Source organism: Hakea prostrata, chromosome 6, assembly GCF_041222555.1.
Source record: "Hakea prostrata isolate BN-2017 chromosome 6, UWA_Hpros_2, whole genome shotgun sequence".
Taxonomy (NCBI): Eukaryota; Viridiplantae; Streptophyta; class Magnoliopsida; order Proteales; family Proteaceae; genus Hakea; species Hakea prostrata.
In genome coordinates this window covers 19,346,439-19,461,797 of record NC_142605.1, presented here as the reverse complement: position 1 = coordinate 19,461,797, position 115,359 = coordinate 19,346,439, and the positions used below count along the sequence as shown (strand labels likewise).

The following is a 115,359-nucleotide window of genomic DNA, read 5'->3' as shown; positions in this document are numbered from 1 at the left end:
TCAATCACAAGGACTGAGGGTTCCAAGAAAGGAGGAACGAGAGAGAAGGTGTAAAACGACAAAGACTTGAAGTTAAAACGTCTTTAATCTTACTACTTCTACGTAGAAAGCTGTCACCACTGAAGCACAACCATATTACAAGAATATAAAAAATTCTCTTTCTCTTTCATTAAATTTCACTGGCAATCAAGCAAAGCCTTAAAGATTTTTGTTCTCCAATCAAACCTAACACATCTCATGTATGTGCATATATTTATAAACTATCTCAGAAATAATTATGCACCTTTGCAACCCTAAACAATTTAATTATAAAAAGAATAAAAAAATAAAAAATTATAGAAATAGATGATTCGGATTTATCTTGGGATTAGGGTAGTATTCCCTTCCATAGCCGCAAGGATAACTACTCTAACAATGGTCTTTACATAAAATAGTAATATCTTAGGCTTCTTAATGATAGATTATTTTATAATTACAAGAAAAGGTGACAAATCACTAACCATTGCAATTATAAATTGAAGTTTTCATGGGTTTTCATCAATGAGATTCCACGTCTCAATTAGAATACACTGATATTAATTTAGTGATCAAATCAGCACAAAATCTTTGATTTGACAAACTGAATTATTCCTTGACAGCTGGAAATGGGACCAAATGGAATGTTTAATTATGTATGAATTTTCCATTAAGTGACACCTCAACTACACTCTTGGCATTTCCATTGGTTAGAGTGATTATTACACGTCAAATTATTATTATTATTATTATTATTATTATTATTATTTTAACTGTTTTGTAATTATTGTTACAACCAAGATAAAGATATGATTGCATCCAAAAATTGCTTAGCCTTCGGATTCTAGCAAGACAATGTCAAATATGGACCAACTCAGCAGTCCGGAAGCTACTTTCGAATGTTATGTTAGCAATTGGAACACTATAAAGCTCTGGCTAATTGCAAAGCTTAATTGAATAATGATAATGGAGGGAAACGATTTAGATACATCTGCTTTGTGCGACCTTTTAGTTTTATCTTTTATTCTCAATCATTGGATTCGTTCATGATCCCTCTTGGTGGCCATTCCAAACATGGGTTTTCCCCATTCTTTCTGAGTTAATTAGTTAAGGTTCCTATAGATAACACGATCGTATACCCTGAATTTCACAGGAGCACGTTTCTTTCCGTAACCGTCGAGCTCCTTAACCTTTACGTTGCTTCATGGTTCTACCCTTGAACCAGCCCCGATCTGAATCCTTGACCCGACTGCGGTTGAACCCGGTTCAATATTATTTTATCCTCATCAAGATAGAATTGAGTGTTTGAGCTAGTTCGATCCAATAGAATCAAGGTCAAACCATGATATTTAGGATAGGGTTTTAAAACGCCTAAGGGTTTTGTTTGGTTACATGAATCCAGAGATTTCAAATCTCTGGATTCATGAATCTGAGAATTATACCCGTTTGATTGTAAAAATCTTTAGATTCATGAAATCTAGAGATTCACCTTTTTACACTAAAAACGTGAATCTATAGATTTATGGGTAAGGGGTGAAATCCAAAGATTTCAAAAAAGCCATACATTTGCACATTTACCAAAATCACATTGATCAAATAGTTTTTTAGGATGAATCCCCAGATTTCATTTCACAACCAAACATTTAATTTTATAAATTATGACGCCATAGATTTGAAATATATAGATTTGAAATCTCTAGATATTTGAAATCTCCAGACTCGTGTAACCAAACAGGCCCATTGATGTAATAACTAGACTTCTATTAAGTGTCCGAGACAACCATGGTGGTTTATGGATGATGTTGCTGGCTTTCATGAGTTTGGAGGATTGTGTTCCTCTCAAACTTGTTCACCTTATATTTAGAAGTAATACCCACATATATGCACTATCAAGATGAATCAGAAGTGAATCTCCTTCATAAATATGATATGAATAAAATATAAAGGAAGCACAATCTATAAACATATCGGATTCGGCTTGGATACACCACTTTCTAGATGTATCTAAGTCAAATTCGATGAAGAAATCAGCTATCCAAATCCAATTTGATATCCTACGAATATTGACATAAGGTATCTAAATTCAAATCCAAACCTTTACTGGATATCCGATAATTATCGGATCCGATTACCATTTTGATATCTAAAAAATAGAAGGGGAAAAAACAAGAACATTGTTCTCATTGGAGAAACCATTCATTTCATCCAAGTTTAGATGAAGCTTTACACGAATATTGTTAATGACATACAATTCAATGAACGAGAGCAAAAAAATATAGGAACATTCTCCAATATGGAAGTAAATGTTACTTTAAACAAATGGGTCTTTATGGAAATCCACCCACCTATGATATCCAGTGGGGATTCAAGGCAGAGTCTCGAACTAGGGTGTCAAAGCAGAGTCTCAAACGTAAGAAGAAAATGAGTTGTTGCTTGGAGTTGGGGATTCATACACACTCACAAACCCTGCACCTTTTGATTTCAAGTTCTTCCACTCTATCCAAATCTCGCAAGAAAACACATAATATTTTCCAAGAATAACCTAAAAAATAAATCATAAATATTTTTAGCCATAATTGCCAAGGGTTGAATTTGGTAACAAACACATAAAAAGACAAGAAGATGACCAACCGTTGATTGTCCTTACTTGCCACTGGTTGATGGGAGATAATAATTACTGTTTAGGTTTTTTCCAAGCTTGAAGAAGGATTTTGTGGTAAATCCAATACTCGACTCGATTGAGGAGTCATTTACCAAAACAAGAAAAAAAGAAAAACGATTGAGCGACTAGTTACCCAAAAAAAGAATAAAAGGAAAATTTGCTTGAGAGATTTAGACAAGTTTCACTTTTAGCTGTTGACCGTTAGAGTTTATGGGGGTTGAACCAGGGGAAAATACACTATATTTGAAAAAAAAAATTGAGGTGTTAACTACTGGATACAATTTTATCAAGATATTATCTGATCTAATGATCAAATATTCGAATTCAAGTTCAATTACTTTATCAAATGAATATGTTAAAAAGTTTTCGATTTTGATCAACCTTATAAACAAACATAGAACAAAATTCCATCTCAACTTGTGAAATTTTCATGGAAATTTTCCATTTTTGGAACCTCGAAACGATAAACTAATAGACCGAACAAATCCCAAATTTCGATTGAAACTGTCGATATATTGGTGAAACTTGTCGAAACCTCGAAACCTGTCGAAACTTGGTTCAACCCAGCTAGACCAGCTGATTCATGAGGGGGAAAATTCCTAAATTTCGTAGAAAACATGAGAAATTTTGTGGAAATTTGAAAATTTTCGTAGAACCTGAGAAATTTCATGAAAACTTAGGAAATTTTGTGGAAACCTGAGATTTTTTCTGTATGTGTTTTGTAGCTTTTTTATATTTTAAAATTTTTTTTCTTTCATGTTTCCCCAAATACCCCCTTCATCATAACTTCCTTATCTAAATTGCGTATTCCTTTATATTGGTTATCTTAGGCATGTTGATGATCAGACTTATAAAGTTATAGTTGTCGATTACCTTGACAATCATAAGCATAAAAGGTCATGGGATGTTTATGTTCATTGGTTGGAGGAGGGGATGTTATAGGCATAATACTACTCGACTCATATGATGGATCCACTGAGGCACTCCTCTTGGCACTGAGTTGTACTTTCTTTTTATTGTCAGTTATCCTGTATTTGATGTTTTGAAGTTAGAAATTATCTATTGAATGTTATGTACTTAAGTAGTTAAGTTTATAGTATTTCTTGGACAACTTTACATTGATTTTTTTAGCAAAATATAGCCAATGTTTTATTTATACTCTAATTAACTTAAATGCAGAGTCTCACCCTAAAATACTCCCTAATAGTTGTCAAAACTTATACAAAAAAGTCTTAAATTTCCTCGAAATTTCTTAGTTTCCCACCTAAGTTTTCTATTTTCACTTAGTCGAAACTTGAGTTTCCCTCAAATTTTTTTTTATGCAAAGTCAAAGTTGAATTTCTGATATACATTTATAGCCTAGCTAATCATCTTCGTTATGGGTGCAAGTTAAGCATGTGAGGACTCTCGAGCCAAAATCTTTTGTATCTGTCACGTGGTCTACTGAGCAATTGTAAATTATTATTGCAAGGGTAAAAAGTTAAAAAAAATATATTAATTATTTATTAATTAATTACTTGCTTTGTGATCAAATGAGCATAACTCTTTGACATCTGCAACGTCTTTACGGACGTTGCTAAAGACGTTGCAGAACTTGCCAATGATGGGTTAGTAAAGCGGTTAAAGGTTCAACCTTCTACAGGGAGGTCTTGGGTTCGCACACATTCGACGGCACTAATTATATAAAAGCTTCTTTGAGGATGTAATCGTGGTGTGCACAAGCTGGCCCGGATGAACCTCATATAAAAAAATAAAAAATAAAAAACGTTGCAGAACATACTATATCAGGCGAATAAGAACTTGTAAAAACGGTCCAATTAGTGAAACTTCCTGCTTCACCCCTCTCATGCTTGAAAATTAGATCTTTTATACTACATAGTCAGTACACACATTTTCAAATGAAAAATAGTCCCTCACCAAAGAAACATGTGAAAGTGATTTTATATACAAACTTATCTCCCACAATGAAAACTTTAACAATGCATAAGAACTCAATGTAACTCATATGATATGATGTGATAACTCCATTATAAAAATCTTTTTTATAGTTAAAAATTCCATATTGATTTTATTAATTTTCCTACATGGATGGGTTATTCAGTTGGCAAAACACCAATGCCTCATAATATGAACTTAAGAGTTTGAATTCTTTGAAGTCAAAGAAAGAGCAAAGTCCTGCCGTATATTTAAATTATGTATAAAAACTACTATTGAGATGTAGTCAAGGCACGCATAAACTAACTTGGGTAAATATCAGTTTTAAAATGAACAAACCCTCTCTTGACTACCAAAGAGTTGGTTTCAATCAGATTTGGAAATGGATAACCGAAATTTGCCTCTAAATTCGTATTCATATTATAGGTATCCGTATCCATAATTTTTCTTATGAAAAAATATCTTGTATCCGTCGGCTAAGCAATCGGATTTTGTTTTGGATAACTACTTATTGGATAAGATAATATCTAGATAGATAAATGTATTTAACATTTTTCTCTCTGAAAATGAATGATAATCGGATTCAAAAACCGATAACCGGTAATCAGAAATTATTTAGTTAGAGTAAAGTATTAAATATTTTTCTCTAAAAAAGGGGTTAATAATTAGATTTGGAAATTGGTAATCGGCAATCGAAAATTGGAATTCGAAAATTTTAAAAAAATGACAATCTTCAACCAATAATCGGATAGTTTATCGGATCAAATTGTTATCGAATAACCGATAAAGTTTCGGATTGGAATTCGGATGTTTCTCTAAATTTCTACCGATTCAGACTAATATTCGAATAGCGGTTTTGCTAATCGTATTCGAATTCGGATACTCATGTATCCGAGCCAAATCAGATCTGTTTACAGTCTAGTTTCATTTGAGGATGATTAATACCTCTTAATGGAGAAATCATCTCTTAATGGAGAAATCATGAGTGAGATGCTCTCGTAATAAAAAATCACCCATAAGAAAAATAAATAAAGAAAACCATCCTTTTCTAAAAGTCTCATTTATTGCAACTGAAAAAAAAGCCAAACAACCTAAAAATTCCTTCCCACTATTATAGTGGTCCAAGTCCAATCACCTTCGAATCTTAATCTCTTTTATGCCCTTTTCAAATTTTAAAATGGCAAGAAGAGTTTCACCGGTGCTTTCGACAGCTTAGTTTTGACGGTCAGCATCCACGTGGCGACACTGTGGCCCAACGATCATTGAGTCTAACACGTGTCGGGTAAATAATTGTATGTTGACTGTTTGTGGGCGAGCTTTTTAAGGCTTCGCCACCTCTCCCTACCCTTTCCTCCTTCATTTTTCGTTTGTTGCCTTCCCTTAATTCTAGAGAAACCAGAGAGACAGATTCGAGGGCTCGCTTCGTGGTCTTACAAACGTGCTAGGTATGTTCTGTCTTCCACAAACAGAGAAACTAATCTTAGATTTCTTGATTCAGTAAGGTTAGATCTAAGAAGATCTCTCTATCTCTTCTCGAAATTGTCTGTCGATTCATGGTTTTCGCTGATATCTGTTTTATCAGAAACTTGATTCGGTATAATATATATTTTTTTAATGGTACTTCTTCATTAGGTTTGATTAACTTCTGATTGAAGCTTTTCTCAGTCTTGCGTCTCCATAAAGCTTGGATTTTGCTTTGTTTCGCTTTTATGATTCACACGGCGGATTCCACTTATAGAATCCCTAATATATTTCTCCTTTTTGAAAAAAATAAATAAATATGATTTTGGTATTGGTTTTGTGAATAATTAGAGTGTTTTGGTGGCATCAGGTGGTGTTGTTATTATTAGATTTGTATAAAGAAGATGTCTCCGGCCGAATCCTCTCGTGAGGAGAATGTTTACATGGCCAAATTGGCCGAGCAGGCTGAACGTTATGAAGAGATGGTGGAGTTCATGGAGAACGTAGCTAAGACTGTTGATGTTGAGGAGCTAACTGTGGAGGAGAGAAACCTTCTGTCTGTGGCTTACAAGAATGTGATCGGAGCTAGGAGGGCTTCGTGGAGAATTATCTCTTCCATAGAGCAGAAGGAAGAAAGCCGTGGAAATGAAGAGCATGTGTCTGCTATCAAGGAGTACAGGGGTAAGATTGAATCAGAACTCAGCAAGATTTGTGATGGAATCTTGGGGCTTCTCGAGTCGCATCTAGTCCCATCTTCCACAGCTGCGGAGAGTAAAGTGTTCTACCTTAAGATGAAAGGTGATTACCACAGGTACCTGGCCGAGTTTAAGACTGGTGCTGAGAGGAAGGAAGCTGCCGAGAACACTTTATTGGCTTATAAATCTGCTCAGGTGGGTTGGTCAGTGAGCCTTAGTTAATCTATTTCTAGGTCACTGATGGGTTTGATTTGTTGGGTGTGGCATGACTTGGTTTCCATCTTTCGTGCAGGACATTGCTTTGGCAGAATTGGCTCCCACTCACCCGATTAGGCTTGGCCTTGCCCTTAACTTCTCAGTTTTCTATTATGAAATTCTGAACTCACCTGATCGTGCTTGCAATCTTGCAAAACAGGTTTGTCCTCTGTCATGCTTCTTTATTGTATACAATTGAATAGCTATTTCTCTTCTGCAATTGTCAGCTTTTTATATGCTTGAAAAGAAATATCTAAAGATCAGCTTCCTGGGAAAATAGAGAATTTTTTATTGAAAGTTGAGATGTCTGCTGGTACTATCTATCACTTCACATTTCTTGTTGTTGGATTGGGACTAGTTACTCATCCATTGGATAAAATGGTCCCTTGTTATGCATATTACTTTTTGACTGTCACTAATTTCCCATCACTTATGCATATTGATGAAGCTTAACTCTGACCTGCACGTAGATCCTTTCTCTCTATACATTTCGTGTGAAAAAATGTTCAATTTAGTCTCACATCTGGCAATAGTACCAAAATTTGTTTATTTGAATGAGGACATATTGTACAATCCGCAATTCCATCTTTTATTGGTTCATATGTACTTAATTAAAAGCAATTGGATTGGTAAAAGGTGTGAGTACTTATCAATTCAGAAGCACACTTTATATGCTTATTGTTTCTTACATCCGTGCCTAAAGGACTATATCAGCAATTATGCACAACTTATTAAAATGATGGTTTCCTGCATATTGGAAAAGCATAGAATTATCTATCTGCGTCATCATATATGTAGGTTGCTGCATAACTCAGATTTTTGTTGAAACTTGAATGTATCTAAATGTTCAGTTTTATGATACGAAATCAAAATGAATTTATGTCAAATTTTCTGAAATCTCATTGGATTATTTTTTATTTGGTGAATGGTTCAAGGGGAGTGATTGAAATTTTAGAACTCTGTTAGGTATCTGGTGGTGTTTCCTTGACTCTGTGAATTTTGTTTTGAACTTAAAAAAGTAACAAGCATCCACATGCATCTGGTGTCTTGGCATTTTTAGTATGCATTAATTAGCTGGAAAAAAAGGAAGAAATTAAGCTGCCTTTCATGTCGTTATGTTTATTCCTCTGTGTTATGATATGTACATATGTATTTGCCAGTCATGAGTTGTACTCGGGTATTATTATTGTTTGGATCAAGTTTTAATCTTTGCTGTAGTGTCTTAATTGTATTGCCTGTAATGGACTAGAAATGTGATTCTCCTGAGATTTGTTGCTTATAGAAGGGGGCATATAAACCTTACAGGCTCATAAAAATAGCGTCAGTCACAATATATAGTGCATTATCTATGACATAAAAAGGTGCTTCATTTGTAGTTATGTTTTCTATTTTTCCTCCATCAACAGAATACAAAACTGTAATTCTTGTTGAACTGATGCTCGCATAGTGATTAGGTCTCTATCCATATGAAGCACCCTGAATTAAGGTTTGGTGAAGCTTGAAGGCTTCTTGCTTCGTTTCTCTTCCCACCATGTTTTGGGGCAAGAGTTCTCTGTGGGGTGTGACACCGCTGCATATGTGCAGGGACCACAGGAACCAGTGGGAGGGCGCACAATAGCATCAACAGAGCAGTCGTTAGTGCCATTCATAGGTTGCTGGGTAGTCGTCGTGCAATCCCCGTGGGATTTTTATCCTGTCCATTTCCATGTCGGAAGACAGGATAAGAACCCCCCCCCCCCCCCCCCCCCAAAAAAAAAAAAAAAAAAAAAGAAGAAGAAGAAGAAGAAGAAGTGTTTGGACACATGGAACACACTCTCATGAGAGAACTGTTCTCTTTTTCTTTTCTTTTTTTTTTCAGAAAGTACGGCATTCCAAATTTCCGAGCTAGAACGGACATTGCACTGATTCTCTGAATCTCTGGTGTGACTATGAAATCTCTCCTTTTTTAATTTTTTTTATTGGCTTGATTTGTTGCCAAGCTACGAGCTATAAGGACCTCTGTCTCTCTCTCTTGTCCATTCAACCCAGGAAAAAAGAAAAAGAAGATTATAGAACAGCTATGCACTTACTTGTGGAAATTGTTATTTGTTGATGTTGTCTGTTAAGTTCTTGACTTGCCCAGCTTTCTTCTGGTTATACAAAACCTTAGCATTCTAGTTTTTGAAACCACTAATTAAAATAAAATCTAGTCAATTGGTGACCCGGTCATATATTTACCACCTGACATGACAACCAATTGGCCAGAGCTCATGTATCTAAGAGTCCATAATCTCAAAACCTTAAATTGCCTGTCATCAAGATCATGTTTTTTAGTCAGATGGCAACCCTTACTACACTGTGTTGCCTCTGGGGTTATTTTTCTTACTGGGTTAAGTTTAGCAAACCATTATGTGATTTTAGGGGTTTAGAGACTTCATTGCCTATTAACAAAAATTGAAATGATTTATGATTTCTGGGAGATGGCAAAACTATTGTTGTGCTATATACTCTGCAATTTCAGTTTCGAGGGGAGTACATATAAAGCCATTTCAATTTCTATAAATGATGGCTTAAGTATATTACCAACTTGCTATCTGGGTTAGTACTTAATTCTGGAAACTTGTGGCATAAAAATGGGATACTCTCTAAGGTGTAGTTATTTAGAACTCTACTGGAGTATTTTCTTTTATTTTTGAAAAGCTTCCTTACCACGATACCCTAGCTCACCTGCATCTATTTGGAACTTCTGTGATACTTGCATCCAATTGCCTAATGCACCTGCAATCCAAAGCCTCTAGAATATGTTATACCTGGTCTTGAATGTGCCAGTGTTAAACTACCCCCCCCCCCCCACTCAATGTTCTGTTAATCCATGATCCTTTATCCTGCATCCATCACTGCCATTTCTACATTATCAAAATGCTAGCCTTGTAACAGATCCTTGATTCCTGTGCTTAAATTTGGGTTTGGCCCGCAAATAATCCAAATTGCATGAGTAATGGCAGTCTTGTAATTATATCATGATAGCTTAGGAAGGGATAAACAGGTTTGGAGCAGCAGACTAGCTTTGTTGGTCTCAGGAAGTTATACCTCTGAAGGGCTGCCTTCTTTCTGAGCAACGGTGTTGGCATAGCTAACCACAGCAACACACTTGAATAAAGGACCACCAGGTAAATAGCAGGCTTGAAAATAAAGATGAAAGAAAGCCAGTGAATTTTTTTTATTTTTTGGGGGTGACCTATGGCGTAAATTTTATTACACTTGATGGTGGTGTTTACTGAAAGATTGATGGTGCTTCCATGAGAAATGAAGGTGGTTAGGTTGTTGGTTCAGTGGGTAGGGTAAATGTTGGTATAACTTGAAAGGACAGAACATAATTATAACAATGAAGAGGAAGTTCTGAGAATCCCCATAGAATAGCAGGAGTTAAACACCATAGCAGGATGTCCATGGCAAGGATGGAATTTACTCGGGGATGGAAGTACTTCTATTTGATGGATCGAGATTTGAATTTGGCACGGGTAGGAATGGACTGGGCTGTGGATTTAGAAAAGCATTCACCATCCTGTTTCTGTGCTTATGGTGGATTTTATCCTTCAGTACTTTGGGTTACTTGGCTAATTTGGCGACCGGAGCTTTCTCCTGTCTGAAACCTATATTGTTGGTCAGGCAAGTTGATCATGTTGGTGCAAATAAAGGTGAAATATATGAATGTGGGCAGCAAAGTGAAAAAATGTGGGGTTGGATTGGTGTGAAAAAAAAAGAAAAGAGGGGGGGGGGTCTCTTGGTTACTTTTATTACCTTGACTCCAGGGTTACTACTAGTTCTACTATTATCATAACAATTTCCTTGCTAGAAGTAAAAAGGAATATTTTTTTTCATCATGAGAAGTTTTTGGGCTATGTGGAGAGCAGTTGGTTGTCTTGATTTTTGGTTGAAGCAGGGATTATGTGACATTTTTATGGTCAATCTTGTTTTTTCCCTTTATTTTTCACAGTATTGGAATTACTGGAGAGTTTTATATTTTAATTTTGATTTTGGTGAAGTGAACAATAGTATTCCCATGACTTAATTTCTATAAAGATTTATTTGTATGATAAAGACGAACAATTCTGAAAATCTTGATCGTTTGTGAAATGACTGTTTCAGTACTGATATGTGGAACTAGTGCCTTGTAATGCCCTAGACTGGGGAATTCTTTTTACAGTAATTGCAACACATGGGATAAATGTTCTAATTATATGTTTATTATGTAAACACATAGTCTGCTATAGGATCTCACTGCCTTCTGGAATTTCGTTTTAGTTTGAAGCATACTGCACGTTGAAACCATTTCTACTTCCAGCCAAAAAAGGATATTAATTTCTGGGTTCTGTTTCTGGTGAAGCAGCGTTTGGTGGAAGCACAAAAGACATCTGTTTTACCCCCAAAATTACACACAAACACAAGAGAGTGATATCTTCTACATAGAAATTGAAATTTCCTCTTGCTGTATTGTAAATGTGAACATTGATGTGTGGCAGGCTTTTGATGAGGCAATTGCTGAACTCGATACTTTGGGCGAGGAATCTTACAAGGACAGCACATTGATCATGCAACTTCTCCGAGACAACTTGACCTTGTGGACCTCGGACATCACGGTCTCTCTCTCACGCTCTCACTGTCTCACTCTCTCTCAGGCTCATGTATTCACTTACATAGTCTTTTGTGTAAACTCTAAACAATGGGTGGTGTTCTGTTTTGCAGGAGGATGCTGGAGATGAAATCAAGGAAGCTCCAAAGAAAGAATCAGAAGCGGCGCCATCGTAATGAGTTCATGAATCATCCATCTGAAACCATGAAGCAATAGTGAACGAGAAATGAGTTTGCTTCACAGATGGCCCTTTTATTTGATCAGTTGTGTTTAGTATAGACGCCAATTTGGGTTGCTTGTAGAAAGATTTCTTGTCCAACTCACAAATCATGAATGTTGTGGCTCTTGGGGTTGAACATTTGAATGGTTTATATAAACATCTGCTTTTATATTATTGAACCAATGAATCTGGTTTGAATATTGATTTTGTGTTAAATTTGACAGTTTGGTATAAAATCAAGGTGGTCTTCAATGTATATGGGGCAGGGCTGGCAGCCGATGGTATGATCAAAGCCTTGGACCATCTGTTATTAGCTAATAAATGTTATTCTACCACCCCTTTATGGGGTCTCTTGTCTCTTTAAACTGATTGGTTGTCTTGAGAATCACATCAAGTGATCCTAATTTTGGACCCTAACTTTGAAAAGCAAGCATCTTTTCAAAGGAAGAAAGCCATTGAAGGCCTTTGAAAAGTTCTCTATATCAGTATAGTGTAGTAGGCAAAAGGGTTTCTTACGCTTCTTGTCTTTGGAATGTTGAGGTAAAATTATATTTTCTATGAACAAGTGAATGTTTCTTGAGTGCCGGGGGTTGAGGCCTCAGCATTTCCCTACCCCACCTATAAGGGTTTAAATTAAGTGAGGAAAAATTAAAGTAGAATTATATTATTGTAATCATAATTTACAAGTAAAACAACAGTGAGGTATTTTACTTATTCAAGAGAAAAAAAAAAAAATATTAGAGAAAAAAATATTAGTGAGGCGTTATACGTCACTAAGCAATGCTAGTAAGACTTTTATTACCAATAACCAAAAGTATCTCTTTTCTTTTTTTTTTTCTTCCAAATGTGAAATAATATACCATTTTATTACTTTGTCAAATTATAGTGTATGGATTTTTCATGTGATGGAAAACTCAATGACAAACCATTGGTATAGATTCATATCAAAATGGGTTCAAGAAATAACTAAAATCACAAAACCTATCATGTTTTGCATTTTTATTTTCATTTCGGTTTAATGGATTCTATTTATTTTATTGGTTTATTTGGACTCACTTGCGTGCACCTGATTATATTTTCGATAGCTTTTTTAATAAATAATTAAAAATATATATAATAAAGTTTTGGCTTCTTGACCTCAAACAGATTCAAACTCTTAACTTCAGTGTATGAGGCATTAGTCTTTTCTAATTAAGCTAACCTCTTGAGCTTGATTTGTCTATGTTACGAGAACTTCAAAATTATATTATCGTCTCTCATATGCTATTCTAATGCCTAGATAGAGACATGCGAGATGAGGACAACTTTTTGAATGTTCTCAAATGAAATGGTACGATTTTTATTTTTTATTTTTGGGTGAAATGAAAGTTGATGCATGATTGGAGCACCACACGAACGTTCAGGTTTCAAAGTGGAGTACTTGAATAATAATAATAATTTATTTGTAAACAAAACTTTTAACCATGATAGTTATTCTTTTGGACCTCATTGACTAGTTAGTCCAAGTACTATTGATCCCAATGACAAAGAATGAAGGTAAGCGTAGCTGCGTAGGTACGAGAGAAATGTGTTTCTGTGTTATCTTTTCATCATACATTTAGGAGGGTTGATTTATCTTTGAACACGGAGAAGGTGGATTGAAGTTGCCATCCCTCCTATACTGGTGGAGGAATATAAAAGAGGCACATTCGTTTACATTCTTGAGAGAATCCCAACTCTTTTAAGTGCAATGGTTGTCTTGGCACAATGGCAACCAATCATCAAGGGGTAAAACTACATGCATTTGCATCTCCTAAAGACTATGTAAGCATGAATCTAATGCAGTGGAGGTCAGTGGAACTGCAAACATGGCAATGACTGAGTGGGAATTAAGACATGCACTGGCAAACCTCATTCTCCATTAGCTATTTATTCTCACCTCGCACCTCCCCCACTAAATCCTCGAGCTTTCCTGAGAACCGATTCCTCATTATGAATCAAATACCTGTCTTCTCCATATTCTCATTCTTCCTCATAAAATTCTCCCTCTTTAAGCTTATTGGATTCTTTCGTCAAGTCTATACAAGTTTTTTTTTTTCATCTCCTTTTAAGCTCTAATTTCTTCTTCAATCTTGAACAACTGAGTACAGAAACTTTCTTGAGCTGCCATGGCTTCTGTTAACCCAATCATCCTAGCATGGTATGTGAATCTTCTAAGCCTTCTTCAATTGCTTTTCTCCTCCCACTAGCAATTTTCACTTGGGAGCTGACAGCAGTTTCTCTATTTTCTTTTTTCCTCTTAGGGGTGCTGGAGAAGATGGGCAGTTGGGGATTGGAAACAATGAAGAAAAAGAATGGGTTTCTCCAGTCATGGCTTTCGAGTTCGAAAGGGTTTGCTCTGTTGTTGGTGGGAGTAGGAATTCACTTGCCATATGTGAAGATGGAAAAGCTTGTCGTCTTTAACTCTTGAACTATTTATTTGTGATTATGTTTTGATTTTTCTATTCACTCTTGCTGAAAGAACTTGTTTCTTACCTTTGCTATCAGCTTTTTACGTGGGGTTGGAACCAGAGAGGAACTTTGGGTCATCAACCAGAAACAAAAACTGAAAATAACCCAAGCCAAGTTAAAGCTCTTGCTAATGTGAAGATTGTTCAAGTAAGTGGAACTGAAATTTGAATCTTCAATTCCAAATATTGAACACCATTATTTGCATTTGAATGTTGGTTTTCCATTTCAGGCAGCAATTGGTGGGTGGCATTGTTTGGCTGTTGATGATCATGGCCGAGCATATGCTTGGGGTAATTTACTGAAAAATGTTTTTCTACAAAAAGATGGATAATGGGTTTGTTGAAATTTGATTGTTATGTTTGATGCAGGTGGCAATGAATATGGACAATGTGGTGAGGAGCCTGAGAAGAAGGATGATAACAGTAGGGCTCTCAGAAGGGATATTACCATTCCTCATCGTTGTGCACCAAGGCTCACTGTTCGCCAGGTCTGTTAGATATAAGTTATGGTGATTTTGAAAAGATCAATTCGTTCAAAATCTCGGTTTCGAGACTAGTTGATTAATCGATTAATCAGAAAGCGAAATCTGGTCAAGATTTCGAAGTACAAGATCAAACCATCGACTTCAAAATACTAGGTTTCCAATTTAAAAACATACAATGATAAATACAAGAGTGTTCTGAATCTTCTGATGTACTTCAATACAAGAATGTCAAGAATTGGACACAGTTACCTTTCTTATGTGATGGCTAAATCTTCCTCCAAAGTTAGATCCTTTACCCCCAAAGAAGAAAAAAAAAAGTTACAGATCCACTAAAAGTAGAACTTCTTGGTTTTTATCAGAAGACCAACAAAATCATCAAAATGGGCAAGCATATGTTGAAACCAGAGTCTTTAACTCTCAAAACTAGCAATATATCTCAATTCTGACCTAGACAAGTGAGTTTTTCACTAGGAAAAACTCAGGTTTATTCCTCGATTTCTCGAGACTTTGCCGAGATCACGGTCAGTTTCGACCGAAACTTGAACCATGTTTCATTACTAGAAATGCAGTTGCACAATGCTTTTGTTGGTTTTTACATATTAAAGAAAAATCTGTCTACATTATATCTTTAGGTGGCTGCAGGAGGCACGCACTCTGTGGTGCTTACACGCGAGGGTCATGTATGGACATGGGGTCAGCCATGGCCTCCCGGAGATATGTAGGCATATCTGTTCATCACAGCATTTATTGATTTCATGGATTGCATTTACATTATATGCTTATGGTTTAAACATATAATTATGTTGTTTATGATAGAAAACAAATATCAACTCCTGTACGAGTGCAAAGTCTTGAAAAGGTGAGGCTTATTGCAGTTGGTGCTTTCCACAATTTAGCACTTGTAGAGGAAGGAAACTTATGGGCATGGGGTAATAATGAATATGGACAACTTGGAACTGGAGACACTCAACCAAGATCTCAACCTATTCTTGTTCAAGTTCCATCTGGTCTCACTTTGGTGAGTGTTATAAACTCTGAACCTAGCTTGCTTTTGATTGTCTTTTCCATGTTATCAACAATATTTATACAAATATTCATTATAGGAGCTTACATGTATCATTGCACAAGGCTACTGCCACTGCAGGGTCTTAAGATACCACAAAACCTAACAGTGACAAGTCAGAGCATAGCCATAATTGAGGTCCCAAGAACCTAACACTAAACTAAGAAATTAAAGCTAATGTCAGGGTCATATAATAAAGGAATTGAGGCTAGACAGAGAAGATTCTTAAAAACTCAACAACCAATGTGGTATTGGAAGTGAATAGATAAATATGGGTGGTGATAAGCTTGCAGCAAGAACAGAGTATGGTTTCTCACTTGGGGAAGTAACAAATGATGGATTTCAGCAGGTTGTGTCCTAGGATTAGAGGGATAAGATATGGGATAAACAGAGATAGTTTGAGAGAGAAACGGATCTGAGAGACATGGACTAAATAAAAGCTCAACCAAAATCTTGTCCCCCAATGCTCAGATCTCATTCACTCATTTCAAAGATATCTAAGCATGAGTAGAGTATTTCATTTCCATGGATACACATCCCACTGCGTTGTTCTCATTTATCAGTGATAAAGAATGTGGCCTTGGAGTGCCAATTCATGGTTCATGAAAGCAAGTGATGGCCCCATAAATGCAGATTTATGTTCACTTCTCTTCTTGTGGTCTTCTTCATCTTTGCTTAGTTGTATTTCACATACACAAAATAGCTGCTCATATCCATCTTTGTGCTTTCTCTAGGTTGACATTGCTGCAGGAGGCTGGCATTCTGCTACAGTGACAAACGAAGGAGAGGTATTTGTATTTCTTTTTCCACAGTAGGATAGACTTGGGTACAATCACTTTAACGGATAGACTTGTCATTTGTACTCCTACTTCAGAAAGAATTGAGCACAAAAAGACCATTCAGCCTTAGTGAAACTGAAAATCTCCTTGAAATGGTGTAGGGGCTACACAAAACACATCATTCGATTCACGAAAATACCTCAAAAGTTAAAACATTATCCATTTCATGATGAGACCCAAGAATCAAAGATGGTTTGGATCATTTATGCAATTTCAACTCAACCAAGTGAAATATCTTCCCTTGGGATATTGTTACATGAATTTGTTTCAGTGTGTTTAAAGGTAGTCTGCAACATATCCAATGCCTAAAGTCTTTTATTCAGGTGTATATTTGGGGAAGGGGAGAGCATGGAAGACTTGGATTGGGGGATGACAAGAGCAGCAAAATGGTGCCACAGAAAGTTGAACTCCTTGTGGGAGAGAATGTTGTGCAAGTATATATACCAACACTGATAAAATAGTGCGTGCATCATTTACAACTTCTCTTCTCAAATGCAATTGATTTACCTTTGACCATGTACTCAGGTTTCCTGTGGTGGTACACATTCAGTTGCTTTAACAAGTGATGGGAGAATGTTCTCTGTGAGTATCTTAAAAGCTTTCAAAGTAAAACTTAATCATAAGAGTAGAATTCAAAACAAGAATCCAAAAAATGATATTCATGTGTAAAAAGAGATGGACTAAAGATGCCACTAAAAACATGCTTCCCAATCCTCATGGCATATTCCCCAACATAAAAGTGTTCTCTAGTGGGCTCAAACAAACCACATGAGATGGCGCAAGCACATGGATGTGCTTCGTGGTTGTTAGAATGAAAAGGTCTAAGTAGTTGGTAAAACTGTACAAGGTCTGGACCCTAGCAGGTTGAGCTTGTGCCTTAGAAACTGTGATGCCACTGTTGAAAGGTAACTGGCTGGTTTCCTGTTTGGCAGTTTGGGCGAGGAGACCATGGACGCCTGGGACACGGGAAAAAAGTAACGACTGGTCACCCGGTTGAAGTGCCAATAGATCTCCCACCACCAAGGAATTTCAGTGGCAGTGGAAGCCATGGACGATGGTGCGCTAAGCTCATTTCTTGTGGCGGACGCCATACTCTAGCAATAGCCAAATGGCAGACTGAAGAATCAAAGCAGTCCTCGTGAATTGAAGCATGTCAGACAATGAAGATCTATATAACTTGTATGAAAGCTGCATTTTGTATTTCCTTTTTTAACAGAAAAGGGGATGGGGAAGGGCAATGTGATGCATTTAGAGAACTTCTTTGAATAAATTTGAATGAATTTGTCACATTTTCCAATCGGGAACTCTGCACTAGATTGTTCTTGCACTCAAACAGGGACAGATTCATGTATTTGGCTACCTAACTGGTTGTGGATCTGTGTTAGCACTTCCCTAGCACGTGCGCTTCTGTGCTGTAAACGTTGGTGTAAGACTTCAGACATCTGGTTGAAGAAATCAGGATCCCATCTGTTAATTAGTAAGGGGTCCTCAGCATAGCAGATGTATAAGGATGTAACAGCACTTTCCACCACCACCATTGCCAGCCCTACCTGATGAATATTTATATTTGTGTTGTTTACATTAGATGACATTCCTATACAAGAAAGAAATGAGATTGGACTAAAATAGATTTTAGCCATGAAGAAATATGCAAAATGCTATAACCCAATTGGGTTGAAAAAGCTGATACATAGATTTGTTTAGTTCAAAAGTAGAATCTATTCCCTAACTACCAGTCCTCCATCGTAACTGGCTAACTGCATTAGATCTATACCCAATTGTATATATATAGCCTCAATATGTCCTATGGCAGCAACATTGCCAACATTGAGCAACAATAGTTGGCAATTGCAGGAGATCTGATAGTACTTCTGCAATTCATTAAAAGCTTGCTGGATTCTCTGTTGTGATGAAGCAATCTGGAATGCCCTCCTACAATCCCAAATCAATATTCTGGGTTCTTTCAGACACCATAAGATCCAAAACAATGTTTTTCTTGAACAATTTAAATTACTCTAAATATTACACAAAGGTATAATGAAGACTGATCTTATTCCCTCAGTCCCTAAAAAGCAACTGGTGTATAAGCAACTCACCACAGCCCCCACCCCAAGAGAAAATATCCTAACAAGGTTGTTGTCAGTGTATTATTTGTCACTCAGTAATCTTCGTCAACTATGCTGTTTCCAAGATTAACCCTAAGAGTTTGGCTCACATTATAGGGGGAGACAACTATAATAATGAAAAACCTGAAACAGGACACATTGTAGGATAGAGTGAATATAAAGTTTTTCATCAATTGAAGATCATAAGGGTCTTATTGGTTAAAATGATTTCAGAGACACCACAGTGTGAAATTCCATAGCAAAGTAAACAAAAATATATTTGGCAGAATATGGAAATTTCACTGCAGGTGGAGGTTCAAAAGCTTACCAAGATCATTCCCATCAACATAGAAGTAGATCCAACCATAAGTGTCCTATCTCGTTCCTTAAACCATGTCCAAATTCCTGCACAGGTTCCCGAAATAAGCCCACCCAAGATAGTACCCATCAGCAAAACCGCACCTGAACAATCGTAGGCAACAAGTGCCTCAACACCAGTAGACTGGAATAATTCCCAAGCATCCCTTGCTGAACGATTAAAGCTTTTTCCATAAACTGCTATCTGGATGAACAGCAGCAAATGTTCAAGGTTTCTGATTTTGCAAAATAAAAACACAACTCTGCTAACGAGAACTGGAGTCATCAGAATATATCCGAGAGAGTAAATTGACATTCTTATTATTAGGCAAACACTGCCCCCCCCCCCCCCCCAATCACAAAAAAAAAAAAAAAAAAAAAAACAAGAAGTTCCAGTCTCGTCATAAAAACTTGTTAGAAAACAATTAATCAGTTCCTAGTAATAACATATAAGGTGAAAACTAAGCCAATTAAGAAACTAGAAAAATTGGTCTCATGCAACCCAAGAGTAATTATCAATGCAAAATAATAATAAAATAATAATAATAATAATAATAATAATAATAATAATAATAATAATAATAATAAAAAAATACATAAATGTATGATAGATGATCATGGATGCATAACTCCGCCAGTGTTTTGCTGCCGGTCACAAGTCCAAGTAAAGGAGGAGGGTTGGTGCGTCAAGTCAGCAGCCGGCTCAAAAAAAAAAAAAAAAAATTAGCCAAACCCTTTTTCATGGATTCAACTTTATATGATACACGCTATGCTAGGGTGTTCCCCAACAAAAGAAGCAACACGCTACACTATGATCCTAGGTGTAGTGATAAGTGGGCAAGAGTTAGCTAGGGCGTCCCCTGTAAGCAACGCGTGGCATTGGCGCTCGGATGCGGGTGATAAGTAGACAAGGGTTCCCACGCCATGGACGAATGCGTGGGTAAAGAAACTAGTCCAAAAACATAGGATTAGATTGGCATCTTGATATCTTTAATGGGTAAGAGCTTAGAATTGGGGTTAATATAGCTTGCATTCAAGAGACTAGATGGAGGGGTAAAAAAACTAAAGAGTTTGATGACTTTAAACTTCGGTACACTAGGGAAAAAACTAATAAAAATGGAGTAGGCATAATAGTGGATAAAGATTTTAAGAATGATGTGGTGGATGTTAAAAGTGTGGGTGATAGGATTATTTCTATCAAGCTTGTAATGGAGAAAGAGATTGTAAATATAATTTGTACATATGCACTCAAGTAAGATTGGATTAAAGTCTAAAGTTAGAATTTTGGGAAAATATGGATGGATTAATGCAAGGAATTCGTCAAGGAGAAAAGATTATTATAGGAGGTGATCTAAATGGACACATTGGAAAAGATCAAAGAGGCTATCAAAGTGTACATGAAGGAAATGGTTTTGGAGAGAGGAATGAGGAAGGGATTTCAATTTTAGATTTTGCTGCTACTTTTTATCTATCTATTGTAAATACTTACTTCAAAAAGAGAGAGGAGCATTTAATTACCTTCAAAAGTGGACATCATAAAAGCCAAATATATTTCTTCCTAACTTGAAGGACTGATAGATTTTTGTGCAAGAATTACAAGGTGGTACCAGGGAAAAGCTTAACTGCATAACATAGACTTGTGGTCTTGGATATGAGCCTAACCCCAAAAACTCATAAAAGGTGCAAGGTTAACCATCTCATGATAAGATGGTGGAACTTCAAAGGAGAGTGCTTGAAATCCTTTGCTAATGAAGTAGTCAAACAAGGAAAGTGGGATTTTGAGGGGGGGCACTAATGCCATGAGATGGCTATGTGTATCAAGAAGGTGGCTAAAGATGTCCTAAGTTAATCAAAAGAAGAACTCCATTCTTATAGAGAGACTTGGTGGTGGGATAGTGAGGTTCAAGCTGCCATTAGGAATAAGAAAGCTAGTTTTAAGACATGGCAAAGAACTAAGGATATTGAGGATCTTCAAAGGTATAGGTTGGCTAGAAATGAAGCTAAGAAAATTGAGGGAAAAACAAGGGAGAAGAAATATGAAGAGTTCTACAATAAATTGGGCACGAAGGCCGGGAAGAATCTATTTATAAGATAACTAAATAAGGGATATGAAGAATTTAGATGTATTAAAAATTAAGATGGTAAAATACTAGTATGTGATGAGGAACATTAAAAAAGATAGGAAATCTATTTCCCTAGTCCACCAAACGAGCATTGCTTAAGAACTTGTGATTCAAACGATTACACCATTCACCAAAGCAACCAATTTTTCAAACATATATGCGGAGAATTTCGATGTCCAAAGTAAAAGAAGCACTAAGGAGGATGAAACTAGGCAAGACACACAAGGTCTTGATGAAATCCCAATAGAAGTATGGAGGAGCTTAAGAACCCACGGGCTAAGTTGGTTGACTAAGTTGTTAAATAAGATTATGAGCACAAAGAAAATGCTAGATGAATGGAGGAAAAGCATCATGGTTCCAATTTACATAAATAAAGGAGATATTCATAACAATAATAACTATAGGGGGCATTGAACTGATGAGCCATACTAGTTTGGGTTTATGCCGGGAAGATCTACAATAGAAGCTATTTACCTAATTAGAAGACTTATGGAAAGGTATAGAGAGTGTAGGAAAGACCTTCATATGGTATTTATTGACCTACAAAAGCCTTATGATATAGTTCCTAAAGCATTAATTTGGTAAATACTCGAGTAAAGAAGTGTTGCAAGCAAATATGTAGACATAGTTAAGGATATGTATGCTGGTTTAGTGACAAGTGTGTAAGAATGATGGGGGCACAAAGTAATGAATTCCCAATTACAGCTAGGCTACATCAATGATCAACTTTAAGCCCATATTTATTTGCACTTGTAATGGATAAATTAACCAAAGACATTCAAGATGAGGTCCCTTGGTGTATGCTTTTTGCTGATGATATTATGTTGATAGATGAAACTCAAGTGGGGATTAATACCAAGTTAGAACCATGGAGAGCAACTTTGGAATCAAGAGGCATTAAATTAAGTAGAATGAAGACAAAATATCTAGTTTGTATTAGTTTGTAACTTTAGTCACAATCAAGAAAATGATGAGGTAGCAAAACTTGACAATAAAGAGATTTCTCAAAGTGATTGTTTAGGTACCTAGTTTCAATCATAAATAAAAGAGGTGATATAGAGGATGATGATTCCCAAAGAATTAAAATAGGGTGGATGAAGTGGAGAAGTGTGCTCGGGGTCTTGTGTGATCAACGTATTCCATTAAAGCTTAAAGGCAAATTCAATAGGACCATCGTTCGACCAGCGATGATGTACAATGCAAAGTGTTGGGCTGTTAAAAAGAATCACATAGATAAACTCAATATAGCAGAAATGAGGATGCTAAGATGGCTGAGTGGCAAAACTAAGAAGGATAAGATAAGGAATTATCATATTAGAGTTGGTCTGGGAGTTGATCTCATAAGTGCAAAGCTTCGGGAAAGTCGTTTGAAGTGGCACAACCATGTTCAATGGAGACCTATAAATGTCCCTGTAGGGAGAAGTGATATAATCCAAATTGAAGGAACCAGAAGAGCTAGGGGTAGACCTAAGATAACCTTAAGAGAAGTGGTGAGAAAGGATATGCATAAGTTAGGCCTTTTATCTAACATGGCCTCAAACAAAACTGATTGAAAGGCAAGAATCCGTGTAGCCGACCCCATTTAGTTGGGACAACTGTATTGTTGTTGTTGTTGTAGATGATCATGGATGCATGAAAACCTAGATTCTATCTATAGGGCAATGCATTTCTATCTTGTAAGTTGTAACCCAAGTCCACCTAAGACTCGATCATGATTAATGTAATTCTAGGTAGGTAGGATGTCGACTAGAAACCAGAATCCAGGATTAAATATTAATAGGTATGTTCAGCAACGTCAAAAATAAGGGTTTTTGTCAACTTATGGTAAGATAGATGGATAGAATCAGGTTAAGGTAATACAGGGGAGTCTATTACTGAAGGTCTTGTTAAGCTTTGATGGTGGAAAGTGCTTCAAAGTTGCAACAATTTAGGTTTAGGCTTTTATGTTTGGAAAAGAGAAAGGAGTGGGAATTCTAGGTTTGACTGATCAGAATTCAACCAAACTTGAATGGTTTTGTTAGGAGGGTATAAGAAGAAATCTGTCAGATTTTTAGATAATTCTAACGGTTGCTGTGGGAATTAGAGTTTCCCTCCGTGAAGGTAGTGAGATGGACCTAGGGTTTCAGTAGTCAGTAAAAAGGGGAGACTCAGATAGATTTTACAAATATTGGGGTGAGTAATCAATCCAAATCGGGAGTTGTTTCAATGGTTGTGTTGGTCTGTAAGTATATGGAATGTGGAGGGGAATGTAGGGTTTGGTTGTTTGGAGGGTTAAAAGAAATAAAAGTTAGGGTATGTTTGTCTAGAAGGTTAGAAGAAGAACGTCTAGCGTTTGGTCATTTAGAGGGTTAAAGGAGAAATTGCTAGGATTTGTTGCTTCAAACTTATTCAGAAGAAGATGAAACACTTGAAAGATTTCAATGATGTTGAAGATCCTTAAAACCAAACTTGACTGTAGAACACCAACGGATTGCTAGGATTTGTTGCTTCAAACTTATTCAGAAGAAGATGAAACACTTCAAAGATTTCAATGATGTTGAAGATCCTTAAAACCAAACTTGACCGTAGAACACCAACGGATAGAAAAGAGAGCTTGAACAGACAATCCAAAGCACAGGCTTCCCACTGCAAGGTGTCAATCATGTCAAACACCACTCCCACCATCCTTGATAGACAGACAAGAGAAAAAAAAATCTTAAATGGAGAAGAAAAGAGGACCAAAAAATCTTTCCCTTAAATCAGAATTCCTGTTCAATGCTTGCTTCCCTTACAACCTTATATAAAAGATAAAAAATCATATACCACACTATAAAGGGAAGGCCTAACCAACCCAGTATTTAACCTATTTGGTAACTTAACCTAACTAGGAAACTGAAATAGACAGAAAGCAAAGTCCTAATCCAGTCCCACTAAACACTTGAAAAGGAAACTACTATAATTACTTAATCTGAAACTATGGTTGAAGTAGTTTAATTTAAAAATAAAAACACCGATAGGCCAGAACACAAGCACACTGACGGGAAAGTAAACCCAATTCTGAAACGCTAACCAGACGGACTTTAGGCCTCGACTTGACCACCGTACTAAGCCTCTTGGACGATAATTGACGATTCAAAAAGGGCGTTTTTGGCTGGCGGCCCCGTTTGTTCTCCTTTTTGCTCGGTTTCCCCGGGCCCTCGCCCTGTCGCTTCCGTCGGGGTCTTCTTTCCGCGCCGTGTTGTTGTGCTCCCGTCGCCGCGGTGCCTCCCCGTTTTGTTGGGCGGCCCCGTTGCCTCCGGCTGGGGTTCGGCGTCCTCTCTGCCCCGTGTGGGGCCGGCGCGTTTGTCCGGCCCCTTGTGTCGCCGTCCGCTGCGGCTCGCCCTCGCCCGCCCGCCCCCGGCCTGGTCGCTCTCGCGGGGCTGGGTTGTTTGGGGTTGGTCGGCCCTCCCGGTTCGGGTTTGGTCCCCCGGCCGTTGTGTTTTGGGCCTCTCGGTTGTTCGCTCCTTGGCCCCCCCCCGCGGGCCGCTGCCCCGCCCCGGGTCGCCCCCCTTCCCCGCGGGTTTCGTTTCACCGGGCGGTGCGTTGGGGGGTTTGTGGTCCCGCCGTCTCACTCGCGGGTTCCTGTTCTAGGGGGCGTTGGCTTTGGGTCCTGTTTCGGTTCTTTTGGTTGTTGGAGTCATTTACTTCGGTCTTTGAGGTCCTCTTCGTTCGTTCTTTGAAGGTCCTTTCGTTGGGTGTTCTTTTTTGTGGCGTTTTCTATATGAGGAGGAGGTGGGCTGTTTGGCTGGGTTTTGTGAGGCTTTGCTCTTGGGTGCCGTGGTCCCCGCGGTGTGTTTGTTTTTTCCTTTTATTCGTCCCTTTTTTTTCTGGTTTTCCACCTTGTTGTGCCTCTTCGGTCCTAACAAACACCAAGAGAAAAACAAATTTTAGAACAAAACCACCTAATCGCATATGCAAATTCCTGCGCTCTAGGACTATAAAAGTGACCTCTTACAAAGAGAATCAATGAGATCAAAGACCCAACATGGATAGAACCTAATATTAAACTTATTCCCCCTAAAATGAGCCTAGTTTAGTGATGACTGCCCCGGTGATACAGCACGTTGATATTGGTCCTAAACACTATCTTTAGGCCTGACAAAATTTGGTGTTTGGAATAATTAAGATTGTTAAAGTCGCTTACTCCAAAAGCTCAAGCTGTAGAGGATGTGCCACAACATGTATCGAAAAACACAAAACAAAGAAATTCAAGTATTTCATGAAGCATAAAAAGAATAAAACAGAAAGATCTCTCCAAACATTCCAACCAGCTATTTGACACATTTAGGTTTCTTGACCAAAGTGCTACGTATAAGAGTATAATACCCCCTTGTTAACAGAGTTCTCAAAGCCACAGCTGACAAAATAAAACATCCGTCACTTATCTAGGAAAAAAAAATGTTTGCCTCTATAAAGAAGAAAGCAATGAAGAATGCTAGGATTGAGAAAATTTACCTGGACATAAGCGTACTTGTTGAAAAAACGAACAAGTGTCTCCACAAGATTAAACAAAAAATCAACACAGCAGAGCAGACACTCATTGTTACCAATCTTAGAGCGAAATCCTCTTATCTGAAACATTGTAAAGATCATGTTTCAAAATAATAGCTGATGATGATTAAATCGCCAACATTACAAGTAAGTCGACAAACAAAGAGATTAGAGATCATCAATGAAGTCGGCATGAATAAGTAATCATAGCCAAATAAGACTTATAGTAAGCACAAATATTCTAGACGCCTTTCACAGGTACCTCCCATCGCAACATCCGGATAGCAGCAGTAAAAAGTGAACCATAGCAGATGCTCCCAAAAGAAGTTGTAACAGCATACCGCAGAGACTTTGTCAATGGCCTGCTTGGCATTGATGCAGCTTCTCGACCACCATGGATGAGGACAAGGAACACCATTCCAGATACTATAACATGAACTATATTACAAAGAACAGCACCTGTCCAGAATAAACTCACTGAAAGCACCTGAAGACATGTAAAAGCATTTAGCAGCACTCTAGATTCGTCCACTCTGTAAAGGTACTTCATTTCATTTTCATTACATAATAGATTGAATACAGAAAAATTGTTAGCTCACCCCAAGAAGCCACCAGCGTCCACCATCACCAATACTTGAAGCAACCACGCCAGATGCACCGAAGGACCATATTACCATCCACAATAACATGACAACCATGAATGCATAAGCTACTCGCATGACTTCAGGAAGACTCCATATCAGCTTCACGGCTTTTTGCAACACCAGCATGGTAAAAGGAAGTCTAGAAAAGACAAAGACAACATGAAAAGAATAGGTCAACATGTCATCAGAGAACATCCAATGACACAAGACCAAAACTACACTAGTACTCTTAGGCTCGCTGTCCAGCACCTAGAGGTGCTGCCCAACTAATTTAGTAGCGGAATATTCCCATAGTTTATTTTCAGTTCCATTAAGTTTTGGTGTAGAGTGATAGTTAAAGGGGGGGTGGATCCCCCCCCCCCCTCTGGGCAAAATTTTTTTTTTTTTTTTTTATACCACCATTTTACCCCCAAACCCCCCCCCCCCCTTTTTTTTTTTTTCAGTGGCCGCCCCCCCAGTTTTTGAGAAACCCTGGTCTAATAGAGTTTCAATGTTGGGAAGGGCGAGATTTATTTCCTCTTTCTTTTATGAGTTGTAAGGTTGATTAGCCATCTACTTATACCTCCTTAAAGGGAAGAACAAAGGAAACAGAAGTTGATTCAGCTTTAGCTCTTGGGTTTGTTCCTTTGGTCTGGTGTTTATTGCCCAGCAACTGTTGGGATTGGTGCTTAAAGTCCAACTCTGGGATTCTAGCCTAGGTGTTTCAAGTCCTAAATGGTTGACCCAAGATCCTTGTTAGGTTGTGGAGTCAGCCTGCCATCACTGCTTTTCACTTCCTCTGTTGAAGCATGTCAGTGTCAGGAAGGCTAGTAACCATCCCACCTTCTCTTTTACTTTCTTGACTCCAAGGACCCATCCATTCAAGAACAGATCTGCAGACCCATTATTTCATCAAACCAGTCTTTAATTTGCCTTAGGATTAAGCTCACAGATCTCCCTCACTTCCCCCTAAATTCAAACCAAATTGCAGCCCTTCCTCCATTGTAAAAACAGGAGAAAAATATTTTCTTGAATTTTTTGTATTCCCTAAAACCCTAAAAGGCGAACCATATATTTGAACATCTATCCATTAGAACATCAGAGAACTTGGAGTATCATCCACTTACATCATTATCTACATTCCTTCCATATTTTATCCCATTCTGAGACCTAGAAACCCCAGATCTCTGTCTCTAGAAAACCTCCCATCTCAAGAACACCATTCAAATAGCTACTTTTCCACAATAGATGGGTTTGGCTCTAAAAGCAATTACTCATAACAATAATTCCCATACAACCATACCATTGAATTCTCATAAAATTTGTAAAACCAGGGACTTCTTTTGATATCTCCCTATTTTTTAATCCAATAATGGAAATTCTGAAATATCCTTTCTTGGACCCATTTAAGTTTGTCCTGACAAGATCTTGGCTGGCTATCTAGGTCTCATTTAATTGAGGCTACATTATCCAATTTATCGACACTTATGCATAGAACGTTTGGATCAACTTACTGCCATTCCTAGTACCTAAATGGATTCAGTCTGTTGAAATCAACATATATTAGAGGTCATCAAAACTGATGCTGATCTGAGAGGATGAGTAGAATATATGGGAACCATGACCCAGAAGTATCCAGAATAGTAACTCCTCTACGCCTTGATCCAGATCTAGCAACAAACCAAGTATCTAAGATTTGATTCCCAGCAGTTAGAAGCTCAGTGAAGCCCCCAAAGCTTGCTTCCTAGCAGTACTTCAAGTCTTCCAAGTATTTAAAGGCTTTTATACTTGGTTCTTTTCCAGTCATGTAATTTTCAGTTAGACAGTGGCAAACATGTAATTCTGAACCAACTTTAAGTCATGGGCAAAAATATTCTTTTAAGTCTTTTTCAGTCCTTTATATAATTACGCCGGTCTTCTACTTTAAGCCCGTGTGATTTAAAGGGTTAGCAATTTTGAAGTCCTAGTGATGCAGATCCAGTGCTGAAGTCAATTTTTATCCTTGGAAATCAACCTAGAGTAGGGTTAATAGATATGGCTGTTGGGGCTTTGTCCCATAGGTTTATGAGGTCATGGGCCTATTCCATGGGCGTAAAAGTTGAGCGTCGAAACAAAGTATGGAAATAGTTTAATTAATTGATTTAATCATGTAAACTCTCTCAGCTTAAGTTATTAGAGCAGAATAGCCTTTTTTATGTGCTATTTCCATTTCAAGTGCTCAAATCTGCAAGGAGTTCTAGGTCTAATAGGTTTTCAAGTTCCATTTCCTATAGATGTTTAATTTCTTTCAGTCTATTATAAGTTCTTAGGCTGTTTATAAACCCATATAAAACCCCCAAGAGGGAAGAATAAAATTAAAATTTTGTACAGAAAACCTTGAGTTTGACTTCTTGCATCGGGATCCTCCTTGGTGAAGATTGAGTGGTGCCCGGGTGGTTCAAGTCCAGGAAGGTTTCAAGGAACTTATAATTGAAAACTATATCCTTTTGCCAACTATGGAATCAATCTACATAGATTAAGCCTCCTTCCCAGTTCAGGCAAGGAAGATTGATCCCCACCATCTTCCTTTCCTATGTAATTTCTATTTTCATTTTTGGAGATACCCATTCATAGGGATCCATCTAAAGCCCACATACACCGTTGGAAACATCCCAAATTCAATCCACAACATTCCCACATCAAAATCCCACCTTGCTACCCACCTAAACCATCACAAACCCAAGTTTCATGTTCAAGCAAACTGCTTTAAAAACCTGCAACTACCTTCTAGAAGAACATACATGGTGCTTTCATAGAGAACAAGCTCAGCTCAATCCGAATATTGGATCTTCATCCCCTGTGGACCATATCATCCACACCCTCCCACTAAAACCATTTAAATCGGGTTTATATCCGACCAGCCAATTTTATGAAATTACATTTTATCCTCCAGTCCAATTCCTACAAGGAATCCTCTAATTCCCAGCTTTGAATTGGTTCTAGGAGAGATCTTGAAAGAACTAGCCGCTAGTTGACCCTATTCAATCTAGGCTACATCACCTAGTTGTGTCCTAAGTTTAACTCCTGCGTTTAGTTTGTTTTTAAATCTTATTTCAAGGACTTCAGTTGTGGAGCTAGAATAAGACCTCCATGTCATGGTCTTGGAACATTTATTCAGGCAGTTCGATACCATGAATCTACAGGTGTCATCATCAACATAAGCTAGATATCCCAACCTAGGGAACATATCATCAGGGAATGGACTCTAAGAGGATGATGGTTGAACTGGCCCAACTACATATGAAAGGTGTCCAAAGATGGAGTCCACAAATGATGCACCTGATCCCGATCCATCCCCATACCCAAATGCAGACATACTACTAGCATTAGTAGATGAACCCCCATATCCAGCAACTCCACCACATACTCTATAAGAACTATAACCATGGAGCAAGCAGCAAACAAGGTGAAGGAAGATAAAGGAGTGATCGTTTTTTAGTGAAAAAAATCCCCGAACTTTTGACCACTGGCATTTGCAAGTTGTGCAAAATTTCACTGGACTCGACTGAGATTTGGGACATCTAAACAGGGTTTCACAGGGGTCAAAACCAGGGATTTTTCACCTCCTTGGTTTTGTCTTGGTTGGGGAAAAAACCAAAATTTTGGTTGAAATTTCGATGGTTTCACTGGAATTTAGACTATGCTTTTACCGCATAAGACCCAAAACCAAATTCGAAGAAACCCTTTCTTGTACCCCTTTTAAGGTTTTCCTTGAAAAGATCTTGGTTATTTGACCCTCATTTTAAGGTTTTCCTTTAAAAGATCTTGGTTAATTGGGCTCTCATTCAATTGAGTCTACATCAGGCCTTCTAATTGAGACGTACTAGGTAGACTTGTCAGTCTTAATGGATCTATCTCTCAATGAAGCCAGTAAAGTCAGGGACTCAGGGCTTCTAATTGAGATATACTAGGTAGGCAATTTGTCAGTCTTAAGAGATTTATCTCCTCACTGAAGTCAGTAAAGTCCTGGCATTTTAGAGAAGTTTGTCTTGGTAGCCTCTTCTGTTAAACTGCAAAAAGATGTACAAGGAAATGTAGAGATTACCATTAAAGTAGTTGTTTTCTCACATCAGGAGAAACAGATCATTGATTTTCTTGTGCTACAGTAAGAGAAAAGGTTTCGCCATTGGCTAGCTGGGAGATCATAGTGCGAGTTATCATGCTTTTGGTGAGTGAATTGTAGTAAGTTTGGGGACAGTAGTAAAAGAAATGAAAAGAAATGCTGGAATTTTATTTTAGGAAATGAAAAGAAATCAATGGACTGTAGCTTTGCAAGTGCTTCAGCATAGGCACAAGAGAGGGGAAGGGAGCCACATGCAAGGAGGAGACCCAATCCTAGGTATTGGCAACAAGAGGCGCATGGAAGGCAAGATTTTTTTACAAAGCCCGTTAAACACTAGATACAATACACTTGGTACTTGGATCATATTCTATTGATCCATGAAAAATGTATGCCAGTCCTACTCATATGGATACCTGCATTCTGGGAATGATGTTTTACACGATATATGTGACCAACAAATGTAATCAAATTGGAAAGATCTACCATTATCAATTTGAATCTTTCTTTTTTGAGGGGTAAACCATTATCAATTTAATCCATGATCCTTACTTCAACTACACAGAGGTGCTCGCATCCATGGTTCAAATAGTTTTGGGTTGAAAAAAGATATCCATATCTAGAAATCAGTTGTTGAAAACAAAACAGTGTGTGAGCCCTTAAAAGATTAAGACCTCCGACTGAACTTTACTTAAGTTACGGAACATAGATGATATTCCTTAAAAGTAAAATCACCATCGAAAATTAAGAACTCTAACTGAATCTTTTTCTAAATTATGCATAAAGATTACAACTTTGTAACCGTACCTGTCTATAACTGATACTACATACAAGAATTGCAGAGAGGCACCGATGGCAAATGCAATACCCCAAAAAATCTGTGTACTCCAGAAGCATAGCACACTTATAACAGCAAGGTAAGCAGTCAAAATATGTACTGAAACCTTCATCATCTGATTTGCTCGAGAACCAAGTAAAAGTAACCAACTCCATCCAATAACTGTACCAACACCCCCTGCAACAGCATACGAAAGCCAGTAGTTCTCGGTCAACTCTGTATGATTCTGAAAAACTCTGGCGGCGTATTTATCAATGTTAAGCCTATCAGGCTTCTTAAATCTATTGAACCCAAGAACTGCAAGAATGAAACCAAACGAAACCAAATGCACGGTGAATACCCCCAGCCAGAAAACATCTCTCCAATGTCTGGACGGTTCAGGGACCCTTTCAGGGGATGGAGTTTGAGAACCATTCTGGAATTAAAATTGAACCCGTTTATCATAATTCTTCAAAATTGGCAACTCTAAATGACGAAAAACAAATGGGAATAAATGAGGGGAAGATGTTTACCTGTTCTACACTGGCGACAGAACCGAAGTCTGTCTCTTCTGAAGATGGGCTCTGAGAATCAGTACTCATGTTGTGTTTGATAGCATCTTAGGATCAAAACCGTTAATGGGTCTTCGTAATTTGGAGGGGCAAGAGAGATAAACGGAAGATGAGACGATTTGATGGTCAATGAGAGACTTTTCTAATTCGACATTTTCAAGGAAAGCGAAGTGTGGAAGTGTTCAACGGCTAGCATCAGCAAAAGAAGTAAAAGTGGCAGATTTACTAAATCAAACGAAAAGAAACGAAGTGGGTGGGGGCAGAGTAGTTCCTGAACGCTATAGATAAATTTTCTACATGCAAGAACAGATAGACGCTTGTAATCCGTGAAGAGAGACAACGCTGCAAAGCAATTTGTTAAAAGAGGTTTAAGAACACGCGGTCTTTCTCGTGGGACGGGCGTGGGTTGGCTGGCATTGATTGTTTGTGGGTTCTACTCGCACACAACACTTTCCAATTCTACTGTGTGCGTGATATCATAAAAGAATTCAAACTGTTCATATCACAGTGAATTGCTGCAGTTAAATTTCCCCAAACAAGGCCTCAACATACTCCATTATAGAGTTCAAATCTTCCTCCACGCGTGATAGCTTTATCATACTTGGCGTGTCAAATACTCAAAGTCAAGATCATTATCATAGTTCTCAACAAATCAGTAAAATTTGGGAACAAGACAAAATTATGAGATAATTTAAAATGAAGAGAGAGGAAAATTATTAGTATTTCTTGACTAATCACGAATATAAACGTCTTCCCAAAATTACTCAAAAGTATTCTTACATAATCTTGACCAACCACTAATATCAATGTCTTCTCAAAATATCTCAAAGAGATAACTATTCTGGCCATATGTATTATACCATACTCTTTATAAAATTATTGTTATCTTTCGGGCTTCCAACAATATTAAGAGATTGTTAAGATTTGATATATATATATATATATAATATTTATTTATTCCTCTACTAGAATTAAGAAGTCAAAAGACAATATTATTAAAAATTATATTAAATATCAATTATTATTAAGATTGGATATGTAATATTTATTTATACCTCTATCTATCGGAATTAAGAAGTCAAAAGACAATATTTTTTAAAATTATATTAAATGTCATTTATTTGTCTTTATAATTTTGTGGTTCTGAATTCTAAAGAACTAAACTAGATGAGATGAATAAATAACAACATATGGATTATTTTGAGCTTTTGAAAAATATAAAGATGTCACATCATCTATTAACTAACTTAACTAATTGGCAGAGGGCATCAGTAATTTCTAACAAAGTCTAAGATTAGATTAGTAATTCCAAAAAACATAAGAGATATGATAGTAACTAAGTTATACTAAGGGGCAACAATAATTATCTCTAAGTCAAAATATTAATCAAACCTTTTCTTTTTGGGTACAATCAAATCTTTGTCAATGAGATATTGTTTCCGAAGACAACAATAAACTTGTGATGATGTAAAATATATATTATATCCTTATCATTAAAAAAAAAATTTAAAAAAAAAAAAAAACAATTCTTCTTCTTCTTTTTAAGAATTAAATGAACTAATTCAAATATGGATAACATTAAAACTAAAAAGAAAAATATAAATATAGATATCATTAACCCTAAAACAGAATAACATTACATAAATAGTTTCTTGATCAATCTTTTTACAAGTTGATTTTGTATTCATTTGACTAGCTCTTTTGGTTAAATGTGTATAATATATAATTCACATCATTTGAGGGGTATTTTTGTCTTTTTAAATAATCAATTGATAAGACCAATATTTGGATAAGTTTAGGAAACATTAAGGGATGGCATTATTAATAAATTCCCAGTGAAAAATTAAAGAAGTAACTGGGCAAGCTTTCAAAGAGAGAGAGCATGTGTTATGTTTGTTTGTTTTCTTTTACTATGAGAAGAGAAATTCATTAGTAAATATAGCTTAAGATTACAATATTTCTAGGGCAATACATAATCCTATAAATTCTCTTCAAGCACCCTGGTGGCCAATTGCGAAACTACTTTAACTAGTTTTTAACCTTCAAACATTCAAAAGGGTGAAAGGACTCATCCCATCTTCCCCCCCCCCCCCCACCACCACCCATTTGGGTTGCCCATGTACCATGAGCAAGCTTGTGTCAAGCACTTTGTGAGGGTAGGGGCATGAGTGAACAACCTGCTTGGGAGCACAGGATCTGGATAGTACTCTAGTAGGACAGACCCGCCAAGAGGAAGAAAGAGAAAGGGAAGAACAGAAGAAATTGATTCTTCGGAGGTTGTAGAAAGCTAAAGATTTTCGTCAATAAATTGTGTTAGGGTATCAAAGTTCGATTCATATGAAAGATCAGAGCAAACTCAAAGAGAAACACATAATATTGATCACAGGGTTCAGCAATATGCCTCTGTCCTCGGGGCTCTAATCGATGCCCAATTCTACTAGAGAGAGAGAGACACACACACACAATTCTACTAGAGAGAGAGAGAGACAGAGAGAGAGAGAGAGAGACAGAGAGAGAGAGAGAGAAGAATCAATTACAAGAAACTTACATGACTACCGTCGAATGAAGTACTCGTGGAATAACCCTAGAATTCTCAACCGAAATCTATATTGCATGTCCAAGTACCCGAAGTTCCAATAGGAAGAAGTTGTGGGCTATTAGGATTGAAGCATATGATCTAGACCTTGAGCCCATGGATCATGGATCCTACTGGTGAAGAACCTGACTTACTGGCACCCTAAAGAAGATTTAGTGGAAACCCGGATGGGCTGGGCAGATGGACTTCCAGCATGAGACAAATCTAGTTTGAAGATGTCCGAGATCAAGGTAAGAACCCCCACATGTTGGTTTAAGTTAAATTGGTGTTGGGGATCAAGCAGAAGAGTTAAGCACCCAAGTACTGAAAAGTACAAGGGGGTAGTTACTTAAGGCGATTGATTGACCCAACCAACCACCCCAAGCGAACGGTCGGTCTTGCGAGTTCTAAACCCTATTTTGCCCCCAACCCTCTATAAATAGTCATCCACCACCTAATTTCACATTATTATATTCCATTAGGGAATCAATTTAGTTTAAATTCCAAAACAAACAAACTATTCTTCCTTTAAACTCTTATGTCCATTTTGATTAACTTTAGATAATGGATGATTGTAACCTTTTGATAACTGTATACATGAACTTGCTTTTTTCTTGTCCTTCTAATTATGTTGTATCATGTGTTGTATGGAATTGTCATTGAACCTATGTCTTGCGGTGTATCACTCTCACGGGTATTTAGGTAAGGTGACATCGTAGGGTTGGGCCTGGCGGGCGCATCCACCTATGTGTGACACGGGTTGTCAAGCGGGTCCAATACCGGCGGGTGGGGTGTGACAACTCGTCTAGAGGATCCAAAATTCTATGGAATCCACCATAAAAGAGTCACCATATCATTAGAATATCACCACTACCAAAGGAGAAGAAGGAAGAGCGCCCAAGCTAATCGCAGGTCTTCAGCGATTGTTTTTCTCCCAAATAATGACCCCAAAAATGAATAAATGATTGAACCAACAAAGTTCAAAGTATAAAATCCTTGGTCCAAACATACTTGAATGGATGGTTTAATAAGACTGAACCAAGACCAATAACACAATACAACCCATGCTTTAATTAAACATAAAACAAAAGAAATTACTGCTTTGTCTTTTCTATAATTCTCCCCCCTAATCTGTAATTGATAGATTATCTCTCCATAGTTGAACTGAGCATCACCACTTCATCACCCATCTACTTGCAAAGACGCAAAACAAAAACAATAGTACCAAAGAAAAGAAACAAAATCATGCACATAAATGAACCTAAGCAAATATGTATGAACACACAACTAAGTAGGTACACATGCAAATAAATGCAAATGAGATGCAACGATAAAACTAGCTCAATAATGCATAAAATTGTACCAATACACCTAGATAGTAACACATGCACAACAAGGCATAACTTGTACCAAACTAGGACAAAAATACATGCACAACAAGCATGATCTTAAAAGTGATATCAAAGCGGGTAGTCGTGGGTTCAAGTCCCTCCAATGGCATTATTATATGATTTTTTTTGTGGGGGGGGGGGGGGTGGGATCTATGGGGTCTTGTTGGTACGAAGGTGGCCAGAGATCTTGCCTCAAATGGGGGGGTTGTTGGGACGTCTCAATACTGAGGTGGCAGAAGATCTCTCCCCAGATCCCAAATGGAACCGTGATGAGTGTTGGATAAGGAAATAAAGTGGCACATTCTCCATACGTTTGAGCTTTTGGAGCACTAGTAAGTGTTTGATCCTACAAATTGAAATCTAACCCTTCATTATTGATGACCCTCTTAAAGGTTTTTCAAGAGTTATCTGTAAGATCTTGGCACCTGAATCTCATAAGACCCAAATATGGATAATAATGATGATGAGTTGGTCAATGTTGATGTTCTTGAACCTGAAAATAATACTCCAAAGATGGGGATAACCCAATAGAGGTTATGAAGGAAAATCGAGAAGTTACTCAATCATCTAAAGTGAAAGCTGTGAATGCTATACCTAAAGGTAATCTAGATGAAGCCATCTAACATTTAGCAAAAATAATAAAGTTATGGCATTATTATATATATATTTGGAGGGGGGATCTATGGGGTCTTGTTGGTACTGAGGTGGCCAAAGATCTTGTCTCAAATGGGGAGGGGGTGTTGTTGGGACGTCTCAATACTGAGGTGGTAGAAGATCTCTCCCTATATCCCAACTGGATCTGTGATAAGTGTTGGATGAAGTATAAGGAAATAAAGTGGCACATTCTCCAAACGTCTGGGCTTTTAGAGCACTAGTAAGTGTTTGATCCTACAAATTGAAATCAAACCCTTCATTATTGATGACTCTCTCAAAGTTTTTTCAAGAGTTATTTGCAAGGTTTCGGCGTCTGAATCTCACAAGACCCAGATATGGATAATAATGATGATGAGTTGGTCAATGTTGATGTTCTTGAACCGGATAATAATCCTCCAAAGAAGATGGAGGATAACCCAATAGATATTATGAAGGAAAATCGAGACGTTACCCAATCATCTAAAGTGAAAGCTGTGAATGCTATATACCTAAAGGTAATCTAGATGAAGCAATTTAACATTTAACAAAAATAATAAAGTTAAATCCACTTCTCCCGTCTTATGTGGGATGAGAGCTAGTGTCTATGTGAAAATGTTAGAGCCAAATGCTATTCATTTCGATGCAAATGCGACTCTAAAGATAAATTCTGATTTATCCAAAGGATACAAATCTCGAGGAATGGCAAAAAGGCAATGTTGCGCCAATGGGAAAAGACAGTTAAAGATCTTTGTGTAGCCTCAGGATTGGATTATGGTGAGGAAGTTGGTTCAGTGCTTAAGAAGGTAAGAATTTCATGCACAAAAAATGCGAGCGGCTCGGGAAGGAGAAAGAACTAAAAAAATGCAGAAAATGATCAAGCTACTGATGAGAGGGTTAAGGCCAAACTATTGATGAGAGCATTAAGGCAAAGGTGCAATCATCAAAAAAAAGAACAAACTCACAAACTGCTTCTCTACTGGACGAACATGTTCTTAGTGTTCACTCAAATAGTTAATTGGAAATCAAATGTAGAGTTGTTGCTAGTCTATCTGCCCAGTGATCTTGTACTTCACTACAACTTGGTATGGCCATTGCCTTTTAATGTCTCCTTTTTAAACAAGCTTAGCAGAGAAGTATAAAAATGTTGTTTTCTTAAAAATGAACATTGATGAGCTGACCAATGTAGTTGTGAAGTAAACTATTAAAAGTATTCCAACTTTCTGCTTTATAAGAAATTATAATAAGTTTGATAGGTTAACAGGGACAAACATGAATGGTTTAAAAAAAAGGAGTTTATAGTACGCAAGTCAATCATGATCAACAAATGGTTGTCATCAACATATTTACCATGTTGTTTCTTACTTGGAGAAATCTTTGGGTGTGATGAAACATATTATGTAATTACATATCATGGTTTTTAGTAAAGCTTTCTTAAATAAAAATACATATCCTGAGAAAATTTATTTTCATTTTATATTATATTTCAAAAAATACTTGAAAGTACCCTCTTGTTACTGTTATTGTACGTATTAAGAATGTTAAGGAGAATTGATCTCTTAAAAATGCTATTATGCTATGAAACATACTTATACATTAATTAGTGCACATTTTAGAGTAGCTAGGTCAATATGAATTATGTTTGCAATTTTATTTGATTTGCTTGATTGGTAGTATTTATAATAGTCGTCTATCTTACCGATTAAAAGATAAAAAAGAAAAAAAAATAGAAGAAGAAATAAATAGCTCATCCTATACCCTTTTTTTAATTTTTTATTTTTAATTTTTTTAATATATAGTTACTATTTCTTGTCACATTCAATTAACTCTATTATTATCACTTTATTGTTATTAAGTTTCATTTGCAATTCAAGTTGTTGAGTTACAAGGAAAAAAAAACACATGTTATTTAATTTCATTGAATTTTTTTAAAACAAAAATATAATAGTCATATATTTTATTGAGTGAGATAATACTAAATAAATGATAGAAACACAATGCATATCATATAATATTTTCTTATTACAGTAACGTTGGTGAATATCTTAATCATGATTTTCAATAATGATCTTTTAATTATTTTTAGTGATCAAATTAATAATTCTATCAAATTGGTATTAGAACTTAATTAAATGTATTTGAATTAAAAATTTTAAATAAAAATGAATAATTATTTAACTATAGTTTATGAATTTATCAAATTAATACCACGACATAAATTTGTTTTGATTGAAAACTTTAAAATCAAATAAAAATAAATAACTATTTAACTAAACCATGTCCATGACACATAACTACTCCACATTCACTTACTGTTTGTTGTGCTATGCGGATATCTGAGTTGGGATAACATTATTTTCCTATCTTGCTAGGTTAGTGCCTTTGAGATGGTGGTGCCTATGGTGCGTAGCTTTGGATGGACGCCACATGGATTTCATTAAATCTTAGTCATCCAAAAGAGCATGTGTCGATTCTACCAACTTAAGTGAAATAAATCGTTTTCCCATGAACCGGATCAAACCATTCTTTTGTGCGGCCGAGATTTAATAAAATTCACGTAACGTCTATCAAACGTTGGACACCACAAGTATCACCATGTTAGATGTACCAACCTAGCACAATTTGGCTAGCCCCTCCAAATGTTAAATATTGGCTCCACTCCTATTCACCGTATATGTCAATTTAGATTCTATAGTATATATTTCACTATATACTAGCAGTCTAATATCACAATAAGTTACACACTATATACTACGAACATTTATATCCGGAGTAAACAGTTGTTCGTTTACTACTATTATACGATTTTGTGCTAAATAGTTCACTATATACGAAAAAAATTTAACTATGTAGTAAATGGTTCACTATATACATCGAAAATCAAAACTGCAATAAATAGTCCACTATGTATTAAGAAAAGCTAAATTATAGTAAACGGTTCTCAATATAATATGAATATCATATAGTATACTCACTAGTTGCTAAATAAATTAAATACCGTCACAAATAGTAAATATTTGCATAATTTTAGCTATTGATATGTGTTAAAGCTCATAGTGCCAATTGTTTCTGTCTCAATTTCACCGTTGAATCAAACATTTGATTTGTTGATTTAAAGGGCTTGTTGGCAGTTGTTTTGGAGAACTGTTTGCCAATCTTGGAAAGATGATCAGAGTCTTCGAATGCAGCTTTGGAGAATTGTTTGCCAATCTTGGAATGAATATTAGAGCCTTTACTTTGCTCAATGTTTAGTTTCCACTTAAAATAATTTCCTCCTCAAGAATAGGTCTTTTCTCATCCTTATATGGTTGACTTTTAATGGAAGAGTCTGGGTAGGAAAATAATGAACTTATGCACTCTCCATATCATAAATGAAATTATTTACCATGAGAGCGATCGCGTAAAGTTTGTACTTGAGGCAGTAAATGAGGGTCTTAAAGTTTGTATTTGTGGCAGTAAAAGAAGGTCTCCAACTTTGTTACATGTACCACATGTGTTTTGCTTTACTTGTTTAGAACTATGATTCAATATATTAAACAATAATTGTTTCTTTATTTTTACCATTTATTTAGGATAAAAATTCATTCTTTTTCAAATTTTTGTGAATTTTATGTTATTTAATCTACTATTAACTTAGTATCAGAGCATAAAGAACTTTCTTATAACACTCTTTTAGGTATGAATTTAAATAAGTACTACACTAATCCAAGACCTGCGGTAAATATGTCTCCCATATAACCGGCAATCTAACATTGTAGTACATGACACACTATCTACTATGGGACTCTTTTTTTTTGGCCAAATTTAACTTTTTTTTTTTCTACATTTTTTTATGAGGTTCATTCGGGCCAACTTGCGCGCACCACAATTACATCCTCAAATTAATGCCGCTGAATGGGTGCGAACCCAAGACCTCCCCGTGGGAGGTAGAGGTCTTTAACCGCTTTACTAACCCATCATTGGCTACTATGGGACTCTATAAATTTAGTAAACGGTTCTCCATACACTACGATTATACAACTCTGTGCTAAATAGTTCATAATATATGACAAAATTTTAATTTATAATATATAAATTTCTATTTTAAAAGTTGTACCACCATAATCCAGTTTATAGGAGGCTTCATGGCAAAATTGAAATCAAATCTCAAGCAATGCATGATTTGTTAGGTTAAATCACAGTAGAAAAACTTTGTTCCCCTCTCTTCATGAGCTTGAATAATCAAAGCCCATAATGCAAATAATGGAAGAGAATTTCTTATTTTCTCTCATTCCCTTTAGTTCAATGGATTTATATATTTTGGAGAGTGTTTACATATAAACGAACAATAGAGAATTCCTTGACAGTGAGAAAAGTAAATGATATATAAATTGAATTTAAATCAACAGAGAATAAAAGAAACAAATTCTCCATCAAGGAGAAATCTTAAGTGCAAATTTTAGAAAATTTGAAATGAAAACTATCAAACTTCTATCAATTCAAAATCTGATTAACCCTTGATAAATTTTGATTATCCTTTTGATATATTTATCTTTAATCAAAATTTCATGGTTATCATTGCTAGAGATGGTGGTAGAAGATAAATCAATACCAATGGCAATCGTGTGAAAAAAGGAAGAAGAGAGAAGTTAAGAGAATGACTTGGGGCTAGGGGCGAAACCTTGCTTATATTAACCATATAAAAGCTCCCTTGAGAATGCAACTGTGGGGGGGGGCGTAAATTGGTCAGGTTGAACCTAGGGCTGCAATTGGGCCAAACTGGGCAGACTTTTGCAATCCCAAGCCCAGCCCTATATGTTCTAATCTAAGCTCATTCCTGCCCTGACCCTAGCTTAGGGCCAATGATTATTGTCCCTAGCACTAAGTCCTACAAGGCCAAGCCAAGCCCATTCCCTAGCCGGGTTGGCCCTAATCAGCCATGTCCCTGGCCTTGGCCCTGACCCTAGTTGGCCCTGACCTTGATTGGCCCTGTCCCTAGCCCTGACCTTGATTGGCCTTATCTGTGACCTTGATTGGCCCTGTCCCTGGCCCTGATCCTGATTAGCCTTGTCCCCGGCCTTGATTGACCCTATCTTGGCCCTAGCCTTAATTGGTCCTATCCTTAGACCTAAAATATTAAATGTAAATTCATAAAATAATAATAATAATAATAATAATAATAATAATAATAATAATAATAATAATAATAATAATAATAATAATAATAATAATAATAATAATAATAATAATAATAATAATAATAATAATAATAATAATAATAATAATAATAATAATAATATCACAAGTAAACTAAAAATAAAATTTATAGAAATATAAAATGATTCAAGCTCATACAAAATGAAAAATAAAATTTATAGAAATATAAAATGATTCAAGCTCATACAAAATGATAAAATATTCAGTAAGTTGATAATGTTACTTTAAATATAAATAAATTCATACTTGATAATTCTTAGAAATAAATTCATTGCTTTGGTGATGGAAATTGAAAACTTCTCCAATTGCTTTGGTGATGGAAATTGAAAATCTCTCCCATTAAACCTCTCCCATTGATATCCTTATTCTAAAAAAAAAAAAAAAAAAAAAATTCCATATTCAAAATTTTGTTAACAAGTAAATCAACGATAATTTAGTATTGATATTTTTTTTTTGTAGTTAAAGAAAATGATATTTTACCAACAGGGTTGGTCCAAGTGGTAAGCAGCTTGATTCGCTTAAGCAAAGTTCCGGTATCGAATCCTTGTGGATGCAAAAAATCCCCGTTGGGAGACTCACCCACACTGCCAAGTGTGCGATGCGGGTTGAACCACCGGTTTATAAAACCGGAGTTGGCAAACCAAAAAAAAAAAGAAAAAAAAAATGATATTTTAATTACAAATATAGCTAACTGTACTTAATAATTTTTTTTCCTGAAATATCACATTAGAGGCAAAAGAAAAATATGTAAATATTCATGATGAGAAGTTGGGGTGTAGATTTGTTAGATATTAATTTTCTATATACTAGTTTTTATTATTTATAATATATTATCTCACTTTATTAAAAAAAAAAATTTAATTATAAAACGACTGTTTTGACCATAAATTTTTATCTAGACTGTTGACTGCACTATGCTACACATTTATTGCGCATAGAGGCCAGGTGGGTGTTGGGTACAAGGTTCAAAATATTCCACAATAATATAGGATACTAGTCAATATGTATCCATATTTGACTCAACTGATACGATATTTCGCCAATGAATTATACTAAAATACCTTAACTAGAGTGATACAATATTTGATACATGACATATATCTTTTAAAATAATCGTTTGAGAAACACAGGAATTAGGAAGGGACAGAACGCAACGAAGACCAGAAGAGAAGACGACTGGCATGAACAGGAAAACCAAACGCACTAAGAGGTCTTGGACAGGAGGAGACCTATGGTTGCCCGATAATTGATGTGCCCGAATCTCTGACGATGTTGCTTACTTCAATTTCTTTCTCATCAGTGAGCAGTGTTCGTATCCCTTATTGTTTCTGCCGCCGCAACTACTTTTCCTCTCCCGCAAGGATGTCTCGATTCTCAATTTTTACTTGCGCAAGCTCAGACCCAACTACTTCCGCAACTCAATCGGTAGCAGAGCCAAAATCCAAGCCTTGGCTGCTTGTCGGGCTCGGAAATCCTGGCAAGTTGTACCAAGGAACGAGACACAACGTATGTTCTTTTCTTCTGCTCTCCCCATTTCCTGCCCATAATTTTAATTGCAGCCCATGAGTTCAAATTTACTTATTAGGACGAGTTCTGTTTTCACAGGAATCATAATCAATAATGCCATTGCAAATCTTACTGCATTAGATGGGTTGTTTGGGTTGGTGTACATAGATTGTATCATCTTTGTTTGGGCACTTTTTTGTTTGTTGGTTGGAGCTTTATACGCTCTCCCATGGCACCCAAAGTAAGGTTATGGGGATATTCGTTTTTAATTTCCCCCCTCTTGTAGTGCGTATATTCATACAATTATTAAGTTAAAAATTGGTTCCTACATTATTGATGCCGCCACCAGTACACTGGTTTGTGTTGGCTTTTATTATGGATGTTTTAGTTGGTATTAATTAGCTATCTATAGCCACTATTAAGAACTATTTTCCTCCAGACAAGTAGACAACACATTGTGGCACTCTTTGCTGGTTTTGTTAATTGGTTTTGTCTTATTGAAGAGAAGGGAATTTGAGTTGCAAAGTTTCAGATGATTTTACTGCATTTTGGTTATGTCTTTTCCTATTTCTTCATTGGTTTCTATTGTGTTCAAACTGGCTTATCTCTTTTGTTCATTTGGATGAGTTAGTAGCTGAATTCTGTCTTCTTTTTACTGTTAATATTCTTGTTCTTATAATCTTGTTTTCAGGTAGGTTTTGAGATGATAGACACCATAGCCGAAGCTGAAGGGATATCCATGAGCAGTGTTCACTTTAAAGCTCTTTTTGGAAAAGGTTAGCATGCTGTTAAAGATATTTTCAGAGCTAAAAGCAGTTTGCTTTTGGCGGAACTGGTGTATCAAAGTACTGCATAAAAAATGGCTAGTGGAATGGTTATTCTACATTTACCAGTGTTTAACATATTGACGAATTTAACATGCATGTCATGGTGCTTCACGTCTTGTCTTCTGAAATTTTGTTTTTAGTTTCTGACTTTCTGTCAACTACTTTTGTCATTGTTGTTTGGTAGTGTTGTCATTTGGGGAATGATGGCTTTTCAATTGACAGAGGCCTAGGTTTTCAGTGAAATAGGTTTAAATACGACGGTGCCCCTAGGATAATTCTATCCTTATACCCATATTACAATACTTCTCCTCAAGTTGGTGTTTAGATAGCATGCCTTACAATGGGAAGAAAAATTCTACTATTAACACTCATAGTGAAAAGATCAGCTGAACTGATTATCAGACATAACAAAAGGAATGCAAATGAGACCTTGCTTTGATTTTCTTCCTGATGAAATGGTGATCAATCTCTACATGCTTCATCTGTTCTTTTTGAATAGCATTGAGGAATTATTCTGATGGTTGATTTACGGATTTTTATCTTGTCCATTTCTAACAAGGAAATGGATGGTCCATTTCCTTATACATAAGTGACGGTCCATAAGTCACATCAAGGGTTGATGTTAGATTTAGAAGATAGAAAGTTTGTTTATTTTAATTTAATCTCAACCTTTTGATGTGACTTATACACACGAGTCACTCATCCATAAGGAAATGGACTTGTCAGAAATGGACATGATAAATTTCCATTGATTTATTGTCACAATATAGCATTATAGGGGTTTAACTGCAATGCTAAGATCTTGGAGGTGATTGAAGTCATGGTAACTTGCAAATATAATGTGCCATAACGTATAAGTTTGTTTCAGCACTAGATATAGTGCAAAATTTGCTTCTTGCTACTCTAGGTAAAAAGGTTACCATTGATGGAGGTACAATAACCAAATGTAGATCACCAGCCACCGGGAAACCAGTTCAATCAGCATTTATTAAAGCTTCTACATGTGTTTGTATCCATGGGAAGAAAAGAGCGCACCTTTCCTTAGAGCCGACTTTAGACACCGAAGGATCTAAAACACAGCTTTTGAGCATGTGGTCTAACCAGCCCTATACAGCCCATAAAAGCCAGAAGAGGGCCCAAGCCCATTCGGGAGTAGAAGTCAAACCCTGGGGGGGGGGGAACCAGTCCAAGGGCAAATTGGTCATTTTTCCACCCCCTGGTTTGAACCATACTTAGTTGGATCAAGCCCAGCTAATTTTAGGAGTCAAATTCTGTTTTTTAATTTTTTCATTTGGAGTCCTAGTTTGGTAAGTAAGTCAGTGTTTGTTAGTTTTGGACTGTGGGTTAAGATAAGGTTGTTAGTTGGTTAGGAAAAGGTTTTTTATCTTAAGTGACTTTATACTAATGTTGGTTTTTATTCTGAAATCACTAGATGAGTCCTATGTTAGTAAGTACTTGTTAACTTCGAGTCCAAGTATTAAGGTGTTGGATCCCTATTTGAGAGGGAATCCCAAGTTGAATCAAAGTGTTATGTAATCAGGCTATAGCCTCTTTATTTCTGAATAAAGCAGATTGGATTATTTGAGTTAAATAGAGGCTTGGGCCATGGGGAAGGAAACCCTTACGGCCTGGGCTTGAGAGTAATTCGCAAATTCAGAAATTCCAGCAAACAACTTTATCTTCTTCAAGTAATCAAGCATCAGTCATGGCATTCAAGTGCAGCCATCTTCAAGCATCCAACTAAGTCAGAGAAGCACCCCCACCCCCATTTCATCCCTCCCTCTCTTGGTAGCAACCTTCCCTAGGCCCTCCCCCTCATCTGCATGACATCCTTAGACCCTTCCCCCTCTTGCCCAAGCACCCGCAAGCCTCCCTTCCCCTTCTTCTCTCCCACAGCTCCCAAGTCCCACTCCCTTTAGGAAACCCCTATTCCCTACTCTGTTTTAACCCATTCTTCCTCCAGTAGGATTGCATAACCTTCTAGCCTCCTCCATACTCTTAGTTTCTTCAAAACAGTCTTATTCCCCCAAGCTCCAAAAATACTTGCACTTCATCTTCTTCCTTGAGTTTTGCAGAATTTTCAAAATTCCAGAAATCTGAATTTTATTAAGCTCTATCAGTTAGATCTTATTCTAGTTGAAGAACCACAAAAGAGGACAGTTCTGATCTGCAAAACCAGCAAGCATAGCCCCTCTCCTAACCTATACCGAAACCCTAACTTGCCCTAGAATTTAGATTTCAAATCTGAAATTTGAAATTCAATAGAATTCAGATCTGATTTCCATATGCAGCAGGCTTAGAAACCCTAAAACTCCTAGCTAAAACACCCAGAAACTCTAGTTTGTTGGTTCCTTTCAAAGAAGATCCTGAAGATCTAACCCGGACCCTGGGTCACATTACGCAGACAAGGGATCATGCGTTTTTTGGCTGATCAAAGCTCATGGCTTAAGCAATGTCTGGTTGCGTATGTGAAAGATAGATCAATATCCCCACAAATCTTTGATACCAGCCTTTATCAAGTTGCTCACCATCTTATCTTGCGATGAGCATTAGCCTAAAGAGGTGTTACTGTTGGTTTGTAGCCTGATATCCCAGTCTCTGATAAACATTCGAGGGTATACTCTTCGGTTAAATTATACTTCTGTATCCACCTATACATTTCTTACTCTATGGTTCTGGTAAGGTATCATGCTGATATGGCAGCCTTAAAAAATTGGTATTAGTGCATGCAAGTGATGCAGTTCTAAAGGTCTACATCTGCAAGTGGAAAGAGAAATAGTAGTCCAAATTGTTTTGCTAGCAGTAGTATTTCTGTACTTGGTTTTTTATTTTTTATGTTAATTTTATTATTATTTTTCTTTGACTGGAATAGTTTCTTGGTTTTAAACCAATGGTTCAATTTAAGTCATCATAGGAATATTTCCTTTGCTGGAGAAGGGAGTCTTCTTTCTAACTATATTGTAATTCTCACCCTCCGTGATTTTCATAGGATTTATTCTAGGAATTTAACTCCAATGCAGTAGGCTTTTAGGCCTAGTTATAAATAAAATATACTGCACAAGAGAAGAGGGTCTTCAGAGTTGCAATTCTGCTCCCATTGTTCTTCGTTATGAGAGTTATTTTAGTGTTAGGGTGTGGTAGGACCTACAAGTTGATGGTACGGTTGGGTTGGGTTGATGCTGGGAGTCTATTAACAAATCGTCTATTAATGAAGATTCATTAATAATAGTGGAAAATGTGCTGGAACTAAATTGGCAGCAAGTTAGGGTTAGGTTTATGGGTTTTTGAAAAGAGTTAAGTGGTGCAATCTAGGTGGAGGCTTGGATTAACTTTCCCTTAAGGCGAGGGGAGAATTCGATACAATTTCCGAGCATTTTGGCTTGTGGAGGTTTTAGGGTTTGAGAATAATTATGGAGATGGAGTGGTTGCTAGGGTTTGGTGGTTACAGGATTAGGAGAAAAAGGGTTAGGGTTGGGAGCGATTCAATTTATTTTTGTTGAAAGAAATTCTCAGCAGTATGAATGGTTGAAGATCCTTGAATGGAAAAACAATCCTTGAACTAGAACTTGAAAAAGCTCCGGAGATTCACCTGGCCATCACATAGGATGGTGTTGATTGGGCAATCCAACCAGCCTTGGTCAACACAACACAATATCCAAGGGAGAAAACAAGTTGCAGCAGCCCTAGAGTTGAGTGAGAAAATTTTCATAAAATGGGAGGCAATGGTTCCCCCCCAACCCCTCCCTGGTTTCTTTTTTTGTAAGGCTTAAAACAAAAAGTTCCTTTCTGCCAAAGCCCTGTGGACAGTATTCTATTACATTGTCAATAAGTGGTCACATGACCAACTAGGTTGTTACATGACTACTAAACTACTAATTACAAACAAACCACTGCTTAAATTGAACCACTAGTTCAGTCACTTTGGCTTGGTTCAGTTTGCTACATGGGAAATAAACTGAGTATGCAATAAACCAATTTTGGGTATCTAATATCTGTAGGCTTCCCAACCACTAACTACTTCAACACTTGGAGTTGAACTGCTACTAGTTCTTGTGGATGTAGGACTTCAGTTCTGCATAGCTCATTCCATCTGTATATATAATGCTTCTGTCAGTTGAATCAACAAATAGACAGAGTTTAGAGTAGAATTTGGCAATGCTGGGTAACAGCTGATAGATCGGATGACTTAGTCTTCCAAGTCAGAAAATTGCAAAATCTTCCTGTTTACTATTATTACCTGGAGCATATTTTATAATTAATAGTAAAAATGTTTGACAACTTCCAAGGCCCCTATGTAAAGTGGCTGTGAAGGCAAATGTTGTCGTATTTGGGTTTCTGACAATAAAATATTAAAGACACTAAATGAGGAATGTCCTGTCTGCATCTTTTCTTGTGTAATCTGTGTCGTATACCAGATTTGTCATTGTTTTGCATTCTTAATGGTAAGGAAAGCATCTGGAAATCAAAAAGAGGTGAAACTGAAAAGTTGAGGGGAAGGGGGAATGAGTTGAAGAATTGTTCGACACTAGAGCGTACAACCTCAAAGTACATGATATTTTTGATTATTTTATATTTTATTTTAACTCTGTTTCCATTCCTGTTGGGTTGATGTAGTAAGTGAAACCATGACCAGTTTTCAACACTTGATAGAGTCTGGCTTGGATGTGACTTTCAACCCTTGATGAATCTTTTTTCTTCCCTCCCCCTATCATCTGCAGGCTATATGGGACATGTCCCAGTAATGCTCGCTAAACCACAGACCTTCATGAATGCAAGTGGTGAGTCTGTAAGTAACCTGTATTGAAGAACTCATTATTTTTGGTTACCAACAATTCAATTTATGCTAACTAGACTTCTGGGAATTTGGTGAAGGTTGGATCCATTGTTTCATATTACAAGATCCCATTGAAGCAAGTCCTTATTGTAGGTGTCTTCATTTTCTATTCTTCCTTGAGCATGAAAATTCATTTTGTTATTCCCTGATCCATAAACTTCTCATTATCATCATCTTTGTTGCAGATATTTGATGATATGGATTTACCTTTTGCAAAACTACGTCTACTGCCCAAAGGTGGACATGGGGGTCACAATGGGTAGGATCCATATTCTGTTTATGATGTTTATGTCTTTTTTGATGCTGCAGCAGTTTTTTGGTAAAAGTTCCCCAATTATGATTATTATATTTGAGAACCTTTTTTGTCAAATCAAGAACCATCATTCAATTGGCTATTTTTGAGGTTCAGACATACTTCATTACTTCCAGTCATAGTAGTCAAGGCATCTACTAGACGTTGGGGACACCTAGTCATTCAGGTGGCTTGGTTGGCATGCATCCAGCCTCCTCCAACACCTTGGTTCGCCTAGATGCTTTGACAACAATGCTTTTAGTGCTATTCCACTGCCAATTGCCCAAGCCATTTGCAGTGTAAAATTCTTTGGCTCTGCAGTTGATGCAGGACCAGCACAAAAATAAGGCTCTTAGGCCTGCAATCCAGCACTTATGCCCATCATTAGTACTTGAAGGGAAATATTTCCGTACTTGGTTTTTTTTTTTTTATGTATTAAAACATTTGTGAATCCTAGTAGGCCTCCACTATTTGGAGATATTAGAGTCTTTTTCAATTAGTGATTCCGAGTCTTGGATGTACTTGAACTTTGTTCAGCAGCCTTTTTGTACCCTCTTGAGGTTAGAATATAAAATGAATTTTGTTTCTACACTTCAGCTTGGCTGTTATCGTTCCTTTGTGGAAGGTAGGTCTATTGTTTAGAGTCAAGAACTGATTTGGGACTGGTGTTTGGAATCCAGCTCTGGGATCCTAGATGTTTCAAGTCCTAGGTAGAATAATCTTGGTGGATGAAGTCCAAGGTGGGGCCTGTGATTTGCAAGATTAGTTGCTTCCCACCCCTCATTTTCTTTTATTTTGATTTGTTTGATTCAAGAGGACCCCATGGGTCCCTACTTGCTTCCCATCCCTAGCAGTCCCAAAGCCTTCGTTAAACCTTCCAAAACAGTAAGACCTGCAACTCCCGATTTGTGGGCTGTTAGTTCTCAAAGTTCACTCTTTAGTTTACCCCAACTTGATCCAAATTACAGCCCTAGAACTCCCCAGCCCCTTTGACCCTAGAGTCCTAGTTTCCTCAACCCCCTGATGTAACCCGGCTCTAGGGTTAGGATTCTTTGAAATAATTCCTTGAAGTTTAGGGTTATGGTTTGTAGGGATGGACAAGGAGATAAAATTGGGATCAAGATGGATTGGTAGGGAAAAGTCAAGGTTTTGTCAAATTCCCATGGGGTGATTAACTGATTATGTGATACTAAAATTTATCCTAGGATTAATGGGATTGATATGGGATGGTTTAGAGAAGGTTTTGGGGATGATTCCTAGATGAAACAAAAGATAAAGAAGATTTTAGGGTTTTGGGTAGGATTTTGAAGATCTTGGGCAACCTTTCTCAATTCTTTCTTTTCTTTTCTTCTATTCTATCTTTCTCTTCTTCCTTTTCTTTTTTCTGTTTTCTGGTTGGGAGGTTGGGGAAGGGGAGGGTTTCAATGGAGTTAGGAGGTTGGGGAAGGGGCTGGGGGTGCTGGAATTTTTCAGTGGAGCTGCTGTTGAAGGAGATGGCTGCTGGTTCTTGAAGAAGATTGCTACAATTGAAAGCAAGAAGCTAGGAATCCACCGTGGCCCTCCCAAGAAGGCCACGACCTGTTTTCCCATAAGAGTCTTCAATTCTTTATTCAATGTGGACTAATTTTATGATGAAGAGAATGGCTTATCTATAGCCTTATATCAAGAAAGAAAGAATTTGACCCTAACTACGAACTTGACTTAGACTCAACTAGGAATTAGAAACTAACTCAACTAGGGTTTCCTTGATAAGTTAGGAAATCCCTTACAACTAAATAACAGCCACATAAATAAAGGAACTTAACTTGGAATACATGACCTACTTATCTATAAAGAATCCTACTTAAATGATAGATTCCTTATGACACTAGAACTCAAACAACTAACTTAAACTAGGACTTCAAAATAAAATTGGGCAAAACAAAACTTCTGAAAATAAAATTTAGCAACTAAATCAAAGGGAGAATGACCAAATTGCCCTTAGAGGTCCAAGCCTAATTGACCCACTTTGGTGGGCCTGGGGGGCCCAAACTGGGGTTTTGGCAGGGGGAGGGCCTTTGTTCACGTCACCAACTCTTTTAGGAAGCCCCCATTGAACACTAAACTTTCAATAAACTTCCATTTTATTTTTCATTTGGTTAACAGAAAATTTATACAGAAACTAAACTTCCACTACTATAGTAGCATCTAGGGTCCTTATTCCAAATACATCCCAAAAATAATTCCAAAAAGAGCTCCTTTGAGAATCCAAAAATCCTTTTTGTGTTTTTTTTTTATTTGTCATGGCTGATTTGGTGATTGTTTGATCCCTTAATCTAAACTCACTGCCTTTAAGAATAGTCCCTTCCCTTCCATTTGAATATCATTCTTTTCCGCCTTACCTACCTTTCAAACATTCCCAACCTACAACCAAGATATTTACCCTACCAATACATTTGCATCTTTCTATCCAAATTGTACCTCTCTTCTCCTGTTATGAACACAAAGAGGGGCTAATATCTGCATTTCAGATACCTGCAGCTCTTTATTGAAGGAAACAATGCTAGTTTTATTTCTGAATAGTTTGCCCTGATTCTCCTATTTGTTCATACTATTTTTGAACAACTATTTTGTGGGCATGGTCGAGTATTCCAATTCAACAGTTTAGTTATGCAGATGAAACCAATAATAAAAAAAAGCAATAAGAGGGGCATTACCTAGGGCTGGTCCTGCTTATTTGTGGTTCTATTAGGGTTGAGTTTGGACTTTGAATTCAGTCCTAGCTTTTGCTTTTTAGTACAAAATGGGTACTGATATACAAAAATCATAGGGAACTTCAAATTTTGAGCCCAAGTCAGCCCTGAGACTACACGGCACCTAGGGCTGGCCAAATCTGACCTTGGTACTTTGGTCATTTTTACCCCCCTATTTCAGAGCCCAGTATGGCTGTTTAGATGCAGAATACTGTCAGGAGTCTACATCTACTTTTATTTTGAGCTTGTTTTGTGTAAAGCATTTAAGTTGGGGTGAAGCTCTTGTTGCCTCCCTTAAGTGGCTTATATTACATGTAACTCACACAACTAACGGTCTCGGTCAGTCTCAGTTAAGTCCCAAAATGAAATGATCAAAATGCCCTTTAGTTTACTAAACTGCCCTTGTGTCTCATCCTGTAACCAACCCTTCCCCCTTCACCCATCTTCTTTTTACGCCTTACCAAAAAAACCCACCACTGTTGGAAACCACTGTCCTAGACATTGCCGGATCTGCCGGAAGTCACCCACCAGGCCACACCACCCACCATTGGATCATTGGAAATCACCCACCAAAAAACCCAAAAGAAAAAAAAAAAAAACATTTCTGATTTGCATTAGAAACTTCAAGTGCGTAAACAAAAAAACAGATAAAAAAGCTTCAAACCCATTTCTGATCAAAGCCTTGAACCCACGCGATTGATCGTGACCCTGAAAATGATCAAGCCCCAAATCCACAAACCCATACTCACCTCAAAAGCAACCTGATATTAAAATCTGGTACTTGATCAAAGAAGGAAACTAAAACATTTTGTTGCTTTGGTGATGACGGTTTCTCATCTGCAGATGTTGGTCTCTTGCTAGTATTAGTTGATAGCAAACTGCTTCACCTGGTCAATTCCATGACTGGCCAAGCATGTCTCCAGCCAGAAAAACCTTACTTTCTGGGGGTATTCCAGCAGTGGCATTGAAACAACTAGTATGACCGCTGCCAGAAAAAATTCAATTTAGAAAGATAAAAAGAGATTGTAAATCAGATTATATAAGCTTTAAACAGAAATGGGAAAATGTGGACTACTGGGACAAAATACAGAAAAATTGTGAAAAGAAAAACAGAGAGGAGCCCAGTTTGATTTTATAAATCAGGGTAGGAAAAAGAGGGTAAGGGGATTTTTTTGTATTATTTGTTTTAGATAAAAACCAGCTAACTTATCATCGGAAGGCCTGAAAGCTGAATAGTACAGAGCGCAGTGTCACAAATACATTTTTGACTATGTTAGAAGAAGCGGCAGAAAAATACAGAAAAGAAAACAGGAAAATTGCGGAGTTTGAGATTTGTAAAGATCTTAGTTGTATTCAAAATGAATATATTTATCTGTTACAGTTTTACATATACATTAATCTCTGTCTTCTTCTTTCCTTTAATGCAGATTCTTTACTGTTTCTCAGGAACTGAAATTTCTGGTTATTTGCAGGCAAAACCTTCACGTCTCCCACATCATACTCGTCATCATATTACATACTTATACCCTAAGCGAGTGCTTCTGGCAGGGGGAAGGTGGGGGCAGTGGTGGCTGGCAGGGGGAGGGGTTTGGTGGTTTCTGGCGGTGGTGGGTGGTTCTTAACAAGGTGTAGGAAGAAGATGGGTGCAGGGTGAAGGGATCCACCCACCTAAGGTTGGGTATGGGATGAGACAGAGTAGTTGAGTAAATTGATATTAGGAGGGTATTTGGTCATTTCATTAGGGACTTAGTTGAGACTAACTGAGATTGTTAGTTGTGAGTTACATGTAATATAACCCACTTAAGGGAGGCAACAAGAGTTTCACCCCAACTTTAGTGAGTTACATGTAAAACTTAAGGTCTGGTTTGGTTTTGATCAAGTTATTGAAGAGTCCTTGTCTAAGTAGGAATCTTAGCTGGAATCCAATTTTCAAGTAGGATTTCTTTTGGAAGTTGGTTGTTTATTTTCCAAGTTATCTTTGTTTAGGAGTTCTCTAGAAGACTCCTCTTTTGGTTGTTTTGTGTTAGAATTTGAAGAAATAATTGCTCAGAAGGTTATTTTCATTCATAGGCCCCAATGGGGTATTTATAGTTACAATTTGAGTAAGTCCTACTCTGAGTAGGATAAGGAAATACAAAGCAAATAGAATAGAAGCATAACTAAAAGAGGAGTCTACTCCAATTAGGAAACCTTAATCATACTTCCAACACTCCCCCTCAAGTTGAGGCATGGATATCACACATCCCCAACTTGACCAAAAGAGTATAAAACATCTGCAATTTGGTCTTCAAACTTATAGATTACTTCTACCTTATAGACTTCCATTTGCTTTGTCCTCATCTTTACTGCAACTTTATGTCTCCAAGGAAGAACGCCCAAGAAAAAAGGTAGAATCTTCAAATGTTGAGAAGACTAAATTTCTGCGCAAATCTGAGGGAAAATATATTTTTGGGGTAACAATTGCTAGGGTAAAACAGCCAAAGTGAAACTTTTGATTTGTAGCAATGTTAGATCTTTAAAGGGAAAGTTTGCCGAGGGACAATCTCCAAAGGTAGGGGAAAATTTGTCAAGATAAGTGACAATCTCCAAAGGTAATAGAGATCAAGTTCTGCAAAGGTCAAACGACAAATCTTTTGCAAGGTTAGATCTCCGAAGGGAAGATGTCAAGTTAAGGGGCAAATCTCCAGGGTTAACAAAGATCAAGTTCTGCATAGCAATGTTAGATCTCCGAAGTAGAAGATTGTGAAGGTAAGGGACAAACTTTCAAAGGTAACAAAGATCAAATTCTACATAAGGAAGTCTACATGAAAGGCATTGAATTGTAGACACTTCAATCTCCCCCTCACTCTCTGTCCAATTTTATTCGAACAACTGATCATTGTCCCCCTCCCGTCGTCCGTGCTTCCTCCTCCTCCCCTTCCTTTCCCGTCCTCTCCTTCCCCGTGCCTCCGTGTTTTTGGCTCTCCCTCCTCTTTCCTTTTTTGGTTTCTTTTTTTCTTTTTTCTTCCGCTCCTCTTTCTTTTCCTTGTTTTTTTTTCTCCCTCTCTCCTCGGTCTTTTTCTTTTCTCCTTTTCTTCCTTTCCTCCTTCTTTCCTTTTCTTCTCTCTCTTCCTCTTCTCTTCTTTCTTCTTCTTTTCCTTCTTTTTTGGTTTCCCTTTTCTTTCTCTTTCCCTTTTCCTTTGTTCTCTCTTCTTTCTCTCTCCTGCTCTTCCCCCTCCTTTTTTGCCTTCCTTTGGCTCTTCGTTGTCCCGGCTTTTGGTCTATTCGGTCTTTCTTTGATATCCATTTTCTCCCCTCTGTGGTTTGATTTCTCGTTGTTCCACTAGTCCTCTTCCTTCTCTCCCGTCGTTTTGTCCGTCTCTTCCTGTGGAATATTCGGATCCGCTTTCCCTGTTTTTCTTTCTCTTCCCCTTCTCTAACTCCTCTCCCCCCCGTCTTTCGTCCGTTTTTTCCTTCCTTCTTTTTTTTTCTTCTTTCTTCTTTTCTTCGATTCGTTATAAAATCCCGTCCCTAGATATGAATTACAATAGCCCCACATTTTTTCCTGGTCCCCGAAAATATCTTTCGTACCCCTTCATTTCCACGTCCCCGTGCCGTGTTAGAAAGGAAAAATAAATCATTGGTTCTACTTTCTGTCTTGCTGTGGAGAACCCGTGCCCTCTTTGGATTTTTCTCTCCCTTGTTCCTCATTAACAGGTCCCTCTCTTCGTTCCCTCTCCTCTTTTCTTCGATTCCTTCTGCTTTCTGCGATTCCAGCTTTCTTTCTCTCTTGTGATTCCCTGCTTGGACTGTGACGCCCTCTCTCTTCCTCCCTTCCCCTTGTCCCCTCTGGTCTTTCCTGGTGTTCCCTCCCTTCTTCCCTCTTCCTTTCTTTTTTTTCTCTTCCTGTTTTTTTTCTCTTTTTTCTTCTCCCCTGGGTTTTTGTTCTTTGTCCTCTCTTGAATCCTTCTCTTCTCTCCTTGCCTTTCTCTTCCCTTTTCCTCTTTTTTCGTTGGTTTCTTTTTCTTTTTCCTTCTGTTCGCTTCCCCTCCCCTTTCCTTCCTCTTTTTTTTTTCGGTTTTTCTCTTCGCTCCCTTTGGTTTGTTTCTCTTCCCTTTTTTCTTCTTCTTCTCTTCCCTTTACCTCCCCTCCCGCCTGCCTCCCTCTCCCGTTCCCCCTCTCTTCCCCTTTTCCCCCCACCCCATTCCCTCCCCCCCTTCTTCTTCTCCCTCCTCCCTCTAACCCTACCCCCTCCCTTTCCTTTTACCCTCCCCTTCCCTTTCTCTCCTCTCTCTTTCCTCTTCTCCCCGCTCCATCCCTGTGTTCTTTCCTGCTTCTCTTCTTCCTCTCCCTTGTCCTTTTTCTGTGGTTGTGTTCCCCCCCGCTGTGGGCAGTCGCAGGGCTGTGGGGGACTTTGCGCTCTTGCTGTTGGAATTTCGGGCTGGCTGGTGGGTTCTTTCTTTTGGGGGTGTAGTGGGAATGGATAGGGGTTTTTTTGTGTTTTTCGGATTCTTTCTGGCTCGGTCGCTTGTTGTTTCGTTGGGGAGTTTGTTCGTTTTTCTTTTTCTGTTGTTGTTTCCTTTCTTCTTCTCGCTCTTTTCCTTTTTTTCGTGTCCTTGGTTGGTTTTCTTTCTTTTTCTTTTCTGTTCGGTCTTTCGTTTATCCTGTTTCCGTCTGCTGTTGGGCCTTTCGATCTCCCTCTTTTCTTCTTTCCCATGGCCCATCTCCCTTTCATATTGGTTTGGAGGCCTGGGTTTGGGGATGAATCGCTTCTTCCATGGGGCTTTTGTATCCCTCGCTGGGGTCCGCTTCTTGTGGTCTTCTTGTCTGTGACTTTTGCTGGCCCCTCTTGGCGGCTGGTGTTGTTTGGGGATTCAGGTTGTGAACTTCCGTTGGCGGCCTTGCTCCCCTCGTCCCTCCCCCCTGGGTGGGGGTCGTTCTCTCTTCCCTGGGTTTCTTGATGTGCCTGTGGTTGCCCATGCTTCCGGCCCTCCTCTCCTCCAGGCCCAGTGCTGTTTGCTCTGGTTTTCTCTGGTGGTCTTCTGCCTGCTGGTTGTGCCCGCCCGCTCCGGCGTCGGCCCGTTTTGTTGTCCATTGGGCCTCGTGTGGCCCTGCCTGTCGCCTTGGTCCCCCCTCTCTTCCCGCCCCCTGCCTTTTCTTTTTAACTGGCCCGTGTGGCCGGTCCACCCCGGCTGTTTGCCTGTCCCGCTCGTCTGCTGAGCCACATGGGGCCTCGTCTTCCCTCTGGCTCGTGTCCTTGCCCTGCGGTGCCCCCCCGGTTTGCCTGGTCCAGCGCCGGGTTCATGGTAGTGGGTTTGACTCCGTCAGAGGCGGCGAGACATTTCATGATCGAAGACGACTCTAGAGGGAGGTGTTGCGACAGCGGCTTCTCCAAGGATTTTGCTCTCCAGGAAGCCAAAAGGTCCCTCACTATGCTTTGTGGTTTCGATAACAAATGCAACTTTCACTGCATGTTTTCATCCACTTACATGGATCAGGATTGCTGTTCTTTCTTTTTTGGTATCGAGAAACTGGAAGCTGCTGACAATGAAGGCTCAGGCAGCGGGAAGATGATATGGCTCATAAAGAGCCCCATGTTGTTAGTCGCAGGGAGGATGTCTAAAAGTTTGTTACCACTTGAAGCAAGATTGGTGACTTTTGGGTGGTTCCTCCAGGTGCGCCTAATGCTTTGATTAAGAATGGGGTCACTGGGAAAGAAATGTTGCACTGCGACCGACTGATGTATGGGAAGTGAGAAAAGTTGTTGATTTTCATTGGAATTTCTCAAGGAGGAGCTTGTACAGAGGACCTTGAAGAACAGTAACAGAAAAGGAAAAGTTCAGGCTTCAAACCGAAACAGCATGAAGGAGAACTCTGGGAAGGATAGGTTCAACTCATGAAGTTAGTTATGATGGTTTTATGGATGAAAAAAGGTTACTGAGCAAGTGCAGGACTGTAGTTAGTGGTATTGACAAAGCAGAAAATAAAATTAGTGGCAGCACAACTCAGGGAAGCTCAGGGGATCTGGATTTCTGGATGAGTTGTGAAGCCAACATTGCAGGCTTGGAGAATGTATTACAGTTGGGATTTCTTTCATGGGTTCTACATATGGCGATCTATATGAGCAGACAGACAGCAGTTCTTTTTTAGGCCAATTAGAATAATAATGAGCTCAAAAGGAAATTTTCAAATTCACCTTGAGGTCAAGGTGAAACTGAAGGGGGAAAATGTTGATAAGAAACTATTTTACTGTGAGAGGGTTGTTGGGAATCAAACCCACCCCAAACATCTGGAGGACAGGATTAAAAAACAGGGACATGTGGCAGGGACTTATTGGGGAGCAGCTACTTGCTGTCAAGAATATTCAGAGGGTATGGCTAAGGTGGAAAGGAGTATGTTAGGATCTGTTTTGGGGGGTATATTACAGGAAAGTAGGGAATAGAGGAAGATATAAATATATATATTATTTATATTTTTTTTGTTGGGGGGGGGGGGGATTGAATTGGTGTTTTTGAGCTAGGATGCTTGAGGGAGAGGAAGAGGCCAGGGCCAATTAGTTAGGTACTCAGTTGGGGGAAGTATTGTAATGGCAGTGGCTGTTCATCGATTTCAATGTTGAAGTGTTGATCCATTTGCATGCGTGTGAGGTTGGAAGTGTGAGAGTTGAGCTAGTTGCATGGATTCTTCAATCAAATTTATGGGACGATTGCAGGGTCTTATCAATCCTTAACCCTAATTTCACTAAAAAACCTATATTTCTCTAACCCTTAAACCCTAAGTCTAAAACCTTCTAGGACTAGCACCTCTAACACCCCCTTACTTTCGACCCCCACCCCTTAAATTTAGACCCAATTCTAGCCTAGCCGAACCCTACACCTCTAACCAAATCAACCTTAGACCTGCCTATACCTAGATTTAAATGTTGGGAACCTAATCAGACCTAGCCTCAGGAATCCTTTGAGTGTTCTAAGTACAATACAGCTGCTGTCCTTGGATTTCAGACTTGATCAGCAGGTTATAAGCCTTAAAATTACTGCTGTCCTTTGAGAACTTGGCCCAAACAGCAAGGTTCTGAGCTGTATCTTGCCTGCTGTTTTCTTATAAAAGATCCCCCTACATCAGGCACCCTCAAGACTCTAACCCGGGCATTTGGGCTAGCAACCTGAACGCTTTATCATATTTCTAAGCAATATGTAGGTTGGGAACCTAATTGTCTATTCAACCTTTCCTTGGTGACATTTAGAATGGTACCATATGATCACCTTGTGCAGTTCAATACTGGATTTTTTTTCTCATCCTGCAGCCGGTTTTTCTCTCTAGGCAGTCTTCTTAATTGTTGGTGAAAATCCTAACCTGTTGGTAAACAAATTTTGACTTATTCTCCTTTTGGAGGCCTTAGCTGGTATCTAACATCACAACTGCTAGTACAAGTTGTAGCTTGATGGGACCCAAAGAAACAAATAAAATTTTGATACATTGCACAGTTTTTTTTTTTTTTTTTTTTTTTTCAATCTCCTTACTGAAGTTCATATCTTGTGTATCTTGTATTTTTCTGGTTGCAGGATGAGAAGCATCATCAAGTACTTCAAAGACTGTCGTGATTTTCCACGTTTAAGGATAGGTAGAAATCCTATTTATTGCTTCGTTATTCATCTGTCTTTAGTTATAGTATTTGACATGTCAATGGAAAATTTCAAGGTATTGGACGACCTCCTGGGAAAATGGCTCCTGTGAGTTTTGTTCTTCGAGCATTCAATAAACAAGAACGTGAAGAGGTAATCCATTTTCTCCCAGCAACACACAAAACACAGACACCCACTCTCTCATTCTCTGTCTGTCTCTTCCCCCCCCCCCCCCCCCCCCCCCCCAAAAAAAAAAAAAAAGAGACTTTGTGAAGAGACAGAGAAAGTAAAGCATTACTGACTAGGTCATGCTTAAATGCATATACACAATATAGAGACATAGAGACAGAACCTAAAACTTTTGTAGCTACTCCTTAGGATATGCTATGTGATTTAATCTGCTATTCCACTCTAGTCTAGGCCAAGCTGTTCTTGAGCCTGCAGCTTATCCCTACTCCTTGGAATTGTTCACATGAATTCTGTTATCACGCTGCTTTTTTACAGTCATTCAATGGAACCCTTGGTTCCAAAATCCTGCTCTATGGGTCCAGTAAAGCAAAAAAAATTCTCAATATACAGATGAGTGGCAATTTCACAATTTGTCAGTACAACTAGGATCGTTTGTGAAAGAAAAAATGATATTGGGCATTACAGTAATTTAGTTTCTTTTTGGATTTAAAGAGTGGGTGAAACAGAATTGAAGTTTGGGGGTTGCAGTAATCTAAGGTGTGTAGGTGCCTAATGTTGAATAGGTATTCGATATTGCCTCACTAGAAGTAAGGGCTAATGCCAATATCTCTTAGTCGGAAACAACCCGAATGGGACTTGAGAAAAAATAATAAATTGTTGAAATTTCAGTTTGGGTGTGTATAGAATGGGTAACAATTTACCTTTCAGTTCAGATGGGTGGAAGTAGGTTCCTTGAAAAAGTTAGGGTTTTCGAAAGTTCTATGGAGCACACTGGAAACATGGTGTTCGTGTGGTCTGATTGACCTGAAACTTGGATCAAACTTTTGGGACGATGTGTAGGGGTGATGCTTCATGGACAGATCTGATTGTTAGATTGATTTGGATGAGTTTGAAATTTGAGTTTCTCAGGGAATCCAAAACTTCAAGAAAGGGTAAATTGTACATTTCTTACATGATGAAGAGGATGATGTATATAGGAAGTGGGAATGATTTGGGAGGATCCAAATGGTGTATGTGTGCTATAGCCTATAGGTGGATCCCTATGAATTGGGGTTCCAAAAATGTAGACAGAACTATTAAGAGGAAAGAAAAGAATATGGTAGGAGATAGCTAATCTGGATATGACTCACCATGTTAGAGTTTGGCTTAGCACTGAGGTATGACTCACCTAGAATTCTCTTGGATATTCCTGCCAAGACAACTAGACGTATCTCATAGCCACAGACCACGAAAACAGCAAACTCTTTGCCAAAGGCAATTTAGTTATCAATATTCAAATCCTCCGATTCCTCCACAATGGGGTATAGGTAGGCTTTAACCAGCCTATTACAAGGTCCTAATCTGAAAAGGAAAACTAATTCTATTTAAAACATCACATGACTCTGGCTATTTCAGTAAGAGTGTCTTAAGGGGCCTACGATCTGGAATCTTATACCTAACTTCAGTTGACTCAATAACTCTTTAACTTATTTGAACCAATATTGGACCTGTTCAAATTTGACTTATGAGATAAATGACTAATTAAGTCTATAGTCGTGTACCGCCTTTTTACCCTTATTTTCCGCCCTTTAAAGAGTCCCATTACTACATATACTCATGTAACTGAAGGCCTATAACTTTTACATCCCAACCTAAGGAAAATAACTCCAAGTTTTTTGTGCTGTATCTCAGCTTCTTTCTTCTTCCTTCCATGATAATAACAGCAACCTGATGGACGTAAAGTGTGCTAGTGCAAACGAAGTATCTTCCTCATAAGAGTTGTCCATGCAAGATAGGATTTCAGCTATAGGATTGCAATCCATAATTTCAGCATCTTACATTCTATGAAATAAAACACATTTCATCTGCAACTGATGGATGGAACAAGGTTGATGGAGATTGATCCCACTATTGGGCTGGAAGTGTCACCTAGAACAGGAACATGGGAAAAGTGATAGTAAATAGCAGACCACAGGATGTCATCTTCCCTCAGTTTAAGCAACAAGATAAAGCGGTAACTTCTTGAGGGCAAATACATTTGTATATTTTATATTATAATCCATGCTTAATCTACTCTTGGAGACTTAGACTCTCTTTCCCAACTTATTGACTTGTTTATGGTGGTTGGTGCAACTTTGTTCATCTCCTTGTTCTTGTAGGTGGGCACCATGATATTTTTCCTTTTAAGTACTAATTTTATTGTTGAACAATTGATTTGATCAGGATGATAGACCATCTCCTCTTGTGCTTTTCTGAACCTTAGTCAGATTATCAGTTGCACTAAAATCTTTTCTGCCCTATATTTTCTCAAGGCCTCCTAATTTCGGACCATTTTATCATATGAAGCACCTTGCATTCATAGTCTCTTCAGTTATATCGGTTCCTCTGTTCTAATGTTTTTCTTATTCATGACAGTAATTTAATTCTTTTCTTTCTATTAGGTTCCCAATCCTTGGTTATATTTCTTTTTCTTGGGGGGTGGGGCAGCTATGAAACCAAAATTGTGATATGTTGTTAACATGAACCTTTGGTCTCCCAAATCCTTGCAACTTGCTAGGATTTCTGTCTCTTGCTTTTTATTTTGTAATTTCTGTTCCTGACATCTGATCTCTATTTCCAGTTGGACTTGACATTTCAAAATGGTTTGGAAGCTGTGAGGATTCTTTTGCACGAGGGCTTTGAGAAAAGTGCTACATTTGTTAACAGTTCGAAGAAATTGGAAAATTTTCGCTAAACAGAGGTCTTCTGATCCAGGGAACCACAGCTGAAAAGGGTGTGAGGGAATACTGGAACAGTATGGGAAGTTAAACATTGGAAGATTTTCGTTGAAGATATGTCAAGTTGTCTCTTTCTATCTTCCTTTATTATTGTTATTATTTTGTTCTGTTTGTTATAATTATTATTATTATTTGAGTTTTTTACGCTCCTTTAGTGGACCACAAATTAATGTTGCGTCTCCTTAATGTAATATATTATATGTGGGTCTTAACTAGACTAATATTATTAGTCGCCGTTAAATATAGTCAAATTTCAAACGTGGATGGACTAAAATGCCCCTTAGACTATTGAATACATATTATTATTATTATATTTCCCCCTTTTTTTGAATACATTAATGTTTAATGACCAATTATCTCTTTTTAAAATCATATATTATCACAATGTATTAAATAACCCAAGGGACACTTTGGTCCCTTCACGTTTGAAATTTGAATATATTTAATAATGACTAATGGTGTTACAATGTTAGTCTGCTTAGGACTCACATGTAATATATTATACTAAGGAGATTCAATATTAGTTTGTGGTCCACTAAGGGGACCCTACCACACGTAAAAACCTCTTATTATTTTTTGTGCTGGTTTGAAATTTGAGAATGGATGCTTTTGTGTGAGCTTTTGAATGGGAGAGATGTCACTACCTCTTTTTCTTTTCTTTTCTTTATTTATTTTTTATTTTTTTAAATGAAGTTTTTTATGACCCATTTCTCGCATTGAGCGAGAGAGAATTAAGGATTGGGAGAATAAGGATACGTTTAGTAACGGTCTTTTGTGAAGATGATGTTCTTTGTAAGAATCGTTTCTAGCATTTCTATCAAAGAATGGTAAAAATGGTGTTTGAGCACAATTTTGACCATTTGGTAAAATCAATGCTGACAATGTTTGAGATGATGGGGATTTAAAAAAAATAATCTTATGAAAGCGGGAAGGAGTTAAAAGTTGCATGTAAATGAAGTTTTGATTGAATGTGTTCCTTTGACGTAATTTTGATAGGTTTTTTGTTTTTTGAGAATGACGAAACAAGTAAAAGTTGTTTTGCGAGAAGCCTTATCGAACAAGAAAATTGGACTAATTTGTTTTTTGAAAATGAAAGAACGATCTATTTTACCAAAAACTGTTGTAAGGGTTTTTACCTGCAAGTAGGGGTGTCAAATTCAGCCCGAACACACTGGCCGAACCATAATGGGCCTGTTTGGGCTGAGGGGCGCCCGCCCACCCCACACCGCCCCGTTATAACCGTTTTCCCCGTTTTGTTTTCTTAATATTGTTTGAATCTCGTTTATCCTGGTGTTGGTATAACTTTAATTGAGTATGAATTCAATGTCAAATAGTCTTCTCTCGAATGCTTGGCGTTGTGCCCTTGTTTCTGTTTTTATGTAATATTTATCCAATCGTTGTCTTTGCATATCGTTAAATTGTTGTGGTGCTTTTGTTATTTCCTTGCATTTGTTGTCCCGTTGTCCTTGGTTGCCGTTAGCCTAACCTTGTTGCCCGTCCCTGCCGGCCCCGTTTTTTGCTTGGGCCTGTTTGGGCTGGGTGTATTTGGCCTCGTTAGCCCAATCCCGCTCCCCCCCGTTGCTCCCTACCTACAAGCCAAACAAGCATCGTTAGGCTTTCATCTAATTTCAATTAAAGGTAATACACAATAAACCCTTTTTGTCCTTAGAGGAAACTTATAATGGATTTTGCACCAGATCTCGAGGGACTCAGTGTGTTCATGAAAGGGATCTCTTAATTTGGTATTCTCTCTCTTGATGGACTTCATTTGAATTCTGGCCATAAATTCGAGCAGATGATCTCTTCTCATGGTTTTCCCAATCTCATAAAGAGCAGCCAGTAGGTAGTTTTGGCATTGGAAACAAGTGAGAGCAATGGTTTGAATGAGTTTTAATTACATGGTAAAAATTAGGGCTACAACAAGGTCGGTCTAGGCTGGGCTTTTGCAATCCTAAGACTAGCCCTATATATTATAATCTAAGCTTATTCCTGCCTTGACCCTAATTCAGGGCCAAGGATTATTGTCCTTGACCTAAGCTCTATAAGCCAAACCAAGCCCATTCCCACTCTGATTAGCCATGTCCTTGGCCCTGATTGACTCTATACTTGGTCCTGTCCCTAATTGGTCCTATCTTTGTCTATGTTTCTAATTTATTGAGATCAAGCATTAGGAACAAAATTAGGGTTATGATTAAGACAAGAATTAGAGCAAAAAATCAGAGACAAGTTTTGACGGGTTTGGCGGGCCAAAGAGTAATCCTAGGCTAGTTTTTTACCTTAATCAGTGCCAAAATATTTTAGCCCTAATTCACCCCAGGGCGAAAATTTTGAGCTCAAGCCCTATTTGGACTCCTAAACCCCAGAAGACAAGCACTATCCAATAAGAGAAGGAAAAAAAAATCCGAGCTCGCCTTAATCCAGGAGAAAATCAGTCCTTTCCTTCTGAGAAGAGAAGAGGAACCATAGTTGGATATCGATGGACAAATTTCTTTCCATGTCCATATAGGAATCCAATCCCTCGCTTAAGACCTAAGAGGAAAGTCTCCCACGATGTTATTATCTATAATAAATAAATCCTGTCATCGAGGAAGTATAACTCATCTCAAACTCTGCAAGTATTATAAATTTATAACTCATCTCAAACTCTATTGAATTGAATACAAATCGCAACCCTGATTCCCACAACGTACTGTTGCTTTACCACCACCGCCCGACGAAAAAAACACAACCAGAGTTGAGGTGTGCAGAGATCTTCTGCAAGATTTTCTTTGAGTTCAGGAGGCCGGAAGGAGAAACATCGAGAATAATCAATCAGAGAAAAGCTTAGAAATTAGTAGAGGAGGAGCGACATGATGAAAAAGTACACGAGGAGGAAGAGGAAGAGAGAAGAAGAAGAAGAAGAAATTCAAATTCGGTCAGAACTGCCAACCGATATAATAATCGAAGAAATCCTTTTAAGACTACCGGTGAAGTCCCTGATGCGATTCAAGTGTGTATCCAAACAATGGAAAATTTTATTTGCGGATCCTCGTTTCATTGCTAAACACGTCGAACGATCAACTAATGAAAACCGAAACCCAACTCTCATCCTTCAACTAATTTTGAATCGTCTTTACTCCTCAAAGATTGAATCCAACAGCACAGCTACCCAGATGAAAGGAGAAAGGGAAGGAGAACAACTCGCTGCTGCTAAGGAATGGGGATTTCCAGTGACTTTTATTGCTTGCGAAGCTTCATGTGATGGCTTGGTTTGCTTACGCTTAATTTCAAAGGATGATACAAAGGATAAGGATGACAGGCGGTTCATACACAGGTTACGACTATACAATCCAGCTACAAGAGAATCCCTTCCACTTCCACGAGATCCAGATCTAGATGCTTCTGTCGACTCTCGTTCAATTCATGGATTGGGCGTTAATCCTATAACCAAGGAATATAAAGTGGTGAAGATTTCTTATCACAAGCATGCAATGACTGTCAAGATATACACAGTTGGTGATGCTTCCAATAGGTGGAAAAAAATTCCTTATTCTTTTCCTAATTTCCCTAATGGGTATCCAGATCACCATAATCCATCTATTTGTGTGGGTGGATCTCTTCATTGGCTGGCCAGTAGACCCACTGATATCCCCAATGTAATAGTGTCTCTTGATTTACACCAAGAGGTGTTCCAACAGATGCCTTCGTTGCCTTTCTATAAGCCAGATATGAAGCTTTGCCTTGGCTATTTAGGAGGGTGCCTCTCTGTATCTACGAGCTTCCCAATGGAGGATTCGATCGACTTATGGGTGATGAAAGAGTATGGAGTGAGGGACTCCTGGGCCAAAGTATTTAAGATGAAATCTCAAGTTTCTCAAGAGATAAACATAACGTTCGCATCATCAAGAGGATTTTTCAATGATGGTCGTGAAATTCTATTGATGACAAATACAACAGCACCCGTTTTGTACAATCTAGAGACCCAAGACATGAAAATGATAACTAAGAATTGGTGTCTCAATTTCAACATGTTGATGTATACTACTTTTGTGGAGACCCTAGTTTCTCTTAAGGTTGAAAGCAGTAGTGAGACTTCACCTACCCAACAAGAAGAAAGAAAACAAGAAGGGGATATGATGATACAAGTATAGTTTAAAAGCTGAAAGCGGTGAACACCCAACTATTTTGCTTATTTTTATTTGTTTTCTCAATAACTTTTCTGGAAGAATAATTTTGAATGTTGAACTTCCAAATAATCTATATGCTATGTGAGCCTGTGGATTGTGTTCTCTTTCATCCAATTTCGATTGGGTTGAATTGCATTTTAGGTATTTACTGTTTCATTTAATTTTATCTAAATACTTATTGGGACGTGTTGATAATTTGATTACTAATTGTTTTTACCAAAAACTTTAGATTTTGGGAGGGGTGCTTCTCTGTATCTACTGGCCTCCCAATGGGGGTGTCGATCGACTTATGGGTGATGAAATAGTATGGAGTGAGCGAATCCTGGACCAAACTTTCTAGAAGAAATTTGATATTTCATATCTTCAAGAGGACTTTTGAAGAATGGTCGTGAAATTTTACTAATGACGGATAAAACAGGGCCAAATGTTGTACAACCCAGAGAGCCAAAAGATGACGAAGACAAAAATGAAAAACTGTGCTTCACGACAACTATTGCCCTCCCTCTATCAACTCCTTTGCTGGTTTTGTGGAGACTTTGTTTTCTCTTAAGTGGGTGAGCGATAAATTAAATGGTAGAGTTAGAAAATAACAAAAAGGGATTAACACCTAATAATTTTACCCATTGTTTTTTTGTAGAAAGACTAAAATTATTGATACTATCACAAAGAAGCATCTGAATGAATAAACTTCTTAATCCAAGAAGTAGAAATAGACCAATCTGATAGTCGCAAAAGTGACTTTTAAATGTTTGAACTTTAGAAGGCTTTCATCCTAAGGAAGCATTGATTAGCATTTGTGATTACGAATTGATAGAATTAGAATTCAGTTTAGTGGGGAATAATCTTGTACCCGAACATGTGATTGGTTCTCTGAAGAGAGTGGAAGGCACATAGACTTCAGGTCAGGATCGATGAACTTAAGAGTATATAAATCATTTTGAGAAATTTCACCAAATACAAATTATTTTGATTAATTTCATTATTGTAGAGGCTATACAGTACACTAGGATTTGCTGGAGACCATACCATTTGTTTTGTCCTATAATGAAGCTAAGTCTCTTATGTAAGGTAGGGTGTCCGAATTAGGTCAAGAGCATGCTTGGACCCTTTTGTTCAGAGCATAGAAGATTTCAATGCTAAAATTACCAACTCAACCTAATTAGTCAATATGATGTTAAAATGGGGATGTGCCACTAGGACACTAGTAGCAATATTTTATGTGAAGGTAGTAACACCAAAAAGGTCTTGAGTTCGAATCTCTGTCCCTTCACACCTCCCCGTTATGTCTATAGATCATTGATCTATGATTGATACAATTTTAGGGTTTAAATTAGTTTCAAAGCCAACTATATATGACCATTTACCTGCCTAATTATCAACTCCTAAACCCAAGCTTCCCTTAAAGTTCTAAAACCAACTATGACCATTTGCCCATCAAATTATCAGCTCCCAAACCCAAAAACAAATGTATAATTTCACTACGACTTGGGATATAACTTTTAGGAACATATATAGATGATAGAGATGATATAAAAGCACGGTAAGAGTCAGACAAAGAGTCATAAGAGACAAATTTAGCTATGGGATGCTAAGTACAAGATCTAACTCATTTTCTAACAGCAATGGAAAGATTAGAAGAAGATACCTCAATGGGAACAATAGAATTTGATTCTGGAGCAAGAGATTGAAGTGGTGACGTGTCACCTTTCACCACCTGCTTGAACCGGATGTAATTCTTCTTGTGATAAGTCTGCACCTCCTTATTTTGATCAATCTTGTTTTGAAAAACCTCAATATTGTTTCTCATAGGAGTGCTCCCCCTGACCAGGTTCTTCACATGGTTTAAAAATGGAAGGGGATAATTAGAGTCCTCAGGTATATTGGCTGAAGTCTCCTCCTGGTCAGGAAACACTTCTTGAACTCCTCAGTTGTGTTGTAATGGTGTGATAGAAAGGTTTAGAGTTGGAAAGACCACCTATCCTCTAGGACTCTTCCCCTCAAGAGATGTAAAGTAAGGACAAAAGACTCATTAAAAATGACATCTATGGAGACAATGGTTTTCCTAGAAGGAGGATGATAACATCTGTACCCTTTTTGAGTAGCAGGATACCCTAGCAAAATGTAGCGTAGGCCACGAGGAGCCATCTTACTTTGATGGGCTGTGATTCTGGCATAACAGACACATCCAAAAACCTTTGGTTTGGAGGGATAATAAAAGAAGAGGTTTCCTAGAGAAGCTCATTAGGACATTTAAAACCAAGTATCCTACCGGGCATCCTATTCATAAGGTAAGAGGTAGTGAGTATAGCATCACTCCAGTATTAATAAGGGACATTCATAGCAATCATAAGGGAAGAAACAATTTTTAAGAGATGTCGATTCTTCCTTTCAGCAACCCCATTTTGGGCAGCTATATCAACAGTACTAGTTTGGTGTATTATGCCAGAGTCAGAGAGACATCTCTAAAATTCACCATCAATATATTTTGTGCCATTGTCACTGTGAATGATCTTCACAATGGCATTGAATTGAGTCTTAATCATATTACGAAAATCACGAAAACATCAAAAAACCTCATTTTTCTGTTTTAAAAGATAAATCCATGTAGAACGAGAGTGACAATCAATAAAAGTAACAAAGTACCTATGGCTAGTAATAGACACATGTCAGCAAGGCCCCACACATCAGTATGAATTAGTCCAAAAAAAAAACAGATTTTATATTATGAAGAAAAGGTAAATAAGTAAGATGAGTTTGCTTCGTAAAAATGCAGGCTTCACAAAAAAATTCATTCTTTTTACAATAAGAAACTAAATCGGAAAATACTTTCTAAGAGTTCCTAGAGGGGGTGACCTAGCCTACGGTGGCATTGCTAAATGTCTGATATTACCATATGGACCTGATTAGGAGATGTAGTCAGAGTAGAAATAGATCCTTAAATTGGCTCTAACAGATAAAGTTCATTGTCTTTGTTGGAAAATGCCAAGTCAGCATTTGCCACATTAGTCTCCAATCAGTTTTGATGATGACAAACACTCTACTAATGTTTCCATGAAGATATGTTTTTGTCCAGCTCATCACTGCAGAGAATCTCGATGTAAATATCCGGTTCAAAGAAATTTCCGGAGAGTCAAGCTCAAGATCAAACCATCTTAGACAAAGAACCAAAGTCAAGAGGAGAGCATCAAGATCACTGATCAAGATCAAGTCAAGACCAAGTCAAAGATCAAGACTTAGGCTAAATCAGGGCTTAGGACACCTTTGCATACACACACATGTAAATACATCCATAATATGTAATCCATGTTACTAGAGTGACCTAGGACGTGTTAGTAAGGTGTACAACGCTTAGGATTGTCAAAACGATCTAAAAATCCAAGCCATATCCCAGCCCAAAGTTGTTTAGAAAAAGAAACGAGCGCCCGACGGATGTCCGTCTGCTTTTCATAACTCTGTTTCTCGGAAACAACGAAGGTCGAAGGATTTCCGGGACGGAATTGCTCGTCTGGCGGTCCGGGCCGCGACGGATGATCGGCGGTGGCGCGGACGGATGATCGTCCGAGCGGACGGACGTCCGTTTGTTTTCATAACTCGTGTTCTCGAAACAACGAAGGCCAGACGGAATTTCCGTCCGGCGGACGGATGCCCATCCGAGCCAAACCAGGCCGGACGGATGACCGTGCTGGGCGGACGGACGTCCGTCTGCCCCAGATTTGACTATAACGGCTAGTTTAAAGAGAATATCTTCTACAAACTGTTTGTAACGGATACCTTTGAGACGGATGTCCGTCTGGGCAGACGGACGTCCGTTTGGAACAAAATCTCGCAAAGATTTTATATCCGTTGGGGAAATGGGGAAAGCAGTAACTTGGGGTCTATAAAAGCCCAACCATCCCCATTTGAGAATCATCCTTCTCTCCCATCTAGCACATATTCACTCACAAGTGAAAAAGCAAAGTTTTGGTGTTTTTAGCATTATTGCTGTCCTCCCAACTCCGGTTAACTTTGAGGGATATTCCAAAGTTGAAGCTTTCATCGAAGCAAAGTCCGGAGTTATTGAAATCGCTGAAGTATATTGATTCTTGGTTCATTCATTACATCACTTGCACTCAAAGGGTAAAGGGTTACTCTCTTTTGATAGGTAATATCTAATACTTTTCGTATTGTGAATTGGTTATTTTAATTCTAGTCTAGGTTGATTAGAATTTATTGTATTGGATACTCTTGTCCGTAAACGAAGATTGTATTAGATACTCTTGTCCGTGAACGAAGATTGTAAAGGGTACTCTTGCCCCGAAACAAAGATTGTAAGGGTTTGTTTTCTCTACCCACTGTATTGAAAGAGATCCGTTAGTGGAAATACTCTCTTGAGACTAAGAGAGGAGTGGACGTAGACTCGTAGAGTCGAACCACTATAAGTTCTGTGTTTGTGATTGCTGTTTTTCATTAGATTTCATCTTGAACTGTCAATTCATTTTGAAATTGCAACTAAACCAGAAAATTGGTATAAACCACTAGGTACAACCTAATCACCCCCCTCTAGGTTGCACCAACAATTGTCTAGTTTACCATGTCCAATCTCCTTCCCTGTTACTGGATCCTGGAAGACACAGTAAGATAGGAAAAAATCACTTTACAATTCACGTCATATGTAAAACTACTGATAAAGAGGAAGTTAGTAGAGAAAGAGGGAACATGTAGAACTTTAGACAAAGAAAGTGATGGAGAATGTTGAATGGTCCCTTTTTCAGCAATGGAAGAATAGGAGCCATCAACAATTTGAACTTTATCTTTTTTGGAAGTTGGAGATAATATAAGAAAAAAGAGAATGAACCTATCATATGATCTGTGGATCCTGTATCAATGATCTAGGGAGCAGAACTGAAGAAACATGATAAGCTTATAAAAGTTTTACCTGAAGTAGCAAGGTAGGAGTTGGTATGGGTAGTAGAGGAAGCAGTAGTAGAGGCTGTACTGATAGTAGAAGACTCCAGAATACGGCATTGAGTAGCTAGCTCCTCCTCTAAAAAACCAATGTCTGCAAAGAGTGTTGTGGAAACTGTCTTAAAAAGATTAGCTTTCAGTTTTTCCCTTCTTTGTGCTTTTTTTGCTCAAAATCAGCAGGCTTCCCATGGAGCTTCCAACAATTAGCCTTGGTATGATATGGTTTGTGACAGTGCTCACACTTGACAATCTCCTTAGCCAAATCATTAGTGCGAACAGACTGTAAGGCCACAATAGGAGCATGAATCATGGCTAATCAACGGCTTTCTTTACATTGAACAAAGGCATAAGACTGTTCTAGTGTAGGAAAAGGAGAATGACTTAATACTTGCACTCTGATTTGATCATACTCCATATTCAAACCTGCCAAGAAGTCGTATACCCGAATCTTATCAATATGCTTCTTATAAGTAGTCACATCATCTAGATTAGTGATAATCCCCATGATGATCCAATTCTTGCCAAAGAGATCGCAACTCAGCATAATATTGGGCCATAGTCAATTCTTTCTGGGTAGTCTCATGAAGCTTCTTTCATAACTCATAAACCTGTGCATCATTCCCCAATTGTCCATATGTTTTAGTAGTAGCCTTCCGAATTTGGGCTGTAATATCAAGTAATAGGTATCCACGGGCAATATTTGGATTCATGGAATTTAAAAGGAATGACATAATAAGAGAGTCATTTGAGTTCCATTTATCCTATGAAACACATGTGGTAGTAGGTTTGATAGTGGTGTCCATAATGTGTCCAACAAGTCCTCTTCCGACAATAGTCAGGTAAGCAGATCAAGACCAGATCAAATAATTTGTCCATCAAATCTTACCGAGAGAGGATGAAGAGTGGAGTAATGTTTGGAGACAATGGGAGCAGCAGTCACCATCGATAGTTGCCATGTTAAAAAGATTGTCTACAGTTCTTCAATCTTCACTCTTTCCAAAATAATTGAAACGTCATAGAATAGAATAGCCAAACCATGATTCAAAAGGTGCATATAAGGAACACCATGTTTCTCTCTTCTTCTTCTTCTTCTTCTTCTTCTTCTTCTTCATTTTTTTGGGAAATTACAAATAAACCCCTGGGAATTTTGAATTTACAAATAGGTCCATGAAACTATGCAAATTTACACATAGGTCCTTGAAGCTATGCAAATTTACAAATAAGTTCCTGGAACTATGCAAATTTATATATAAGCCCTTGAAACTATGTAAAATTTACAAAATAAGTCTCCGAAATTATAGAAAGTTACAATTAGAACCCTGAAAAAAAAATGCAAATTTACCAACGAAACCCCTGAAACATCAGTATTTTTTTTTATTTATGTTTTAGGGTTAATAGAACTGTAGGTAAGGAGGGAAAAAACCTAAATATGGTTCGAATAAAGTTGGGCTTCATTCAAGGGTCGTTAGAAGAGATTTAGAAGAAAAAATCAGAGGAAGGTAGTGGTGGAGGTTCGTCTTCTCTTCTTCAAAATAACCGTTCTTGGTTAAAAAACTCATTTTTTGAGAAGACGATCGATGGCAATATTCTGCGATTCAGATGGAACCATGTGATTTTGCGATTCTGTTCTTGTCACAAGACGCAGTAAGAACCACTGTCGATAGTCTACAATTCTATTCTCGTCGTAAGAAGCAGCGGTGGTGGTTCTTCTTCTCTTCTCTTCTTCTTTCTCTTTTTTTTTTCCTTCTTTTGGTTCTTGTTGTGACACCCAGCCCAAATCTAGCCCGAAGACCCGATCTATTTTGGGTGAAGTAGGGTTTGTTTAATGTTGACTTTGAAGTTTGACCGTGATTTCAGTTTTACTATCTTTTAAAATCTTAGGTTAGCCATGTCAGACATTTCCCTTAGAGTTGATCCAATGTCCCAAAATGAGGAAGATGTCTTTGTGGGCCGTCTCAGTAGAAGATATGGTGTTTGACCCAAAACCCATGGATATTGATGATGGTGTTTCCTTATGGAAACCTTACTTGATTTGGTGTTGAACTATTTATTTGTGAAGAATAACTTGGTTGATGGACCTAAAGCTTAGTTGGACCTGGTTTGAAGACATCCCTCCATACTAGGTAAGTAGTATGATGTGTTGAAAGAAGCCCATCCAAAAATATTGAAGTTAGGCCCATTAAATCCCTATTTTTGAACAAGCTGTCCAGGCAGTGGCATTTTGGTAAATATCTGTTTTGAAGGTTTTCAAAAGCTTTATTTCTTTTAATTTCGTGGTAAACTATTCCCATTATGTTTCTAAACCTCTAGATAGTGTGGGATCGACCTTTGAACTTCCTCTTTGACCTTTGAACTTCCTCTTTATGATTGTGGGGAAGGTCTCATATTATTACCATGACCTTCCCTTGTGTCCTCATGATTGAGGGGTTATTCCTTGGACCATTGGAAACCAAAATGGTGTGATTTTGAAGGGAAATTCTTGGGTAACTCTCATGAGAGGGTAACCAATTGGCAACCCTTTTATTTTCTATTAATTCTTTGGACTCTCCCCAAAACCTTTCTTGATTGTAAATTCTTTGTCCTAAGGGTGAATCTTTATTCTCCTTAGTCTTTCTGTGGGATACACGGATTCTTGTTAGTAATCCCTAATTGTATGATTTGAATTTCTTTCCCTTCACTTTAATTAAGAACCTTATTTTTCTCTCATTGGTAGACCCTTCCTAATCCATTCTTTATTTTGAAATATTAATGAGATGTCCCCTTATCCATCTTGGGTTGTTTTTGTGAGAATTAATTATGGGTAACTCTCATGGGAGGTAACCAACTCTCATGAGAGGTAACCATATATGAAACCCTATTGTTCTTTTATCTATTGGAAACTCCCCCAAAACCTTTTCAGATTGTGCATTCTTTGTTTCTCTTTCCCTTGGGTGATATTTGTGTTAATCTAAACTTGATCACTATATTTTCTTCATGATCCATGTTTAACCTAATTAGGATTTCTAATTATTCTTTCTTCGTTCTTGTTCTTGATTGAGATTAGGAAAAAGATGATGCATCCTTGCAACCATCTATTCCATGATCTCATTCTATTCTTTGAGATCTATGATCATCATCATGATCTTAACCCTAGCCAATAGATTCTTGAAACCTTAACCCTAACCTTTGAATGATCTTTCTGGAAACCTTTTGTAGCCTTCCATGTGAGGGAAACCCCATGGGTAATGTTTCTATTAACCTAAACTAGATTTCCTATGATTTCTTGTTATTTTCTTGATAACAATCATTCCCTCTCTTTCCGTGATCATAACCTTTTCATGAGCCATATGTTATGATGAAACCCTAACCTCTTTGTTACAAACCTATTGAGATTGCTTTTTTGGACTATGATCTCCCCCATGTCTTCATTTGGGTTAGGTTGTACTTGGTCATCAACCCCATGAGCAAAGCACCCTTGTATAGCAATATACATGGGGGCGGTTGCTAGTGGCGGTCGATTGAACCAAGCGACCGCCTGGAGCGACCTCCCGGTCTGTTTTCGGGGTTTTGCCCTATTTTGCCCCCTGTTTGTTATAAATAGCATCCCTCGCCCTATTAATGCATTATTATGTTCGGGATTGCTATTTTGGGCAATTAGGTGGCTGTGGAAACGTGTGGGATTCAGGTCTGAAGTGCTGTTAATGATATGAAACCTTTTCTCTTCTATTCTTGGTGATTCTGATTAAGGTAATGAATCTCCATCTGCAATTCTCTTCTTTTAACCTCTAATTGATTTGAACCCATCCCCTTTTTGTTGGTGGTTACCCATTTGATTTGTTGTACTCCCTTTCCAATGTTCTTGATGAGATCCTGTCCAGAAACGAATCCTTGCATTTGTTAATGGATAGATCCAGTCAAGGGGAGAGTTTCTGGGTAATCCATTTATGATGATTGTTAGTTTTCCCTTCACCTAATGTCTTTAGGAGTGTTAGATTCGAGACTTAGGCCATGATCACTCGAAATCCGGATTGAAAACGGATGATCAGAAGCCTGGGTTTCGGATCTAAAACTCTCTGTTTTTGGGGCGGTCGCTCAACCTAAGCGACCGGCCGGTTTCCAGTGTCTATGTAAGTTTGATTTTGGATTTGTTTTGACTCTTGACTCTTATGTATTCTTGTAACCTTATGCCTAGGTGTTCTCTGTTTTAAGTAAAAGTCTTATAATAGTTTCTAGAATTCAAGTTAGAGGAATTTTACATAATTACAGGTAAGGACATGCATTCTTATTTATATGCAATTACATATACATGATGATTCTATTGTTCTATTTACTATTCTTTGATCATGTAACTTGTTGTAATTGTATAAAGCATGTGAATCTTATTGTACACTTGTTGTTTGTGGTATTCCTTGATGTACTTCATCTTTCATGATATTGCACAACTGTTCATGGTATGATAAAGAGTGATTGTAGTGTAGTTGTGATGGAAGGGGTATTCCTTTGGGATATCTTAGCTTGGGATATCAGAAGGCTGTGGAATGGGACACATGCCTGCTGATGTCTCCAGCACTATCATGATTACTGGATGACATACTTAGGAGTGTCTAGAATTGCATGGCTAGGTACCCCACATGCTATTACCCTTTCGGTAGGGGAATTGAAGCCGGGTGACCCGTGACAATAGTGAGATGACTATGTTTCATCCAACAGCGGTAACCAGTCCGTGCGGAGACTCAGTGGTCCACTGTTGGTCATGTAATGGTAGGGTTGCATATGTTAGGGTTGGGCTCATGGACGTTCAAGGAACGGACCGGGTGTCGTGAGGAGTCATGAGAGCATCCGCCCCAATAATATGTGGATGACCATAGGGTTAAGGAGTGGAGTCCAACAGCGGTAGCCAGTCCATGAGGGTTCTCACTCCTAGTTTGTGAAGGATACTGAACCGAGTTGGTTGGTGCCATAGGGGAAGTATCTGGACTTCATATAGTATGTTATCATTATGACTTGCATTGGATTAGAAACCCCGACATGCGCCGGTACTCATTGTCAATGGTCGTAGGTGAGAGAGTGTTGACTTAACCCCCACCATGGTTTGAGAGCCAGTGTGGACTTACCCCTTTGCCCAGGATCCCTACGGAGGTAACCAGTCCTTGCCGGATCAGAGTGATGAGACTTACCCAAATGAGGGCTGGTGTATATCTTAAAGCATGCAAGCCATTAGAGACTTGCATAGTTAGATCTTAGTAGCATTCATATTTCTGCATACCATCCATATCATTTCATCTGTGCATTCGTGGATTGTATTGACATATATATGAGAATTGCTTGTTCCTTACTGAGTTCGTTGGAACTCATTCCTTTCATTGTATGTATTATATAAACTGTACAGATGGTTGCACAATGTCGGAAGTTGGAGATGATTCATATGAAAGAGCTTTCTCGTATGAAGCTGATGTGAGACAGACAATGAGAGAAATGGACCGTTGCAGATATAAAACGCCATGGAGCCCTCCTAAAGATGCTGGTACGTGGACTTGGCTGGAGCCCCAGATGCTTGGGCACTTTTAGCACCCATTGATGGCCGATGGAGGCAGATTCCCAGGATTTTGATGATCGTGTGGAGAAAGATTGGAGGACATCTTTACTTGTTAATTTAGAAAACCCGTTTTTAGATTTAGAAAAGAAAACTAGAGAGAAGATTATTTAGTTATCTATTTTTGCTTCCGCTGAACTCGATATTACATTTGATTCTTGATTCTCTCTCTTTCGTTTCGTTCTTTGATTTAATTGGAGTTTTTTTGAACTCTTGTAACCTTTTTATTAATTATTGCACTATTCTTGCTCTTGATTATCTGTATTTGTATTTATTATTGTTGATAGACTAAAACCATGGATCCTGTGACAGTTCGCACCCACGAGTTGTCGGACGGTTAACCGGGCCTAGCGAGCGGGGTGTGACACTTGTTCTTCTCTAATTGTCTCAAGGCTCTGATGCCATGTTAAGAAAGTCGACTGTGGTAGAATGACTTATTAATCAATGTGATCTCTACCTCTCTATTTATAATAAAGTGGAAAGACCACTATTACATAAATACCTTTACTGGGGTAACAAGAAATAGAAATTTACATGAATAAAATCTCTACTAGAGTTGAACTCCTAGTAGAACTCAACTAACATTTATGATGGTTGGCGCAACTTTGTTTATCTCGTTGTTCTTGTACTTACATGAATAATTATGGTTATTCATGAATAAAATTTACATGAATAAAATCTCTATTTTTGTTCTGTTGTTGTTGTTGTTGTTATTTGAGTTTTTTACGCGCCTTTAGTGGACCACAAATTAATGTTGCGTCCCCTTAATGTAATATATTACATGTGGGTCCTAACCAGACTAATACTGTTAGTCCCTGTTAAGTATAGTCAAATTTCAAACGTGGATAGACTAAAATGCCCCTCAGGCTATTGAATACATATTATTATTATTATTATATTTCCCCCTATTTTTGGATATATATATATATATATATATATATAAAAAATTAATGTATAATGACCAATTATCTCTTTTTAAAATCATATATTATCACAATGTATTAAATAATCCAATGGACACTTTGGTCCCTTCAAGTTTGAAATTTGAATATATTTAATGACGACCAATGGTGTTAGTCTGTTTGAGACCTGCATGTAATATATTAATATATTACACTAAGGAGACCCAACATTAGTTTGTGGTCCACTAAGGGGACACCCACGCGTAAAAAACTCTTATTATTTTTTGTGCCGGTTTGAAATTTGCGAATGGATGCTTTTTTTTGAGCTTTTGAATGGGATAGAAGTCACCACTTTTTTTTTTTGAAAAATGAAGTTTCTATGACCCATTTCTTGCACACAGCGAGAGAGAATTAAGGATTGGGAGAATAAGGGCATGTTTAATTATGGTCTTTTCTGAAGACAACATTCTTTGAATCGTTTCTAGCATTTCTATCAAAGAATGGTAAAAATGGTGGTTTGAGCACAATTTTGACCATTTGGTAAAATTTGTGCTAAGAACACTTGAGACAATGGAGAATTAAAAAAGAAATTCTTATAAAAGCGGGAAGGAGTTAAAAGTTGCATATAAATGAAGTTTTGATTGAATGTCTTTCTTTGATGTAATTTTGATGGGTTTTTTGTTTTTGTTTTTGAGAATGACAAAACAAGTCAAAGTTGTTTTGTAAAAAGCCTTATCGGACAAGAAAATTGGACTAGTTTGTTTCCTGAAAATGAATGAACGACCCATTTTACAAAAAACTGTTCTAAGGGTTTTTACCTACAAGCCAAACAAGCATCGTTAGGCTTCCATCTAGTTTCAATCAAAGGTAATACACAATAAACCTTATTTGTCCTTGAGGAAACTCTTATAATGGATTATGCACTAGATCTCGAGCGACTCATTGTGTTCGCAAAAGGGATCTCTTAATTTGGTATTCTCTCTTGATGGACTTCATTTGAATTCTGGCCGGAAATTCGAGCATGTTGCTACTGATGATCCTTTTCTCATGGTTTTCCCAATCTCATAAAAAGCAGCCAGTAGGTAGTTTTGGCACGGGAAACAAGTTGAATGAGTTTTAATTACATGGTAAGATTAGGGCTGCAACAAGGTCGGTTGGGCTAGGCTTTTGCAATCCGAAGCCCAACCCTATATATTCTAGTCTAAGCTCATTTCCTCCTTGAATCTAATTCAGGGTCAAGGATTACTGTCCTTGACCCTAAGCCCTATAGTGTCAAGCCAAACCCATTCCCACCTTGATTAGGCATGTCCCTAGGCTTGGTCCTGTCCCTAATTGACCCTATCTTAGTTTATGTTCCTAATTCATTGAGATCAAGCACCAGGAATAAAATTAGGGATATGATTAAGACCAGAATCAGAGCAAAAAATCAGAGACGGGTTTTGACGGGCCCGGCAGGCCAAAGAGTAATCCTAGGCTCGTTTTTTACCCTAATCAGTGCCAAAATATTTTGGCCCTAATTTGCCCTCGGGCGAAAATTTTGAGCTCAAGTCCTATTTGGACTCCTAAACCCTAGAAGACAAGCACGATCCAATAAGTGAAGAAAAAGAGGAAGAAAAAAAAAAAAAAAAAAAAAATCCTAGCTCGCCTTAATCCAGGAGAAAATCTGTCCTTTCCCGCTAAGAAGAGAAGAGGAACCATAGCTGGGATACCTATGGACAAATCTCTTTCCATGTCCATATAGGAATCCAATCCCTCGCTTAAGACCTAAGAGGAAAGTCTCCCACGATTTTATTATCTATTATCCATAATAAATAAATCCTGTCATCGAGGAAGTATAACTCATCTCAAACTCTGCAAGTATTATAAATTTATAACTCATCTCAAACTCTATTGAATTGAATACAAATCGCAACCCTGATTCCCACAACGTACTGTTGCTTTACCACCACCGCCCGACGAAAAAAACACAACCAGAGTTTAGGTGTGCAGAGATCTTCTGCAAGATTTTCTTTGAGTTCAGGTCAAGAGGCCGGAAGGAGAAACATCGAGAATAATCAATCACAGAAAAGCTTAGAAATTACTAGAGGAGGAGCGACATGATGAAAAAGTACTCGAGGAGGAAGAGGAAGAGAGAAGAAGAAGAAGAAATTCAAATTCGGTCAGAACTGACAACCGATATAATAATCGAAGAAATCCTTTCAAGACTACCGGTGAAGTCCCTGATGCGATTCAAGTGTGTATCCAAACAATGGAAAATTTTATTTGCGGATCCTTGTTTCATTGCTAAACACGTCGAACGATCAACTAATGAAAACCGAAACCCAACTCTCATCCTTCAACTATTTTTGAATCGTCTTTACTCCTCAAAGATTGAATCCAACAGCACAGCTACCCAGATGAAAGGAGAAGAGGAAGGGGAACAACTCGCTGCTGCTGATGAATGGGGATTTCCAGTTATTTTTATTGCTTGCGAAGCTTCATGCGATGGCTTGGTTTGCTTACGCTTAATAACAAAGGATGATTCAAAGGATAAGGATGACATGTTCATAGACCGGTTACAACTATACAATCCAGCTACAAGAGAATCCCTTCTACTTCCACAAGATCCAGGTCTAGAGGCTTCTGAGTCTTTTTCAAATAATGGGTTGGGCGTTAATCCCATAACCAAGGAATATAAAGTGGTGCAGATAACTTATCACAAGCATGCAATGGCTGTCAAGATATACACAGTTGGTGATGCTTCTCATAGGTGGAAAAAAATTCCTCATTCTTTTCCTTTCTTTGTTGAGCACGATCCATCTATTTGTGTGGGTGGTTCTGTTCATTGGCTGGCCGGACAAAGACCCTTTAGTGTCCTCAATGTAATAGTGTCTCTTGATTTACACCGAGAGGTGTTCCAGCAGATGCCTTCGTTGCCTTTCTATAAGCCAGATATGAAGCTTTGCCTTGGCCATTTAGGAGGGTGCCTCTCTGTATCTACGAGCTTCCCAATGGAGGATTCCATCGACTTATGGGTGATGAAAGAGTATGGAGTGAGGGACTCCTGGGCCAAAGTATTTACGATGAAATCTCAAGTTTCTCCTGGGATAAACATAAAATTCGCATCATCGAGAGGATTTTTCAATGATGGTCGTGAAATTCTACTGATGACAAATACAACAGCGCCCATTTTGTACAATCTAGAGACCCAAGAGATGAAAACAATAACTAAGAATTGCTGTGGCGATTTCAACTTGTTAATGTATACTACTTTTGTGGAGACCCTAGTTTCTCTTAAGGTTCCTACCCCAACAAGAAGGGGATATGATGATACAAATATAGTTTAAAAGCTGAAAGCGGTGAACACCCAACTATTTTGCCTATTTATGTTTGTTTTCTCAATTATTTTTCTGGTAGAATTATTTTGAATGTTGAACTTCCGAATAGTCTATATGCTATGTGAGCCTGTGGATTGTGTTCTGTTTCATCCAATTTGGAATGGGTTGAATTGCATTTTAGGTATTTACTGTTTTGTTTAATTTTATCTAAATACTTATTGGGACGTGTTGATTACTAGATTTCTAATTTTTTTTACCAAAAAACTTTAGATTTTGGGAGGGGTGCTTCTCTGTATCTACTGGCCTCCCAATAGAGGTTTCGATCGACTTATGAGTGATGAAATAGTATGGAGTGAGCGAATCCTGGACCAAACTTTCTAGAAGAAATCTGATATTTCATATCTTCAAGAGGGTTTTTTAAGAATGGTCGTGCAATTTTACTAATGACGGATAAAACAGGGACAATGTTGTTCAACCCAGAGAGACAAAAGATGACGAAGACAAAAATGAAAAACTGTGCTTCACGACAACTATTGCCCTCCTTCTGTGAACTCCTTTGATGGTTTTGTGGAGACTCTGGTTTCTCTTAAGTGGGTGAGCGATAAATTAAATGGTAGAGTTAGAAAATAACAAGAAGGGATTAACACCAAATAATTTTACCTATTGTTTTTTTGTAGAAAGACTAAATTTATTGATTTATTGTAGAGTCTATACGGTACACTAGGATTTGCTGGAGACCACACCATTTGTTTTGTTCTATAAGCTAATTCTCTTTTGTAAGGTGCTGTGTGCGAATTAGATCAAGAGCATGCTTGGACCCTTTTTGTTCAGAGCAAAGAAGATTTCAATGCTAAAATTACCAACTCAACCTAATTAGTCAATGTAATCTTAAAATGGGGATATGCAACTAGCACACTAGTAGCCATATTTTATGTGAAGATAGTAACACCAAAAAGATCTTGATTTCAAACTTCTATCTCTCCACACATCCCTGTTATGTCTATAGATCATTGATCTTTATGATTGGTACAATTTTAGGTTTAAATTAGTTTCAAAGCCAGCTATATATGACCGTTTACCTGCCAAATTATCAACTCCTAATCCCAAGCTTTCCTTAAAGTTCTGAAACCAAGTATGATCATTTACCCACCAAATTATCTACTCCCAAACCCAAAAAAAATGTATAATTTCACTACGGCTTGGGATAATTGATCTGTAGAGATTGATCAATGTTAGAGACAAGTTTTCGATAAATTAGTCACATTTTATATTTAAATTATATGTAACAATTACACTTGAAATATGTCACAGAAAAATTCTTAAATCGACAAAATATAAGCAACTTTATCCAATTGATGTGAAATCTTGAATTGTCCCGATTCTTATTAGTAGTTCTCCCCAAATGTATGGCATTTGGTTCCGCAATTCTGTTGAATCGGGTTCAGAATCATGTTTCTAGGAAATCATGAGTTTGTGGAAGTAGGTTCTGTAGAGTCATATTCCTAAAAAAAATCGTGTTTGGTTACCCTGATTCTGAAAGTGAATCTGTCAAACTTAGCATTTGGTTACCCTGATTCTGAAAGTGAATCTGTCTGAATTAGCATTTGGTTACCCTGATTCTGAAAGTGAATCTGTTTGTTATTTTATTTGATTAACCAAATAGCATAACAATAATTTGTCAAAATTCAATACATCAACCATGAAATTATTGAGACACATTTTTGGTCAAGAATAAATATTAATTAAACATCAAAATTATTAGAACCCAGTTATATGTTCCAACTTCCAACTTAATACAATTGTTAATGAGTTCATCCTAAGCTTGTTGAACCCATGGTTGTTAGTAAGTTTTGGTGAAAGTGACGTCACTAGTAAGGTATTTGATCATCTCGGCATTAAAATGGTTTTTTTCTTAAGTTTTAATCCACAAAGGAAAAGAGATGAGCGAGAACCCTAGCTGCGATGGAAGAGAGGAGCGAGATCCGTAGCTGCGATGGAAGAGAGGAACGAGAACCCTAGCTGCAATGGAAGAGAGGAGCGAGATCGAGTAGGCTCGATGAGAGAGAGGAACGAGAACCCTAGCTGCGATGGAAGAGAGGAGCGAGATCCGTACGCCGCGATGGAAGAGAGGAACGAGAACCCTAGCTGCAATGGAAGAGAGGAGCGAGATCAGTAGCTGCGATGAGAGAGAGGAACGAGAACCCTAGCTGCGATGGAAGAGAGGAGCGAGATCCGTAGCTGCGATGGAAGAGAGGAACGAGAACCCTAGCTGCGATGGAAGAGAGGAGCGAGATCAATAGCTGCGATGAGAGAGAGGAACGAGAACCCTAGCTGCGATGGAAGAGAGGAGCGAGATTAGTAGCTACGATGGAAGAGAGGAACGAGAACCCTAGCTGAGACGGAAGAAATTTCGTGAACGAGAAAATGTGATTCACGAGGATTCCCAACCCGTATTTATACGTGGGTTTCAAAGGGTGAGTCTATTTAAAAACCACCTCAAGAGGTGGTTTTCAAGTGATCCTAAATTTTAGTGTTAAAGAGGATCCTAGCTGAACCTAGATTCCGACTTAACTTTGAACCAAACACAACTTTTTTTTCTAATTTCATTATTCCCAGGAATCTAATTCTAGGAAACGCAGAACCAACCGCCATCTAATATGTAACCCATACCCTGACCTGGACGGCAATGTCTATTGCAAGTGTCGACATCTCTCGCCTCCGTGACTTCTTTGATCTGTGTAATTTGTGCATCCTTTTCAAATAAATTATCTTTTTATTAAATAACTAAAAATCTCGAAATATTTTTATTGGGCATTTCTTTTTCCCCTACAAATAGGAAATTCTTAGCTACCGTAAGTAATATTAATCTATTTTTTTTTTCATAAAAAGAAAAATAGAAATTCTTCGTAACTGGTGGGTAGTTAAGGCTCTTATCAAATCATGAAGAGATTTTATTGCTTTCTGTCGTCCACCACGGGAAGTAGATAAGAGATCGTTGAGCCATTAAGATACACGTGGCCCTACGTGCGCTTCTGCATGCATGTGATCCATCACCCCAATCTCCCGCCTCTTCCTCTTCCAACAAAAAGCACCCACCAGGCCCACCACCCACTGGCATCCACTAACGAAAAAGGCACAAAATTCCAAAAACTTAAAAAACCAAGACAAGACACTACGCCACGTGTCATGCGTGCCAGACGTCCAAAAAGAATATCATCTTTCACAGATTTGACGTATAAATTTATCCAGAAGCAATACACCCCTAAAACTTTCAACAATTTACTATACATACCACTGAATGTAATAATTGTCGCATAAAGTTAAACTGGGCCACACACTCCGATCACTCGGCCAGATCATCCGCATTACAAAATCTGACGGTGATGCTTAAAAAAAAAAAAAGCTAGTGATTTCTCCTACTCCCCAACGGTGAAAAACACAGTAATTCAAGCATTTTACCACACTTTTGTTTACCGTACAGTATTTACTAACACTTATTGGGCGAGAAAAAAACAGATGAGCTTGGAAAGTCGAAACCGACACGTGTCCCTTGCTGCTGTATGTTCCCAAGTATCGACATCGCCGACGATGTCGGTGCAAAAGCAAAGCAGAACGTTCCGGAGGAGTCCACCGGCACCAAGTAGTTTTTCGCCGGTAACGGCAGCGATTTTCCACCGGGGAAATGGAAGGCAACCGTTGGTACTTCAACGGTCTTCTTCGACGATAGATCGTAACAAGTGTCAAACAACGCTACACCGTTTGTAGACGGTAAACCGGACGTTCCCTTAACAAAAGCGTCTCGGAGTGAGTTGTAAACATCGGTTTGTAACCGAGTCACCGCGGTTCCCGAGTCGACGATTACTCCTCCGTTACCAGCTTCGTCCATGGCAAACGACGACGGTGGAATCGATAGCAGCTGGTTACCGACACTGACGCCGCTTAAGCCCACGTAGTAGAACGTGTCCATCTGGCGGTTACGGAGTAACGGAGCTGTAACGGCGTCGGCAGGTTGCGGCGAGTCGAAATCGAGAGTGGAAGAAGAGCTGGAGTCACGGTCGACGAGGCAGTAGGAGAGCGATTTCGCCTTGATCTGACTCGGAAACGAGAGCGATCCACCACCGAGTCCGAGTAACCCAGAAGCTCCAACGAACAGACCTTCATTGTCGTGGCCGCAGCCGAGAGCGATGTTGTCGACGGAACCCGAGTTTCCGAGCGTCAACGACTCGGAAACGAAATCGCCGACCGTGAAAGACCCATCACCGTAAGAAACCTGGTATAGGCAAGACCCGTTACGACACGCCGAAACGTCGAGCGATCTGCATTGTTGGGCGTCGCAGCCGAGAGAAGCGTAAGAAGACGAGGCTGAGGGCTCGAATATCGGATCGGCCTGGTCGTAACAGTCACTGCAAGGTTGACATTGCATCCAGTTCACATCGCTGCCGGTGTCTATGACCAGGTACTGAGACTTAGCTGGTCGGCCGATTCCAACTCGGGAGAAGTACTCACCACTTCCCTGACTCATTCCGGAGATGATCGGATCTGTTAGATCTTCTACTTTAGATTCATACCCATCTGTGTCCATCGGCTTCAGATCCGATTTCTTAATGCCTCGAACAGCCAGATCCACCTTCGCGTTGAGTGATTTGACTCGGGCTGAGTCGCGCGCGAGTCGTGCTAACAGTAGGCTTTTGTAGTCTTTGTGGGTAGATTTGCGAATCGCATCCCGTGAGTGGAGTTGCAGAGTTAACGAAGGTGACGATGAGGTTGTGGTGGTGCTCTGAAGCTCTTGAAGGGTTTCAGCTTCAGGGTCAAATGAAAGCACATCTAGGGTTTTCTGAACCGAAGCAGAAACGTCGAGGATGGAGCTTTCGTACCCAGTTGGTAAACTTCGAGAAAGAGCAGACGAGAAGAAGAGAGCACAGAAAAAACAAAGAAGAACCCTTTTTTCCGCCATTGTTGCTTGCTTGCACAGAGACTGAAAGAAGGGGTAGAGAGAGAGAGAGAGACGAGGACTGTCAGAGCTCTTGAGTAGGGAATTTATTTATACTATAAAGAGTGGGAGAGAGAGAGAGAGAGAGAGAAAGAAGTAAAAGAGAGTAGAGAGAGTGAGTGTGAGAGAATTTACATTGCGTCACGTCAGAATGGCTGATGAGAGAAGAATAAAAAGCAGAAGAAGCATTAAGCGAGAAAAGGGCGTGGAACCTAACTCGCAGGGAAGCAGGGGTTCATGGGTAGGATTCACGGTTGGATCTTCTGAGTCAAGAATTAAATATCTTGCTTTGCATTTCCTCAAATTTCGAGGGTTCATCACTTGGACGTGAGCTTTATTAATGTTCTTGTTTCTTTCTACGTTTTGATTTATATCATTTTGACCACTTGATTAAATGGTCGTTGTTTTTGGTGTGATGGTTGAAAATTGGGACCCATAGAATAAACGGTAAAAAATTTCAGATACATTTGATGGGAATGGAAATTAAAATTGAAATTGAAATGAAACCTTAGAGACCATTTAAGGGCCTCCGTTGAATGACGTCATGCTACTTCAATTGATTTTCTCATAATTTATCAATTGCTTAGAGACCAACTCTAATATGATCATTTGTTACTTTCCCTTTCTAATTTTGTTATCTATCTATTTGAGCATCTTCATTTTTGTTATATTGAGTTTACTTATCTATCTGAATATCTTCATTTCTGGTACATTGAAGATATTTTTCTAACAACCCAAGACTTTATATCATACATCATAGTTAGTCGTATGACTGTTACATAGAATTTTCATTTGAGCTTTACCGACATACATCTTTTGAGAGTCATTATCTTCTATTCACCTTTTTATTTGTGATGATTGGGTCAGAGTCAGATACCTAAATTTTTTTTTTTTGGTAAGTCAGACATTAATGGATAGAAAAGCACGGGTTACACAAGGCATCTTGATTACAAATATCCAGAAGCCAAGATTCAGATAACTGCCAAACTGTCCTGCCTGTTAAGGACAGTGCACGCTGTGCTAGGAAATGAGCTATTCTATTAGCATCCCTACTGGTGTGACGAAAATTGTTTACTGTGAAATCCCTTGAGAGAAACTGTATCTCCTCAACTATCTCTTGAATTTCCAAGGGCGGGACACTCTGTGGATCAATGGAGAAGATTGATTAGCTGAAGGCAATCTGACTCCACCTCACAATGCAAAAATCTTTGCTGAGCTGCAAAGGAAAGTCCTTCCTTAACTGCTAAAATATTCAATTTACGAAATTTTCTTCTCTTTTTCTTTTCAAAAGTGTTTTATTTTTATTAATGCAATTATGGGTTCCTTCAATTTGGTTAGACTTGAGTCCTAAGCATCTTAATTGAAATTTATTGTTCTTTATTAAGATTAAAGTTCTCTTGCCGATTTAATTGACAAGGATAATATTAACAAATGTATTTCACCCATTAAAATAACAAGATTTCCTTTTCAGATTTTGACACAGAATTAATTAAATCTAAACTGAAGACCTGCAACTAATGGAGGTCTCTAGTGATCTTTTTAGTTAAGCAAGTTGCTCAATTCCACAAAGGAAGTTAGATTGGCCGGCAGGTAAGGGAGCAATTGAATTCTAAAATTTCATTTCATTTCATCTCATAAGGAACTTTACTCTTCCTCTCTTTCTTTTCATATAATTTTAAATCTAATATATAAGCAGGTGGGGACAGTGGGATTTGTGAATGTTCTCCATGTTCAAAGGCAAATGGTTGATTTTATGTCTTGAATCTTTGAATTTTGTGTCTATGCTTTTCCCACATCTGTTTAGATTTTACCATTCCCTATGACATTTTACTTTAAGTTGAATCTCACTTCCTTTTTCTTCTTTTCTCTGCTTTTATTTACCCTCTTGTACTTTCACTTTACATCTTATATAACATTTTGCATTTTTCAGACCATTTGTTTTCCTGTTATGCTAGTTCATGATAATGAGTACATTTCTTCTCCTTGTTTTCTTCCAGTCCTCTGGAATGAAACTTGTTTCACCCAAAAAAAGAAAAAAAAAAAAAAAGTACCTCCCTTTTTAGCTATTCATGTCGAAGTCAATCTTGCCCTGGTGTAAATCGGCCCGTTGGTTTGATTAGTTTTGGTTTGATTTTTCATCCATTTCATAAGAGGGACGAAGAGTTCAAAACAACAACCAATGTGAGAGAATGGTTTCGGATCAGTTTCAATTTGTTATCCATACGTATTAAAGGCCTATTTGGTTATATAAATCTAGAAATTTCAAATCTTTGGATTCACAAATAGGAGATTTATATCCGTCTGGTTGTGTGAATCAATAAATTCATGAAATCTAGAGATTCACATTTTTACACTAAAAACGTGAATCTGTAAATTTATGGATAGGTATGAGGTGAAAATCCAGAGATTTCACACCTACTATAAAAACACTAAAAGTTGAGGATTGGTAGAGTGGTAAGCTATGTACTTAAAGTCAAGGTTGGTAGAGTGATAAGATCCATACTTATCTGTTGAGAGGTCGTGGGGTTACTGTGGGTCCCATCTCAAAGTATTTTATTATATTCTGATGTGGGGTTTACAATAAAAATTTAGGTAAATTAATAAGAGGACGAAAATATAGATAACACAAAATTATAAGTAAATTATAAAAAATATATTAAAATAAAGTAGGGATAAAATTGTGGGAAAAAAACTTTAAAAAAATCATGAAACAAAAAGGTGAAAAAGAAAATTTTGGAGAAATTATAGGAAAAAAAGATAGATATGAAGTCTATTAACTATATATGGGATAAACACAGTTTATCATAAATTAATTATAAAAAATCAATGATTATGATTAGATATAATAATGTTAATGGCAGAAATTTAAACATCCAACTAATAAAATTTAAATTGTTATTAATAGGAATCAAAACTTTATGAGAAAGTTTACGGATTCAAAAATAAAATTAAATGATTACAATTAGATATGATAAAATTGATAGCTGAAATTTTAAACAATATTTAAATTTTCATTCGTAGGAAACGAAATTTTAGGAGAAAGTTTAAGGATTAAAAAATAATTAATTATTATGATTAGAATTGATAAAATCAATGTATTCTAATAAGATTTAAATTGTCATTAGTAGAATCAAAATTATAGGAGAAAGAAAGAACAACGAATTAAAATAAAAAATAAAATTATGCTTTATGAAAAGAATACTATAAAATCGTGAGTGAGAGAGAAAAATAAATTCTTTAGGAATTCCAACGTGGCGAAGATTTAGGAAAATTCCAATGTCAGTTAACTACTCCAATATTTTCTGAGACGTCTGAGAAAAAGAAAAAAAATAGAAATAAAAGAGGAGATTCATGAAAAAATAAATAGAAATGAAAATAAGAGAGAATATATAAGGAGAAATTGTGAGTTAGTTTTTTAATTAGAATTTAACATTTTATTCTTTAAAACTAGGGGTTTAATGATAATTATTAGATAATGATTAAAAAAAAGAATTACATTTGTACCCATCATCTTTGTCTTAAATTTTTATTTTTAATTTTTGGAGGGGGCTAAATAATAGTATTTTACATGTAAAGTGAGAGAATAAGGAAAAATAAATAAATATAGGGATGTATAAAATTTCAAAAAATCCGGTGGACATGGCCTCCTCCAATCCCAACTTGGCTCTCGCCACTGAGAATGAACCTTAGACATTATTAAAAATAAAAAATCTAAACATTAGAACTATGACTCCATAGATGTCTTTTTTAAGATGAATCTACAAATTTCATTACAAAGATTCAGGCTAACAAATAGTTAATTTTATAACTCCATAAATTTGAAATCTCTAGATTTTGAAATTTGGAGACTCAAGTGACCAAACAGGCCCTAAAAATATCAAATTTGATACTGAATTGAACCAGCCTATTAAGAATCGAACCGAATCAAACCTCTAAAAATCGATCGATTTCAAATTGTGTTCAGGAAGGAGGTAGACAGCAGAATGTATCATTATGTTTTCTATTCCAAAGTGAAAATAATGATCGATCTCCTAGCACGTTTTTGTAAACAATGGAGTTTACCTTGTCCATCTTGAAATGTAAGTGCATCATGATAAAAGGTATGTGTTTTATTGAATATAAGAATCAATCAAATAATAAGATATTATGTTGCTTTAATGATTGTGGTTTTATTTATTGTATATAGTGGCTGCTAGCTTTGCACCACAAAGATTGTTAAATGCATCTGAAGTTCCAAGATTTGAAATTGTAAATGAATATAGTTCTACAGATGCACATGAAGTTGAAAGATTTGAAACTGTAAATGAATACAGATTCTGAGATGCACATGAAGTTGCAAGATTTGAAACGTAAATAAATACGATTCTGAGATGCACATGAAGTTGCAAGATTTGAAACTGGAAATAAATACGATTCTCGAGATGCACATGAAGTTGCAAGATTTGAACGCAAGATTTGAAATCAAATAAATACGTTCGTAGTATTTGAAATTAATTCTCTTTTGGAATTATAAGGAGAAAATATTATTCATGAAAATATCCCACAAATTTTCAAGTTTCAGATTTGTTGTTACAATAGTAATATTGTAAAAGGAGTTTTAAGAAATACTCGAATGATATCATGCCTATTTAGGGCTGAGTAAAATAATGGACTATTAATGAAAAGTCATGAAGCTCATCTTATTAGTTTTACTCCATTCCCTCAAGTGAATGCAACAATTCATAATATGCCGAAAGAAGGCAAAATTAAAATTATGGTCATGACTGTAGAAGAGGATGAGGCAAAAGACGGAATAATTACCGTCATTATTATGGAAGTAAATAAGAGAATAATAAGGATTCTCAATATAACAATTCAAGAAGTGAAGATAATATTTTTTACCGATTTGGTATGAAAGCTATTAGACATGTATCTATCATACTCCACAATATTTAATTAAGCTTTGTCAAGCCTTAATTAAAGAAATAAAAATAATGTGGAGATAAATTAGATTTTCCAAAATCATGATACTTGAGCAATTTTTGCCTATAAAAGGAATGATTTTGATGGCCTCACATGTACTACATATCTAGATGCTGCAAACTTCTTTGAAGATAATAGTTGAAGATTTGATTATGTAATTCTTTTCTCTTCAAATCTCATCTCATATGTTAGTTTATCTTAAATTTAATCTTTTTCTTCTATAAATTTTTTTTTATTGACTTTCTATATATCTTTTAATATATTTTGTTTCATTTTGATGAAGAATGTGAATATTCTCTTATATGCTGTGACGCATATTATACTGAGAGAAAAATATACATATTTCTCTTATTTGATGATACGGAAGCCAATGTTCATATAAAATCGGTAGTACAACATTGATTGGAAGCTCCGGAAGAGCTAATCTATTATTATCTGGGAGATAAAATTGGTTATAAATAATTCATTATTTTGTAGTAAGTCTCAAAGAAACTTATTAAGTTTCAAAGCTATTTGCCAAAATTATTATCAGATTGAGACTACAAATAATGGTATAAGTAAATATCTATACAAAGTTATTAGATATTTCTCCCAATTTGTACTACACGAATATCGCATGGTTGAAACACATGCTTGGGTAAATCAAATGAACATTGATTCCAATAATTTTATTATTTGGCATGACCGGTTGGACCATACCGGATCAAGTATGATGCAAAAAAATTATTGAAAATTCAATTGTCATCCATTGAAGAACCAGAAGATTCTTCAATTAAGTGAATTTTCTTGTATTGTTTGTTCTCAAGAAATATTTATTATTAAATATTCACCAGCTAAAGTTGAGATTGAACATTCTACGTTTTTGAAACGTATAGAGGGTGAAATGTATGGGCCCATTCACCCATCATGTGGATCATTCAAATAATATATGATTTTAATAGATGCATCTATAAAGTGGTCACATGTATGTTCATTATGAACTCGCAATTTGATGTTTGCGAGATTGTTTGCTCAAATAATGAGATTAAGAGCATAATTTATGAATTATAAGATAAAGACAGTTTATCTTGATAATGCTGGTGAATTTACATCTCAGGCTTTATGATTATTGTATAACAACTGAGATCACAGTTGAATAGCTTGTTACTCATGTTTATATCCAAAATGGTTTGGTAAAATTATTTATTAATTGTCTCCAATTAATTGCTAAACCATTGTTTATGAGAACAAAGCATCATTTGTACGCATCAGGCCAAAATGTTGTCATAAATTCTCCCTATTACAATTGGCTTATGGTCAGAAGCCAAATATTTCTCATCTTAAAATTTTTGGATGTACGGCTTACGTTCCAATTGCTCCACCACAACGAACAAAGATGAGTCCCAAAATAAAGTTGGGAATATATGTTGGATATAAATCTCCTTATATAATTCAATATATTGCTAAGGATAGGAGATTTATTTAATGCAATACTGGTATATTTTGATGAATTAGTTTTTCCAACATGAGGGGGAGAGAATAAACAGTTGGAAAAAGAGATTGATTGTATGCATTATCATTATCTCATTAGATCCTCGGACACGTGAACTTGAAGTTCAAAGGATAATGCAATAAATATTATAAATCAACTGCAGATTGTTTGACTTGCTAAGAGTTACTAAATCTCATATTCCAAGTCAAATGCTCCAATTAGAATTGATGTCCCAACAGGACAATCTATCGGTAGCAAATGAAATTAAACCACGTTTAAAACGTGGAAGATCAATCGGTTCCAAGGATAAAATCCTAGAAAAGGAAAGGAGCAAATGATCAAGATGGTCATAATATGGAGACAATTGATTATGAAGATCCTGAAGACATAACTTTCTATAAAACCCCGAAAGAGGTTCAGTACCTGAAAATAATGAAGAGATCTCGATTAGTTATGTCATTGCGGAAAAAGATGGAACCGAAAAGATAAAGTTGTCGACAACATTTTTGCATATTATGTTATTGTTGAAATAATACATCAAGACGAGGATCTTGAATATAAATTTGTTGATGAATATAAATCAAGAAATGATTGGCCAAAATGTAGAGACGCAATTCAAGCGGATTGAATTTGCTTGAAAATTAAAGTTTTTGGACCTATAGTCCAACATCCGAAGGTATAAAGCCGATGGGGTACAATTGAGTTTTCCCAAAAAATGAAATGAGAAAAATAATGAAATCGTGATATATAAAGTATGAATTATGGCACAAGAATTTTCGCAGATGCCTGGCATTGATTACATGGAAACATGTTCTCTTGTGGTGGATGCAATCACCTTCAGATATCTTATTAATGCGCGAGTATATGAAAATTTTGACATGCGTCTAATGGATATTATTACAGCCTATTTATATGGCTCACTCAAGTGTGAAATATATATGAAAATCCCTGAAGGATTCAAAATGACTGAAGCATATAAAAATTCCTAGGAAGTTTGTTCAATAATGCTTCAAAGATTATCAAGGCATATATGGTAATCTCCTTAGTGGATATTTACTAAATGAAAAGCATAAAAATGATCCAATTTATTATTGTGCTTTTATTAAAGGATATGGATCTAATTTTAGTAAGTATATATGATGATGATTTAAATATCATCGAAACTCTGAAGAGTTTCCAAAAGTAGTAGATTATTTTAAGAAAGTTGAAATGAAAATCTTGAAAAGACAATGTTTTGTCTTGATTTATAAATTGAGCATTTGACGAATGAAATATTTGTTCATCAATCAACTTATATAGAGAATATTTTGAAGAGATTTTATCTAGATAAAATACATCCATTGAGTACCCCAATGGTTGTGAGATCGCTCAATATAAAGAAAGATTCATTTCGACCCCAAGAAAACAAAGTGAAGAATTTCTTGGTCCTCAAGTACCATATCTTAGTGCTATTGGGGCATTAATGTATCTTGCTTGATAATACACAATCGGATGTAGCATTTTCTATAAGTGTATTAACAAGATTTATTTATTCTCCAATACGAAGACACTGAAATGTTATAAAACATATATTTCAGTATATTCGAGAAATTATTGACATGATATTAATTTTATGAATGTGGATATCAACTTACTAGTTTTGCGGATGCGGGATATTTATCCGATCTACATAAAACTAGATCTCAAACATGCTATTTATTTTCAAGTGAATGTTAGCTATTTTATATTTGGTTAAGATCAATGATACAATACATTCATGAAGCATGCAGTCTTCTACTAGAAGAAGGAATTTCAACAATATTATATGAAGATTATGCTGCATGCAAAGCTCAATTGAAGGGATGATACATCAAAGAAGATAGAACGAAGCATATTTCACCGAAATTCTTCTTCACTCTTGATCTTCAATGAAATGGTGAAATATATGTTCATTGAATTCGTTCAAGTGATAACTTGACAGGTTTATTTATTGAGGCGTTGCCTACTTCAAATGTTGAGAAGTTGGTATACGATAATGGAATGTACGTATTCAAAGATACTCAATGATGTTATCATCAGGGGGAGTAAAATACGTCTGCACTCTTTTCCCTAACCAAGGTTTTGTCCCACTGGGTTTTCCTGGTAAGGTTTTTAATGAGGCAGCTACCAATACGTATTATTTAGATATGTATACTCTTTTTCCTTCACTAAGATTTTTTTCCCACAGGGTTTTTCTTAGTAAGGTTTTAACGAGGTACATTATCTATTGATGGACATCCAAGGGGGAGTGTTATAAATAATATTTATTATGGATGTCCATTACCCCAAAGAGATTGTACTTCCAATTGAAGATCTCAATTACCTCAGGATGCAATATTGGTGAAGATCACAACCATCTCATTACACAATATTGGCAGTCAATATTTCCATTCTATGCACCTTCTATCTTGGGCGGCAATCTATGTTTCCATATCAAGAATATGTTATTGTGTGCAAGAATCATATATTGTATTTCCATATCAGAGTAGATGCTCCTTCTACTATAAATATGTAATGCACTCAACTAAATGAATTAGTTCTGATTTGAACTCATCTTGTCTTTCTTCTTTGTATCTAATATATTTTCTCTTTATTTTATAACACGTTATCAGCACGATTCCGCTCGAAGTATTGCGTTTTGAGAAGAAAGACAATGACTATGTATCATTATGTTTTCTATTCCAAAGTGAAAAGATGATCGCCTCCTCGCCGTTTTTGTAAACAATGGAGTTTACCTTGTCCATCATGAAATGTAAGTGCATCATGATACAAAGGTATGTGTTTTATTGAATCTAAGAATCAATCAAATAATAAGATATTATGTTGCTTTAACGATTGTGGTTTTATTTATTGTATATAGTGGTTGCTAGCTTTGCACCACAAATATTGTTAAATGCACCTGAAGTTGCAAGATTTGAAATTGTAAATGAATACAGTTTACAGATGCACATGAAGTTGCAAGATTTGAAACTGTAAATAAGTACGGTTGATGATGGTTGCGGCCGGTTGAGATTTGAACCGTATGAATACGATTGCACATGAAGTTGCAAGATTTGAAACCGTAAATGAATACGGTTGGATGCACATGAAGTTGCAAGATTTGAAAGCGTAAATAAATACGATTCTACGGATGCACATGAAGTTGCAAGATTTGAAACTGTAAATAAATACAGTTTTGTAGTTTTTGAAATTAATTCTCTTTTGAAATTATAAGGAGAAAATATTATTCATGAAAATATCCCAGCAAATTTTCAAGTTTCAGATTTGTTGTTACAATAGTAATATTGTAAAAGGAGTTTTAAGAAATACTCTGAATGATATCATGCCTATTTGTGGCTGAGTAAAATAATGGACTATTAATGAAAAGTCATGAAGCTCGTCTTATTGGTTCTGTTCCATTCCCTGAAGTGAATGCAACAATTCATGATATGCCTGAAAGAAGGCAAAATTAAAATTATGGTCATGACTGTGGAAGAGGATGAGGCAAAAGACGGAATAATTACCGTCATTATTATGGAAATAAATAAGAGAATAATAAGGATTCTCAATATAACAATTCAAGGAGTGAAGATAATATTTGTTACCAATGTGGTATGAAAGCCATTAGACATGTATCTGTCATACTCCACAATATTTAATTAAGCTTTGTCAAGCCTTAATTAAAGAAATAAAAATAATGTGGAGATAAATTAGATTTTCCAAAATCATGATACTTGAGCAATTTTTGCCTATAAAAGGAATGATTTTGATGGCCTCACATGTACTACATATCTAGATGCTGCAAACTTCTTTGAAGATAATAGTTGAAGATTTGATTATGTAATTCTTTTCTCTTCAAATCTCATCTCATATGTTAGTTTATCTTAAATTTAATCTTTTTCTTCTATAAATTTTTTTTATTGACTTTCTATATATCTTTTAATATATTTTGTTTCATTTTGATGAAGAATGTGAATATTCTCTTATATGCTGTGACGCATATTATACTGAGAGAAAAATATACATATTTCTCTTATTTGATGATACGGAAGCCAATGTTCATATAAAATCGGTAGTACAACATTGATTGGAAGCTCCGGAAGAGCTAATCTATTATTATCTGGGAGATAAAATTGGTTATAAATAATTCATTATTTTGTAGTAAGTCTCAAAGAAACTTATTAAGTTTCAAAGCTATTTGCCAAAATTATTATCGAGATTGAGACTACAAATAATGGTATAAGTAAATATCTATACAAAGTTATTAGATATTTCTCCCAATTTGTACTACACGAATATCGCATGGTTGAAACACATGCTTGGGTAAATCAAATGAACATTGATTCCAATAATTTTATTATTTGGCATGACCGGTTGGACCATACCGGATCAAGTATGATGCGAAAAATTATTGAAAATTCAATTGTCATCCATTGAAGAACCGGAGAGATTCTTCAATTAAGTGAATTTTCTTGTATTGTTTGTTCTCAAGAAATATTTATTATTAAATATTCACCAGCTAAAGTTGAGATTGAACATTCTACGTTTTTGAAACGTATAGAGGGTGAAATGTATGGGCCCATTCACCCATCATGTGGACCATTCAAATAATATATGATTTTAATAGATGCATCTATAAAGTGGTCACATGTATGTTCATTATGAACTCGCAATTTGGTGTTTGCGAGATTGTTTGCTCAAATAATGAGATTAAGAGCATAATTTATGAATTATAAGATAAAGACAGTTTGTCTTGATAATGTTTGGTGAATTTACATCTCGGGCTTTATGATTATTATATAACAACCGAGATCACGGTTGAATAGCCTTGTTGTTTATGTTTATATCCAAAATGGTTTAGCAAAATCATTTATTAAATGTCTCCAATTAATAGCTAAACCATTGGTTATGAGAACAAAGCATCATTTGTACGCATCGGGCCAAAAGGTTGTCATAAATTCTCCCTATTACAATTGGCTTATGGTCAGAAGCCAAATATTTCTCATCTTAAAATTTTTGGATGTGCGGCTTATGTTCTAATTGCTCCACCACAATAGCACAAAGATGAGTTCCCAAATAAAGTTGGGAATATATGTTGGATATAAATCTCCTTATATAATGCAATATATTGCCAATGATAGGAGATTTATTTAATGCTTTGTTGGTTTTTTTGTGAATTAGTTTTTCCAACATGAGGGGGAGAGAATAAACAGTTGGAAAAAGAGATTGATTGTATGCATTATCATTATCTCATTAGATCCTCGCACTGAGCACTGTGAACTTGAAGTTCAAAGGATAATGCAATAAATATTATAAATCAACTGCCAGATTTGCTGACTTGCTAAGAGTTACTAAATCTCATATTCCAGCTGTAAATGCTCCAATTAGAATTGATGTCCCAGCAGGACAATCTATCAGTGCAAATGAAATTAAACCACGTTTAAAATGTGGAAGATCAATCGGTTCCAAGGATAAAATCCTAGAAAAGGAAAGGATCAAATGATCAAGATGGTCATAATATGGAGACAATTGATTATGAAGATCCTGAAGATATAACTTTCTATAAAACCCCGAAGAGGTTCGAAGTACACGAAAATAATGAAGAGATCTCGATTAGTTATGTCATTGCGGGAAAAAGATGGAACCGAAAAGATAAAGTTGTCGACAACATTTTTGCATATTATGTTATTGTTGAAATAATACATCAAGACGAGGATCTTGAATATAAATTTGTTGATGAATATAAATCAAGAAATGATTGGCCAAAATGTAGAGACGCAATTCAAGCGAATTGAATTCGCTTGAAAATTAAAGTTTTTGGACCCGTAGTCCAACATCCGAAGGTATAAAGCCGGTGGGGTACAATTGAGTTTTCTGAAAAATGAAATGAGAAAAATAATGAAATCGTGATATATAAAGCATGAATTATGGCACAAGAATTTTCGCAGATGCCTGGCATTTATTACATGGAAACATGTTCTCTTGTGGTGGATGCAATCACCTTCGGATATCTTATTAATCCTGGCAAGATATGAAAATTTTGACATGCGTCTAATGGATATTATTACAGCCTATTTATATGGCTCACTCGAGTGTGAAATATATATGAAAATCCCTGAAGGATTCAAAATGACTGAAGCATATAAAAATTCCTAGGAAGTTTGCTCAATAAGGCTTCAAAGATTATCAAGGCATATATGGTAATCTCCTTAGTGGATATTTACTAAATGAAAAGCATAAAAATGATCCAATTTATTATTGTGCCTTTATTAAAGGATATGGATCTAATTTTAGTAAGTATATATGATGATGATTTAAATATCATCGAAACTCCTGAAGAGTTTCCAAAAGCAATAGATTATTTTAAGAAAGTTGAAATGAAAATCTTGGAAAGACAATGATTTGTCTTGATTTGTAAATTGAGCATTTGACGAATGAAATATTTGTTCATCAATCAACTTATATAGAGAATATTTTGAAGAGATTTTATCTAGATAAAATACATCCATTGAGTACCCCAATGGTTGTGAGATCGCTCAATATATAGAAAGATTCATTTCGACCCCAAGAAAACAAGAGAGAATTTCTTGGTCCTGAAGTACCATATCTTAGTGCTATTGGGGCATTAATGTATCTTGCTGATAATACACAATCGGATGTAGCATTTTCTATAAGTGTATTAACAAGATTTATTTATTCTCCAATACGAAGACACTGAAATGTTATAAAACATATATTTCAGTATATTCGAGAAATTATTGACATGATATTAATTTTATGAATGTGGATATCAACTTACTAATTTTGCAAATGCAGGATATTTATCTGATCTACATAAAACTAGATCTCAAACATGCTATTTATTTTCAAGTGAATGTTAGCTATTTTATATTTGGTTAAGATCAATGATACAACACATTCATGAAGCATGCAATCTTCTACTAGAAGAAGGGAATTTCAACAATATTATATGAAGATTATGCTGCATGCAAAGCTCAATTGAAGGGATGATACATCAAAGAAGATAGAACGAAGCATATTTCACCGAAATTCTTCTTCACTCTTGATCTTCAATGAAATGGTGTATATGTTCATTGAATTCGTTCAAGTGATAACTTGACAGGTTTATTTATTGAAGCGTTGCCTACTTCAAATGTTGAGAAGTTGGTATATGATAATGGAATGTACGTATTCAAAGATACTCAATGATGTTATCATCAGGGGGAGTAAAATACGTCTTGCACTCTTTTTCCCTTAACCAAGGTTTTGTCCCACTGGTTTTCCCGGTAAGGTTTTTAATGAGGCGGCTACCAATACGTATTATTTAGATATGTATACTCTTTTTCCTTCACTAAGATTTTTTTCCCACAGGGTTTTTCTTAGTAAGGTTTTAACGAGGTACATTATCTATTGATGGACATCCAAGGGGGAGTGTTATAAATAATATTTATTATGGATGTCCATTACCCCAAAGAGATTGTACTTCCAATTGAAGATCTCAATTACCTCAGGATGCAATAATGGTGAAGATCACAACCATCTCATTACACAATATTGGCAGTCAATATTTCCATTCTATGCACCTTCTATCTTGGGCGGCAATCTATGTTTCCATATCAAGAATATGTTATTGTGTGCAAGAATCATATATTGTATTTCCATATCAGAGTAGATGCTCCTTCTACTATAAATATGTAATGCACTCAACTAAATGAATTAGTTCTGATTTGAACTCATCTTGTCTTTCTTCTTTGTATCTAATATATTTTCTCTTTATTTTTATAATATATTATATATTAAAAAAAAAAAAAAAAAAAAAAAAAAAAAAAAAAAAAAATATTTTTTTTTTTAAAAAAAAAAATTAAATTTAAAAAAAAAAAAAAAAAAAAAAAAATATTTTTTTTTATAAAAAAATTAATAAATATATATTTTTTTTTTTAAAAAAAAAAAAAAAAAAAAAAAAACAAAAAAAAAAAAATTTTTTTTTTAAAATAAAAAAAACCTTTTAAAAAAAAAAACAAAAAAAAACCTAAAAAAAAAAATAATTTTAAAATTTTTTTCAGAAAAACAGGTAGACCAAACCACTACCTAGATCAAATCGTTGTAACTATTATAAAATTACATACGGTTTTTGGTTTTTATAGTTATCACTATTAACATCACTATTAATATACTTTTGTGAGTGAAAGATGACAAAATAGACTATTATTATTTATTTCCACGTTGTCAAGCGTTTACCCAACAAAAATAAAGTTGTGAAGTGTGGAAGTAATAAATTCATGCATAATTAGTTTCACACATAGGTTTTGTGACTTGATTATTATGTATTTTGTAGTTTTTAAGCCCAGCAGGACATCTGTTGTTTATGGTGAGGCAAGTAAGGGTTGTGAATGTTTAATTTCAATGTGTACTTGGTAGTAGACTTTCATTTTTCAATTTTGAAATACTAATGGATCAATTACTAATGCTTTCAGTATGAATAACTACACTTTTATCAATATCCATGACTAATAGTAGACTTCCATTTTTCAGGTTCAAGAGGTGGATATATATATGGAAGGAACTTGATGGAGGAAACTTAGACAGAAATTTTGACTTAATGATATTTCCTTCTCCCAACAATTTGCACTGTGATACAATTATTGTGTATTTGTGTCAGCAATAGAAATATAAGTTTTTGGTCATTTGTGCTATAGATTCAACTTGTAACAATAGTTTCTATAAGAATGAGCAAATGATATTTCCTTCTCCGAACAGTTTGCACTAGTGATACAATTGTTGTGTTCTGTGTTAAAAATGTGGAGGTGAAGATAGATTTTTCAAACATTCTCTTTCATTTATTTATTTTTAATTTCTCCCTTGCTCCCTTCCCCCTTTTTGTCGACATTTAGGATCAAAGAGCTGAAATGTTTCCAAACTGGCTAGCTGAATAGTACAAACCACTCCTCTGCTACATCCGTCAATGGATCTCCAAGCATGCTTTGATCTTGGTTCCAGTTTCTACATTGGTGTGCTCTCTTGAGAAGAAAACTGTTAAAGTATAAGTTGTAGTCTTCACTTGTCATTTTTGTTGATGGTATTCAGATTTCCTGCTTGTAGGATTCATAACTTTGTCTTCCTTCATTGATACAAAGAGTCCGTCGGAGGCGATATCTGATGACCAGAGGAGAACAGCTCTACCAGCAGGTATACACGAAAGCCATTAGTTGCAGTTTATTGAAATGAAATCTATGGTACTTTCAGCTTATCTGTGATTGCTAGCTTGCAACATCTGGTTTCTGATCAGATGATCTTAAAGAGGTGATCATGATCATGGATGACTAATGCTTATAAAATGCAAGTGACACAGGTTATCAAGGAAGGAGCTGCAGTACATAGGTGCAGTGCAAATGTTGATTTCCATGAAGACAAAAAGCCCTTCTACCCAGTAACTGTAAACAGTGAAGATTTGCATGAGCAGTTCCAGAAAGTGGTGCAAATGCGCACTCACCTTATTACACAGTCAATGAAGATGCATTTCCTTATGGTGCTGCAGTTCATGCATCTTTGGCTACAAGCTACCTTCTTGAACTCCAACCCAAGTACCAAATGGCAAAAGGAAAGGCCAATGATGAACTATGAGGTGATGATATCTTACCTTTGTAGTTTGACTATAAATACTGTATTAGGGATCCGATATTATTACTGAAAATCACATTCATAACAGAAACTTCTCCCTTTTGTCATCTGATTTACAGAAGCAAATATGTTATACCTAGAAACACCTATAGGAGTTAACTTCTATTATTCGACTGATACCTCCCTCTGCCTACGAAGTTGTAGATGATATTATGCTGATATGGTAACAGATATGTTTCATGCACTTCAAGTCGAGGCTGCTGCATTTCTTTTTTAATAGCTTCTAAAGTTTAGTTTCTTTTTCTTGAAAAAGAAATTATGAGTGCATTGTGTATAATGGTTCAATCACATTTCTTTAGTGTTATCGGAAAAAAAAATCACATGTCTTTAGTTGTAGCTTATTTTGTTACTCAGGGATTCAAAACCTCACAGAAAAATCTGAAGTTTTATTCGAAGAGAACTCATCCCTCTGCACATTGTCCTACGTTGTTTTCTTCCGATCTAGTAAACTCTCCACCACAAAATTCTTAGATTTTTTTTTTCGAGCATATTGCTGCTACATGTCCAAAGCATCTGCATGAGGTATACATATTTTCTCCATTTTCATATATAACAGACTGAATAAAACTGAAAACCTTCCCACACATACCAATACTCCAAAAGATCTTGTATTATTATAAATATCTTGAATTTTAATTAGTTGTCTTATTGTAATATTCTATTCTACCTAAATCTTTTATCTTATGGAGAGAATTTATCTTCCATTTCTATAATGAATAAGGGAACTGCTTAAAATTTAACATCCATACAAGGAAGGAATTTTTTATTCTTTTCAGATGGGCATCATGAAGAAGAAGAAGAAGACAAAACACTTTGATCACAAATTTGACCAATCATTTGTTCATTTCATGAGCGATAGAAGTGGAAAGATGATTTGATGAAATGGCAAAATTGAAACAGTAAAATAGATCAAACAATGGACTAAATCTTTCTTGTTAATTTAGGGTATGTAATATTTTTGAAACCCTAAAGTAGTTGGAAAAACCCCTAGTCCCCTATCACAAATTCCCTGGTGGACAAACAGATGCAGTACAATAATCACACACATTTATGATATCATACAATGAATTAAAAGAGATAAGGTGATTATTATTCCAATATCATATTCCAGAATAATTTAACCAATCTAGAAGTTATATCATATTGTAGAAAGTTAATACGATCATCCAAATTATTACTATTTCAAAGTATGAAAGTTAATAACGTCACGTATAATATTATTATTTGAAAGTATGACAGTTAATAACATCACATATCATAACAACAAATGAATACAGAACCCAAACCCCTCTAAGAAATGTGTGAGCCATAAGAGCAAGTGTAGGAACGATACAGCATCATGTAACATCACAAATGGTTCTTCAGCCTCCATATTACCTCCTCAATGGACGGAGATACCTCCGGTACCCTCATTAGCTCGATACCTATACCATTATCTAAAAGAAGAGATTTTCATGAAGTGATTCCCACCAAAACCGTGAGAGAAACAGAAGCACATCCATTATGTGTGAAATATTGTAGCTCTAGAATGCTATAGAAAGATGCATATCAAGATGCTAGTCTCTAACTGTTGTATCACACATAAAATTAGTACCAATCCTCTATGGGAGGGTCTACTCTTATCATCTCAACATCCGAGTGTTCTAGGGTATGGTTACCACTTCGTACCACGACCGGGGTGCAAGTAAATTTTAGTCCAACCCTCTCTCTCATCATCTCATTCTTGAGTTCTCATCTGCTTTCCATCTCTCAAAAATAAAATGCAAAGCCATGCAAGGGTCATATATATACTTATATTGCCACTCATGGTTAAAAGATATCATTCCTCAAGTCCCCTCTATTTTTGGTCTAATATCCCCCACCATTCTAGGAGTAACTAATGCTTAAGTCTCCTCTATTGTTGGATGAGTGACCCAACAACCTTATGCTATACCTCAAGCCTCACTTATAGTTGGCATGATATTAATGGTACAATCGTATTACTCCGTGTCCCCTCACAGTTTTTCTCTAATCTTTGGTGCTCACTAGTAATTCTCATAGGCTAGTTATTCACTTTCCTCTTCTTGGAACGTTGCCTCGATTATCTATGGGTTGGGTTGTGGCGTTCACCCTTATGAGTTATGACCCATAGCATGTTAGAACTTGCCCTTTCAGGGTCTGACCCTACAATATAGTATCAGGTTAGGATAATTAGGGGTTTCATATCTGAGTGAGAAAAGTGACATGCAGAGGCAGAAAAAGAGAGATAGAGGGAATACAAATTAGGTTTGGGGACCTCATCTTGTTATGCCATGTACCTTTGATGTTTGATTGTAAGCAATGTAATTAGCTAATGGCACTGAGGACTCCCGAATCTAGGATGTGCTCTAAGGTTTTAAGGTATATTTTTGCTGCCATTGAGGAATTCAGAGGGACCTGCATTTTCCACAATCGGGGGAAATAAAAAAAGAAACTAGGGAGAAGGGGGAATTACCACATCGATCAGTTAGGTAGTTTATGTCCCACATTAATCAACTAAATAGGTTCATTGGCATTGAAGCATCCATGTATTAGTGAAAATTTAGTATCTATTATGGCTCTTTTTGGCATCAATTCCCATTTTCTATAATGCCTATTTAAAATAAATAAGTACAAGAATTTATTATTAGTTAAGAATGAAAAATGGTTTGGTGAATTTTGTCAAAAATAAATTATGGAATGAAAAATAAGTTTGATGTCAAAATAAAAAGTTATTAGAAAATAATAGTGAGCAAGTGATAAACGAGGGAAAAAGTATGGTTTTTATAAAAGAATAGGTATTGACTATTTTACCCTCATCTTAACTATAAAATTTTAAGTAAACTTGTGCACAAATAAAGAAAATGAAATTCTCACCATAATCCATAATTGACAAAAAGTTCATTGTAGAAATTTTTTTATTATTTTAAATAAAAATAAAACCAATAATAGATGCTAAATAATTGAAAATAAGGAAAAAAAACCTTATAATTGAGAATGATAATTGATACAAAAAGAGCCTAAAGAAGAAGGATTATCATTCTCTTTCATCACTATAGATTCTCCTCTCCATCCAGCCCAACGGTTTTCCTCATTTCTACAATCGTGACCCTACCTTGATCTTGACCAAGACCTAGAGCTAGCCTTAGAACCATGGAACAAAGTTTCGGAAATTTCGCCCGGTTCGCTGGGTAGCGAACCAGGTGAACTGGCAAAATATCGCCAATATCTCGGCGATATTTCGCCCCCCATATAGAAAATTTCGCCCCTAATTTTTTTGAGTATTTTTACTCAATAATTTTGATAAATTTGATGCCTATTCTAATCTGATGCAAATATGTGGTAAATTTAAATTATTTCCTAAAAATTATTCCATTTAAATTCTCTTACCTAGTCACATTTAATATGTTACCTTATGAGGCCTACATCATTAGGACATAATTGGAACGATTATCAAATCACTCTGAAGATTCTTTTATAAGATTCATGAATAATCTAAATTGTTTCCATAAATTATTTCATGTATACACTCTTCCCTAATCACATTTGGCATGTTGACTTTGATAATTTAAATTATTTCTTAATAAATATTTCCATTTAAATCTCCTGCCTAGCCACATTTAACGTGTTACTTTCTAAGGCCTAAATCATTCGGACATAGTTGGAATGATTAACCGACGATTTTATTACAAAATCTCTTCATAATTTAAATTGTTTCCATAAATTATTTCATGTATATACTCTTCCCTAACCTCATTTGGCATGTTGACTTTTGAGGACTAGATCACTAGAATATAGTTGGTAAGATTGCTCATTAATCTTGAATATTTTGCTATAAAAAGTTTTCCTATTTATAAGTTATTCTATGTAGATTCTCCTCCCAATTACATTTAGCACATTAACTTTTGAGTCTTGAATCATTGTGATAGAATCGCGAGAGAAATCGCCTAAAAAGGGCAAGAAATAGTATTAAAATCACATACAAAAAAAACTAAAAAAATGGATTTTTCCGAAATATCACGAGATATTGCGATATTTCGCGATATATCGCCAGATATCACCGATTTGGTAAATCTTGTTTCGCCCCCTGGTTTCGAAATTCGCCGAAATAACTTTTCATGCTTAGAACTAGACAGTAATCCTAGCCTTAAAACAATAAGTCAATGCATGATTTTGTATTGTTGTCCTTTCACTCCTCATTCTGCCCAAAACTAATTAGAATCACCTCCCATACCCATTGCATAACCCTCCCTACTCCCTAGCCTGTCTGTGCAAACCAGAAACCCCTTCCCCTTGCTATCGCACCCTTCACAATACCATCCCCAACCAAATTGTTGAACTCATGTGTATCATTTTCCAGTGATTGTTTTTGGAATCTTTTAGTATGTCATATTCGAAAAGCAAAGTTGATTATATGGGATGAAGAGCAAAGTGGAATTATATGGGGAGAATAATGAGAAAATGACATACTAAAAGATTCCAAAAATAATCACTGGAAAATGATACACATGAGTTCAACAATTTGGTTGGGGATGGTATTGTGAAGGGTGCGACAGCAAGGGGAAGGGGTTTCTTGTTTGCACAGACAGGCGAGGGAGTAGGGAGGGTTATGCAATGGGTATGGGAGGTGATTCTAATTAGTTTTGGGCAGAATGAGGAGTGAAATTCACCATATTGATTTCCTTTAGTGGCAGAGAGTTGCAGGGAGAAGGATGAAATAAAACAATCTAGAAGAATTCATATGTTAATGGTGATTTTAACATACCTGTACAATTGTTGTAGGTGCTGTCAGAGTGACAAATTCAATTCTCAGAATGGAAGTGGTTCAACTGACAATGGAGCTGCAACTGTTCAAAAATTTATGATCCCAGAATTGTTTCCTTCGGTGGAAGAGAGTTGCAGGGAGGAATTGTTCAATATGTATGGGTAGCTTAATAGTCCTGTTTGTAAATTATTTGAGATCTATAACTGTAATCAGGGTTATTGGACTCTACCAAAAAAAAAAAAAAAAAAAATTTCAGGGTTATTGGACGTTCACTCCTCATTAAGTGATTCCATACCAAATTCAATTCCATTTACCATAACGATTAACAGTAATTAGACAGCCGTTTAGTCTTCATTCAGTGAATAATTCAAATTGTGGATTCTCTCCATAATTTAATGAAATCGTGGATTCTTCATTTAGTGAATGATAATTTAATTTGAAATAAAATGACAATTGAAAAAATAGTTATAAGGGTTATCAATTCAATTCCACTTACCATAATGGTTAACAGTAATCAGACAGCCGTTCAGTCTTCATTTAGCGAATAATTCCAATTGTGGATTCTCTCCATAATTTAATGAAATTGTGGATTCTTCATTGAGTGAATGATAATTTAATTTGAAATAAAATGACAATTAAGAAAATGGTTATAAGGGTTATCAGCGCCTTAATCATTGTTCACTGATTTCATTCAAAAATAAATTTAATTCCAAATGAGGATCATCTCCATAATTGAATGATAATATGATAATTTAATTTGAAATAAAATAAATTAAACAATTTGCATTCACAATTGTACACATACTTCTCAATTAATGCAAAGGAATACCAAATTCTAATTGAATTTAATTTCAATATGAGGATCATCTTCATAATTGAATGATAATATGATAATTTAATTTGATTTATTGTTCTTCGTATTTGCTTACCACAATGATTAATTGAAAAATGAAATACGAACAAATTAATAAATATAATGAATTCAATAATTTGTATTTACAATTGTAGACATACTTCTCAATTAATGCAAAGGATTACCAAATTAAAATTGTGTCAATTCAGAGGGGTAATTGTGGAATACTAAATGTAGCCATCTATAATTGAGTTCATACTTTTAATTTAGTAGTATGATATATATAACCAAAAACTATGTCGACAATATAACCAACTATAACATAATGCCAAATATATTCTAAACTACTGAATCCATTACTTACGTACATCCACAATTACATATCAAAAAATAATTGCATATCATTTTCTTTTCCTACAGTAAACAACTATGCAACAAACAAATAAGCTTTCAAAACACCAAAGGAAAAAGTACAATAAATTCAGAAGGCTAAAAAGGGCAAGAAGACATGAAGTCCAGAAATCAGCAAACCAGTTGCATATAGAAACACGATATGACAACAGTTCAAACTCCTCAAATCAAATTCAGAATGACACAGAAATTATAGAAGGTAACACATATTATGATCTTCTATATATATATATATATATATCATAGCTAACTAATGTACTATGTCAATTCAACAGAATTGAAACTACAATGCTCCAACATACACATACTACAACAAGTTCCACCATGCATACACTGTAGAGTAAAGAAATTTCAATACGAACCTCCTTCATTATGCTGCTCAAATGGAAATGTGGTACTAGCACTAACAACAATTCCAATTGACCTATATGAGCTTTTCACTATTCAAACAACAGAGAGTCAAGATTTCAGAAGATATATAAAGGCATATAATAATATCTTCTCATTTACTTCTTTTGGAGTACATATTGATAAAGAACTAGCGAATGCCAAAGGAGGAGTTTATACGTTTAGAGCTCAAGGACAAATCTATCATGAACTCCTTCCAATAATTCAAAAAAGAGAAAGCCCCTGCTATTTACAATTGTATATCTTAGACACAGATAATGAGCTGGAAAACAGAATGAAGATACTTCAAAATATGAAATTGAAAGAGCCAATAGTGTTGAAAATAATGCAAATACTTTCAAATAATCCATATGCAAAATTCTTCAGAAGCTTGAAAGATGCTGAACCTCTAGAGTCTCGTGAAATTGTAATTAAGAGTGACATCAATCTAGACCAAAGAGTGTATAACAAGCCTACAGTGGATCAAGTAGCAGGCATATGGATTGAAGGAAATAATCCAAACATCAAAGAAAGATGTGACATTGTTATCCAAGGAAATTCAGGAAAAAAACACTCGATGAAGCATTACTATGGCTGCTATGATGCGTTACAGTATCCATTATTATACCAAAATGGAGAAGTTGGCTGGCATCGAAACATTAAAAAAAAGAGGGCCCCAACAACAATTCCAACTGGAATAACTTTAAAGGAGGATGCCCTTTTTCAAGCAGCCAGACAACATGATGAAGGTAACATATTCAAAATTAAAAATAAAACCAAAATATTACAATTCTACTAATAAATAAATAAAACCTGATTTTTTTTTATTATATTTGTAGGTTTTGATGAAAAGAAAAAAAAAAATATATCTCCTAGATCATATTATTGCTACAAGTTCCAAATTAGAGCTCATGATAATTCAATCCTACTGCACTCTGGAAGATTGCTACATCAATTCGTTGTGGACATGTACATAAAAATTGAGGCAACAAGACTGGATTTCTTCCGCTGCAGACAATCAAACATCCGAACTGAATTGTACCAAGGAATTGTTGATAGTATATCAACTAGAGAAATAAGGGGAAATCATGTAGGAAAAAATGGTCCTATCTGTTTCATTTATTGGAGGACCAAGAGATATGCATAGAAGATATCTTGATGCATTAGTTTTGGTCCAAAAAATATGGTAAACCAGATCTCTTCATCACAATGACCTGTAATCCCGACTTGATTGAGATTCAACAAGAATTACTGGAAGGGCAACTTGCACAAGATAGGCCAGATCTTACTGCAAGAATTTTCAGAGCAAAGCTTCACGACCTTAAAGATCAGTTGTTTAAGAAATCAATACTAGGAAAAGTTTCAGCACACGTACATGTGATTGAATTCCATAAAAGGGGATTACCACATGCACACATGTTGGTTATTTTTCAAAAAGAACAAAAAATCACAAATCCGGATACTTTTGACAAGTATGTTTCTGCTGAAATTCCAAATGAAGATAAACAACAACAATTATATGAGAAGGTTGTCAAGCATATGATGCATGGACCTTGCGGAGATTTGAATAGACATAATGCTTGCATGATAAACGGGGTTTGTAAGAATCGTTACCCAAGATCTTACAATGAGAAAACAATGCAAGGACAAGATTCATACCCAATTTACAGAAGAAGGAATAATGGCAGAAAAGTCATGATAAGGAAACATTTGTTGGATAATAGATGGGTTGTAAGGTACAACCCATATCTCCTAACAAGATATGACGGCCATATAAATGTAGAGATATGTTCCAGCTTGAAAGCAATAAAATATCTCTATAAATATGTATATAAAGGGCATGACCGGTTGCAATTTCCCTAGCATACAACACTGAAGATTATCTAATGGATGAAATAAAACAATATAGGGATGCAAGGTGGGTATCAGGACCAGAAGCAATGTGGAGAATCTTTGAATACAATTTAAATAAGATGTTCCCTTATGTGATAAACCTCCGATTGCATCTACCAAACAAACAACTTGTTTGGTATTGGAAGAATAGAGATCTCATTAATGTCATTCAATCTGATAATACAACAAAAACAATGTTGATTGAATTCTTCAGAATGAACACAATATGTGAAGATGCGAAGAACTATTTATACAAAGAATTCCCAGAGAATTTTGTGTGGAATAATCAAACAAAATGCAGGACAAGAAGAAAAATTAAGGAGGCAATTGGAAAATCAACTTGGCTAACCCAATTGAAGGAGAACGATTCTATTTGAGAATGCTACTGAATAACATCAGAGGAGCAACATCATTTGAAAATCTTATGTATGTAAATGGAGAACAATGCAACACTTTCCAAGAAGCTGCAAGAAAAATAGGACTACTAAAAAGCGACAACGCAATTTCTGAGTGCCTAAGAGATGGTGTGTTATTCAACATGCTAATAATGGTCCGAAAACTATTTGCAACAATATTGGTCTATTGTGAACCAGCAGATGTTCAAAAACTATGGGAAGAACATTTTGAAGCCTTATCTGAAGACTTCAATACACCAACGACATGCATAAAAGATAAAAGTAATGAAACCTTGAAAAGTGTTCATCAACACTTCTTAAAGTCAATGGGCCACAGTATAGACCAATATGATCTCCCAAAGCTTCAAGGACAAAGTAATGAAACAATTGCAAACCGTTTTAAGAAAATTCAAGATGAATATGCAATCCGAATTCCAATAGAAGATTATGAGGCACCAACCAGAATGAATAGCGAACAAAAAAGGACATACAACATCATTCTAGAAGCAGTTAAAGCCAATACTGGTGGGACATTCTTTATTGATGGACCAGGAGGAACAGGAAAAACATTTCTATACAAGGCAATACTAGCAAAAATAAGAGTAGAAAATGGAATAGCTATTGCAATAGCAACATCTGGAGTTGCAGCTTCAATATTGACAGGAGGAAGAACAACATATTCAAGATTTAAAATCCCAATTAACATTGAAGATTCAAGTATTTGCAATTTCTCCAAGCAAAGTGTCACAGCAGAATTGATTCAAAGAGCAAAGTTGATTATATGGGATGAAGCACCAATGGCCAAAACACAAGCAATTGAGGCAGTTGATAGAACATTCCAAGATATAATAGGTAATACAACAACATTCGGAGGAAAAGTTGTTGTCTTTGGAGGAGACTTTAGACAAGTATTACCTGTTGTACATCGTGGAACTAGAACACAAACAGTGAAATCCAATTTGGTCAAATCATATTTATGGGCCACCATGCAAAAGTTACAGCTAACAACAAAAATATGAGGGCCATAAATGACTCTAGATCCAGTGAATACTTATTGAGGGTGGGAAATGGAAAAAAACCCACAGAAGAAGAAGATATGATCAAAATGGAAGATGAAAAAGCAGGAAAAGAAGAATTAATAAAGGAAATATTCCCTGAACAACAACAGCAGCTCTACTCAACAAAAGAGATCATAGAAAGAGCAATTTTAGCAACTAAAAATGAAATAGTTGACAATATAAATGAGATAATGATTGATAGATTCCCAGGTGAACGTCTGATATACTATAGCTATGATTCAACAACAGATGATGCAAACACACAATAACCTGATGAATTTCTCAATTCATTGGCACCAAATGGATTTCCACCTCATCGTTTGATATTGAAAAAAAATTGCCCTGTGATGCTGCTAAGAAACTTAAATTCTGCACAAGGAGAATGCAATGGAACAAGATTGGTTTGTCGACAACTTCAAAAGAATGTAATCCTAGCTGAAATTGCAGTTGGTCAGTTCCAGGGAAACTTGGTTCAAATTCCAAGAATACCATTATGCCCGACAGAAAATGAAGGATATCCATTTCGTCTAAAAAGAGTGCAGTTCCCAATTCGTCTAAGCTTTGCAATGACGATTTACAAGTCACAAGGCCAAACAATACCATAGGTCGGAATCTATCTACCTAAACCAGTATTTTCACATGGACAACTATACGTTGCATTATCAAGAGGAATCTCGATGTCAACAACAAAAGTATGCATCAAAAAGAAAAACAAAGCATCAAAATTAGAAGATTACACAAAGAATATGGTCTACAAAAAAGTTCTTATTGAAAGGTAATAAAAAAAACAACATTTAATGTACATTACTATAAACATAACTACATATTACTCATCACATTCATCAAATATTTGTTTACAGGATTACTAAATAATCAACATCGATTCAGTGAAAAGAAGCAACAGAATACTCCACAGCAGGTAAAAAAACATCCACCAAATTCTGATCAACTTGTCTGAATGTTTAAAATCTTCTTGCATGCTTGTATAATTTCAACATTCATCAATTTACACCTCTATTGCTGCCATTGCTGTTTCACTGGGGAACAAGTCTTACTCCCCCGGGGGGAGATGAGAAAAAAAAAAAAAAAAACACACACACACACACACACACACATCACAAAAAAAAAAAACAAACATAATTTTTTAACCAATCAATATGTCAAACGTTCTTAAAAATCAACCAAAAGGATAATCCTCCAAAACGACTCTACCACTCTAATAATAAATCAACGTGAATAAACCACACGTGCATCTGCACGTACGTCTTTACTAGTATATATATATAAACTCTTTCTCCATACAAAAACAAGTTTCTCGTCTCCCACACCTTGTCAGGCAGCGTGGGATAGAGGATCTAGACTTCTAATAAAGAGAAACATCATGGACATGTTTTTAGTACAGTGCATTGTGGCAGCCTCCTATATAGAGCTAGTAGACCAAGGAGGTCTTGGATCCAAACCTCCGTCCCTCTACCTTGCCGTTTTGTCATCCCTTAGGCCTATGGACCTAGTCGTTGACTAGTTTGATGATGATAAAAAAGAATAGAATAAAATAAAGAGAGACATCAAATTCATAATAAAGAGAGACATCACAGACATGTTTTTAGTACAGTGCATTGTGGCAGCCTCCTATATAGAGCTAGTAGACCAATGACGTCTTGGATCCGAACCTCCATCCCTCTACCTTTCCATTTTGTCATCCCTTAGGCCTATGGACCTAGTCATTTTGACTAGTTTGATTATGATAAAAAGGAATAGAATAAAATAAAGAGAGGCTTTAGATTCAACAATCAAATTAGTCATGTTTAGGATAGACCTTGTTGCAGAGGGTCCATCCAAGTTGAAGAAAGAATTAGGGCAAAGGCAAGAGATGGTTTTTTTTTTTTATTTTATTTTTTTAATTTCAAAAGCCATTGGATGGGCTCTATAATCGATGAAGATGGTTTTGATTTGGATAAATGGGTGGATGGATGTACTTTGAGCAAGTGATGGTAGCCTCCTATGTAGAGATAGTAATTCTAATAAGATCTTAGATTTGAACTTTGTCTCTCCACACCACACCCCCCCTCTTTTTTTCCCATACCCTAGGTCTATAGGCCCCTAGTCTAGTTTATAACTATTTCGGTGATGACCAAAAAATAATAATAACAATAATAAATTCAAAAGTTGTTAGGATGATAATTTTGCTCCTTGTTTTTATGGGCGTGGCTAAACTTAGGCTTCATATTATTTTTCCCCAACTCATTTGGGGTTTCCTTTTGGTTGATTATTTTGACATCAACAAACAGCCTGCTTTGGATCATCTTTACATCTAAATCACAAGATTCAGGTTCCCTGTTATTCTTCAAATTAATCTCTTGTTTTAATTTACAAAAGCAATATTTTATCTTGGTGGAAAACACCTAGAGTACTCCCCTATTTCTATCTCAAAGAGAGAGAGACTAATAGCAGTTTTGATTCTTGTTGTGTCTATTCACTTGAGTTGAGTTATTTGATAGCTTTAGTGAAGTTTCTCCAATATGGAATTAGGGATTCTTTAGCATTTTCATTTTCTTGTGTCTGTACCTGTTGGGCTCTTATGTTTATGTAGATGAAACCAACATTCCATTTGGAAGAAGAAGAGAAAGATGAAGCAACAACACATTCATAACTTTGGTTTCCCTTTGAATGTTGCCCCTTGGGAACAATTTCTATCCGAAGGACTCAAAAGGAAGGTGATCTGGGAACTACTAAGTATCCAAAATATTGTCGCAAACTTGATTCTATGTGATGTGTCCAAAAATTGATCAACCCTCGGATCCCTGCAAAACAATATTAGATGTGGGCCGACTCAACGGTCGGGAAGCCACCTTTGAAGGTTAAGTCAGTAAAAGCACCACCATCGAGCCCTGATGAGTTGCAGAGCTTAATTGAAAGATAAGAATGGGGGAAACGATTCAGTTATATTTCTTTTGTATTATGCTTTATTTTATATGGGGTTTATCTCTTATTTTCGACTGTTAGATTAATTCACAAGTTTCATCTATAGTCATCCGATTGTAGGGTTTTTCTCCCTCAATTTGAGTTAGTTATGATTTTCATATGAGACATGATTGCCTATATTGAACTTGGCGGGATCACGTTTATTTTCATAACC

General features: G+C 36.6%; 7 protein-coding genes across 8 annotated transcripts; 5 read left to right on the top strand and 2 right to left on the bottom strand.

Annotated features, from left to right (window-relative positions):
- The first annotated feature begins 5,951 nt into the window (after window positions 1-5,951).
- Window positions 5,952-12,038, top strand: LOC149012474 (14-3-3-like protein). The gene is made up of 5 exons (XM_089158272.1): window positions 5,952-6,057; window positions 6,444-6,963; window positions 7,061-7,183; window positions 11,526-11,642; window positions 11,749-12,038. The coding sequence occupies exons 2-5, from the start codon at window positions 6,478-6,480 to the stop codon at window positions 11,809-11,811; spliced, it is 789 nt and encodes a 262-aa protein (XP_089014398.1). The 5' UTR covers window positions 5,952-6,057; window positions 6,444-6,477; the 3' UTR covers window positions 11,812-12,038.
- Window positions 12,039-13,922: 1,884 nt separating this feature from the next.
- On the top strand, window positions 13,923-17,880 carry LOC149012473 (ultraviolet-B receptor UVR8-like). The gene is made up of 11 exons (XM_089158251.1): window positions 13,923-14,034; window positions 14,138-14,282; window positions 14,382-14,492; window positions 14,575-14,635; window positions 14,714-14,832; window positions 15,462-15,547; window positions 15,646-15,847; window positions 16,627-16,680; window positions 17,055-17,165; window positions 17,257-17,313; window positions 17,664-17,880. Exons 1-11 carry the CDS (start codon window positions 14,003-14,005, stop codon window positions 17,871-17,873), a joined length of 1,188 nt encoding a protein of 395 aa, XP_089014377.1. The 5' UTR covers window positions 13,923-14,002; the 3' UTR covers window positions 17,874-17,880.
- Window positions 17,881-18,010: 130 nt separating this feature from the next.
- Window positions 18,011-32,572, bottom strand: LOC149012472 (Plasma-membrane choline transporter family protein). 2 transcript variants are annotated; one of them, XM_089158249.1, is made up of 7 exons: window positions 31,898-32,572; window positions 31,355-31,800; window positions 26,425-26,608; window positions 26,088-26,312; window positions 25,790-25,906; window positions 19,165-19,398; window positions 18,011-18,281 (listed from the first exon to the last, which is right to left on the bottom strand). In XM_089158249.1, exons 1-7 carry the CDS (start codon window positions 31,964-31,966, stop codon window positions 18,060-18,062), a joined length of 1,497 nt encoding a protein of 498 aa, XP_089014375.1. In that variant the 5' UTR covers window positions 31,967-32,572; the 3' UTR covers window positions 18,011-18,059. The 2 variants fall into 2 exon arrangements, with proteins under 2 accessions (XP_089014375.1, XP_089014376.1); XM_089158250.1 differs by lacking the exon at window positions 18,011-18,281 and adding an exon at window positions 18,288-18,663.
- A 10,265-nt stretch (window positions 32,573-42,837) lies between these two features.
- On the top strand, window positions 42,838-62,557 carry LOC149012471 (peptidyl-tRNA hydrolase, chloroplastic-like). The gene is made up of 8 exons (XM_089158244.1): window positions 42,838-43,234; window positions 43,926-44,010; window positions 48,780-48,847; window positions 48,934-48,984; window positions 49,081-49,154; window positions 59,461-59,519; window positions 59,597-59,673; window positions 62,309-62,557. The coding sequence occupies exons 1-8, from the start codon at window positions 42,998-43,000 to the stop codon at window positions 62,420-62,422; spliced, it is 765 nt and encodes a 254-aa protein (XP_089014370.1). The 5' UTR covers window positions 42,838-42,997; the 3' UTR covers window positions 62,423-62,557.
- Window positions 62,558-65,314: 2,757 nt separating this feature from the next.
- On the top strand, window positions 65,315-66,595 carry LOC149012470 (F-box/kelch-repeat protein At3g23880-like). The gene has a single exon (XM_089157618.1). The coding sequence runs from the start codon at window positions 65,315-65,317 to the stop codon at window positions 66,593-66,595; it is 1,281 nt and encodes a 426-aa protein (XP_089013744.1).
- A 13,550-nt stretch (window positions 66,596-80,145) lies between these two features.
- Window positions 80,146-81,375, top strand: LOC149012469 (F-box protein CPR1-like). Its single transcript, XM_089157617.1, has one exon. It carries the CDS (start codon window positions 80,146-80,148, stop codon window positions 81,373-81,375), a length of 1,230 nt encoding a protein of 409 aa, XP_089013743.1.
- A 3,286-nt stretch (window positions 81,376-84,661) lies between these two features.
- Window positions 84,662-86,390, bottom strand: LOC149012468 (protein ASPARTIC PROTEASE IN GUARD CELL 1-like). Its single transcript, XM_089159768.1, has one exon. It carries the CDS (start codon window positions 86,318-86,320, stop codon window positions 84,854-84,856), a length of 1,467 nt encoding a protein of 488 aa, XP_089015894.1. The 5' UTR covers window positions 86,321-86,390; the 3' UTR covers window positions 84,662-84,853.
- Between the last annotated feature and the right edge of the window lie 28,969 nt (window positions 86,391-115,359).

Excerpts from the sequence above, each read along its gene's own strand:
- LOC149012469 (XM_089157617.1), top strand. The coding sequence starts at position 80,146 with ATGATGAAAAAGTACTCGAGGAGGAAGAGGAAGAGAGAAGAAGAAGAA.
- LOC149012472 (XM_089158249.1), bottom strand. The coding sequence starts at position 31,966 with ATGAGTACTGATTCTCAGAGCCCATCTTCAGAAGAGACAGACTTCGGT. Across the intron at positions 26,313-26,424 it reads GACGCTGGTGGCTTCTTGGG|GTGCTTTCAGTGAGTTTATT; the intron begins GTGAGCTAACAA and ends ACATGTCTTCAG. Across the intron at positions 18,282-19,164 it reads TGTTGATGGGAATGATCTTG|GTAGGGCTGGCAATGGTGGT; the intron begins GTAAGCTTTTGA and ends AATATTCATCAG.
- LOC149012474 (XM_089158272.1), top strand. The coding sequence starts at position 6,478 with ATGTCTCCGGCCGAATCCTCTCGTGAGGAGAATGTTTACATGGCCAAA. Across the intron at positions 6,964-7,060 it reads TGGCTTATAAATCTGCTCAG|GACATTGCTTTGGCAGAATT; the intron begins GTGGGTTGGTCA and ends TCTTTCGTGCAG. Across the intron at positions 11,643-11,748 it reads TGTGGACCTCGGACATCACG|GAGGATGCTGGAGATGAAAT; the intron begins GTCTCTCTCTCA and ends TCTGTTTTGCAG.
- LOC149012473 (XM_089158251.1), top strand. The coding sequence starts at position 14,003 with ATGGCTTCTGTTAACCCAATCATCCTAGCATG. Across the intron at positions 14,283-14,381 it reads CCATATGTGAAGATGGAAAA|CTTTTTACGTGGGGTTGGAA; the intron begins GCTTGTCGTCTT and ends CTTTGCTATCAG. Across the intron at positions 14,833-15,461 it reads CAAGGCTCACTGTTCGCCAG|GTGGCTGCAGGAGGCACGCA; the intron begins GTCTGTTAGATA and ends TTATATCTTTAG.
- LOC149012470 (XM_089157618.1), top strand. The coding sequence starts at position 65,315 with ATGATGAAAAAGTACACGAGGAGGAAGAGGAAGAGAGAAGAAGAAGAA.
- LOC149012468 (XM_089159768.1), bottom strand. The coding sequence starts at position 86,320 with ATGGCGGAAAAAAGGGTTCTTCTTTGTTTTTTCTGTGCTCTCTTCTTC.
- LOC149012471 (XM_089158244.1), top strand. The coding sequence starts at position 42,998 with ATGTTGCTTACTTCAATTTCTTTCTCATCAGTGAGCAGTGTTCGTATC. Across the intron at positions 43,235-43,925 it reads ACCAAGGAACGAGACACAAC|GTAGGTTTTGAGATGATAGA; the intron begins GTATGTTCTTTT and ends TCTTGTTTTCAG. Across the intron at positions 44,011-48,779 it reads TAAAGCTCTTTTTGGAAAAG|GCTATATGGGACATGTCCCA; the intron begins GTTAGCATGCTG and ends TATCATCTGCAG.